We start from the raw sequence: 144,179 nt of genomic DNA on the forward strand, positions 1-144,179 counted from the left end.
GCACGTTAAACATAACTTTCAGCCTATGTTGAACATATACAGTATTTGAATACCATGGCCATGCCATACCATAGCAAATAATTCCCCAAAGCAGAATGCTTTGCCATCGACGTCAGTCTTGGCTATACCGGATACAGGCTACCCCAAGCACTGTTTGACATGGCATTTTTACTTATTTAACACTTTACGCTAGACTAGGTTTCATTAGGCTAAACGAAGACACAACAGTGAGCCTAATTTATCAGTTTATCCATTTATTAATTTCAACAGCAAATTATAGCCTACATTGGCCTGTAGGCGGCTCAAGTCCAATGAGTACTTACGTCCTTTCGATTTCTTACAGGTTGGGTCGTTGTTGCCCACAACTCACTAGCTTTCTGCTAATGAATGACGTCATTGACGCATTTGAAAGGCTTTTTAGAACAAATAAGTGACTCAAAAAATATAATACTCAGCGGTGTATATTTTCTCTGCCCCCTCTTTCGCATGCAACATTCCAATTTCTGGCCAAAAAATTATAGAAAAAAGTGAGAAAAAGTGGATTTGAGGGGTACAGCTCCATAGACCTCAATTCATTCTGCACTTATTCGTGAGCGCCCTCATGTGGAACCAGAACAGGAACTGCAACCAGTTCAGAAACCGGAAGTTTCCCGAGAGTGGCGGTTCTCCCTTTTACTGTCTATGGGTTCTCCCCTTATTAGACATTCTCTGGTTTTATACATAGATATAGGACTAGGTCATCTTTGCTTCAAACAGATGCATTCTTGTGTTATTTCCTTTTTCGTCTCACCATTTCCGGCGTCGAAGGCCGTACAAGCGTAAACACGCTTTGGTACGTCGGTGTCACGTGGTCTTCAACGCTGCATAGAGACAGCTTGGAACAGCCGCCGAGGGAGCAGATTGCGGGAGGGTGTCGTTTTTGGACGGAGATACTGTCGAACAAAATGGGAGTCGAGATTGAGACAATAACCCCGGGCGATGGTAACATAAAACATCTAATATCCATTATGAAAATTTAGTATTGAACTGTTTATATATTTTGATATTATTTGTCTCCTTTTGATCTCATTTTTATAACCGCGGGCTCCTGCCTGTTTTCCTGTTTTTCTCTGCGCGCTCTAACAGGAAGGACTTTCCCCAAAAAAGGACAGACGTGTGTGGTGCATTATGTCGGTGAGTCTTAAATAGGTTTGAAGTGACTTAGTAGCTTTATTGTTTTCCGATTGAGTACCTTCTATGAAACTGGGCGTTAACTTGGTGTTATATATTCAAGATATCGGTATATCGACCATTTTAGCTATACAAGCAACCTCTATTACGAATCGTATCAAACAAGCCTAGCTGATGGCCCCAGCAATGCCAGTGTGTAGTTAGCTATCTGCTAACTGGGTATGCACCCAACACGGTTTCCCTGTAAAATTACAATAAATGGAAAGGTTTTCTCTGTAAAGATCAGCATGCTTTCGTGTATGTAAGATTGGTCAGTGTAAAGCTGAAACCATGCATATCTTAACGTTATTCGTTAACGTTACACAATCGTGTCAATCTATTATACGAACAGATAGACGTTAACGTTTGTTGCGCTAGGTACTGTTAGCTATAACAAACGACACCCCGGCACAACCTCAATGAAACTGGGTGCACTGTATATAGCCATCTTGTACTCTACGCTGGTGTTAAATTAAAACGCAGATTTTTTTATTTTATTTTAATCGTGCATCGTTATTGCATGTAGCTCCACTTGAAGTTAATTGAAAAATATTATTTTTTGCTCAAGATGTCCAGCCGTCGACAGCCTATTGCATCTGTCTCATTCAGACAAGACGGCTCTGTTTTTAAACCCCGTCTGATTTCTTGCCATTGTTGGAACTCGAAGGATTGGCGGCGTTGGATAGAGCGGATTATCAGCGTCTGGGGTGATTGACTCCATGGGATATTGTGACTCGGTGTATTGGCTGTAAGTTAGTGCATTAAGGAGTTCTGAGTGGATAAGTCTTTAATTAAGTTACCGATCAGGTGCACAGGGAATTGTTTTAATTTTCTTAAGATAATGCTTCTACGACGAGCTTCTCACTTCCAAAGCGCTAGACAGTTGCGATCAAGGCAGTGAGGCTGGTGTTTGATTATGTAACTTTGAAATACTACCCACATTCTTTATTAACTATTTTTTTGTGTGGAAAATAAAAGGATTTTATTACAGATATTATGAATGGGGGGAAACGGGTATTTTACCCGTTGTTGTTATTTTACCAATGAATGGACTATATAACACCATAACTAAGCCATGCTGACCCATTTGGAAAACTGAGCAAGCGATTCATTTAGTCAGGTCATGTGTAAAGTCAGTTTTGATTTGTGATTAAGTGATATATACTGACACATCCATAGAACGTGTGTCAATGAGTCTTTGCAGCTGTTGAGGTACTTTCAGTACATGTTAAGTGTGCGTGTATAGTCACATCCTAGCCCTATACAGATACTGTTATGGTCACATCCTAGCCCTATACAGATACTGCTGAGTGTGAGGATAAGGGGATAGCAGTACGATGCAGGCTTTACCTTGTAGAGGTGATCTGTGTGGACAGCAGGTTTTGGCCCCGTTTCCTCTCACTTGGGTACACGCTAGAGACGAGTGCTGTGGCTATCTCTGCTGAACGGAGAATTCTCTCCTTGACACATAACCCTCAGTGCTCCCTCAGGAAGGAATCACAGCAGGAAAACTAAGATGTGGTTGATTTCTTGTGCGTTTGTCACGTATGATTCTCCATCATTTGCCCTACGTGTTACATAAGCACATAGTGTTGCGCTCCCTCACTACTTCCGTCACTACACCGTGAAATAAAGTTTTCACCTCACAACTTTGCTGATAACATTTCAAATAAATGTCAGTTAGCGCATTAGCAAGGATATTGTGTAACGTATAGGCTAGCCTACTGTTGATGTTGTTTCATAGCCTTTTGCTTGTGTGTAGTTAGGCCCACTGCTAGATTTTGACAGGAGCTCGCGATATCGATTTAAAGTAAGCTACTTGGGCTCACGCAAGCTGTCAAACACTGTCCACTTGCCTATGTGGTGCACCCCTCTGGTTTATACATCCAGTGTTTATAATGTTAGCTAAATGTATCTGGATGTGTTGCTATCAGAGCAAGACGTTAGAGATGGCGCATGACATGCAGTGATGCCTCAAAAAAAAAACAACGCTATTTAAGCACCGAAATGAGGCACCGAAATCCACGTTGTTATTCGATGCTATTCGATGTTACTACCGTTTGCGTCGGCACCGGTGCCATATTAGAACCGTGTTTCGGTGCCCAACCCTACATGCGTCCCTGTCTGTCTGTAGTTGTGGGCTTCTCATGCGTCCCTGTCTGTCTGTAGTTGTGGGCTTCTCATGCGTCCCTGTCTGTCTGTAGTTGTGGGCTTCTCATGCGTCCCTGTCTGTCTGTAGTTGTGGGCTTCTCATGCGTCCCTGTCTGTCTGTAGTTGTGGGCTTCTCATGTGTGTCTGTCTGTAGTTGTGGGCTTCTCATGTGTGTCTGTCTGTAGTTGTGGGCTTCTCATGCGTGTCTGTCTGTCTGTAGTTGTGGGCTTCTCATGCGTCCCTGTCTGTCTGTAGTTGTGGGCTTCTCATGCGTCCCTGTCTGTCTGTAGTTGTGGGCTTCTCATGCGTCCCTGTTTGTCTGTAGTTGTGGGCTTCTCATATGTGTCTGTCTGTAGTTGTGGGCTTCTCATGCGTGTCTGTCTGTAGTTGTGGGCTTCTCATGCGTGTCTGTCTGTAGTTGTGGGCTTCTCATGCGTGTCTGTCTGTAGTTGTGGGCTTCTCATGCGTGTCTGTCTGTAGTTGTGGGCTTCTCATGTGTGTCTGTCTGTAGTTGTGGGCTTCTCATGCGTGTCTGTCTGTAGTTGTGTGCCTCAGAGTGTGAATGCTAAGAGGTGGGGATGGCGACAGAGACCCATCTGGTGGTCTGCAAGGGCTTCCGGGGAAATGACCGCTCTCTCTCTCTTTCTCTCTCTCCTCTCTCTCTCTCTCCCTTCTAGGCTCCCTCACCGATGGACGCAAGTTTGACTCTTCCCGCGACCGTGACAAGCCCTTCAAGTTCAAGATTGGCAAACAGGAAGTGATCCGTGGCTGGGAGGAAGGGGTAGTGCAGGTATGCAATGCCGTACGCCTTGTGTGCGTGTGGTAATGAAGGGCGTGTGGTAATGCGTGTGGTGATTAAGGCGGAACACAGCGGTTCAGATGCCGGAACCAACAACCGGGCAAAGCAGAGTTACCTGTCTATGGCGTTACCTGTCTATGGCGTTACTCTTTGCTTTATGGCGCGTGGAGCTTGCCCCAACAAATGCTGATACGGCGCACAGCAGTTTTAACTTGCCTGCCATGTCAGACCTATTTGATGTATCCTGGTCACTGGTCTCCTCCAGCAGTGTCCCTGGGATGTGTTATGTCATTTACTAAAGATGGGTAGAGACTATCTGATAAAAGGAAAAATGTGCAACACTTGTGGTGGATGGGGAATAAAATTCAATTATCTTTTCTTTTGCTGTCAAGCAGCTAGATGTCAGCTTTTCAGTCAAAGAGCGACAGTGGCAGGAAACTGAGTGTTCAACTCAATTATTGCAAAATGTTATTCACTCACAGGTGTTTCAGATCTGGTCACTGACTACACACCACTGTATAGTGGATCATTTTGTCTAAATTAGGATTGTTAGTGACATGTAGCTGGGGGGGGGTAGTGGTCTGTTCCTGGTGTTGGTGTGTTAGGGGTTAATATGCAAGTGTGACGGTGATGCCAAACCACTGTGCTCCAGCACCTTACATTTGAACAGTCCTTCACCAATCTGCGGAAAGCCTCAAGCCTGCTGTCTGCTTGTCGTTGGCGGCTAAAACATTTTATTTGTGTTATTTCTCAGTTTAGATGTATAAATATAATGTGTGTGTATAAATAATGGCTTCTATCAAACACAATCCAGCTGCTGCAGTCTGCTGCTACCTTACCCATCAAACACAATCCATCTGCTGCAGTCTGCTGCTACCTTACCTATCAAACACAATCTAGTTTAGGTTTTCTGCACCTAAAACGGCAACTGAATTCGACTCCTTTTGTGCTCTAATGTGTGTTTAGATGAGCGTGGGGCAGCGGGCGAAGCTGACCTGCACTCCTGACTACGCGTATGGCAACAAGGGGCATCCAGGGATCATCCCGCCCAACGCAACCCTAATCTTCGATGTGGAGCTGCTCAGCCTGGAGTGAAACCGCTTCTCTTCAGCCTCTCTCTTTCTGTTTGTATTTTTTGGTAAGTGACCATGTGGATGCAATATGCATGTTACATGTTACTGTGGTGTATTGTGTGCTATGGCTCAAAATGTAATTTTGCTCATGTAAAGATTTAATTATTTACCCCTTTCTCTCCTCTGCAGTTGGTCTCCTACCTTGGACACTTGTAAAGAAGCTAGGGGAGTCTGCACTTGATTCTTTAAGAGTCCCGAGTCTAATCTTCCACCACTTGGGTCACTATTTTATCCGTATAGATCTGTGTTTTTGTCAGTGACTGTTATTATCCTCCCTCCACACTCTTCCTATAAAACTATGGGCCATAACCTAACAAACCTCGTGATGTTCTTAATCTTGAAAATACTTAAATTGTGGATTTTTTTTTTTCTGTTCTAGTTTGTGCATGATCAAGTGTAACTACAACATACCAATGAACCATTGAGCAGAGATCTCGTTTACACAGCAATGCACATTCACTCACTGATTTTCCACTGAAAGGGTTGTCCATGTGCAAGCAACCATGTTTGACTTTGAGTTCAAGATGTAAGGGTAACGAAAAGCACACGTTGGCATTCATACCTCCTCCCATCTGGAGAATAGAACAAAATATGAATTTAGCGTAGGAGCGTGAAGGTCTAGCCTGTACTGTTAGCTTGCATAGAGGTGTAGCTTTGAATCATCACGGCCTATCCTTTATGATGTCAATCAGGAACTCCTTTACAATGTTAATTAGAAATGAAGTTGTATTTTCTTTTTTAATTCTGCCCCTCCTATCTGAATTAGGTAGTTGTGATTAGTGTCTGTCCATACACTCGTGGTTTAGTTTGGTAGTGAGTCCCAGCATCCCTGACCCTAGTGCCTCTTCATAAAACAGCCCAATGACAATGATGTCACAGAGGAACAGTCTTGCTGCAAAATGTGTCTAATGTCGTGTTGCCTCAAATTGAGAAAATAATCCAAATAGGTCCGATAGGAGAAACAAAACAAATTGCTGTCTTTTTGGTGGATCTAACTTCGCTTTGTATTAATCAAATAAATCAAGGTTTTGAAAATGGAAACGATATCAATATACTTGCTAATAAAAACAACTGTTTAGTGATACTTGGACTTGGACATTTTAGCACTGAAATCAGACTAATTTTGCAGCCACTCATTGAACGGACAGGGGCTGTGCATGTTCCATAGTTAAGTCCTCTACTGAGTTGACTTTCACTGTGCTCAACTTTTTCCAAGACATTTTAGCGACTTTAGTATTCATCTGGGTATGTGTGCACGTTGGTACACACTAAATTGTGTTTTGCTTTTTTCCTGCAGAAATGTTTTTGCTAAAGTGGGGAAGTATCTTGCAATTGTGACCTCCCACACCTTATTTACTTTAACTACTTGCCATCATTTGTATTTCTCAGATGCCAACTTTCTAACACAAAGAAATACTATTCTAAAGTTGGACTTTTAAATTATACATTTGTTTTTATGAAAGCTGCCACTATCAATACTGATGTGGGACACATTGCCTAAACAAGTTGTTTGTAAACAAATTGTTTGTTTAGTCCAAATGACAGCTAGGGCAACAATGTTTTGTATGAACAATAAATGTTTTAATGAAGAGTTAACATAAAAATATAGTTTAAGGAGATGCTGGCCTTTGCTACTGTTGAAATTCAAGCTATCTGGATATGTGGCTTCAAGGGTCCTTTGCTGCACTGTTCATTCGTGTGCTCAGTAACTAGCGCAGGCAAAAACCAATGATGAAATCAAAATGTGCTGTTGCAATAAAGTGCTTTCTACCTGCTTTGAGAAATTAGCCTTTTTTCAGATGTCTTCACCAGACTGCGTTTTTAGCTGTGTTTTGTTTTTGCCATCCCCATAACCAAATAGCTTATTTACAAGCAAGACTTTGCCACCATGAATGACTGAAAATAATTTCTCTATCACCCTTCTATCATGCTGACATTTTTTCACCATAACCATTAACTTACAATGGCACATTCGGAAACACACACGAGGGGTCAGTTAATTTGACAATAGGCCTACTGTCTTGTTTAGGAAGGTGGACGGAACCCTCAAGACTGCGCTTCTCGAATGCAGACAAGAGGAAACAAGCAAAACAACACCACTAACCCAAACTCAACCAACTGTGTAGGACTTCGGAAATAGAAAGAAATATATTACTTACCTCAACAGTCTGAGTTGAAATGTGGGCTGCGATCGTTCAGGATGGGCTACTGTTTAATTTCGGATATAGTTTACCTGTCAGGCCTTGAGAATGACTAATGGCCTAGTCCAGGGGTTCCCAAACTTTTCCATGACAAGGCCCCCCAAATACCACTAGGTTCTGGCCAAGGACCCCCTTGATGTGTTATTAAACCCATCGACAATACTACGGCAAATGTAAAAATACATTAAGCTAATCCTAATAATTATTTTAGCCACAAGCACTTCGCGATGGAGCATACAGTGTGTAAAAATGGCATTTGGGGCTTTCTGCTATATGACAGTTATCACTCTACTATTATTCCCAGTCATAATCATGGAAAATATAATGTTCAGATAATGTGACCAATTATTATAATGGCATTGTATAACAACCCTCATAGTAATAGGTATATTTTACATTTTTCAAATGTATTTATTTGTTGCTTTTATTTTTCCTTCCAACTTGCTGAGGCCCCCCTGGCACCCCCTCGCGTCCCCCACTTTGAAAACCACTGGCCTAGTCTACTTGTGGTCCAACGTAATTCATTGAAACTATGACTCATATAAGTCATATGATTGGCAGCCATAAAGTCGTAACATTACCATTGTCGTCATGTCAACATCCTTTTTCCAGAGCAGTATACTATAGTATATAATGTTCCCGACCTACAGTCAAAATTAAACTTTGTATGACAAGTAAACGAGGGTTAAACAGCACAGCACAGAAAAGTCTTCAACAGCTGGTTAAAAGGCGGTCTGAAATACGTCATGCAAGCCCTTGCCTACCAGGAAGTTTAGCAAAGAAGTTCCAGTAACAGCGCAAAGCGAGAAGTACCTCGGCTCGGACGTGTCTGGTTTTGTTAGCTCGCTAGGACTAGCTACATAATCTCCTGACCGTATTTGCGCTTGGGTTTCAGTACAGTAAATTACAAGGTAAGAACACTTCTCATGAACAAGTTTTGAGTACGGACACAGGTATGGTAATTCGATGAATGGTCAATTGCGCTAGAGCTGTTATGGTTTTAATTTTGTTCTCGCTGTTGATCAGCTAGTTTCTACCTCCGTGGCTTGAGTTGCATCGGTTGCATCTTTATCCTAGTAGCTAACGTTACCTTAGCTAGCTCACAAAGTGGTAACTATCGCTAGCTGCCCAGAAGCTAGCGGTTTCTCGAAAGAACAAAGACAAACCAGTTAGGTAAACATTTGACTTTATCTAACTGTTGTGTTTTATGAGGTCATTACATAACGCACCTTACACATGGAGGTAACATCTATGAGGAAAGCTTATAAGTTGGACATCGACATAATTGCAAAAGTTCACTGGCAAGTAGTTAAATCAGTGGTAATAACAGCTTAAAGTAACACCTGGGATCCCACCCCGTTAGCTAACTTAACGTTAGCGCGATGGCTGTGATGGCGCAGTTCATCTTGCTAATAAGTTAACCGTTTTCTTAATAATTCGTCAAAGCAACGTGTCTTACGTTCATTTCAGCAGTCTAATATCACTTCTCTCTGGAATCCATGAACGTTGGCTTGCCATTAACGTTGTGATACGTAATGATTTGACCTAATCATATGAGTCAGTTTGGGGACACAACGTTAACCAAAACATCTAGCAGCTACCGTTAACGTTATTTATCATCGGCGTGATGACGACACTTAAGTGCTAGGCCTTTATATATGGTGCTAGGTAAATTGATGTGTTTGAGGCACTTATGTCGGAGGCCTCTTCTCTGCTGTGGCCAACATTTACTTTTAACTTATTTAGCCAGTATGAACTGTCTCCAAGTCATGTTACTTTGATAGTTAACTCATAAGTAAGTTTAGTGACGCTAACTTGCTTCCCCACTCATGTGAATGAAACTGTTTCTCACAATTTTTTGTCAGACCAAACATCTTAACCTTAGCAAGGCCATTTGGTTGAAGGAGGTAGAACGGGGGATTCCAGAATGACATCAGCTTCAGGATTATGTTAGCCACTCATTTCAGACTGGCTGGCCATTGGTAACAGTGTTGTAAGTTTCACGTGATGGTGGATATGCGCAGCGCAATATTGGTGTCTCTTTTCTTAAACTAACAAAGTAAGATCTCACAACAAATACAACTCCGGTAAAGCGAAATAATATAATGAAAAACAGTCATGTGTGATTTGTCATTTTAAAGTTAGAACACCCGTCACTCGTCACCTGTCACCCACCTCTTATAAAATCACAGATTCAGGCCAGTCTCAATGGTTTCGTTTTCCAGGCTGAGAATGAACGTTTTCTTTACCTCCCCAGACCTCACACTCTGGAGTTTTGGAGATTTCAGCTGGTGCTGCTATCTATGACCATAACTGTTTTCAGACATGTCCTCCGCACTATGCGGATCTTCAAACGGATGTCCGACCCTTCGGGCGATTCAGATAATTTTATGATGCTTACATGAAGACATTATGCAACTTCGTTTCTCTGACCTCTGTGTCAATAGGGCAATAATCCTTTCCCCAGAGTGACTCATTTGTGTTTCCAGTTCCCTTCAAAAAACCTCTCGTGACGGTTTTGCACAATATGCTTTTGCTTTGTTTGATTAGAGATCATTTTTTGAAAATGTTGTCTAGAGATTCCAAAATCTAAAGATTTATTCCAGAACAGAAAGTTGTTGATGTTTGTTTTGGCAAAGTAATGTAAAATTTGATAAATTATCTTTGTTTGAGGTTAGCTGTTTTAAGAACTGTCCAGAAGTGTGAGAGCTCTTTAGCTAGTCTGGTTGTCCAGACTTTCCTGTTCTCTACCTCCGTACATCTTCTGAAGTATAGTCTTTTTACCTCATGTTGAGGCCTCTTGTTTTGTGTTTGCCGCCATAAGTTTTATAAATAGCATCACTGTCTTCTGTTTCGGACCGAGCTGGCCTTGATAATAGCTCGCTTATGAACGGCTGAAGGAGGTTCTGGGGAAGACAATGAAGGCACAGCGACCTCGGAGTGATGGACTGGAGTCCTCTGACTCAATTATGTTGTTGCTAAAAGCACTCAGCCAGTGCAAAGAGCCCATCACTGCCCAACAGTGATTTGCACTTTTTTTTCCAATTCCCCAGCGAACCACTTCCAGTAGACAGCAGTCATGAAGGCCTCCAAGTTTGTGGAGGCAGGTTATGTTGCCAGAAAGCCCAAAGTATTCTAAGGTCCCTTGTTTTAGCCGACATACTGCGAGAATGCCCCACCCTTCTCATAGCCCAGAGCAAATATTGAAGGGGGCTTTACAGCCTCTAATGACATAATGGAGGGATTGTATGACATCCTCAAGGAGAAGTGCTCTGCTGTGCTGTGTCCCATTGGAAGTAGAGTGGTTCAATCTTGAGTCTCGTGTTCTGCTGTGAAATATGAAAAGGCTTGTAGATCTGCCATTGGGGGAAACCCCCTTCTCCTGTCTGAAAGGCATCCCGTTTCCTGTGAGTGGGCATCCCGTTTCCTGTGAGTGGGCATTGGACCGTAGTTTGATCCTGACTGGCCATCTCTGTGGCCTACAGGAGTGTTTTCCTGAATGCTCGAAATGTTCGGGTAGGGAAGGTCAACTAGGAGCTGATTATGATCGTTAGCGGTGAAAGTTGGCCCTACTTCTGACTAGTATCTGAACCTCAGGGGCCGTATTCACAAAGAATCTGGCGAATTTAGGAGAAACTCCTAAAAAAAATAATGGGCATGTCACTCTTAACTTTAGGACTCCTAATTTGTTTGGCTAAGATAAGAGTAATTCACAAAGCATTTGAGCCCTTAAAAGTAGCACCTAAGTCTGGGACAGCTTAGAAGAAGTCGAAAGGACTACTAACTCACTAAGACCTATGCACAAACAATCCTAAGCTGCTTTTTGTGACATTTCATGTCGCAATGTTTTGAAATGTACGTATGCGGCTAGGAGCTCTCAATGAATGGTTTTGGTTGTTGTTGGTGGCGTTATTGCATCCCTTAGTTACAATGAGCAGTTATTCCCTTGCGATTGTCAACTTGTAAACTAAATGTAACATTTCATTGTAAATCAAATTAAGTTGTTTCTCCTCTTTGCAAATGTACGTGTCTTCATACCATCGTTTAAAACATGTTGCATGTATGCTGCATCAAGTCGTAGTGTATTTTATTATGCTACTAGGCTATTTGCTTTGTCTTACTCTTTATTTATTTAGGCTATTTGTCATCATCTTCCATCTTTCATGGCATTCCAGGCCGTAGCCATGATGCCATTCGCTATATCTCGAAATGGATTTTGTGTATGAAAGGTGTGAAAATGGCATGACAATATGCCTGTCGTTTTCGTGTAGACGTGTCCAAAGAAGCACACCTGGGAATAAACAAAATGTCTCTAGATAGGCTCCCATTGCATTCTAACCATTCAAGGATAAACAAAGGATACTAAACACAAGTACATGCACAGGTGTAATGTTGATTTCACAATGCTTTCATCACACACCAGAGGACTTGGTACATGTCTACACACACTTTACGTATTCACTTAGTAATTGCGTATAGCTCAGCGCGGGCTCATAGCGGCTTATAGCGTTGGCACACTGTGTCTTTGTGAAAGGAGGTCGTTGTGAGGCTGACCACCAAAAACTAGTGCTTCCTGTTTTGATGGGATTAGACTGACACACGTGATGCTCTCTTGCGTGTGCACACACAGACATCTATGCTGAAGAAGGATCTCTATAGGGAAGTAAACCATCCATGATCACTGTCATCTATGCTGAAGAAGGATCTCTATAGGGAAGTAAACCATCCATGATCACTGTCATCTATGCTGAAGAAGGATCTCTATAGGGAAGTAAACCATCCATGATCACTGTCAGGGGAGACTGGCGTTTGCAAGGGAGTACCTACAGGCTCTGGCTAAACAACATCTGCAAATGATGGGCTGCCTACCACACTAGGATGCAGAATATAGGATACATACGTAGATGTTCTACCACACTAGGGCTGGGCGATATGGACCAAAACTGATATCCCGATATTTTGGGGCTGATTGGCGATATACGATATCGATACGATATTGATATTTCAAACAGAAAGAGCGAAGTGCTTCATATATTCACTTCAATCCGTGAATTAGTGAAACACACTCGGCACACAGTGAACACACAGTGAGGTGAAGCACACACCCGGTGCAGTGAGCTGCCTGCATCAACAGCGGCGCTCGGGGAGCAGTGAGGGGTTAGGTGCCTTGCTCAAGGGCACTTCAGCCTTGCCTACTGGTCGGGGTTTGAACCGGCAACCCTCCAGTTACAAGTCCGAAGTGCTAACCAGTAGGCCACGGCTGCACCTCAAAAAATTGAAATTATTCTAACTGTGTGGCGCGACGTCTTGCGTCCCCAATGGTTATTTCACCCATAATCACTGAGTTTCTTGAACATTCCATGGTCTGTCATTGCTAGTGGCTTCCTGTCTGAATGCAGCTGTACTGTGAGTTGGTTGCTCTGAGCAGTAGATCCTGGATGTGGAGATGGCTCTGTTCCCATTCACCAAGTGCACTCCCACTCAGCTCTGCCACACACTCACTTGCTTTCTCAAGCCTGCTGAGTGCCACATGTCAAGTCAATTCTGTAGGCTAATCGTTCCTGTATCTAAATTAATACTTGTAGTAGAAAGACTAGCTCATTTTGGTACATATTTGCCAGCAAAGTGCAACTGACTAGATTAGTCCCCTCTGGAACAGGGTAGACTAAGTCTTGTGACTTCCTGGCAGAAGATGCCCTTCTCCCCAACCCAGCTCTCCCCAACCCAGCTCTAATGATTTTCTGTGAGCTCTCACTAGTTTTCCATTTCCTGGGAAATAAATCATCAGAGTGCACCATCATAAACCAAACAAATCCACCTAGGTCAGGGTTTTCCTAGAATCTCTTGTGTAAAAGAGCACATTAAAGCATATTGTTTTTGTATAGGCTATCAACCCAAACATGCTCTGTAATTTAGTAGGGATGCATGATATTGAATTTCAGCCGATATCCGATATGCCGATATTTACAAGCTCATTTTGGCCGATTGCCGATACCGATATTCACGTCTAATTTTTATTAATTGAAAAGTTTCTCCTGTACTACAATTAACCTGTTATGATGGTGTAGGCTAGGCCTACTTGCTGTCGATACGGGACATTAAAAACTTTACTTTCATTCAACCCTGTATCATTTTAGAAATAGACATTCACTCATGAAAAAATATTTAAATTATTTCAAATAACACATTATAATATAATATTATTATTATTATTATTATTATAAGACAGTTCCCCAAGAGTTGTTGACAATACGACACATTGTTCTCAAATGAACAGAAATGCAGCTGTAACCCTGTAAACTTAAAATGTCAATCTGTAGAGTAAAGTGAATGAGACCTGCAACACGTAGGCTAGTAAATTTACAGCTAGCCTTCATTCTGGACTGATTGCATTGTAAACAAAAGCTTAGCAATGCCTCGTCACGGTTTTAGCTGGTGCCGTTTCTGGCTTAGTGCTTTGTAGAGTTCAGGATGATGGCTCTTAAGCTGTGTTATTAAATTGGTAACGTTAAAAGAGTATCGTTTAACCCCTCCTTGCATCACTGGTACTTTACAAGCCCTGCAAATAGCAATTTTTTTAATCAATTTCCAGAATTTGTAAATACGGCCACACAGCCAACATGTTGAAGTATGTTGTTATCGGCCAGGCACATTGGCAGAAATGTCCATGTTGGCCGATGCCGATAATTAAGTTATGAAGGCTGCAGATACCGATGTCAGGCCGATATCATTGTGCATCCCTAATTTAGCTTTCATTGCACAGGTGGTTGTATCATTGAGCATCATACCACTTTGCCTGTGTGTGTCTGTATAGAACTTTGCCTGTGTGTGTCTGTATAGAACTTTGCCTGTGCGTGTGTGTGTGTGTGTCTGTGTATTTTAGGTTTACCAGAAGTGATGTACAAACAAAGGCACTATGCAAAACCGAAACCACCTGAGGCAACACAACAAACATGTAGCAGCTTGAGAGCAGGCAGCAGTGCGATGACTAAAACATCACAGAAGCAGCAGTGCGATGACTAAAACATCACAGGCAGCAGTGCGATGACTAAAACATCACAGAAGCAGCAGTGCGATGACTAAAACATCACAGAAGCAGCAGTGCGATGACTAAAACATCACAGGCAGCAGTGCGATGACTAAAACATCACAGGCAGCAGTGCGATGACTAAACCATCACAGGCAGCAGTGCGATGACTAAAACATCACAGGCAGCTCCTGCTCCTCCTCACTCCTCCGCTCTCTGCCTCTCTGTAACCTCCATCCCATTCTCTGCCACACTGACAGAAGTGTGCACGGTGGCTCGTCCTGCTTATTTTTATTTATTTTTTAACAGGTTTTATGTAACGCATTCGACACCCTCTGCAGGCAGAATGTCTGGAGGCGTCCGTGTGAATGATGACTCATCCCACACTGCTGCTCCTTTATGTGTTTATTCATTATTTATTTAATTGTGCTGCTGTGATATTTGTGCTGCTGTGATATTTGTGCTGCTGTGATATTTGTGCTGGTTTGTCATGCTAAATCCACTCTGTGCCACGGCAAGAGCGGACTGGGGCCTTGGCCAGCCCTGAGAGAGGAGGGCATGCAAGGGCATGAGCCGTCACCGTGGTTTCCGTCTAGTTAGGGTGGGGACGCTCCGCTTCCCAGGCTGCCGAAAGGACTTGTGTAGGCGGGAGAAGTATGGAGGAAGTGCTTGTGTTGCTGAAAATCCTGTCAACAAAAAAAAATCCTGTTGGGGCAGCCGTGGCCCACTGGTTAGCACACCGGACCTGTAACCGGAGGGTTGCCGGGTTGCCAGTAGGCACGGCTGAAGTGCCTTTGAGCAAGGCACCTAACCCTTCACTGCTCCCCGAGTGCCACTCTTGTAGCAGGCAGCTTACTGCGTCGGGATTAGTGTGGGCTTTACCTCACTGTGTGTTCACTGTGTGCTGAGTGTGTTTCACTAATTCACGGATTGGGATAAATGCAGAGACCAAATTTCCCTCACGGGATCAAAAGAGTATATATACTTATACTTACTTATACTTAACAGTATGCTGAATGAAAGGACACTAATGATGTGTCCTGTCCAGGGGTGTCACGATTTTATATTGAAATCGATCGAAATTATATCTCAATCTCGAACTTCGAACTCAAAAGTAGAATCGATGATGCAGCCACACCCCCAATGTCACGTCCAGCATGTATGCCAAGATGCACAAACGCACATGCACGTGCTGAACCTCGCGGTTGGAACAGTTTCAAAATAAAAAGCGGTTTCAAAATAAAAGCCCCCCCCCCCCCCCCCAAAAAAAAAAACAGAAAAGGAAAAGGCCAAAAAAAAATAAGTAGCATATAAGGAATGCATTAATAGTAATATTTAAAAAAGATTGAAAATCTAATCGAATCGTGGCACCCCTAGTCCTGTCAAAAGTGTGCAGAATGAAAGGACACTTGTTGGGGTGAGGGTCCTGTGTTGGTTTGTCTGTTTTTTTAATGTATTTTGACCACACATGTCAAAGACTAAGCTATTTGTAGCATGTGGTTAGTATTCTGAGTTTCTTCCAGAGATTTCTGTTCCCTGTAAAAAGATTATTGAGTGAGTGCACACACCTGCCCTCTTCACGTCCTACTTCCCTCTTCACGTCCTACTTCCCTCTTCACGTCCTACTTCCCTCTTCACGTCCTACTTCCCTCTTCACGTCCTACTTCCCTCTTCACGTCCTACTTCCCTCTTCACGTCCTACTTCCCTCTTCACGTCCTACTTCCCTCTTCACGTCCTACTTCCCTCTTCACGTCCTACTTCCCTCTTCACGTCCTACCTTCACTCTTCAAAATACACTGTGTATGAAAGGACTCCAATGAATACAGAGAGCAAAAATATTGTGATTCTCCTTATTTTAAGGTAAGATAAGTAAATTGTGTTGCGTTAAAACACGCACCTATTTCCAAGACTACAGTGGAGTATCATAGAGGATTAGAACAGAACTCCGTTCAAAAGCTGCAATCTCATTAGAGCAGCTGGGCTACATGCCAGTCAATCACACAGCTTTACTCCCGCTTTGACTGTCTGCTGTGTTCTGTGTTGTGTTCTGTGTTGTGTGTTCTGTGCTCTGTGTTGTGTTCTGTGTTGTGTTCTGTGTTCTGTGTTGTGTTCTGTGTTGTGTTCTGTGTTCTGTGTTGTGTTCTGTGTTCTGTGTTGTGTTCTGTGCTCTGTGTTGTGTTCTGTGTTGTGCTCTGTGTTGTGTTCTGTGTTGTGTTCTGTGTTGTGTTCTGTGCTCTGTGTTGTGTTCTGTGTGTTGTGTTCTGTGTGTTGTGTTCTGTGTTGTGCTCTGTGTTGTGCTCTGTGTTGTGCTCTGTGTTGTGTTCTGTGTTCTGTGCTCTGTGTTGTGTTCTGTGCTCTGTGTTGTGTTCTGTGCTCTGTGTTGTGTTCTGTGTTCTGTGCTCTGCTCTGTGTTCTCTACTCTGTGTTCTGTGCTCTGTGTTCTGTACAGCTTTTATATTGTTATTTATCAGTTTTGTTTGTGTTGTGTTTTGCAGAATGTCGCTCTATCCATCCCTTGAGGACCTTAAGGTGGACAAGGTCATTAAGGTGAGTCATAAAGTCATTAGTGATTTGAAGATGTCGCAAGTCATTCAAGAGGTACGGATCGCATGACTAACTCGTAGATGTGGTCAAGTGGCCTCTTTGGGAGAGGATGGTGATAAACACTATTTTTAACTACTAGGAAGCTGAAGCAGTAACAACCTGATAAACACTATTCAGGCCCCATGCCTCAACGCAGACGATTGTCCTAACGCATCAAGTTATAAATCTGACAGATCAAAATTCTCTTTTTTTTATTGAAGCGTAACTCCGGAGTAAAAAGAACTTAGGGTCTATTTATGGTAGTTAACAAATTCAAACTTTTGATTGATTACATTAATTGGTTGAGTTTTGAGCAACGCGTTTTTTTGCATTAACGTTGACTGGGCTTATAGTCTAAGCTAAGGGGGACAGCTGGCATGTTAAAAAAACAAACACTATTTTATACCACTGACAATGCTCAAAATATAATTATGACCGCCGCTAGCGAAGCTAGCGAAGCGGTCATATAGGGATTGTCAAAGTTTTTTTTTTTTTTTTTTTTTTTTTTTTTTTTTTTTTTTTTTTTTCCCGTCATCTACTTCCTGAAATTTTGGTCAACGATACCCGGGGCACCGAAACACCAGGGCACATGAAATTTGGTGGGTATGTAGCCCCACTAGACTTTTACGGAAAAATTTCGTTTGGTCCCCGGGGGCCACTCCCCCTCCGCGCTGGGCCCCCCGAAACCCAAAAAATGCAGTTTTTCCTCAATAACTACCTGAACCGTGGCACCGAGGATGAAGAAATTTTTATGGTATGTTGGTCTCAAGGGCCCACATCAACTTAGCCCATAATCACTCATTTGTGATTTGCACCCCCCCGGTAAAAAATGAAAATGCAATATCATTCTGCTTTAATCGCCCCTCTCTTCAGTAAAGACGTTCAGAACTGCACCAAATTTTATGTGTATGATTAACCTGACATTCTCTGGGGGTATGCCAAGTTTCGTAGAATTTCATCCATGGGGGGGTCTAAAAAATTAAGTTATGTGTACATTTAGTGACTCTACACTCATTGGCCTGTAGATGGTGGTGCACACATATACACATGCACACACACACACAGGCACCCACATACTATGTTACCGTTAGCATGGTTGAGTGATGGAGGCCAATTTGATTATTGATGTATTTGTAGAAAACCATAAATGCGTTTATAAGCTACCAAGCAAATCGATAACAGCACTAATTGTATCTTTCGACTGTCATCTCATTTGCTTATGACCATAACCTAGGCTACTAACAGGAGCTAAGTGAGTTAGCCACAACACGTTCGCTACGTGATGGTTTTTTAATGGAAAATATATAGGCTACCTGAAAGATAACCTGTCTATGATCCCGTGATGATCTACAATCTCCATTTAAACCAGATGTTTTAGAGTGCACGTTGAGATGTATTCAGGGCAGGGCTGTACCTACACATATTTGTTGCACGTGCTACAAAAATCATTCTTTGCGATGAATGATTTAGTACCAACGTTACAAGGGTCAGATACAGTTTTGCCTATGGCTATTCCGTGAGACTGAGGCGCTTTTTGTTTGTTCGAAGTGCGTGTTTAGGGTGTGAGAGGGGAGTCGATGTGCTTTGATTCCAGCTTGGTAGTTGTAGTCTATGCGATTAAAAAACACGTGTGTGTGAAGTATCCAAACAATGATAACGCTTTCATTATGGCTGCTTTAGCCACAGACCTTGAGCTACTGTACAGTGGGTTGGGTTCCGTTTAGAAGTGTCCACTTCATTCGCCCTTTCCGTGATTCACAGCTACGTGAAATGTATTACTACTGATATGCAAAACTATTAACTTTTTCGCCAAGAGGTGGCAGCTTGATACTGTAAGGTGTAAGCCATTGGTTCCAACGGAGATTTTATTTGGGTCGCCAGCATAGCCTAGCGACAATTTGTGTTGTGTAATAGGCCTAGCATAGGGCCTACCTTATATAGCTTATAGTTTGTTAACAGTCACGGTTTTGTCATAACTCCCTCTATGCATTTTTGCATTTAGAATAGCTCTAAAACCGGGGGGCGAACACGTCGCAGGGGGGGCGCCAGTGCGTGGATATCTCAATCGCAAAATTAAACAATATTTCTATCGGGCGCCTACCATGGACTAGGCTGGGTGAAAATCAAAAGATTGCGTCAAAAGATTGAGCTTAACCATTGACCTCATGGTTGCAAAATGCAAGGGAACATGAATCAGCATATTATTTGCACAAACAATAACGGAGAGTAGCTCTTCAACTTTGCCCGTTAAAATGTGTATGAACAGTCTCGCAACGCATTTCATGAAGGCCCTTTGGACATGTCAGTTATTTGCACCACTGGGAAAAACGGCATTTTGTTTTAGACTACTGGTATTTCATTTGTGCATTGACAATAAAGCTGAATATCATTTGAACTAGATGACTAAACTTATGCATATGTAGAAGAAGAAACATTCACAAAAATCCATGACATGACCTCTCTTCTTGATAGCTGTTGAAAACTGCATGGAACTGACAGGGATTGTTTTGTTTAATAATAAATAAATAAATACATTATGCTGCTACCTTCTGCTTTTCCCAAATACAATGTAGCCTACAGGTGTACCTTTCATCAGTCCAGTTGCAATGGATGGACTGTGATGAACTGCCCTACTTGTGATTGTTTAGAGATTTTAAAGGTTTTATAACAATGTTACAGATTTTTTGGCCCAGAAACAAATCTATTCACCTTTGCAGCGCCAGTAGGCTACTTTGTGTGCGGAATGTGTGCAAACACACATTTCAAACAAGCATACACAAAAGTTTCAAGAGTGAGGAATGGAGTAGAAGATGGAGACAAATTCATTAATATGATTTATTTTCGCGGAATGGATGTGCAGGACTGAGCGGCGGTCATATTTTGTACCGCTACGCGGTACATCTAGTTACACTTCTGTGGTAGTGTGGTGAGGGTCCCTACAGACAAACCTAAGTATTGTAAACTTTGAAAGTGTACAGAGAGGTTATAACAAGACCTGTATCTGAAGGAAGCCTAGCAAATTGCCTAGCTTCGTGTTCTGGTAGCATCAAGTCAGTGGGTTCGACTTCTTCCAGCAATGTGTGACACACACTATCTTTATTTAAACTGAGTTACTATGACATTAGCACAACACTCACAACATTGCTACTAGTATAATTAGTGGGTTTGATCCAGCAAGACCACTATTGTTCTTCTTAAGTTTTCTTATTAGTGGGTTTGATCCAGCAAGCCCACTATTGTTCTTCTTAAGTTTACTTTATTTATTAGTGGGTTTGATCCAGCAAGCCCACTATTGTTCTTCTTAAGTTTACTTTATTTATTATTCCTTTTCACCCACTTTTTGGCCGAACTACTGCTCCTAGACCGTTTGAGCTATCGACGCGGTTCGAACTCCAAAAATTCAGGCCCGAACCGGTGTAACTTGCTTGTTAATTTCGTGTCGCTGGCCCTTGTCGTTTTCGCGGTATTCCCGTTTTTCTGCGTTTTTCGGCCCCATTGAAATGAATGGCGGAATGTTCAAGGATTCTAATTCGATTGTGACATCACAGCTCTAATTGTTTAAGCTTGCACCTGGCAGAGTTCTGAGCCATCTGGCAGAGCTCTAATGGGCTGGGCTGGGCTGTCTGTGTATATGAAGGTGTGTGCATGTAACTTTTGACCCGTATGTCCGATTTTCATGAATGAGGTACCGTTGGAATCCTTGAAAGAAGCCCAGTTCAATGCCTTGCCAGCACTAAGTGTAAAGGTAAAGTAAAAAAAGATGAGACAGCGCGAAACGCTGTCTCATCTTTTTTTTTAAAGCCAAACCATGTTCATAATGTCTCATCTTTTTTTTTAAAGCCAAACCATGTTCATATAGGTCATTAAAAAAATAAATAAATATGTTCCCAATCCATTCAGCCCAGTTCTATGCCCAGCTAGCTCCATTCAAACACAGTCATGTGTACAGTTGTATAGATTATTACTTTGAGAAACACGCATTCATACAGATATTATGCACATCCACGCATCACTATTCAAGTTAAGTTACTCATTATTGCCCGGCAAGAAGTCCACACTCAATTCAATTGTCTTGCCACGATCTGTGGAGCTTACAGACAACGTTATATTACTATAGGTTCTGTATGCTATTTAAAGCCGACCTAACGATGAGTCCCTTTAAGACGGTGTGTTGCAATGCATTCTGGGTGCTGTGCTGTGATCCGACGGCTCGTCACCTGACCCACCAAACACAACGATGCTTGAACCAGAGCACTTGAACTAAACGTAGTAAAAATATATAGCTACCAAGGCTCCAAATAGCAACACACTCACACCGTAGCATAATGAGGGTATCTACATGTAAACCGAAGCATTCAGAACTGTGTAAGTCTACAGGCAGTTTATTAAAAAGAACGTCAACGTCAACGGGTCAACGTCAACGATAAGTAAGTTAGGCTAACGTAAACGTTAGCTATTTGCTGTTGTCATATGCTAGTGCTATATGCTTTAGGCTACGTGATGGCCATTTATCACACTCATTTTAGGTACTACTTTTACGAGGTCTGTAGTTCTGTCAAAATGTATCTTATCTATGAACAGACTACATGATTATCTTCCTTAGACTTCGTAGATGTAGTTACTACAATTTGGAAGCGAATTTCGAAGTGTAAATATGGTTTTAGTGTGTAAACAGACCAACCGCGATTTTGCAATGAAGTTAATGGAGCCTTTTATGTAGGGCTTCTAGGCTACTTTCACGAAGTCTGTAGTTCTGTCAAAATGTATCTTATCTATGAACTGACTACATGATTATCTTCCTTAGACTTCGTAGATGTAGTTACTACAATTTGGAAGCGAATTTCGAAGTGTAAATATGGTTTTAGTGTGTAAACAGACCAACCGCGATTTTGCAATGAAGTGAATATGGAGCCTTTTATGTAGGACTACTAGGCTACTTTCACGAAGTCTGTAGTTCTGTCAAAATGTATCTTATCTATGAACAGACTACATGATTATCTTCCTTAGACTTCGTAGATGTAGTTACTACAATTTGGAAGCGAATTTCGAAGTGTAAATATGGTTTTAGTGTGTAAACAGACCAACCGCGATTTTGCAATGAAGTGAATATGGAGCCTTTTATGTAGGACTACTAGGCTACTTTCACGAAGTCTGTAGTTCTGTCAAAATTGATCTTATCTATGAACAGACTACATGGTTATCTTCTTTAGACTTTGTAGATGTAGTTATTACAGTTTGGAAGCGAAATTCGAAGTGCAAATATGGTTTAAATGTGTAAACAAGACGCCTGATGTTTAATATATGTTAATGAATGGGCACAGTATTATTGTGTACAGTAATGGGCTATCAGTAGTATGTAAACAGTTCATGTGTTATGTGATTTACATAAACTAACAACAGAAATGTTAAAAGCTGGTATTGTGTTTCCTGAATTCTTACATTCAGGCATTCAAATGAAATGTAATTAAATAGCATATCAATCATGCAACAATGCAAAAACAATGAAATTAGTGTAGGCCTAATTATATTTTACATTAGTAAAGCAGTACTCTGATGTGCATGCTTTCACAAACTTTTGTAAACAATCTTAGCACTTTAAACATTGACTGTTTTGAAGTGCATGTATAGCAATATAGTATAAAAATAATAATAATAATTGTGATATCGTTACAATTTGATGGGGTGGGTGGGAGGAGGGGTTGGTTCATGTAGGTGGGCCCTATGACCCCAAAGTATGCCTTGACTGGGCCTCAGGTCAAAGAAGTTTGAGAAAGGCTGATGTAGATGACAAAGCAGCAAGGAGGCGTCGTGTGATCATTTAAACAAGTTTTATGACCAGGTCGATGAGGGTGGGAAAAATCGTACATTTCTGTGCAAACTTTGCCGGCACTTCAGTCACATTGTCTTTTAAGAAAATGCAGTCCTTTTTTCGGTTCCAGCAGCCAACAACCTCAGAACTGACCCTTCAGGCCTCTCAGGAGGCCTGGCCTTCTAACCTAGTGACCACCATAGCAACCAGCATGATTGCCCTAGCAACCAGCATAGCAACCACTATATTTATGCGTTTTAGCTTATTGGATGTTGCGTTAATGCAGATAACTTTTGATCCGTGTGCCCGATTTTCATAAATGAGGTACCGTTGGAATCCTTGGATGAGGCCGAGTTCCATGCCCCTGATCAAACCCACTCTTGCAGTTTCTCGGAACCGCAATTCTAGTTAGTGGGTTTGATCCAGCAAGCCCACTATTGTTCTTCTTAAGTTTTCTTATTAGTGGGTTTGATCCAGCAAGCCCACTATTGTTCTTCTTAAGTTTTCTTATTATTATTATTATTATTAGTGGGTTTGATCCTGCAAGCCCACTATTGTTCTTGCGGAGCAAGCCCACTATTGTTCTTCTTAAGTTTTCTTCTTATTAGTGGGTTTGATCCAGCAAGCCCACTATTGTTCTTCTTAAGTTTTCTTATTATTATTATTATATCTTCCTATAAGCCCACTTTTTGGCCGAACTACTGCTCCTAGACCGTTTGAGCTATCGACGCGGTTCGAACTCCAAAAATTCAGGCCCGAACCGGTGTAACTTGCTTGTTGCTTTCGTGTCGCTGGCCCTTGTCGTTTTCGCGGTATTCCCGTTTTTCGGCATTTTTGGGCCCCATTGAAATCAATGGCGGAATGCTGGGGCTTTATGACATCACAGCACCTCATTACTTGCACCTGGTAGAGCTCTGCTGCTAGAGTTGAGTACTTGCACCTGGCAGAGTTCTAAGCCATCTGGCAATGTCTAATGGGCTGGGCTGGGCTGTCTGTGTATATGAAGGTGTGTGCATGTAACTTTTGACCAGTATGTCCGATTTTCATGAATGAGGTACCGTTGGAATCCTTGAATGAAGCCCAGTTCAATGCCTTGCCAGCACTAAGTGTAAAGGTAATGTAAAAAAAGATGAGACAGCGCGAAGCGCTGTCTCATCTTTTTTTTTAAAGCCAAACCATGTTGATACAGGTCATTAAAAAAAAAAAATATATATATTTTCCAAATCCATTCAGCCCAGTTCAATGCCTTGCCAGCACTAAGTGTAAAGGTCATGTAAAAAAAGAGGAGACAGCGCAAAGCGCTGTCTCCTCTTTTTTTTAAAGCCAAACCATGTTCATATAGGTCATTAAAAAAATAAATAAATAAAGTATTTCACCAATCCATTCAGCCCAGTCCTATACCCAGCTAGCTCCATTTGAACTTAGTCATGTATACAGTTGTATAGATTATTACATTGAGAAACACACTTTCATACAGATATCATGCATATCCACGCAGCATTACTAATTAAGTTACTCATCGTTGCCCAGCAAGAAGTCCACAACCATTTCAATTGTCTTGCCACGATCTGTGGAGCTTACAGACAACATTATATTACTACAGGTTCTGTATGCTATTTAAAGCCGACCTAACGCTGAGTCCCTTCTAGACGGTGTGTTGCAATGCATTCTGGGTGCTGTGCTGTGATTCGACGGCTCGTCACCTGACCCACCAAACAACAACTCTCTGGGATGTGGCAAATATCGCGTAAAAACCTTGTTGCCGGAACAACAGGGAAAAGGCAACAGGATAGCAGCACGAAAGATACACAGGATACACACGGAATTTTGATGGACGTCCTTATCAGTCTATGGTCTAACTTATAAACGTGTCGGGTCAACGTCAACGATAAGTAAGTTAGGCTAACGTAAACGTTAGCTATTTGCTGTTGTCATATGCTAGTGCTATATGCTTTAGGCTACGTGATGGCCATTTATCACACTAATTTTAGGTACTACTTTTACGAGGTCTGTAGTTCTGTCAAAATGTATCTTATCGTTGAACAGACTACAAGGTTATCTTCCTTAGACTTCGTAGATGTAGTTACTACAATTTGGAAGCGAATTTCGAAGTGTAAATATGGTTTTAGTGTGTAAACAGACCAACCGCGATTTTGCAATGAAGTTAATGGAGCCTTTTATGTAGGGCTTCTAGGCTACTTTCACGAAGTCTGTAGTTCTGTCAAAATGTATCGTATCGTTGAACAGACTACAAGGTTATCTTCCTTAGACTTCGTAGATGTAGTTACTACAATTTGGAAGCGAATTTCGAAGTGTAAATATGGTTTTAGTGTGTAAACAGACCAACCGCGATTTTGCAATGAAGTGAATATGGAGCCTTTTATGTAGGACTACTAGGCTACTTTCACGAAGTCTGTAGTTCTGTCAAAATTGATCTTATCTATGAACAGACTACATGTTTATCTTCTTTAGACTTTGTAGATGTAGTTATTACAGTTTGGAAGCGAAATTCAAAGTGCAAATATGGTTTAAATGTGTAAACAAGACGCCTGATGTTTAATATATGTTAATGAATGGGCACAGTATTATTGTGTACAGTAATGGGCTATCAGTAGTATGTAAACAGTTCATGTGTTATGTGATTTACATAAACTAACAACAGAAATGTTAAAAGCTGGTATTGTGTTTCCTGAATTCTTACATTCAGGCATTCAAATGAAATGTAATTAAATAGCATATCAATCATGCAACAATGCAAAAACAATGAAACTAGTGTAGGCCTAATTATATTTTACATTAGTAAAGCAGTACTCTGATGTGCATGCTTTCACAAACTTTTGTAAACAATCTTAGCACTTTAAACATTGACTGTTTTGAAGTGCATGTAGGCAATATAGTATAAAAATAATAATTGTGATATCATTACAATTTGATAGGGGTTGGGAGGAGGGGGTGGGTTCATGTAGGTGGGCCCTATGACCCCAAAGTATGCCTTGACTGGGCCTCAGGTCAAAGAAGTTTGAGAAATGCTGATGTAGACAACAAAGCAGCAAGGAGGCGTCGTGTGATCATTTAAACAAGTTTTATGACGAGGTCGATGAGGGTGGGAAAAATCGTACATTTCTGTGCAAACTTTGCCCGCACTTCAGTCACATTGTCTTTTAAGAAAATGCAGTCCTTTTTTCGGTTCCAGCAGCCAACAACCTCAGAACTGACCCTTCAGGCCTCTCAGGAGGCGCTGGCCTTTAACCGCAGCCAGAAGAGAGTCAGCAGAAATTTGATTGCCTTTAAAAAATCTGACTTCTTAAAAAATCTTAAACTGGCTGCATTACGTGATTATTTCTGAGATTCTGATACGTTTTTAACCATGACCTATACACAGTTCTGGTTTGAAAATGTATCTCTTAAAATAATCACTTTATGCAGTCAGCTTAAGATGGCTTACTAGCAACTAACTAATTACCCTAGCAACAACCTAGAAACCACCCCTGTAATGTCAACCTAGCGACCACCATAGCAACCAGCATAGCAACCATGTTATTTATGCGTTTTAGCTTATTGGATGTTGCGTTAATGCAGACAACTTTTGATCCGTGTGCCCGATTTTCATAAATGAGGTACCGTTGGAATCCTTGGATGAGGCCGAGTTCCGTGCCACTGATCAAACCCACTCTTGCAGTTCCTCGGAACCGCAATTCTAGTTATTTATTATTCCTGTTCACCCACTTTTTGGCCGAACTACTGCTCCTAGACCGTTTGAGCTATCGACGCGGTTCGAACTCCAAAAATTCAGGCCCGAACCGGTGTAACTTGCTTGTTGATTTCGTGTCGCTGGCCCTTGACGTTTTCGCGGTATTCCCGTTTTTCTGCGTTTTTTGGGCCCATTGAAATGCATGGCGGAATGTTCAGAATTCAAATTTCGATTGTGACATCACAGCTCTAATTGCTTAAGCTTGCACCTGGAAGAGTTCTAAGCCACCTGGCAGAGCTATAATGGGCTGGGCTGGGCTGTCTGTGTATATGAAGGTGTGTGCATGTAACTTTTGACCAGTATGTCCGATTTTCATGAATGAGGTACCGTTGGAATCCTTGAATGAAGCCCAGTTTAATGCCTTGCCAGCACTAAGTGTAAAGGTAATGTAAAAAAAGATGAGACAGCGCGAAGCGCTGTCTCATCTTTTTTTTAAAGCCAAACCATGTTGATACAGGTCATTAAAAAAAAAATATATATATATTTTCCAAATCCATTCAGCCCAGTTCAATGCCTTGCCAGCACCAGTTGTAAAGGTCATGTAAAAAAAGATGAGACAGCGCGAAGCGCTGTCTCATCTTTTTTTTAAAGCCAAACCATGTTCATATAGGTCATTAAAAAAATAAATAAATAAATAAAGTATTTTACCAATCCATTCAGCCCAGTCCTATGCACAGCATGCTCTATTCAAACTTAGTCATGTATGTATACAGTTGTATAGATTATTACATTGAGAAACACACTTTCATACAGATATTATGCACATCCACACATTACACACCTGACACATTCATGTTAAGTTACTCATCATTGCCCGGCAAGAAGTCCACAATCAATTCAATTGTCTTGCCACGATCTGTGGAGCTTACAGACAACGTTATATTGCTATAGGTTCTGTATGCCATTTAAAGCCGACCTAACGATGAGTCCCTTTAAGACGGTGTGTTGCAATGCATTCTGGGTGCTGTGCTGTGATCCGACGGCTCGTCACCTGACCCACCAAACACAACGATACTTGAACCAGAGCACTTGAACTAAACGTAGTAAATATAAATAGCTACCAAGGCTCCAAATAGCAACACACTTACACCGTAGCATAATGAGGGTATCTACATGTAAAGCGAAGCATTCAGAACTCTACAGGCAGTTTATTAAAAAGAACGTCAACGGGTCAACGTCAACGATAAGTAAGTCAGGCTAACGTAAACGTTAGCTATTTGCTGTTGTCATGCTAGTGCTATATGCTTTAGGCTACGTGATGGCCATTTATCACACTAATTTTAGGTACTACTTTTACGAGGTCTGTAGTTCTGTCAAAATGTATCTTATCGTTGAACAGACTACAGTTTTATCTTCCTTAGACTTCGTAGATGTAGTTACTACAATTTGGAAGCGAATTTCGAAGTGTAAATATGGTTTTAGTGTGTAAACAGACCAACCGCGATTTTGCAATGAAGTTAATGGAGCCTTTTATGTAGGGCTACTAGGCTACTTTCACGAAGTCTGTAGTTCTGTCAAAATGTATCTTATCTATGAACAGGCTACATGATTATCTTCCTTAGACTTCGTAGATGTAGTTACTACAATTTGGAAGCGAATTTCGAAGTGTAAATATGGTTTTAGTGTGTAAACAGACCAACCGCGATTTTGCAATGAAGTTAATTGAGCCTTTTATGTAGGGCTACTAGGCTACTTTCACGAAGTCTGTAGTTCTGTCAAAATGTATCTTAACCATGTAGTATGTTCATAGATATCTTCCTTAGACTTCGTAGATGTAGTTACTACAATTTGGAAGCGAATTTCGAAGTGCAAATATGGTTTAAATGTGTAAACAAGACGCCTGATGTTTAATGTTAATGAATGGGCACAGTATTATTGTGTACAGTAATGGGCTATCAGTAGTATGTAAACAGTTCATGTGTTATGTGATTTACATAAACTAGTAAACAACTGAAATGTTAAAAGCTGGTATTGTGTTTCCTGAATTCTTACATTCAGGCATTCAAATGAAATGTAATTAAATAGCATATCAATCATGCAACAATGCAAAAACAATGAAACTAGTGTAGGCCTAATTATATTTTACATTAGTAAAGCAGTACTCTGATGTGCATGCTTTCACAAACTTTTGTGAACAATCTTAGCACTTTAAACATTGACTGTTTTGAAGTGCATGTATAGCAATATAGTATAAAAAAAATAATAATTGTGATGATATTACAATTTGATGGGGGGTGGGAGGAGGGGGTGGGTTCATGTAGGTGGGCCCTTTGACCCCAAAGTATGCCTTGACTGGGCCTCAGGTCAAAGAAGTTTGAGAAAGGCTGATGTAGACGACAAAGCAGCAAGGAGGCGTCGTGTGATCATTTAAACAAGTTTTATGACAAGGTCGATGAGGGTGGGAAAAATCGCACATTTCTGTGCAAACTTTGCCCGCACTTCAGTCACATTGTCTTTTAAGAAAATGCAGTCCATTTTTCGGTTTCAGCAGTCAACAACCTCAGAACTGACCCTTCAGGCCTCTCAGGAGGCACTGCCCTCTAACCTAGCGACCACCTGAGCAACCAGCATGATTGCCCTAGCAACCAGCATAGCAACCACGTTATTTATGCGTTTTAGCTTATTGGATGTTGCGTTGATGCAGATAACTTTTGATCCGTGTGCCCGATTTTCATAAATGAGGTACCGTTGGAATCCTTGGATGAGGCCGAGTTCCGTGCCCCAGATCAAACCCACTCTTGCAGTTCCTCGGAACCGCAATTCTAGTTATTATATCTTCCTATTCACCCACTTTTTGGCCGAACTACTGCTCCTAGACCGTTTGAGCTATCGACGCGGTTCGAACTCCAAAAATTCAGGCCCGAACCGGTGTAACTTGCTTGTTGCTTTCGTGTCGCTGGCCCTTGTCGTTTTCGCGGTATTCCCGTTTTTCGGCGTTTTTGGGCCCCATTGAAATGAATGGCGGAATGCTGGGGCTTTATGACATCACAGAACCTCATTACTTGCACCTGGTAGAGCTCTGCTGCTAGAGTTGATTACTTGCACCTGGCAGAGTTCTAAGCCATCTGGCAATGTCTAATGGGCTGGGCTGGGCTGTCTGTGTATATGAAGGTGTGTGCATGTAACTTTTGACCAGTATGTCCGATTTTCATGAATGAGGTACCGTTGGAATCCTTGAATGAAGCCCAGTTCAATGCCTTGCCAGCACTAAGTGTAAAGGTAATGTAAAAATATAGCCGCAAGCGGCAATGGCGGGCCCGAGCACCTCCGGTCAGCAACCTGTGACATTTCGGAATCCAACAAAGCACCGACGCGGTGCGTGTGTGAAATGTACATATTTGATGCGTGTGCTATTTGCTTTTGTATTTAATTTTCTGGAACATATACTTGCTTGGCCAGGTGGGGGCGCAACGCAAGGCAGGCCCATTGGGTGTCATCATAATCATAATATATATTAACCTGAGAAATGTCAGACTATTCATTTTAAGCAAAGAACATTTCTGATGCACTTTTTGGTTGGCCAGATGGTGGCGCTATGTTAGGCATGAAAATTACATTTGCTTAACTGTGATTATCATCACAATAAAAATATTCAAAATGTTTGTAAATTTTAAGATCGATCACTTAAGGCATTGTCCATTTCTGGCACATTTCCTGCTTGACCTGGTGGTGGCGCTATGCCAGGCAGGCCCATAGGGTCTCTGGATATCATCATAATCATAATATCTATTAACCTGAGAAGTTTCAGACCATTCATTCAAAGCATAAAGCATTTATGGCATATTTCCTGTTTGGCCAGATGGTGGCGCTATGCTAGGCATGTGAATTATATATGTGAATATCATCACAATAATGATATCCAATATTTTATAAAGTTTCAGATCAATCACTTAAGGCATTGTCCATTTTCTGGCACATTTCCTGCTTGACCAGGTGGTGGCGCTATGCCAAGCAGGCCCATTGGGTGTCAGAATATCATCATAATCATAATATCTATTAACCTGAGAAGTTTCAGACCATTCATTCAATGCACTGTGACTTTATGACACATTTCCTGTTTATAGGGTGAGATATTAAAATCATGACATATTGCAACATATCAAAAATCCGTTCGCAATTTAACATCAGCAACATCTTGGCATCATATTTGCCAAATTTCATATGAATCTGACAAATTGTCTAGGAGGAGTATGTTAAAATTGACCATGTGACATCAGTGTAATTGCCATTCTTTCTGTTGCCAGGTGGTGGCGCTATGCAAAATATGCATTATGGGCATGTGAATATCATCACTCCCATGGTATTCAAAGACCTGTGAAATGTAAAACATTTCAAGCCATACATGGTGAAATATGACACATTTATTGTTTATGTGGAAGGGTATTAAAATTAATAATTTCGCCATTGCGTCAAATTACAACATATAAAAAAAAAGCTTCACAATTTATAATCAGGAACATCTCAGCATCATGTATACCAACTTTGACATGAATCGGATCAACCGTCTAGGAGGAGTACGTTAAAATTGATCATGTCCACAACGCACAAAATCTCAATTACCTCACTTCCTGTGGGCGTGGCTAATGGCATGTTAATACAAAAGTTGATTGTTTTTGGGAGTTACATACACCCACCAAATTTGGTGTGTGTATCTAAAACTATATGCCAACCACAAGTCACAGTGACATAAGGGGGCGCTATGGAGTTCCTGGGCAACGCCCGGTGCCAAGGCTTTTCCCCTGTGTATTCACGGTACCTCTTGACGTGTGTGCCAAATTTCATGCGTTTTCAGCGTTGGGAAGCACCTCTTTTGGCATCACAATTCATCACATTTTAGTCTGCACAAAATCCCAAATACCTCACTTCCTGTTGGGCGTGGCTAATGCATTGTACATACAAAAGTTGTTCATCTTGGGGAGATACACACACCTACAAAATTTGGTGTGTCTAGCTGAAAGTATGTGCCAACCACTGGATCAATCACCTAAGGGGGCGCTACTGAGTCCCTGGGCCACGCCCGGGGCCAAGCTTTTATGCCTGTGTAGCCATTGTGATACCAGATGTGTGTGCCAAATTCCAAGACTTTTCATCCATACTAACCACCTCAAAAATAGCAAAAAGGTGAACAAATAATAATAATAATAATAAATATAGCCGCAAGCGGCAATGGCGGGCCCGAGCACCTGCGGGCCACAACCCGTGACATGTCGGAATCCAACAAAGCACCGACGTGGTGCGTTTGTAAAATGTACATATTTGATGCGTGTGCTATTTGTGTTTGTATTTTATTTTCTGCCACATGTACTTGCTTGGCCAGGTGGGGGCGAAATGCAAGGCAGGCCCATTGGGTGTCATCATAATCATAATATATATTAACCTGAGAAATTTCAGACCATTCATTTTAAGCAAAGAACATTTCTGATACAGTTTTTGGTTGGCCAGATGGTGGCGCTATGTTAGGCATGGAAATTACACATGTGAATATCATCACAATAATGATATCCAAATTTTTTGTAAACAGATCAATCACTTAAGGCATTGTCCATTTTCTGGCACATTTCCTGCTTGACCAGGTGGTGGCGCTATGCCAGGCAGGCTCATTGGGTGTCTGGATATCATAATTATAATATCTATTACCATGAGAAGTGTCAGACCATTTATTCAAAGCATAGAGCATTTCTGGCACATTTCCTGCTTGGCCAGATGGTGGCGCTATGCTAGGCCTGTGAATTACGAATGTGAATATCATCACAATAATGATGTCTGATATTTTATAAAGTTTCAGATCAATCACTTAAGGCATTGTCCATTTCTGGCACATTTCCTGCTTGGCCAGGTGGTGGCGCTATGTCAGGCAGGCCCATTGGGTGTCTGGATATCATCATAATCATGATATCTATTAACCTGAGAAGTTTCAGACCATTCATTCAATGCACTGTGATTTATGAAACATTTCCTGTTTATGTGGTGAGATATTAAAATCATATCAAATATATAAGTTATCAAAAATCCCTTCACAATTTAACATCAGCGACATCTTGGCATAATATTCGCCAAATTTCAAATGAATCTGACAAACCGTCTAGGAGGAGTATGTTCAAATTGATCATGTGAAATCAGTATAATTGTCATTCTTTCTGTTGCCAGGTGGTGGCGCTATGCCAAACATGCATTATGGGCATGTGAATATTATCATTAACATGGTCTTTAATGACCTGTGAAATTTAAAACATTTCAAGCCATGCATGGTGAATTATGACACATTTATTGTTCATGTGGAAGGGTATTAAAATTAATAATTTCGCCATTTCGTCAAATTACAACATATCAAAAAAAGGCTTCACAATTTATAATCAGGAACATCTCAACGTCATGTATACCAACTTTGACATGAATCGGATCAACCGTCTAGGAGGAGTATGTTAAAATTGATCATGTCCACAACGCACAAAATCTCAATTACCTCACTTCCTGTGGGCGTGGCTAATGACATGTTAATACAAAAGTTGTTTGGTTTTGGGAGTTACATACACCCACCAAATTTGGTGTGTTTATTTAAAACTATATGCCAACCACAAGTCACAGTGACATAAGGGGGCGCTATGGAGTTCCTGGCCAACGCCCGGTGCCAAGCTTTTATCCCTGTCTATTCACTGTATCACTTGATGTGTGTGCCAAATTTCATGCGTTTTCACCCATGAGAAGCACCTCTTTTGGGATCACAATTCAGCACATATTTCATCACATTAGTCTGCACAAAATCCCAAATATCTCACTTCCTGTTGGGCGTGGCTAATGCATTGTACATAGGAAAGTTGTTCATCTTGGAGAGATACAGACACCTACCAAATTTGGTGTGTGTAGCTGAAATTATATGCAAACCACGGGATCAGTCACCTAAGGAGGCGTAAGGGGGCGCTAGCGAGTCCCTGGGCCATGCCCGGGGCCAAGCTTTTGTACCTAGCTGCTTTGTGTGACACCTGATGTGTGTGTCAAATTTCAAGACTTTTCGTTTATGTTAACCACCTCAAAATATATGCCAACCACGAGATCAGTCACCTAAGGGGGCGCTAGGGAGACCCTGGGCCACGCCCCGGAGTCAAACTCTTGTACATAACTGCGATACGTGACACTTGACGTGTGTGCCACATTTCAAGAGTTTTCGACAATGTTAACCACTTCAAAAACAGGAAAGCAAAAAAGTAGAATAATGAATAATAATAATAATAATAATCCTTACAAAAACAATAGGGCCTTGCGCCCTTCGGTGCTCGGGCCCTAAAAAGATGAGACAGCGTAATGTAGGTAATGTAAAAAAAGATGAGACAGCGCGAAGCGCTGTCTCCTCTTTTTTTTAAAGCCAAACCATGTTCATATAGGTCATTAAAAAAATAAATAAATAAAGTATTTCACCAATCCATTCAGCCCAGTCCTATACCCAGCTAGCTCCATTTGAACTTAGTCATGTGTACAGTTGTATAGATTATTACATTGAGAAACACACTTTCATACAGATATCATGCATATCCACGCAGCATTACTAATCAAGTTACTCATCGTTGCCCAGCAAGAAGTCCACAATCAATTCAATTGTCTTGCCACGATCTGTGGAGCTTACAGACAACGTTATATTACTATAGGTTCTGTATGCTATTTAAAGCCGACCTAACGCTGAGTCCCTTCTAGACGGTGTGCTGCAATGCATTCTGGGTGCTGTGCTGTGATTCGACGGCTCGTCACCTGACCCACCAAACAACAACTCTCTGGGATGTGGCAAATATCGCGTAAAAACCTTGTTGCCGGAACAACAGGGAAAAGGCAACAGGATAGCAGCACGAAAGATACACAGGATACACACGGAATTTTGATGGACGTCCTTATCAGTCTATGGTCTAACTTATAAACGTGTCGGGTCAACGTCAACGATAAGTAAGTTAGGCTAACGTAAACGTTAGCTATTTGCTGTTGTCATATGCTAGTGCTATATGCTTTAGGCTACGTGATGGCCATTTATCACACTAATTTTAGGTACTACTTTTACGAGGTCTGTAGTTCTGTCAAAATGTATCTTATCGTTGAACAGACTACATGATTATCTTCCTTAGACTTCGTAGATGTAGTTACTACAATTTGGAAGCGAATTTCGAAGTGTAAATATGGTTTTAGTGTGTAAACAGACCAACCGCGATTTTGCAATGAAGTGAATATGGAGCCTTTTATGTAGGACTACTAGGCTACTTTCACGAAGTCTGTAGTTCTGTCAAAATTGATCTTATCTATGAACAGACTACATGGTTATCTTCTTTAGACTTTGTAGATGTAGTTATTACAGTTTGGAAGCGAAATTCGAAGTGCAAATATGGTTTAACCCTTAGAACCCTAAGCTGTTTTTAGGACATTTTCACTACCTTTATTCATAAGGATTTATTCTGGTCATTGTAAGTGCCACACACACATATTATATATTGTTTTTTTCAGGAGAGTCGAGGCTATTCAGATCTGCCATCATTTCATGTATTAATACTAGCATTAATTTTATTTTGATTTTTAAAGAATTAAAATATAAAAATTGTATTATAAAAATTCTTATATTTCGACATGTATCTCACCACAGCAAGCTCACAGCTCTACATGCATTTCATGTGTGTGTAGGGCAGACTGTCCTGAATCGGGCAATATAATTGCCATGTTGGAGGCATACTCTGGGGCTGAGCAATTTGCAGAAATATTTGCTGTGTGATTTACGGAAATAAATGCCATTTTTTATTTAGTGATGAAAAATGACCTTTCTGCGCTCCATATCTGTGACACGAACTGATCTGACCTGACTTGACCCGAGGTTGCGTGTTAGCCTGCATGCCTGTGTGTATGCAGTCATAATAATTCTCAACTCTTTACTGCATTGCCATGAACAAAGTAAAGGCAAAAAAGGTGTTTATTTGTTGAACAAATTGGGATGCAATGTGAGCCTTGAATTGGATGCCATGCAGGAATTTGCTAGGATCTCAAAACCGGAATATGAACATGCTTTGCCATAGAGAAACACATGATAGCATTGGATTATAAATATGCTTTGCCACAAGACAAAAACGTGGGGTAAGTCCAGCTATATGAAGTTATTTTTTTGCTGTCACTTCGTCTGTTTTATAACCCAGAAGGATGTACTTGGTATCAAATGATAGCTCTGAGTCTCCTCTTTCATCTGACATGCGTGGCATATCTATGCGATCACGGGTCCGCGAGTAATTCAAACGAGAGTAATGAGTGTGCAGCATTGGTTTGTGTACATGACGTTATTATTTTGCAGTCACTTCGTCTGGTTTTATAAGCCAGAAAGATCGATAAACATGGTACCAATGGATAGCCCTGTGCCCCCTCTTTCATCTGATATGCTTGCCATATCGATGCGATCACGGGTTCGCGAGTAATTCAAACTAGAGTAATGTGTGTGCAGGTGAACGCAGAGAAGTATAGACTGTAAATATGATGCAATTTGATTTAATTTCATGATTTTTTTTAATTTTCATACTTGATCGTAGAGACAAGTGTGTAGTCTCGTTGGAAAGCCCCACTTCTGCTCTGTCGTGCAATAAAGGTTTCATCTCGCTGCGATGAACCGTTCTGGAGCAATGTAACAGAGAAGAAAGGGTGTGTTTTTTGACGCACTTTGCGTCAATCGGGTTCTAAGGGTTAAATGTGTAAACAAGACGCCTGATGTTTAATATATGTTAATGAATGGGCACAGTATTATTGTGTACAGTAATGGGCTATCAGTAGTATGTAAACAGTTCATGTGTTATGTGATTTACATAAACTAACAACAGAAATGTTAAAAGCTGGTATTGTGTTTCCTGAATTCTTACATTCAGGCATTCAAATGAAATGTAATTAAATAGCATATCAATCATGCAACAATGCAAAAACAATGAAACTAGTGTAGGCCTAATTATATTTTACATTAGTAAAGCAGTACTCTGATGTGCATGCTTTCACAAACTTTTGTAAACAATCTTAGCACTTTAAACATTGACTGTTTTGAAGTGCATGTAGGCAATATAGTATAAAAATAATAATTGTGATATCATTACAATTTGATAGGGGTTGGGAGGAGGGGGTGGGTTCATGTAGGTGGGCCCTATGACCCCAAAGTATGCCTTGACTGGGCCTCAGGTCAAAGAAGTTTGAGAAATGCTGATGTAGACAACAAAGCAGCAAGGAGGCGTCGTGTGATCATTTAAACAAGTTTTATGACGAGGTCGATGAGGGTGGGAAAAATCGTACATTTCTGTGCAAACTTTGCCCGCACTTCAGTCACATTGTCTTTTAAGAAAATGCAGTCCTTTTTTCGGTTCCAGCAGCCAACAACCTCAGAACTGACCCTTCAGGCCTCTCAGGAGGCACTGCCCTCTAACCTAGCGACCACCTGAGCAACCAGCATGATTGCCCTAGCAACCAGCATAGCAACCACGTTATTTATGCGTTTTAGCTTATTGGATGTTGCGTTGATGCAGATAACTTTTGATCCGTGTGCCCGATTTTCATAAATGAGGTACCGTTGGAATCCTTGGATGAGGCCGAGTTCCGTGCCCCAGATCAAACCCACTCTTGCAGTTCCTCGGAACCGCAATTCTAGTTATTTATTATTCCTGTTCACCCACTTTTTGGCCGAACTACTGCTCCTAGACCGTTTGAGCTATCGACGCGGTTCGAACTCAGGCCCGAACCGGTGTAACTTGCTTGTTGATTTCGTGTCGCTGGCCCTTGTCGTTTTCGCGGTATTCCCGTTTTTCTGCGTTTTTTGGGCCCATTGAAATGAATGGCGGAATGTTCAGAATTCAAATTTCGATTGTGACATCACAGCTCTAATTGCTTAAGCTTGCACCTGGAAGAGTTCTAAGCCACCTGGCAGAGCTATAATGGGCTGGGCTGGGCTGTCTGTGTATATGAAGGTGTGTGCATGTAACTTTTGACCCGTATGTCCGATTTTCATAAATGAGGTACCGTTGGAGTCCTTGGATAAGGCCGAGTTCCATGCCCCTGATCAAACCCACTCTTGCAGTTCCTCGGAACCGCAATTCTAGTTATATCTTCTTTTTCACCCACTTTTTGGCCGAACTACTGCTCCTAGACCGTTTGAGCTATCGACGCGGTTCGAACTCCAAAAATTCAGGCCCGAACCGGTATAACTTGCTTGTTACTTTCGTGTCGCTGGCCCTTGTCGTTTTCGCGGTATTCCCGTTTTTCGGCCCCATTGAAATGAATGGCGGAATGTTCAAGGATTCTAATTCCGATTGTGACATCACAGCTCTGATTGTTTAAGCTTGCACCTGGAAGAGTTCTAAGCCACCTGGCAATGTCTAATGGGCTGGGCTGGGCTGTCTGTGTATAATGAAGGTGTGTGCATGTAACTTTTGACCCGTATGCCCGATTTTCATAAATGAGGTACCGTTGGAATCCTTGGATGAAGCCCAGTTCAATGCCTTGCCAGCACTAAGTGTAAAGGTAATGTAAAAAAAGATGAGACAGCGCGAAGCCAAACCATGTTGATACAGGTCATTAAAAAAAAATATATATATATATATATTTTCAAAATCCATTCAGCCCAGTTCAATGCCTTGACAGCACCAGTTGTAAAGGTCATGTAAAAAAAAGATGAGACCGCGCAAAGCGCTGTCTCATCTTTTTTTTAAAGCCAAACCATGTTCATATAGGTCATTAAAAAAAAATAAAATAAAGTATTTTCCCAATCCATTCAGCCCAGTCCTTTGCATAGCAAGCTCCACTCAAACCTAGTCATGTATACAGTTGTATAGATTATTACATTGAGAAACACACTTTCATACATATATTATGCACATCCACGCATCACTACTATTCAAGTTAAGTTACTCATCACCGGCAAGAAGTCCACAATCAATTCAATTGTCTTGCCACGATCTGTGGAGATTACAGACAAAGTTAAATTACTACAGGTTCTGTATGCTATTTAAAGCCGACCTAACGATGAGTCCCTTCATGACTAGGGTTGGGTATCGTTTCAATTTGAACGATTCCGATTCCAATTCCGATTTCTTATTTCGATTCCGGTTCCTAACGATTCTCGATTCCGATTTTCGCAGGGTCAGGCAGGGTCAAAAAAAGTTTAGGATATTTTAAATGAGCTAGCTAACCAACGGTCTTTCTCAGGGTATCTGCACATTTTCCAAGTGCAAATTTAAAGACTTTTAAAGACCTTTTCAAGACATCTAAATGAAAATTAAGACTATACCACGGCAAAAAGATATATAAGACTGTTTAATGCAATAGTTTTTTTTTCCTACTAATTTTAACCCCCACCCCATTTTGGATGTCTACAGAAGTTACCAAAAATATTTTGGCGAAAGAAAATAATTGTGTGTGAATTACCTTCACAGCTATAAATGCCCAATTTTAGGGTCTGGACTGCTTGCTTTTGAAGCTGGCTGTACTGTACATATTTGGTTTTGCTTACTGCTGAGGCTGTTCTTCACCTGTGTCTGTAGTAGCCTAGGGCTACTTGCCAAAGACATGTGCACTGGACTGGATTCCCTTAAATATTTTTTTCAAAGTTAACTAAGCTATTTACATATTTTAATAAGCCTACTTTATATAATTTACTATGTGCATCTATTGTCCATATGCAGCACAGCAAATTAAAGTTAATCCACTACTTTACATTTTGCATACCAGTTGTATCTAAACCAACCAAAGCTTGACTGAAACATTGTAAAACCATTGACTTGTTTTAAATTAATTAAGAGACAGGTCCTCTTCTCATGATCCTGCTGAAAACTGCTGGTTTCATCTCAAGCACGCACGTTATGAACGCACGTATTTTTATGTAGCAGTCGCCGACATTCAAAGCATATGCGGTTATATTTCACAACTTTTGCTAAGTAGGCCTAGCCTACTGGGAAACGCTGGCAAGCAAGCTGCTGGCAGATATTACAGGTAGGCTATTATAACTTAAGACAGATATTTTCTTCCCTAGGCTAGGCCAGCAACACACGCTGGAAAGATGCAAACAGATCAACTTAACATACCGGTATACAGTATTTCCTCCTGATTGCGAAGAACTGCACATAATTTCACCAGCAGTCTTCGCGTCCATAGTTTGTGAAACGATGCTGCGTCCGAGCAAAGACTTTAGATGCCAAGCGCAACTCCAAAAAGGAGAACAAATAAACGTCCGGCTTGAGGCTGCGCCGGACGCCGGACAGGGCTTTTAAAATCCATATGTCCGGCCTAAATTCAAACATATGGCCAACCTATCGCTAACTGGCTTACCAACTCTTTCTCCCGCTCATTCTACCGTAGGCTCCCTCATTCCACGTAGGCTACCCTGTCTATCTCTCAGGCCTCAGCTACACCACGAAAACGCCAGGCATATTATTTTGTACATAGGCCTACTGTATTATTACCGTTTTCACACCTTTAACCAAACCCGTGAAAAACATCTTCACTCTGCAACCACTACACTTCCTCCCGTAGCCTAATAGCCTATCACGTATACAATTGCGTTTTAAATACACGAAACTGGATGGAGACATCACTCGCTCTCTTGCACTCGCTGGCGGTCCCATACGCACATTTAATACCTCTCTTTCGAAAATTCAGTTGTAGCCTATTTAAGACTTTTTAAGGATCCTCGGGAACCCTGCTTTCTGAATGAAATAGTCTGACCTTCTCCATGAATTTTAATTCTATTAACTATGCGCTTCTTCGTTGGTGTTCAGACGTTTCTTCTTCCTGTCGGCAGACTGGGAATCGAAAGTAGGAATCGAAATTTAAACTTTTGAACGATTCCGGGAAAATCGCAAAGATAGTCCCGGTTCCAACCAATGCTCGATATTCGATACCCAAGCCTATTCATGACGGTGTGTTGCAATGCATTCTGGGTGCTGTGCTGTGATTCGACGGCTCGTCACCTGACCCACCAAACAACGATGTAAAAATAAATAGCTACCAAGGCTCCAAATAGCAACACACTACACCGTAGCATAATGAGGGTATCTACATGTAAACCGAAGCATTCAGAACTGTGTAAGTCTACAGGCAGTTTATTAAAAAGAAAAACAGTACCGTTCACGTCGGTTCACGTCTCGTTCACACAGACGGGCGCCATCTTGAGACAACACAACTCTCTGGGATGTGGCGTAATCTCGCGTGAAACCTTGATGCCAGAACAGCAGGAAGAGGTAACAGGATAGCAGCACGAAAGATACACAGGATGCACACGGAATCGAAGAACGAACCCTTTTAGTTTGATGGACGTCCTTATCAGTCTATGGTCTAACTTATGAACGTGTCGGGTCAACGTCAACGATAAGTAAGTTAGGCTAACGTAAACGTTAGCTATTTGCTGTTGTCATATGCCGTGTATATATCTATGGTCATATGCTATATGCTTTACGTGATGGCCATTTATCACACTCATTTTAGGTACTACTTTTACGAGGTCTGTAGTTCTGTCAAAATGTATCTTATCTATGAACAGACTACATGGTTATCTTCCTTAGACTTCGTAGATGTAGTTACTAGAATTTGGAAGCGAATTTCGAAGTGAATATATATGGTTTTAATGTGTAAACAGACCAACCGCGATTTTGCAATGAAGTGAATGGAGTCTTTTTAGGTAGGGCTACTAGGCTACTTTCACGAAGTCTGTAGTTCTGTCAAAATTTATCTTATCTATGAACAGACTACATGGTTATCTTCCTTAGACTTCGTAGATGTAGTTACTACAATTTGGAAGCGAAATTCGAAGTGCAAATATGGTTTAAATGTGTAAACAAGACGCCTGATGTTTAATATATGTTAATGAATGGGCACAGTATTATTGTGTACAGTAATGGGCTATCAGTAGTATTTAAACAGTTCATGTGTTATGTAATTTACATAAACTAGTAAACAACAGAAATGTTAAAAGCTGGTATTGTGTTTCCTGAATTCTTACATTTAGGCATTCAAATGAAATGTAATTAAATAGCATATCAATCATGCAACAATGCAAAAACAATGAAACTAGTGTAGGCCTAATTATATTTTACATTAGTAAAGCAGTACTCTGATGTGCATGCTTTCACAAACTTTTGTGAACAATCTTAGCACTTTAAACATTGACTGTTTTGAAGTGCATGTAGGCAATATAGTATAAAAATAATAACAATTGTGATATCGTTACAATTTGATGGGGGGGTGGGAGGAGGGGTGGGTTCATGTAGGTGGGCCCTATGACCCCAAAGTATGCCTTGACTGGGCCTCAGGTCAAAGAAGTTTGAGAAAGGCTGATGTAGACAACAAAGCAGCAAGGAGGCGTCGTGTGATCATTTAAACAAGTTTTATGACAAGGTCGATGAGGGTGGGAAAAATCGTACATTTCTGTGCAAACTTTGCCCGCACTTCAGTCACATTCAGTCACATTGTCTTTTAAGAAAATGCAGTCCATTTTTCGGTTCCAGCAGCCAACAACCTCAGAACTGACCCTTCAGGCCTCTCAGGAGGCCTGGCCTTCTAACCTAACGACCACCATAGCAACCAGCATGATTGCCCTAGCAACCAGCATAGCAACCACTATATTTATTCGTTTTAGCTTATTGGATGTTGCGTTAATGCAGATAACTTTTGATCCGTGTGCCCGATTTTCATAAATGAGGTACCGTTGGAATCCTTGGATGAGGCCGAGTTCCGTGCCCCTGATCAAACCCACTCTTGCAGTTCCTCGGAACCGCAATTCTAGTTGCACTTGTTTACTTGCTGCTAGAGGAGCAATGCTCATGACTGTTGAGTCTGGTGTCTCACCGCTGGTCTCCCGTCTGGTGTGAGTGCTCACCGCTGCTCTTGTGTCTCTGCAGGCTCAGTCTGAGTTTGTCCACACCACCACTCCGGCCCTCACAGAAGGGACCTACCAGCCAGCAGCCTCCGGCGCTGGCCTGGGGACACCTGGATCAAGTGAGTCCCACAAACCACACATTTCTCTCTTCCATAAAATGCAATAGGCAGGATAGTGGTGCTGAATATTTTGGACCAGATTTTAATTGGGATATCATTTTCTGAAAATGTATTTTTATACATAAAATGTTCTTTGTGTGTCGTGTCTCTTTCTTTCCCTCTGTCTCTCTCTCTCCCTTCTTCCCTTTCTCCTTTCTCTCTCTCTCTCTCTCTCCACCTCTCTCTTTCTCTCTCTCTCTCTCTCTCTCTCTCTCTCTCTCTCTCTCTCTTCTCTTGATGGGATGCCCTCTGAGTCTTAAGGCTTTTGTTTCTCTGTGTGCCAGTGGCTGGGGTCACCATGGAGATTCTGTCCTGGCAGCAGGGATGGAGAGTGGGGGGGGGGGGGGGGTTGGCCTGCTACCCAGCAGTGATGTCAGGTTGTTTCCTCTGCGTCTTTCAGCCTAACAGCTTCTTTCTGCCACAGTCATTCTGTCATTGAGTCTTTTCCATTGCTGGGCTCTGAACTCTCTCTCTCTCTCTCTCTCTCCCTCCCTCCCTCTCTCTCTCTCTCTCTCTCTCTCCTCCCCCTCCCTCCCTCCCTCTCTTCATCTCTCATTCTCGCTCTGTTCCTCTTTCCTTCCCCTCCCCCTGCTCTGCATTTTTTGCATTTCCTTCCATCATTATGCCTCATTGCTACTCACTCCACCCCCCATCCCTCGTTCTCTCTCTCTCTCTCCCTTCCCCCCTCTCTGTCCCTTGTTCTCTCTCTCTTTCTCTCCCTTCCCCGTCTTCTCTCTCGCTAGTTCTCCCTGTAACATTCCACAGCACATCTCTGTGCTGCATCTACCTTCTCTCTGCCATCTTGCTTTCTCTTTCATCCTCACTGCTGTGTGTGTTTTTTCTCTCCTCTGTCTCTCTCCACTCTTCCTCTGGCCCCTTTCACCCCCTCCTCCTCCCCCTCTTCCTCCTCCTCCTCCTCCTCCTCCCCCTCTTCCTCCTCCTCCTCCCCCTCCCCTCTTTCTCCTCCTCCCCCTCCTCTGCATCCCTCCCCCTCTTCCTCCTCCTCCTCCTCCTCCCCCTCTTCCTCCTCCTCCCCCTCCTCCTCCCCCTCTTCCTCCCCCTCCTCCTCTTCCTCCTCCCCTCCTCCTCTTCCTCCTCCCCCTCCTCCACCTCCTCCTCCTCTTCCTCCACCTCCTCTGCATCCCTCCCCCTCAGTCTCTCTGACTCACTCTCTCTTTCTGAACGCCCCTTTGGTTTCCTGTTGGACGCCTTGTCCTCGCTGCTAAGTGAGCAGTGCTGCAGTGGACCCTCTCGGTGTACATGGGCACGGCCACTCACTAGTACATGGGCACGGCCACTCACTAGTACATGGGCACGGCGGCCACTCACTAGTACATGGGCACGGCCACTCACTATGGGCACCACCACTCACTATGGGCACCACCACTCACTAGTACATGGTTGTGCATAGAATGGATGATATTTTATGTTCTTAAAATGGCTTCAGGCTTGGTGCTAAAGGTTGCTAAATCAGAAAAAATAAAGCTTAAAGGAACACTGCAACTTTTTGAAAAATGTGCATATTTACTGTCTACCCCTGAGTTAGATAAGAATACACTACTACAACCCACTTCCAGTGAATTGTGCTAAGCTAGGATAACAGTGTCAGGCTAACCCTAGCACACACAAAGAAGGGAAGGGGGTGTGCCTTTTGATTATAAAAACAATTTCCCAATCAATTGCTGTGTACCTTTCAGGTTTCTTTTTCAAATGAAATGTTAATTGTACATTAACCTGTCCTCCACCTTTTGATATTGTTGTGTTGATTGTTTTTTCTGGCCACAATCGCCTGGCCTAGCCTAACCCACATCATGGGTATTTGCATTATGTAACTAGAAAGTGCTTTTCAGTGTGACGATGGCTTCAAGAATGCATTATGGATATTGCAAAGTAGCACTTTCATAAACTGTGTAATTATGTTGGATATGTCCGCTGCTCTGCCGTGGTTGGTGTTTTTAGGGAATTCAACACTGTGCAGTTATGGAAGTATGTAAAGGCAATACAGTGCTGTCACCCTTCCCTGTAGTAAGCCAAGTGCTGTGCAGTGCTGTCACCCTTCCCTGTAGTAAGCCAAGTGCTGTGCGGTTAGGTGTGCTGTGCGGTGCGGCTAGGTGTGCTGTGCTGTGCGGTTAGGTGTGCTGTGCTGTGCGGTTAGCTGTGCTGTGCGGTTAGCTGTGCTGTGCGGTTAGGTGTGCTGTGCTGTGCGGTTAGCTGTGCTGTGCTGTGCGGTTAGGTGTGCTGTGCGGTTAGGTGTGCTGTGCTGTGCGGTTAGGTGTGCTGTGCGGTTAGGTGTGCTGTGCTGTGCGGTTAGGTGTGCGGTTAGGTGTGCTGTGCTGTGCTGTGCTGTGCTGTGCGGTTAGGTATGCTGTGCTGTGCGGTTAGGTGTGCGGTTAGGTGTGCTGTGCTGTGAGGTGTGCTGTGCTGTGCGGTTAGGTGTGCTGTGCTGTGAGGTGTGCTGTGCGGTTAGGTGTGCGGTTAGCTGTGCTGTGCGGTTAGGTGTGCTGTGCGGTTAGGTGTGCTGTGCTGTGCGGTTAGGTGTGCTGTGTTGTGCGGTTAGGTGTGCTGTGCGGTTAGGTGTGCGGTTAGCTGTGCTGTGCGGTTAGGTGTGCTGTGCGGTTAGGTGTGCTGTGCTGTGCGGTTAGGTGTGCTGTGCGGTTAGGTGTGCTGTTCGGTTAGCTGTGCTGTGCGGTTAGGTGTGCTGTGCGGTTAGGTGTGCTGTGCGGTTAGGTGTGCTGTGCTGTGCGGTTAGGTGTGCTGTGCTGTGCTGTTAGGTGTGCTGTGCGGTTAGGTGTGCGGTTAGGTGTGCTGTGCTGTGCTGTAAGGTGTGCTGTGCTGTGCGGTTAGGTGTGCTGTGCTGTGCGGTTAGCTGTGCTGTGCTGTGCGGTTAGCTGTGCTGTGCGGTTAGGTGTGCTGTGCTGTGCGGTTAGGTGTGCTGTGCGGTTAGGTGTGCTGTGCTGTGCGGTTAGGTGTGCTGTGCTGTGCAGTTAGGTGTGCTGTGCTGTGCGGTTAGGTGTGCTGTGCTGTGCTGTGCGGTTAGGTGTGCTGTGCTGTGCGGTTAGCTGTGCTGTGCAGGTAAATGAGTCTCTATGGGGGCTGTGGAGGGATGCCTGATTGGGATCGGCCGAGTTACGATGCCAGCCGCCCACTCCTGGGGAAGCACAAACCGTCCCATGTGCTTTATGTTCTACTCATGCAAATACACCTCTATATGGCCGCCGGTCTGAGGGGCCACGCAAGGGGTGTGTGTGTGTGTGTGTGTGTGTGTGTGTGTGTGTGTGTGTGTGTGTCTTGGGCCGTTTTGTTCTGAGAAACCACCCTGGTCACTGAGTGAGAGCTGGGCATTTAAACCACCCTGGTCACTGAGTGAGAGCTGGGCACTTAAACCACCCTGGTCACTGAGTGAGAGCTAGGCATTTAAACCACCCTGGGCATTTAAACCACAGGCTGATTGATCTTTAGGAGGATGTCGATGCAATGCTGCCATTACTCTGCTGCCATTACTCATTACTCTGCTGCCATTACTCATTACTCTGCTGCCATTACTCTGCTGCCATTACTCATTACTCTGCTGCCATTACTCTACTGCCATTACTCTGCTGCCATTACTCATTACCCTGCTGCCATTACTCATTACTCTGCTGCCATTACTCTGCTCTGCTGCCATTACTCATTACTCTGCCGCCATTACCCATTACTCTGCTGCCATTACTCTGCTGCCATTACTCATTACTCTGCTGCCATTACTCTACTGCCATTACTCATTACTCATTACTCTGCTGCCATTACTCTACTGTCATTACTCTGCTGCCATTACTCTACTGCCATTACTCATTACTCTGCTGCCATTACTCATTACTCTGCTGCCATTACTCTACTGCCATTACTCATTACTCTGCTGCCATTACTCATTACTCTGCTGCCATTACTCATTACTCTGCTGCCATTACTCTACTGCCATTACTCATTACTCTGCTGCCATTACTCTGCTGCCATTACCCATTACTCTGCTGCCATTACTCTGCTGCCATTACTCATTACTCTACTGCCATTACTCTGCTCATTACTCTGCTGCCATTACTCATTACTCTGCTGCCACTACTCATTACTCTGCTGCCATTACTCATTACTCTGCTGCCATTACTCTGCTCATTACTCTGCTGCCATTACTCATTACTCTGCTGCCACTACTCATTACTCTGCTGCCACTACTCATTACTCTACTGCCATTACTCATTACTCTGCTGCCATTACTCTGCTGCCATTACCCATTACTCTGCTGCCATTACTCTACTGCCATTACTCATTACTCTGCTGCCATTACTCATTACTCTGCTGCCATTACTCTGATGCCATTACTCATTACTCTACTGCCATTACTCTGCTGCCATTGCTCATTACTCTGCTGCCATTACTCATTACTCTGCTGCCATTACTCATTACTCTGCTGCCATTACTCATTACTCTGCTGCCATTACTCTGCTGCCATTACTCATTACTCTGCTGCCATTACTCTGCTGCCATTACTCTGCTTGATGACCTCTGGTAACCTCTCCCCTCCTGTGGAAAGCAAATGGCAGAGGCGTCTAATCTGCTGTATGATGTAAACCACCCATTCATGGGGATGTAAATTGATATAAGGCAAATGGGTGAACAACTTCAAACTATATGCCTGTCTGTTTTGCTCCAACAACATTTTGTTCTTATCCTGTAACAATGACAAATAAAAACTGAACTCCTGTTGTGTCAGGCCTCTAACCTGGCCTGCAGAAACGGGGGGACACATGTTTGATTTTGTGATATTTAGTAGCCCACTTTTCTCCTTGTCTTGTCTCAGGCCTCTACTCTGATGTTTGATTTTGTGATATTTAGTAGCCCACTTTTCTCCTTGTCTTGTCTCAGGCCTCTACACTGATATTTAGTAGCCCACTTTTCTCCTTGTCTTGTCTCAGGCCTCTACTCTTATGTTTAGTAGCCCACTTTTCTCCTTGTCTTTTCTCCTTGTCTTGTCTCAGGCCTCTACTCTGATATTTAGTAGCCCACTTTTCTCCTTGTCTTGTCTCAGGCCTCTACTCTGATGTTTAGTAGCCCACTTTTCTCCTTGTCTTTTCTACTTGTCTTGTCTCAGGCCTCTACTCTGATATTTAGTAGCCCACTTTTCTCCTTGTCTTGTCTCAGGCCTCTACTCTGATGTTTGATTTTGTGATATTTAGTAGCCCACTTTTCTCCTTGTCTTGTCTCAGGCCTCTACTCTGATATTTAGTAGCCCACTTTTCTCCTTGTCTTGTCTCAGGCCTCTACTCTGATGTTTAGTAGCCCACTTTTCTCCTTGTCTTTTCTCCTTGTCTTGTCTCAGGCCTCTACTCTGATATGTCTCCTTGTCTTTTCTCCTTGTCTTGTCTCAGGCCTCTACCCCAACCTGCAGGAGCTGGGGGACTACATGGGCCTGAACCTCAACAGCGATGAGGTGCAGAAGAACCTGGCACTCGTGCCGCTGGCAGACAGCGTAAGTGTGTGGCCATCTGAGTCGCCTTTTTAATAGTGTGCGTGTGTGTGCATGAGGTGCCTTTTAATAGTGTGCGTGGGTGTGTGTGTGTGTGTGTGCATGAGTCGCCTTTTCATAGTGTGTGTGCGTGCGTGTGTGTGTGTGTGTGTGTGTGCGTGTGTGCGCGCGCGTTGGTGCGTGTGTGCATGAGTCGCCTTTTCATAGTGTGCGTTGGTGCCTGTGGGTGTGTGCGTGTGTGCCTGTGTGTGTGCGTGTGCCTGGGGGTGTGTGTGCGTGCCTGTGTGCGTGTGCGTTGGTGTGTGCGTGTGCCTGTGTGTGCGTGTGTGTGCGTGCCTGTGTGCGTGTGCGTTGGTGTGTGCGTGTGTGTGCGTGTGCGTGTGTGTGTGTGTGCGTGTGCCTGGGTCTGTGCTGGTGTGCGTGCGTGCCTGGGTGTGTGTGTGCGTGCCTGGGGGTGTGTGTGTGTGCGTTGGTGTGTGCGTGTGCCTGTGTGTGCGTGTGTGTGCGTGTGCCTGTGTGTGCGTGTGCCTGTGTGTGCGTTGGTGCCTGTGGGTGTGTGTGTGTGCGTTGGTGTGTGCGTGTGCCTGTGTCTGTGCGTTGGTGCCTGTGCTGGTGTGCGTGCGTGCCTGCGTGTGTGTGTGTGTGTGTGTGTGTGTGTGTGTGTGTGTGTGTTAGGGCTGCACGATATATCTAAAATCTATCGTTATCGCGATATCAACACTTGCGATGGACATACCGCAAAGATTACTTAATTTTCGATAAATTCGATACATTTTCTGTGCCGTGCGCATTCCATACAGTCTATGGTGTATTCACATTCTGAATGTCAACATATTTTACCAAACTGATGCGGTCATGCAGCCCAAGAAGCCCGTCCCCTACCAGTTTAGGTGTGTGGTGTTTTAGGTGTTGGAAGCGGGAGCTAAGTCGTGATGTCTGAAGATAGTGAGTCGAGCAAGGTAGGCTACACTTGGGTGAAGAGGAATTAGTGACTAAAAGGAAAAGCACGTCTGTTATATGGGAATATTTTGGTTTTATGAAGGATGCCGTGTTACAAACACAGCGCAAATGCGTCCTTCTCCACCGTGTTAAAATAAACAATTTCTTTCGTTATCGTTATATCAGAAGTTGTCTTTCACTGTCTGTAAGGCTTGTATTTCATGATTTGCATTTAGCAAAAGCCCCAGACAGCAGCACAGAGGTAATCAGGATTCGTTATTTGTAAAAGTTGTTTAACCTACTTCTGGACTGTGCGATTGCAGCCCAATTACTTTCACTTTCCGCTGCCCTCGTAGTCGGCATGCCGGTAGCCTAATAACGTGGGATGCGCAGCGTACTGTATGAGGTTACAGACTGAGATGATTGCCGCGATATAGCTTAAGTAGGCCTAGCTTCTTTGCTAGGCCCATCAAAGGCTGGCAATGTGGAATATTCCGCTGGTTGGTGCACAAGTGTTCAGATTGGCTGTCCACCCGTCTTTTATGAGGATTAGGAGCAGATCTTCCACACAACTTCGATAGCCTAGTCAGTAGGTCTCTTAGCTGTCCACTTTCATCAGGCCATATAGGCTACATGATATTTTATATTATTTAAAAATTATACATTTATTTCTGTAATTATACATTTACCCCCCCCCCCCCCAACCCTACAGTGTATGTTTGCAGCAAGCAGAATGAAAAAAAAAACATTAAATATACTGCTCAAAAAAATTAAGGGAACACTTCAATCATACACTGAATCACTCTGTCACTGTTTGGTTCTGAGCACAAGTAAAACTTTTGAGGCGAGTGTTTTATTTTGCAAGAACTGTCAGACATTCTGTGAATGTAGTTTGAGAATGGAGAAAAGGGTGGAAGGTTTCAAAATATGTGTGGAAAACCTTTATTGAGCAGTATATTTAAATATCGCAAATTATATCGTTATCGCAGTACTCAATAATGGTATCGCATATCGCATGTTTTCCTAATATCGTGCAGCCCTAGTGTGTGTGTGTGTGTGTGTGTGTGTGTGTGTGTGTGTGTGTGTGTGCGCGCGCGCGTGCGTGCGTGCTTGCTTGCCTGCCTATGTGCCTGTCTGTGTGTTTGCATACGTGTTTGTGTATTCATATTTGTGCATCTGAGGGGTATTTCACAAAACCTAGATATGGGATTAAGCTGGGATTTTTTTTTGGTTATCCTGGGTAAATTTAACCTTGACTTGCTTTCACAAAAGAGAACGACGTCGCGTGCCGAGATAAGGAAGCATTCACACGTGGGTCCATGCATACGTAGATTTGCATTCCGTCGGTCCACCACACCTACTCTCGCTGTTTTACAGGCACAGCCGTGTTGCCCCATTCAAAAAAGGAAAACTTCACTTCATTGTTAGTCTATTAAAACCTAACCCTAAGCCTATTAAAAGCAGTTGGTCACTTTGTGTGAATGATTCTCTATGAACTCTATTTTCTGTATTTTTTTTAAAATTCTAACCGTGGGCATGCGCACACATCCTGAATTACTTACACCTGGCTTGACATAGTCGCTCCTACTCATCCTGGTTTGGCATTAGTGAAACGAGTTGAGCTAGGATGACCAGACAACGCTATATATAAGGACCTTGACAACATGGCCGTTTAAATGACCCACGTGTTGGATGGTGATGTAGATGTTTACTGTAGGGGGGAGTTAGGGGTTTGTACACCAATGCACTCAGAAAGTGCATATAGAAAGAGGAGTTTATGAATTTGGTGAATGTAAGCTTGCTGTATTATGCAATTCCACAAATGAGGCGAAGCAGATCACTGAACTGCATATTAGATAAGGAAGAGTAGAACAGCACAGGCACGGTGGAGTGATCACATGGCTCATGCAGCCAGCGCTGCTGCTCTCTTCTCATCCATTTGAATGCAAAGTGCAGACAGTTAAGCAGGCAGGGCCCACAGTGTTGTGGAATACAGTGGAGGAAGTGGCCGGAGTGAGTCGACCGGATACGCAAGACTGCAGCCTTGTGGTCTTGGAATCATCACAGGGCAAGACAACACTGACTCACCAGCCAGCAGCAGTCTGGAGGTGTGTGTCTGTGTGTGTGTGTAGGAGGTGTTGTTGACAAAGGCGCTGCCTGATAGGCTATGTTAAGGTTAGTTAGCTCACCACGCAGAGGCTATACTAAGTTTAGTTAGCTCACCACACGGTCTGATAGGCTATGCTAAGGTCAGTTAGCTCACTGCGCGGCCTGAGAGGCTATGCTAAGGTCAGTTAGCTCACTGCGCGGCCTGAGAGGCTATGCTAAGGTCAGTTAGCTCACTGCGCGGCCTGAGAGGCTATGCTAAGGTCAGTCAGGGTCCAGAGCAGGGGTGTGTGGGGTGTGTCTGCTGCATCTCTCTGTTCTTGCGCTTTCTGTCTTGCTCTCTGCTGTTGACTGCTCAGCGATCTTTCCTGTTATTTTTTGTTCATGTGGGTCTTCGTAGCTCTAAACTCGCCCTCGTCATCTTCCTGTTTTTCCCTCTCTGTGCGTGCAGCAGGTGGCAGTGCCCGCGGGCGTGGCTGGCATGGTGAGGCCAGTGACGGGCAACGATATTGGCATCAGGCGTGCAGAGATCCGCCAGGGTCTGCGTGAAATCATCCTCTGCAAGGACCAGGACAAGAAGGTCGGCCTGAGGCTCCGGGAGATCGACAACGTGAGTCATTATCACCATGGCGACCAGTCACTGCAGCAGGGCTGGTTGGTCTGCCCACCACACCCACCACATCATTGTAGCTCACAAACCACTTCAGTCTGAACAACTCAACCCCAGCACTTAAGTCCATTACGGCATGACCGCCTGAATTTCAGCTCACTTAAGTCCTTCCTGTTTCTGGAAGGCTGAGTGCTAAGGCCAGTGGACCGACCACTGACCGCTCTCTCCCTCTCCATAAAGCCAGTCCACTGACCACTCTCTCCATAAAGCCAGTCCACTGACCGCTCTCTCCCTCCTCAGTCCACTGACCGCTCTCTCCCTCCTCAGTCCACTGACCGCTCTCTCCCTCTCCATAAAGCCAGTCCACTGACCGCACTCTCCCTCCTCAGTCCACTGACCGCTCTCTCCCTCCTCAGTCCACTGACCGCTCTCTCCCTCCTCAGTCCACTGACCGCTCTCTCCCTCCTCAGTCCACTAACTCTGTTTTTCCATCCTCAGGGCGTCTTCATCCAGCTGGTGCAGGCCAACTCTCCGGCCGCTCTGGCTGGCCTGCGCTTCGGAGACCAGGTGCTGCAGATCAACGGGCAGAACTGTGCTGGCTGGAGCACCGATAAGGCACACAAGGCCCTGAAGTCCGCCGCCGAGACGCGCATCGAGCTCATCGTACGCGACAGGTCAGTTCACGTGAATGTGATGGGGCACGACTGACGGGGAAAAGTCTCTAGTTTGAGTGAACGTGAGGGAGCACAAGAACACGTCAAGACGCGCCAAGAACATGTGGTCACATGTCTCCCTGACCACCTCAGGATGAGGGATCAAATCCCAATGTGCCTGGTGATTGTTTACACTCTTATTTAGCTCTGTCCACTTGTGATCAGATCACCAAAGACACTCTTATTTAGCTCTGTCCACTTGTGATCAGATCACCAAAGACACTCTTATTTAGCTCTGTCCACTTGTGATCAGATCACCAAAGACACTCTTATTTAGCTCTGTCCACTTGTGATCAGATCACCAAAGACACTCTTATTTAGCGCTGTCCACTTGTGATCAGATCACCAAAGACCCTCTTAATTAGCGCTGATAGATAGATAGTCTTTATTGTCATTGACACTTTTTGCAAAGGTACAACAAGATTAAAAGTGCTGTCAACTCATGAGGTATGCATAAGAACAATAAATAGTTTAAAAAATACACATACGAATATAAAAATAATATAAACATATATTGCACTGGTTATGAACAGGAATGGTTCTGTACAGATTTCACTGGTAAAAAACATTACTCCACAATAAAATTTGCACAATGGGTTAGGGGCCAAGAACAGACTATTTCAAGTCAGACTATTTCAAGTCTGAGGTAAGGGCCATGATTGCCTTCGGATAGAAACAAGTTTTTAAACGTTTGTCCTGGTTTTCATTGTTCTGTATCTCAAGAGCTGAAAGTGACAATGACCTGGGTGTGAAGGGTCCTTTGAAATGTCTATTGCCTTGTTACGGCATCTGGAGAAGTAGATCTCTTCCAGCGTGGGGAGGGGGCAGCCTATGGTCTTCTCTGCTGCCCTGACGACCCTGTGAAGCGCCTTCCTCTCTGAGGATGTGCAGCTACCGTACCAAACACACAGTCCATACGTGAGCACACTCTCTATGGAGCAGTGGTAGAAGGCGAGAAGCAGATTCTGGGGTAGACCGCTCTTCCTGGGAGTTCTCAGGAAGTACAGTCTCTGCTGCGCCTTCTTCAGTAGCTCCTTGGTGTTGGCGCACCATGTCAGGTCGTTCTCCAGCTCAATGCCCAGAAACTTGAACACCGGAACCCTCTCCACACAGGCCCCGCCGATGAAGAGTGGTTGAATGTCAGACTTGTTCTTTCTAAAGTCAATGACCAGCTCCTTTGTTTTTGTGGTGTTGAGGAGCAGGTTGTTGACTGAGCACCACTCTGCTAGCCGCTCCACCTCGTCCCTGTATGCTAGCTCGCCCACCTCGGCTGAGATGAGTCCAACTACCGTCGTGTCATCTGCGAACTTTATAATCTTGTTGCTGATGTGGGTGGGGGCACAGTCATACGTCTAGAGAGTGTAGAGGAGCGGGTTAAGCACGCAGCCCTGTGGCGAGCCGGTGCTGAGGCTGAGAGCAGTGGAGATGCTGGAACCCAGCCTGACCCTCTGGGAGCGGCCTGTTAAAAAGCTGTCCACTTGTGATCAGATCACCAAAGACACTCTTAATTAGCGCTGTTCAGATCACCAAAGACACTCTTATTTAGCGCTGTCCACTTGTGATCAGATCACCAAAGACACTCTTAATTAGCGCTGTTCAGATCACCAAAGACACTCTTATTTAGCGCTGTCCACTTGTGATCAGATCACCAAATCCACATTTTCAAAACACATGCAAACAGGTGTGAATGATTCTTCTTATGATTTATCATCTTATGATCTTCATCAGGCATCACCAAATGGCGGACCGCGGTCCGGATCCGGACCGAGTGACGGTTCTGCCAGGACCCGTTAAAATCCGTCTAAACTCTTTGATATTAATAAAAAGATAAATCAGTTGTTCATGCGCAACTAATCTAGTTAGGCCTATTACGACAGGAGCATCATCAATAGCCAAGCCAATCAAATCGATTGTTTACCTTTCAGCAACAGAGCGCGGGTGTGTGAGAGAGAGAGAGGAGATGAGAGAAAATGGCTTGCTCAAAAGTGAGAAAAGTAGATGGTGAAAACCGAACTTTTAAAGATGAATGGACGGACCAATACATGTTCGTTTTGCCTGCAGCCAGTTCTAAACCTTTGTGTCTCATATGCTGTGAAACTGTGGCGTTAATAAAAAGTGGAAATGTTAAGCGTCACTATGAGACCAAACACGGGCCGTTTGAGGAAAGGTACCCGCAGAAGTCCGCAGTGAGGGCAAGTAAGATTATGGAATTGAAAGCGCAATATGACAGGTCTACTCGTGTCATCACGCATGCATTTACAAGCCAGCAACGTGCAAATGAGTGTTCGTTAAAGATTGCGTGGATTTTGGCGCAACACAAGAAAACATTCAGCAATGGGACAGTTGTGAAGGAGTGCTTAAATGCGGCTGCAGAAACTTTACTTGGTAAACAAAAAGACGACGTGTGAAAAAATCAAGCAAATCCCATTGTCAGCTTCAACAACAACTAGAAAATCTGAACTATTAGCAGAGGATGTACTGGCACAGCTTGATGCTGTTGTTCAGAACGCAGTATGCATATCCTTAGCCATTGATGAGTCCACAGATGTAAGATAATGCCCAGCTTTTGGTGTATGTGAGATTTCCTCACAAACAGAAGAAAGAGATGTGTGAGGACATTAGGTTCAATGCCACTTGAGACACACACAAGAGGAGAGGATATATATGAGGGGATAAAGGAGATGCTCACAAAATGAAAGATTAATCTGAAGCAAGTAGTCTCAGTCACCACAGATGGTGCACCTGCTATGGTTGGGAGAGAGAAGGGGGCTGTTGCACGGATGAAACAAGACAACCCTGATCTCATAGCCTACCACTGTATCATCCATCAGACTGTTCTCTGTGCCATTCTGTCTGAAGAGTTTGCTGAAGTAATGAATACCATGATGAAACTTATAAACTTCCTCAGGGCATCCTCATCCCATCAGCATCGACTGCTGAGAGAATTTCTGAAAGAAATGGAGGCAGATGCGAATGACCTACTACTCCACAACAACGTGAGATGGCTGAGCAATGGCAATGCACTGGAGCGCTTCTGGTCCATCCGTAAGGAAATAGCTGCTTTCTTACAGCAGCTTAAGACTCAAAAAGCAACACAGTTTGCAAACTTTTTGCAAGATAAGCACAAGATGGATGTCGTGGCTTTTTTGGTGGACATCACAAGACACCTTAATGAGCTCAATTTAAAGCTGCAGGGTCAGAAAAATTCTGTCTGCAATTTGATGAAAAATGTCCGCTCCTTCCAGATGAAGCTGGACATTTTCAAAGAAGATCTCCAAGGAGAGTGTGAGCACTTCCCACAAATGCGGGAACAAATTCAGGGTGAGAGAGACATTTCCCCTTATGTCGGCTTCATAGACAAGTTGATCAGAAACTTCTGTCAACGATTTGACTCCTTCAACCTTGGACACCAGCTCCTCCTGCTAATCGAGAATCCATTCCTTATCAGAGAAATCAGAGGATTTTCAAAGGAGGTGGCACAGACCTTCAAATGGGCACATCCTGGATCTTTACAGCTAGAGCTCACTGATCTGCAGTCAGATGTTGCTCTGAGAGGGCATTTTGAAACAACTGACTCTGTTACTTTCTGGTTACAGATTGTGCCAGAAACAATGTTCCCTGGTCTAACCAAAGAAGCACTGCACACCTTAACCATGTTTGGATCAACTTACAGCTGTGAGACAGCTTTCTCTACAATGAACATTATTAAAACAAAGTACCGTTCTAGGCTCACCAATGACCATCTTCACATGTGCATGAGACTGGCACTGACCCCATTTAAGCCAAGATTCAAACTGCTGGCAGGACCGTTACATGCCCATTTCTCTCACTAGGAAAGGAAGGTGGAATGGGAGGAAGGAGAGGTGGAATGGGAGGAAGGAGAGGTGGAATGGGAGGAAAGAGAGGTGGAAAGGGAGGAAGGAGAGGTGGAATGGGAGGAAGGAGAGGTGGAATGGGAGGAGAGGTGGAATGGGAGGAAAGAGAGGTGGAAAGGGAGGAAGGAGAGGTGGAATGGGAGGAAGGAGAGGTGGAATGGAAGGAGAGGTGGAAAGGGAGGAAGGAGAGGTGGAATGGGAGGAAGGAGAGGTGGAATGGAAGGAGAGGTGGAATGGGAGGAAGGAGAGGTGGAATGGGAGGAAGGAGAGGTGGAAAGGGAGGAAGGAGAGGTGGAATGGGAGGAAGGAGAGGTGGAATGGGAGGAAGGAGAGGTGGAATGGAAGGAGAGGTGGAATGGGAGGAAAGAGAGGTGGAAAGGGAGGAAGGAGAGGTGGAATGGGAGGAAGGAGAGGTGGAATGGGAGGAAGGAGAGGTGGAATGGGAGGAAGGAGAGGTGGAATGGGAGGAAAGAGAAAGAGAGGTGGAAAGGGAGGAAGGAGAGGTGGAATGGGAGGAAGGAGAGGTGGAATGGGAGGAAGGAGAGGTGGAATGGAAGGAGAGGTGGAAAGGGAGGAAGGAGAGGTGGAATGGGAGGAAGGAGAGGTGGAATGGGAGGAAGGAGAGGTGGAATGGAAGGAGAGGTGGAATGGGAGGAAGGAGAGGTGGAATGGGAGGAAGGAGAGGTGGAATGGGAGGAAGGAGAGGTGGAATGGGAGGAAGGAGAGGTGGAATGGAAGGAGAGGTGGAATGGAAGGAGAGGTGGAATGGGAGGAAGGAGAGGTGGAATGGGAGGAAGGAGAGGTGGAATGGGAGGAAAGAGAGGTGGAATGGGAGGAAAGAGAGGTGGAATGGACAGAGGAAAAGGGAGCTGCTCAAAGCCCTGCACTTTTCTTTTATTCAGTAAATTCTTCCCTGTTCTATTTTACTTGAAATGTAGGCATTAGCCCAGGTTCCTTTGTTATTTTATTTGAAATGTAGTTCATGTTTAAAAAAGAGGGTGGGCAGCTCAAAGGTCTTTTTAAAAAAAAAAAAAATCTTCAAGATGCACTTTTATTTTACTCAAAAGATTTTGTTTTACATTAGGCTACTTGAAATATAGGTCCTAAATTCAGGCTGCTCAAAGCTGGGTTTGCACTTTTTATTTATTTTATTCAGAAGAAATTAAGTGTCTGTTGCCTGTTACTTGAAATGTAGTAAAGACAAGTACAATATTGTTTTCCATTTAAGTGACAGACAAGTTCAGTTTCAGTATGTTAAAACCATATTACTTTGAAAACACTTGAAATTTAACAATAAATGATATAGAAATGTACGTGAGTTATTGATTTTATTAACATCAGGGTACACTATTTTGAGTGACAATATCAGATTCGGACCTTTGCCGGGAGGAAATTTTAGTAACTGGACCTCTTTGAATTTTAATTGAATACCCCTGATTTATATGATGAGGTGATCTAAGGTCTCCAGGTTATTAGCATAGAAATGTGTTTATATGTTCATGTCTAGCTGAGGTGGGGTGTTTATATGTTCATGTCTAGCTGAGGTGGGGTGTTTGTGTGACCATGTCTAGCTGAGGTGGGGTGTTTGTGTGACCATGTCTAGCTGAGGTGGGGTGTTTGTGTGGCCATGTCTAGCTGAGGTGGGGTGTTTGTGTGACCATGTCTAGCTGAGGTGGGGTGTTTGTGTGACCATGTCTAGCTGAGGTGGGGTGTTTGTGTGACCATGTCTAGCTGAGGTGGGGTGTTTGTGTGACCATGTCTAGCTGAGGTGGGGTGTTTGTGTGGCTGGATTCCAGTCTGGGTCAGCTTCCACACGGGTTGGATGGGAAGTGGGAAGAACCAGCAGCTGCCACCGGCAGATTGTATCAATATTTCAAACCTGCTCTGCTCCGTCACCGGGCATCACCTGCGTCACCGGGCACTTGCTCTCTATATGGCTGCTGCTGTGCTCCATCTCTATATGGCTGCTGCTGTGCTCCATCTCTATATGGCTGCTGCTGCTGTGCTCTCTCTATATGGCTGCTGCTGCTGTGCTCTCTCTATATGGCTGCTGTGCTCCATCTCTATATGGCTGCTGTGCTCCATCTCTATATGGCTGCTGCTGTGCTCCATCTCTATATGGCTGCTGTGCTCCATCTCTATATGGCTGCTGCTGTGCTCCATCTCTATATGGCTGCTGTGAAGGTGCCGTGCACATGGAGCATATTATGTTGGAGGCTTTGAGCCGTTTGGACTACACTCACAAACACAGATGGGCGACACGCAAGGCAGTTAGGTGATGTCATTGTTTCCATTGTGGAATTATAGGGCAAAGTCCACACAGATAAAACAAGATTTTCCTTCCCCTGCCAAACCAGAGTGCATGTGGTCGATTTGGTTCCCCCTGGTGGTCATAATTATGGTCACACCTAATCAGTGACACATTTTTGTCCAGGACCTCAACAAACAGAGCAAACCAATCACCTCACAGTTGCTTATTTATCTGCTATCGACCTCCTTTGCTCTGTTTGTCCTCCCTCCCTTCCCCTCCTTTGTGAAGTAAACCAGGAAGTAGGACTGTAAGGAGGATGGAGGAATGAAGGAGAGGCAGATATGAGAAACGAGACGTCCTCCTCACTCACGCATCACTTTTCTTTTAAGAGACGTTAACAGATCATTTTACACGCAAATTGCAGAGAATATTAACTTATGCCATAAATCCTAAAACTATCATATGGGCATGGACTATTCCCACTTATTGAGCCTAATAATGAGGTAGTGTTTGATAGTTCTCGAGACATAAATTAATACTTATACAACATGTGAACAAAAGGCATTAACTTGTATTTACAAAAGTGTGCATGGTAGCTCAGGATGATTCCAGCATATAACGGTATTTTCTTGGTCTATCTACTTAGTTATTGTCGCTAATAAATCACTACAAACTTGTTTGAAAAGTTGACAAACGTGGGAGGGAACTTTTCACCTTTACAGCTTGGACTAATGATCGCACAATTCCGACTGAAAACATTTCCGCATAGGATGCTCGTGTTTCCTCACGTATCGGCCCTTCCACCTCCCTGTTCTCATCTCCTCGATGACGCCGAGCTATGAACGATTTCCGGGACACAAACTCGAGGACCGATGAAAGAAGCAGCACGCAAATAAATGTTTGGGATCCACCCCTAGTCATAAGGGTCTCCTATTGGCCAGGCCAGAAGCATACCTAATCATAAGGGTCTCCTATTGGCCAGGCCAGAAGCATACCTAGTCATAAGGGTCTCCTATTGGCCAGGCCAGAAGCATACCTAGTCATAAGGGTCTCCTATTGGCCAGGCCAGAAGTATACCTAATCATAAGGGTCTCCTATTGGCCAGGCCAGAAGTATACCTAATCATAAGGGTCTCCTATTGGCCAGGCCAGAAGTATACCTAGTCATAAGGGTCTCCTATTGGCCAGGCCAGAAGCATACCTAATCATAAGGGTCTCCTATTCATGGGTTTCAGCAGGTCCCTTTTCACATTTGTATTAATCAAGCACCATGCAGTCTGCATTGATAATCAAGATGCTTGATTTTATACACCTGTGGAAAGGGACCTGATGAAACCCATGAATTGGCCAGACCAGAAGCATACCTAATCATAAGGGTCTCCTATTGGCCAGGCCAGAAGCATACCTAGTCATAAGGGTCTCCTATTGGCCAGGCCAGAAGCATACCTAGTCATAAGGGTCTCCTATTGGCCAGGCCAGAAGTATACCTAATCATAAGGGTCTCCTATTGGCCAGGCCAGAAGCATACCTAGTCATAAGGGTCTCCTATTGGCCACTTGTGATATGAATGATGATCCATAGGAGTAGGTTTGGAGATGTTTCCTGTGTGTGCTCCCCTGATTGGCTGATTGCTGACCTGCTCTTCCTCCGTGTGTGTGTCCAGGCCTTTCCAGCGCGCCATCACCATGCACAAGGACAGCTCCGGCCACGTGGGCTTCATCTACAAGTCCGGCCGCATCACCTCGCTGGTCAAGGATGGCTCGGCCGCACGCAACGGCATGCTGACTGACCACTACATATGTGAGATCAACGGACAGAACGTCATCGGCCTGAAGGTTTGATCTCGGGGCTTGGGGTCTTGGGGCTTGGGGTCTTGGGGTCTCGGGCCTGTCTGTGGCTTTTCACAATGTAGCTGCTATCTGGCATCTCACTTTGTGTCTCTAATCATCATGCCAAATCCAACTGAATTGCTAGTTTGTGTCTTTGATCATCATGCCAAATCCAACTGAATTGATCATCATGCCAAATCAGTTTGTGTGTCTGAATTGCTTTGTGTGTTTGCAGGACACTCAGATTAAAGACATCCTGACCACCTCCCCCACCGCCATGACCATTACAATCATGCCCAAGTTCATCTACGAACACATGATTAAAAAGTGAGTATTTGCAGGCAGCGAACACCAGCTAGTATAAAGTCGAAGAGTGGACGTAGTGTGTTTTGCAAGACCATTATAATTCTCACATATCTGTTTTATGATCTAACAAAAATCGAATGCCTATATCCGGCTGCAAAAAGGTTTTGTCATGTTTGTCATGTTCGGTTGTAAATGTGCATGACTTGGTGCTAATATAGCATGTAAACAGTGTAGCTGTTGTCATGTGTTTGGTTGTAATTGTGCATGGCTTGGTGCTAATATAGCATGTAAACAGTGTAGCTGTTGTCATGTGTTTGGTTGTAATTGTGCATGGCTTGGTGCTAATATAGCATGTAAACAGTGTAGCTGTTGTCATGTGTTTGGTTGTGATTGTGCATGGCTTGGTGCTAATATAGCATGTAAACAGTGTAGCTGTTGTCATGTGTTTGGTTGTAATTGTGCATGACTTGGTGCTAATATAGCATGTAAACAGTGTAGCTGTTGTCATGTGTTTGGTTGTAATTGTGCATGGCTTGGTGATCGTAGGATGTCTGGGGGTCTGCTGCGGTCTGCCATGGACCACTCTGTGCCTGAGGTCTGAAGCTCCGCACCGGCCCACCGCCCTGCCCCCTGGCCTGCCCTCTCCAGATGCCTACAATCTCTCCAGCCTGCCCACTGGCCACCGGGTCGGCTGCTCTATTGCTGAACTGAAAACGACTTCAAATCACATGCGTTTATTACATACACGTATATATGTTACGAGATGCCTTCTTTTCTACTGTATTATATATAGTTCAGTACTTTTGACCTTAAGATCTGTCTAGTTCATTTTTCTACGTTCTCCCCTTTCATATTGTTTTAATATTGTTGTCTTTTAAATGTACTTCCTAATAATGCATCACATCACATTTATCAAGTGTTAACGTTTTTAATTTGGCTCATGACGTGCACCTTTTTTACTGTATTTTTTTTATAAAGGAGCAGAATAACGAAGCCATAGGTTTAAGTTGAGAGCTTCCGTAGTGGTAAAGCAAAAGCAAAAGGATTGTGGGCATTGACTAGCACCTGCACCTGACCCCCCCATTTGCATGCACAAGCAAGTGAACCCCCATCCCCCCTCCCCCGTTTATTTCTTAACTGATGTTATGTTAGTTTATGCCAAGAATGAATGATTGATTGATTGATTGATTTACAGCTTTAGACTGAGTATGTGTTAAAAATAATAATTGACAAAAAACAAAACATCACTTGATTTGTCATTCTGTTTTTTTAAGGAGTTTGTAACTTTTTGATAATCCTCACCACCACCATCCGAACATGTTAGATCCTGTAAAAATATAAATATGAATGTAACCAGAAGATGATTATTGTGCAAGGGAAAAAAAAACAATAAATAACTCTGCTACAAAGCGGTCAGTCGTCAGTCTGCTATGTGCAACACGCCTATTTCCCAGTGCTCTTTTGAGTTTGGTTCTCCCAGTCTGCAATGTAACACCCACCAACGTAATAACTTCCCACCAACGTAATAAAAATCTGCAACCTGGAGGGGTTCCGGGGAATAGAATAGACCTCTGAAGTTCGCCTACAAAAAAGTTGCCGTCTTTGACATCCGGTATCTGGCGATTTACGGGGCCGTCCTACTAGTTAGGGACTGTTTGTTGGGTCGGCAACCTTTTTTGCCTGGAGAGCCACTTTTACCAAATTTATTCCTTTTTTTTAGAAGAGCCACATAAAGACGGTTACAAGAAAAAGTTTGGATATTTAACGTACAGTTATAGGTTCATTCAACAGAAGATTTTTAAATAGCCTACATTTTCTACTAGTTTTAATGTGCAAGTAACTTGAAATGTTGATTGACAGAAGTGGAATGACAGAAGTAGCTGTGACAGAATGACAGAAGCTTCCCATGCTAAACACCACCCCCTATTTTTCCAGTGTCCTTTGGTATGCAAAGTAACATCATAGTTAACAACACAACACTCAATTTTCATTGACATGTCATTGGCAAAATTGAACATTAGGCCTACCAGAGATTAGATTTGGTGATGGCCTTGGAGTCTGGCTGGCTCATATTCAGTGAGGTGAAGTGTCATGCAAGAATTGAGGCTGTTACCATTTAAGGGCAACTCCACGCAAAACTGTCACATCCATAACGCCAACTAAATAGCCTACCATGCATTGTGTTGGCGTTATGGATCTGACAGCCCTGCGTGGAATGGCCCCCAAACGTGAGCCCATTCAGGTTTGTCTTTATATTTTTCATATGTGAGATTGCAGTGTGCGATATATAACGGGCAGTTCATTTGCGTGCAAAATCAGTCTTTCCCATTTCAGCCTTGTGTTCGCGCATTTTCCTTATCTAGCCTAGGCTACAGCAAGCGCACACATCAACAATCACAAGTAAAGTGTTCTCGTGACTGAAATGGAGGGAAATCGGTGATTTTGTTTGATATTGACATGGCAACAAACCATGAATGTAACAATATGTGCAGCTACGGTTACGGAGTCAAGTGAGGTGGAAAGTTATATAGGCTAAATTACTCAGATAGACTTACAATATTCCAGGCCCGGAGTGGGTAATCGGGAGAATTCCCGGTGGGCCGCTTCACTTTTGGGCCGGTCGAGGGATTGGAGAAAAATATTGGCATTTGTCACGTTAATCTATCTTCTCTTAAAGTTGGCTACACACGTTCGCATTCTATGCCTAACACCATAGCCTCTGCATGGGTTGTTCTCCCCTCTCAAGAAGAGTTAATTGGTTGGGTCCATATAGCCCGTCTTTCCTAAAAAGTTTTCTCAGATACCAGCCGGGCCGGTGTTACATGGCAACTGGCTCCCGTGTTAACTGGCTGCGTTGATGACGTTTCATGATTGATGACGAGTCTTTGACAGATGTGGCTGCTTGTAGATTTGTCACTTTCTGATATACTAGAGACGCACACAAATATGCATGACATGTTTAAAAGTCAAAATTGTATGTAGTAGCCTAGTACATGCACTGGACCATGAATATGCCACCCAAAAAACAAACATCTAAATACACTCCACGTGGGTATCGATCCACGAATAAATTTACCTGTTTGCTTGGTAATCAGACGTCTATCCACTTGCGCCACGAACCAGCTGACGGCACTCACAGAAATTGACTTCAGTTGTATGATTAAAAGAATAAAAATGTGTTGCCTTTTGTCCAGCCTATTCTTTTAAGAATTCCGTTCATGAAACACAGGCATTGAAACGCACACAGCAATGGGCAGGAGAAGTCTATAACGTGTCCATATTTTACACACACAAAATTTGCGCACAGGGAGAGTCATTAACATTAATGTTGCTGACACGTAAACATGGGTTTGATGGTGTTTTTGATACTTTACTTCCCAATTATTAAGTTGATGCTTCTCCTGTGGCGCAACAGGTTCATGCCTATAAATTGCTTGATCACTCAGTCGACATGGGTTCAATCCTCCCCATCACACTTTTTTTAATTATTATTTATTTATTTTTAGACCAGCAACGCTTCCTCAATTTAGGCTACAGGTAGACTAGGTGGCCACAGAGAGCCTGACCACCAGTCAGTGAAATGTTTGAAAACTTAACCATGATACTTTGAAGACCTACTGGCTTGGGCAACTGCTGTAGCAAGACATCACCATCAGCCGTGTTAACTTGCTACAATCATCAGCTGACTTTTTCTAATTGTATAGACTAACTGAAGTAAATTTCACTATGACTTTAGGGCTGGTTCGTGGCGCAAGTACATAGATAGATGGTTATCATGTAAGAGGTTTCATTTAGGAAGCAGGTTCTATACGTGGAGTTATTATAAGGCTATTTATTGTTTTGGTGGCATATTCATGGTCCAGTGCATGTAGCGTAGGCCTACTACAGACAATTTTGACATTTAAATATGTAATGCATATTCGTATTTGTTCTCCAGTTTCCATCAGAAAGTGACAAATCTGCAAGCGGCCACATCTGTCAAAGAAACGTCATCACTCGTGAAACGTCACCAACGCAGCCAGTTAACATGGGAGCCAGTTGCCATGTAACACCGGTCCTACCGTAGTGATAAGCGTCAGGGAGGATGGATGGTAGAAAGATGCCATGAGGGACTGAAAAGGCCAGGTAAAAAAGACGAAAAGTATTGGAGGGAAATGCTGCCAAATGTGCCATGCTTCCAATTTTCTTTGAAGAAGACATAAGTGGCAACTGGTAAAGAGAGATAGCCATGATTATAACGGCATAATTGGGCTAATAACCTACTGGACGTTGTAGCGTTGTCAACCTATTCGCAAGTAACATATTACATAAATTAAAATATTAGCATTTTAGTATCATCCAATATGGCTATTCATAGACTTCTGCAAATATTATGCAAATATTGATAACAAAACTCAAGCTTGATCTGTGTATGCAGTAGTAGCCTATAGGCCTAAAAACAAAAGTAGCCTGAGCAGCAGATCAGCCAGTCCCCCGCTGAAAATGATGAGCCCGAAATTAACTATGACTATAGGGACAAGTAGAAAGGATAATAGATATGATAATAAACCATATGAATTAAAGTTATTTTATGGAAGAAAGAACAGTAGGCTATGACAGCAGTAGGCTACATGATCACCCTATATGCCTTGTTTGCTCAGAAGTGGGTGTAGTAAAGGAGCAAATCACCAAACAACAACATGATAGCTGACCCATGCAGAAAAAAACATGTAAACAATACAGTAGTTCAATATGCCTCTTAGTGGAATTGTGCTCTACTGTGGCGGGAAATGGAGACCCCGACCCTCCCAGCAGGCTCGGGACACACAGGAACTCACACACAAAACATGAAAAACATTGCGCAGACTTGCGTTAACCGGAACGTGCGCACTTCAAATCTCAACAGTCCACAAAACGATAGCTCCCAAGGCTCTACAGGTCGACGTTACCCTCTTGGTCACTAGCTGGAGCACCGCAAGCTCCCGAACTAGCAGCTCTGGAAGTTCTTCAGTAGCTGGCGGTGTAAACCCGGCCGCTGTGGTCGTGTTCCAAGGTCGTCAGAGAGTTCGCGCTCTCTATGGATGAGATCCTCTTCTTGCCAGCCGCGGACACTTCTGCGACAGCCGGGGCCGCTTCCTCCAGCGCTGGCAGCTCTCGTCGGCTGTGCAGGGCTGGTCCCGCTGGTCGCCTGCACAGGTCCCGCACCGGGCCTGAAGGTCCTCCATCCTCCGCAGTGGCGTGCTCAGCGAGCTGGCTAGTCCTTAAAAGGACCATTGGAACATCTGCTGAGGTTCGCCGCCATCTTGCTGGTCTGGTCTTCGGCCTTCTTCTCCATCTTGATCTGGCGTAGATCTTCGCGCCCCGGGAGGGGCCCATCCCACTTCTGACACCAATGTAGCGATCTCACCCTCAGACAAGAATCACCTTTGGCCAGGACGGCCATTTATTGGAACAGGAAGACTCAAACACAATCAGACATACTAGGATAACTACATAGGGCAACACAGGGGTAGTCTCAGCCGCACATGTAACACACAATAAGGGTTTACCACACACATCAACACGAGGATAAACACATGAGGTACAACCAAAGAGACTAACACGCTAACAACTACACAACATGCTAAACGTAACTACAACTATTATAACCGACATTACACATTGTAGCATTCACTCACACTGCATTCTGGGAGACACTCATTCAATGTTAAACATGTACATCCACCGACGCTACAGTATTTATCAAACTTTGTGAAATAACCGTGTCTAAAAACTGTGTACGGGAGCTCACAACGCTAAGTTAGCAGTTAGCTATGTGAATGTCAACAGCAAAGATTATTTGGTCAACAGGATCTTTCTTTTACTGTCTATGGATCCAGCTAGCTAACAGACAGCAGCTAACCGTCTGAAGCACCTCAGTTTGCCGCCACAGACAGCTCGCGAGACGGCTGCTGAACGTTAACCTCAGCTAGCCGCTTCATATGACAAGGCAAACATTCTAATATAACATTTCACAAGGCAAACTTTCTAATATAACATTTAAATTGAAAAGTTCAGAATAACACAAAAACAAGTTATCAAACAAACATCGGTCATGAGTTGCAGACACCAGGGGCGCCTGCAGGAATTAATGCTATGGTACGCACACCCCCCCGCAAAAAAAAAAAAAATCACTCGTGAACAATATTTGTCCGTTTTAGGTCCGTACATTGGTCAGTCACCTACATAGCATAACAACATCCACATGCAATAATACAACGACAACGTCTACAATGACCTATTCATTTGCACAACTTGATACAGGCTAAAGTTACCTTTAGTTTTGTTCTAACGTACCGTGACGTCTGGCTTTAGTGCAGTCTAACGTTCTGACAAGCACACCAATTGCCTACCTTGTTCTTGTCCATCTGGAATAACTCCTAGCTTTGCTGCCTCCATCCTTTCTGTTTTCGTTGTTTAAAACTTGTGATATCCATGATGAGTATTGAATTAGTGAATTAACTCAACATTGTGTGTTGATAACCATATATAGATAGCCGAGTAAAAGAAAACAAGTAGCCTATTGCGTGCCTGCGTGCGTATTCTCTCTCCTGCTCAAACAAAATGTGTGCACGTTAATTATGATAACGTGTTCACTAACTTTACGTAATAGAAAATGGTAAATAGCCTGATGGCATGCAGCTAATGGGATACTGTGCATAGTTGGGAAGGTATGGTAGGCCAATTTGGTGTGAATACACACACACACACAAGGGAAACTTTCTCTCGCTGTTGAGTAGCCTGATGGTACGCACAGTGCGTACGGACGTACACCTGCAGGCGCGCCTGGCAGACACCATGAAACGGACGGCGTTTATACTAAGCTGTGAAACAGGTGGAAAAACAAGGAGATGACACAGGCAGGGCTTAATTTGAACCGGAACACGCCGGAACATGTTCCGGCACCTCCGACGTGGGATCCGGAACCTTTTTTATTGGATTCGTCAACTCTAACGTCAATATAAAAAAATAAATCGCCTAAACAAAAAAATAAATGAATTACTCTGTGTGTAGTGTTCAATGTTGATATCTTTCTTATTAGTCTTTAGAAATAGGGGAAAGACCAAACAGGATACAACAAGCTAATCGAGGATTTGAAAGTGCTTTATCCACAGTATTGGCCACAGGAGGGTGACGCTCTGCCAGCAGTTTTGCATCGATAGCCCGCGGAATATCATCAAGGCTTTCAGGGAATACCACCTCTACCATCTCCTCCCCATTTGCCTTGTCGTTCCGCCGCTTGCCCGGTTCAACCCCTTTCCTTACGTGAGGTCATGGATTTATAATAGACATAGGTGTAGAGAAAGAAGCAGGGTAATGGAGGCCGGGGGTCTGGATGCTGTATGGGCCATTTTGGACAAGTAGGCCTAGGCTACGGTAGGAAGAAATCGCACTTCCACGCTGTATCTAGTTGATCATTGATTACTGGGTGTGGGTAGCCATCATTGCAATGCAGTGCAGTGTGTTGCAAGTTCTGAATTTAATAAACATTGCCCTGGTGTACACACGGAGTTGTTTAGTTTTTTTTAGTCAGAGCTATGTACGCAGGTTTTTTTGTTGTTGGTCCGTAACCTCAAATCCCCGTTTTGAGTTGCCGGATCCACCCCGCCTTTGCGCTCCGGCACCTCCCACTTTACAAATTAAGCACTGGACACAGGCTACTTCTTGTCAGTTTTTCATCCAAAGTGCATCTGAGGCATAGACAGTAAAAGATATGGACAGAGTCATCACGTAGACGTCAGTCGAGGCGGGCGAAGCAAATAGAGCTGGTAAGTCTTAAAAATGTTAAGAATTAAAAATTCACAGACAACATATGTTCACATTCATGGCACAATTCAAACGGGACCAGAAAATAATTATTTTCTCACATTCACTTGCATTGACAATTTTTCAATCTAGAGGTCCACTGGGGGTTTATCGGATGGGCGGGACTTACCAGCTCTATAGGGAGGGAAAGTGAAAACCAGCACCCCAAGTGGTTGCGTTCCTATCGAAGAGCAGCTCCAATGTTAAGTCCCATAGACCTATTTTTTTTACAAATATTGTGAAGCCAAATCAGCGATGTTATCCACCAAAAATATTTTTCAGTGTCTATACAGTAATAATATTCTAACTGTGAAAATGTCAGACCCTATTTTGCCTTATTTTTAAAAATCGAAATTGATTTCATAAACGAACTACAAAAGAAGTCACGTGACTTTACCCTTCGACGTTACTCACGGTAGCATGGTTTATTTATTAGCCTGGTTAGCATTGACACTTAACACTTACTGCCAGCTCTTCCTGTGAGTAGAAGCACAACACCAGTTATCCAGACATAAAGGTTATCACCACGCGGTTTACATCACGTTCCGTTATTACAAAAATATGTTAAGCCAGTTAAGCAAATTGGCGTATTGATCAGTTAGAGATTAAGCGCCCAAACCTGTGACGTCACATGTAACTGTAGTTCGTTATCACCATGTTACGACAAAAACTCAAAACAATTCAACTGATCCTAAAAATAAGGTATGGCCACTTGAAGCAATAGAGGTGACCCCAGTGCCTAACATATGGAAGGCATTAAATTAAGATCCCAATGTGGACCGAGATATATTTTTTCTAAAAAAAAATCCCATCCACTCCGCTAAACTCTAGGAACGCAACCACTAGATGGCGATGAGATTACTTTCCCTCCCTATTGAGAGCCGAAGTCACGCCCTTCTACTTCCGGTCCATGGGACCTATCAGAGTCCGTTTACAGAGAGCCGGATCACTCCCTATTAACTCCATTGTACCTGCAATCTGCTGCAGTTCCGCTAGGGGCGATCACGAATAAGTGCAAAAACAGTGGGGGTCTATGGAGCTAGACGGCTAAATGTGTCTCTTTCACCTGTTTGTTGTTGAAAAATCGAAGATTGGATTGTGGTTTTGCAAGATCAATATGGATTATAGGTCAAAAGTTGAAGGAACGAGTACTTATGTCCTTTCAATTTCTTACAGGATGGGTCGTTGTTGCCCACAACACACTAGCTTTCTGCTAATGAATGACGTCATTGACGCATTTGAAAGGCTTTTTAGAAGTGACTCAAAAAATATAATACTCAGCGGTGTGTATTTTCTCTGCCCCCTCTTTTGCATGCAACATTCAAATTTCTGGGCAAAAAATTATGACCTGAGAGAAAAGTGGATTTCAGGGGTACAGCTCCATAGACGGGAGCGTACCTATGTTCCCCGGGTCCTATGTTCCCCGCTATTTGTATGGGACCGGGGAACATAGGACCCTTTTTGTAGAAAAGGGTCCTATGTTCCCCGCCTTGTATCTGACCACGGAAATTGCATGGGATATGCTTGCGAGTGCACATTTCGTGCACAAACGGTAGCAAAGTGTATTTTTCTATCAATGTTGCTTGCCGTCGCACACCAGGTAGACCACACATACGCGCACGGTGCAATATTGACACAAGCCAGAAGGGCGATTTTCCTAACTTCCACGTTGAGTATAGCGGAGTAAAAGAATAGATGAAGAACATTTTTTATAACATAGGCCTACAATGGTTTTATTTGTGATTCTTTACTGAATATAACGAGTTCAAAGTTAACATTCTAGGTAACTTTGCATTGTCCGCTTCAGCACTAAATTGAGGACAGCAACGTACACGAGCTGCACCTCTCACAGAAGAAACGCGCTACAACTATGCCTTTTTAAGTTGATATTTAATTGGTTTGTTTTGTTCATTTTCCCGTTCGCTGGCACGCTGCAGGGGGGACTGCGTGTTGCTCCGAAGCCCGTTTGGTCTGACTCGTCAATAATCCAAAAATGTCCCTTTGGGTCTACAGCCCAGTATACTGTAGTTTGATATCTCTTTGTTCCATTAAAATTAATCCCATTCTTCCGACAGCTCAACCAAAGGCTATAGATCACCTCCCTTACCTCTTGTACAGTAAGAATCAACAATGACATGCCAAGTGCAAAGACAATGACAAGCTTGGGACTGAAGCCATGCAGACTCGATTTAACAGTGTTTCTCAAACTTTTTTTCTGAGGACCCACTTTTTAAAAATGACAGGCTATTGCGACCTAACTCGTGACTGTGGTAGTTAACAAACTAGATCAGTGGTTCTCAAACTTTTTCTTTCATTCCCCACTTTGAGGGGGCATTCTCGAGCCCCACCTGTCCCTCATCGCTCTAAGAAAGTGGTAGGTCAAGCTTAAAATTGTCAAATTTATTGAAATAATGACAAGTTCTAAATATATCCTCTTCAACAGAGTTAAAATCAGCTGGTGCTGCAGATATAATAATAAATAAATAGCCTACATAACACACATATTTCTGTTTTCCAGCAACATATTAGGAAGCATTGGCCATTATACAGCATTGTACAATATATTCAATGAAATGCCAACATGCTGCATTAAATGGATCCATAATCCAGTCATACTGAGCACTGCTGGTTGGGAAATATTTTTGAAATAAACTTTGCAGGGATGTGATGTAGGCCTACTGTTTAATACATGGGATCACAAGAGTGCCTCCCAATCAGACGTTTCAGCGATTTTGCTCAGAAATCTCAAAGGCATAATACTGTCGCGATCGAGGCGCCTGTCCTACTTAAGTTTTTTTGGTGAATGCAGTCATCTTATTTGCTAGGTGAGGTGCTTGTCTTTGCCTTGTAACTGGACATTTAACTCATGTATCGCTAAGATATATCAAATATATCGCTAAGATAGGCCAGCTTCGTCAAGAAATGTTCATTAGTGAAAGTGCTTGCAGATTCAAACATGCGCTCTTCCTCCAAGAAGAGGCGACTCGGAGCTCAAACACGCGCGGCAGCACTTTACCAACCCGTGCCTTGCCGTGCGGCTGCAGTCTACTTGGAAGCAGCGGGGAACATAGGACCCTTTTTTCAAAAAAGGGTCCTATGTTCCCCGGTAGCGGGGAACATAGGACCCGGGGAACATAGGGATGACCATAGACCTCCATTCATTCTGCACTTATTCGTGAGCGCCCTCATGTGGAACCAGAACAGGAACTGCAACCAGTTCAGAAACCGGAAGTTTCCCTGAGAGTGGCGGTTCTCCCCTTATTAGACATTCTCTGGACCTATCTTTCAAAAAATATGAACGGGAGTTAATGGAGAGATAACAATTATTTTTTGGTCCCGTTTGAATTGTGCCACGGATTTAACATATGATGTGTGTGAATTTAAAAGATAATTTTTCACGTCAAGAAAGTACTGTTGTTCGATAGACTTAAAAAGTTATGTTGGTTTTGTGCGAATCCGCTCAATGGACTACATCTCTCGTCTCGAACGATGTACGTCACCAACGTAATGAAACGATAAGATTAGCTGTTATGCTAGTTAACGGTTACATCTTGCTGCCTGCTATGTCACTTAACAGTATCTTTTGTACAGTCTATGGACGAATACAACTTACCTGATGTGTTTAATCCTCTGACTCATGGTATTTTCATCGGCAAGGAAAGTCCAATTAAGACATGTTGCTGGTTTGCTTGTACAATCCAGTGTGGCTGTGAATGAGCTAACGTCACTAGCGCGACTGATGGGTTTGTAGTCACTGGAATTACGATCTTTCACAATGTTGTAATTCAGTAGTTACGAAACAAACTGCAAATGTCTTTACATGAAAAATTGCCTTTAAAATTGACAAACATCATATGGGTAATTCGAGTGCAGAATGCATGGAGGTCTATGGAGCTGTACCCCTCAAAATCCACTTTTCTCTGGATATAATTTTTTTCCAAGTAATTTGAATATTGTTTTCGAAAGGGGAGGCAAAGAAAATACACTTGGTGGAGTATTATATTTTTTAAAGTCACTTAATTGTTCTAAAAAGCCTTTCAAACGTGTCAATGACGTCATTCATTAGCACAATGCTAGCATGTTATGGGCAACAATGACCCAACCTGTAAGAAATCAAAAGGACATAAGTACTCGTTCATTCAACTTTTGACCTATAACCCATGTTGAAGTTATACAAACTACAATCAAATCTGAGATTTGTCAACGACAATCAGGTGAAAGAGGCAAATTTAGCCGTCTAGCTCCATTGACTCCCATTCATTCTGCACTCATGGCGTTCGCCCCCAGTGGAAATCTAGTGGAACTGCAACCAAAATTCGGTACAATGGGACTTAATACGGAGTGGCAAGGCTCTCCGTAGACGGGCTCTGGTACCATGGTGGCTAACGGAAGGGGCGTGACTTCGGCTCTCTATAGAGCATCACAGTCCTCCGAGAGAGCTTAGTTTCCGGAAGTAAATTTCCCATTCATTTCTCCCATTGACGTTTTGGAAAAATCCGTATCTAAAGAGTTTTAGAGCATGCCTTAGGCTAATCAGCTACGGCGTAACTCATAAGCATACAACATATCATTTCAAGTGAAAAAACGAAGAGAAAGTCCAAAAAAAGTCAAAGGTACAAGACTGTATACATATTTTCATTTCCGAGCGAAGAAACTACTCATCCCATAAACCACCATGCCTCACAATAATATAAGCAATGCACGAACCAGCGTGAAATAATTTCCAATCGGCGACAGCACGAGAACCCTTTCCTCCAAACTGTGATTTTTATATAGTGAATGTGCAGTTAATAGCAGTTATTTCAGGAGTAATCGTGTAAATAGTAGTGTTTTGGTATTGAATGTTATTACTATCGTGTATTTTATATCGTGTGTGTGTGTGAAAGCGGTTAACGTTAACGTTAGCAACATTGTGTGCAGTGCTTCATATCTGACTGCCATCCTGATACATGGACCGGTGCATGGTCTGCTCTTGGACCACCATATTCAGTTTATTAACTTGCTGTGAATTATTACACAAAATGTTCATTAAATGTACGAAGAAGTATTTCTAGGTTAATGATTGATATGACTCGTACAGTATGAAGGCTACAGTAGCCTAGCTAATGTTAACTAGCATTACCAACCTCCCTGCAAAACTCACCACACAACTTTGTAGGTCTTGTCCCTCATGCTGGCCCTTACAAAACCCACAAGCTAACTAACAAGCTGACACACAACAGTCAATAATGTGACCCGATTTAAAGTGGTTTTCACCCCTTTGGACACTCTTGATTTCGTCCTTGAAACAGTGAAATATTCACGGGGGCATGGACGGTTTGCTAACCATTTTACTACAGTGTCTAGCTGCTAGCCGGTGGTAGCATCCAGCTTGTGCTATCAGCTAGCTAGTTCAAAAGTACTTAAAGGAACACGCCACCCAAAATCAGTAGTGATATATGTTCTTACCGTAACTTTCACGAGTTGAGTCGTACCTCTCCCGCGTCGGTAGGTGCACTCAAACGCTCTGTCGCGTGGCGCGAATGTGTTAGCATGTTGCTATGCTAGCGGGCTCTGCCGTGGCCGTAGAGAGAGGCACATAGCAGTATTCAAACACCTCCACGTTTTACCTACTTAAATACAGTTGCACGAGTAGTTGATGAAAAATGTTAGGGCACACAACATGAAACGTGACGATTTTCCAAGCGAATAAACATGAGAACTACAATGTGTGGCGCAATAGCAGTTGGGAGTACTTCGACCTAGCGTGGTAATATTATTAACACCTAATTGTAGACAGGCGTGCCTGCAGGTGTACGTCGGTACGCACTGTGCGTACCATCAGGCTACTCAACAAGAGAACATTTCCTGTGTGTGTGTGTGTTTTGGCCCACCATACCTTCCCAACTATGGACAGTATCCCATTAGCTGCATGCCATCAGGCTACAATTTACAATTTTCTATTGAAGTTAGTGAACACGTTATCAAAATTAACGCGCACACATCTTGTTTGAGCAGGAGAGAGAGAATACGCACGCAGGCACGCAACTAGGCTACTTGTTTTCTTTTACTCGGCTATCTATATTATCAGCACACAATGTTGAGCTAATTCACTAACTCAATACTCATCATGGATATCACAAGTTTAAACAACGAAAACAGAATGAATGGATGCAGCAAACCTAGGAGTTATTCCAGATGGGCAAGAACAAGGTGGGCAATTGCTTGTCAGAACGTTAGACTGCATTAGACAGCTGTTTAAAGCCAGACGTCACGGTAAGCTAGAACAAAACTAAAGGTAACTAGCCTGTATAGGGCTGTATCAAGTTGTCCAAATGAATAGGTCATTGAAGACGTTGTTGTTGTATTATTGCATGTGAATGATGCTATGCTATGTAAACCGGGAAACGGACAAATATTGTCCACGCGTGAATTTTTTTTTGCGGGGGGGGGAATGGGTGTGCGTACCATAGCATTAATTCCTGCAGGCGCCCCTGATTGTAGATCCTATCCACCACAGAGTTTAGAATCCATGCTGGATCGACCCTCAGCCTCTCCCTCCCCTCTGAGCGAGAGAGGCACACACACTATAGATGCGCTGATGGGCTATTATTTCAACCATAACTGCATAGCAAAACTTATCATCCATCAGCCATCCATCAGCACTAAAGTTTGTTGACCAATTTTCAAAACTGCACCCGCCATCCGCTGGTTGTTTTAGGCTATATGGGTGATGCAGCGCTGCTGACGTGAGGCTAGAAAGCCCTTGCCTGTTCTAGAAAGACTGATCTAATGCAGCAAATATATTAAAAGGCAAAAGTCGTACATTGGCTAGGCCTATCCCCAGAATATCAGCAGCGAACTCAGTCTCTGTCGCGCAAAACAGTCTCCAAATAAAACGCACATCGGCCTGTTGCCTGCCAGCTTGTGACAATATATCGTCCAAAATGCTTGATTGCATTGCATTCTCCACATTTTTAGCTACATTTTCATGTACCACATCAGCATTTTTGTTCAGTGAATCTTTTGTAAGTTGCTTTACAATTACCGTCGGGCCTATAGGCCTATTGCCTGGCTTGCCTCAGCTTCGGTCACGTCCTTTTACAATTTTATCATTGTAATAAAAAACGCAATTTGCCACATAATTTCAGCATGCTCCTGGCCTACTAATTAATGCCTATTGTAGGCTACTTTATTTTTTGCAAAAAGAAAGAAATCCTTGATAAAATAACAAGTCATTCACATTATAGGCTACTTTACACACTGTTATGTCAGGTTGACTGACAAGCCTGTTCTGAAGACTCCCATTCATTTTGACTGCACGAGCGCGTCTTTTTCAGACAGACATCGCAATTCATTTTATAGCCTAGCAGGCCATCGGACAAATATGACGCCTCGATATTAAAGAAACTCCGACTCCATTCATTCTGAAAGTCCACCGGACAACAATGCAACGTGCATGTTCACATTTTTAGTAACAATCGCCAAACTTGCTTGCTTGCCTTACACATCTAAGTTTTCCGACTATTTTTCTTACCTTCTTTTTCCGCTGTGGATGTTAGTGAGTTTGTAGAAGTTTTAGCTCTTACGTTCTGAACATCTCGCACTGCCATCGCCCGATGTCATTTCTTAGTCATATCACTCTCTGTCTCTCTTTTAAATGCCTATTCCCTGAATGGTAGGCTACAATTATGTGTTTTATATATAGGCTAATATCTAAGCAAAATAACCCAGGCAGTCTCATCTAGGATATAACACAAGGTTGAAGTTGGTTCTATTTAGGGAGGTGAACATCTGTAGATGACTCAGAAATGACATCGGAAGACAAGGAGTGAATATAGGCAAGCCGAAGTCTGCTGACAAGGGCCCGACGGTAATTGTAAAGCAATTTACAAAAGATTCACTGAACAAAAATGCTGATGTGGTACATGAAAATGTAGCTAAAAATGTGGAGAATGCAATGCAATCAAGCATTTTGGACGATATATTGTCACAAGCTGGCAGAATAGGCAACAGGCCGATGTGCGTTTTATTTGGAGACTGTTTTGCGCGACAGAGACTGAGTTTGCTGCTGATATTCTGGGGATAGGCCTAGCCAATGTACGACTTTTGCCTTGCTGCATTAGATCAGTCTTTCTAGAACAGGCAAGGGCTTTCTAGCCTCACGTCAGCAGCGCTGCATCACCCATATAGCCTACATTAAAACAACCAGCGAATGGCGGGTGCAGTTTTGAAAATTGGTCAACAAACTTTAGTGCTGATGGATGGCTGATGGATGATAAGTTTTGCTATGCAGTTATGGTTGAAATAATAGCCCATCAGCGCATCTCTAGTGTGTGTGCCTCTCTCGCTCAGAGGGGAGGGAGAGGCTGAGGGTCGATCCAGCATGGATTCTAAACTCTGTGGTGGATAGGATCTACAATTAGGTGTTAATAATATTACCACGCTAGGTCGAAGTACTCCCAAGTGCTATTGCGCCACACATTGTAGTTCTCATGTTTATTCGCTTGGAAAATCGTCACGTTTCATGTTGTGTGCCCTAACATTTTTCATCAACTACTCGTGCAACTGTATTTAAGTAGGTAAAACGTGGAGGTGTTTGAATACTGCTATGTGCCTCTCTCTACGGCCACGGCAGAGCCCGCTAGCATAGCAACATGCTAACACATTCGCGCCGCGCGACAGAGCGTTTGAGTGCACCTACCGACGCGGGAGAGGTACGACTCAACTCGTGAAAGTTACGGTAAGAACATATATCACTACTGATTTTGGGTGGCGTGTTCCTTTAAAGGAATTATCCGGAGTAAAATGCACTTTAGATCGATTTACGGATGATTGGGGGTACATACGTTGAGTTGACATCAAAATCATGTCATTCGGATGTGTTTTGAGAAAGTTCGATTGTACCGTTTTCAGTCACAACTCGTAGCCTGGAAGTGAGTAGGGCATTTCAATTGCGCCGCTACAAAACGCTATTTTTATACCTCTTCTACAGTTCCAAACAACATAACACTTGCCTGGTAGTGAGTAGATGGTCCCTTAAGCCAAACCGAAGTATCCCGAGGTCTTTATGTGGTCGAATAGAGAGTCCAGAATGAATTTCATCAAGCCAGTACCTTTCCGGAAATGTTTCCATCTTTGCCGCCAGCTTCAGGGGAAAGTCCGTAGGAGTCTTATTGCTGAGTGTGTTGTAACACGCTCTGGAAATTCACAATTTCGTCGCTGTTTAAAAAAAAAAAAAAAAAAACATAGTCCAGTATTTCTTTCGAAATTGAATTGAAGTTGTATGGACTGGACTATGTTTTTTTTTTTTTTTTTTTAAACGGCGACGAAATTGTGAATTTACAGAGCGTGTTACAACACACTCAGCAATAAGACTCCTACGGACTTTCCCCTGAAGAGGCAGCAAAGATGGCAACATTTCCGGAAAGGTACTGGCTTGATGAAATTCATTCTGGACTCTCTATTCGACCACATAAAGCACACTAAAATATGCTAGGCCTACTCGCAAGAATAATTATTCAGAGGCTGCACCATATAATTCATTTTAAAACGTAAATGTAGATCTAATTAGAAAAAAATAATAATCCATAAAGCTATTTTAAGTTAGAATAAAAAACTTAGAATGCAGTGCCTATTTTAGAGATTGGTTTTATTGTAGCCCTGCTGAAAAAAACAGCTAGAAACCAGCTTATGCTGGTAGCTGGTTTTAGCTGGTCTTTGCTGGTTTTCTTCCAGCTCTTGCTGGTCTTTGATGGTGTAGCTGGTTGGGCCACCAGCTGGATATGCTGGCGTCACCATCTGAGGAAGCTGGTCATGCTGGTGTGACCAGCCTGTCTTGTGGGATACAGCTGGTGCCAACCTGAATGACCAACATAAGCTGGCATGGCCAGTTAAACCAGCACTATAGACCAGCAACATCAGCTAAAATGACCAGCTTGAGGTGGTACGACAAGCAAAACCAGCTGAATTACCATCATAAGCTGGGAAAACCAGCTGAAGGTATGTTTTCGCAAGAGTTTTGCTGGTCTAGCAGGTCAACCATCATAGGGTGGTCAAACAAGCTGGTTAACAAGCTGGTCAACCAGCAAACCACCTTTAGCTGGTCAGGCTGTTTTTTTCAGCAGGGAAGTCTAAATCAACACGTAAACTAGGCTTTGCTTGCTTAGCAAACTGTGTAACCGATTGGCCGAAGTAGCCTGAGCTATTAATACTTGGGAAAATATCCTTTGAACAGACATCAGGAACCACGATCAGTGAGGAACAGGAGTTACCTCCACTTACTTTACTCTTAATTTGCTGTGCAAACAGTCATTTCAGGGTCTCCGATGACGCGTCCATAATGCGCACTGGCTGCGTTTTGAGGCTAGTGCAAGACGGGAGCGTACCTATGTTCCCCGGGTCCTATGTTCCCCGCTATTTGTATGGGACCGGGGAACATAGGACCCTTTTTGAAGAAAAGGGTCCTATGTTCCCCGCCTTGTATCTGACCACGGAAATTGCATGGGATATGCTTGCGAGTGTACATTTCGTGCACAAACGGTAGCAAAGTGTATTTTTCTATCAATGTTGCTTGCCGTAGCACACCAGGTAGACCTACACATACGCGCACGGTGCAATATTGACACAAGCCAGAAGGGCGATTTTCCTAACTTCCAATTCCTTTAAGTACTTATATCCTCTTCAACAGAGTTAAAATCAGCTGGTGCTGCAGATATAATAATAAATAAATACATAACACACATATTTATGTTTTCCAGCAACATATTAGGAAGCATAGGCCATTATACAGCATTGTACAATATATTCAATGAAATGCCAACATGCTGCATTAAATGGATCCATAATCCAGTCATACTGAGCACTGCTGGTTGGGAAATATTTTTGAAATAAACTTTGCAGGGATGTGATGTAGGCCTACTGTTTAATACATGGGATCACAAGAGTGCCTCCCAATCAGAAGTTTCAGCGATTTCGCTCAGAAATCTCAAAGGCATAATACTGTCGCGATCGAGGCGCCTGTCCCATACTCAAGTTTTTTTGGTGAATGCAGTAATCTTATTTGCTAGGTGAGGTAGGTGCTTGTCTTTGCCTTGTAACTGGACATTTAACTCAAATGTATCGCTAAGATATATCAAATATATCGCTAAGATAGGCCAGCTTCGTCAAGAAATGTTCATTAGTGAACGTGCTTTCAGATTAAAAAATGCGCTCTTCCTCCAAGAAGAGGCGACTCGGAGTTCAAACACGCGCGACAGCACTTTACCAACCCGCGCCTTGCCGTGCGGCTGCAGTCTACTTGGAAGCAGCGGGGAACATAGGACCCTTTTTTCAAAAAAGGGTCCTATGTTCCCCAGTAGCGGGGAACATAGGACCCGGGGAACATAGGGATGACCCCGTGCAAGACGGCGGGGCTTGGATTTAAACATGTAAACAATTTCATCATAGATTGCTTTCAGGAGCTTCTGGGAAATGGAGTTGCCTTCATTTATTTAGAGAGTGAACAAACTTATGAAACAGAGAAGTATCGTCATGTAATCCATTGATTTCAACAATGTAACTGTATTCTAAATACCAACTATTTAACTTGTAACTGTATCGGAATACAGTTACTCATAGTTTGTATTCTGAATACGTAACGCCGGTACATGTATTCCGTTGCTCCCCAACACTGCTTATCCAAGACATCGCGAATAAAATACATTCATCTCAAAACAAGGTTAGTGCCCCTTGAATTTTCGCCCTCTATATGAGCATATACAATCGCTTAGTACAGCCGTAGCTGGTTTTAAGTCTACCATGTATGGTTACGTTTTTATGGCTTATACCCCAATTGTCAATGGAGAAATTGTATTGAATTCTTACTTCCAGAATCGGTTGTGGGCGGGACTGTGATGCTCTATTTCAACCGTTTCCTGTTGGTCGACGAGGCTTTCTGCGCAGGCTCAGGGGACGTAGATGTAACATAGGCAGTAGTCTGACTCGTGTAACTCTTGTGATAGCTGCACCTAGAGATTGGGTGCAGCCCCTTGTAGCCCCTTACTTTGTTACCACCACATCTACATTACTGTTCTAAATGTCCTAGTTGTTCGTAGATAAATGTGATTTCATATAAGCAGCACTCGCCACATTCATAGCCTACTGTCAATCCATCAAAACTTTGCTGAAATGTTGTGCTCCGATGCTTTCGTTCTTATCCAGAGAATACGGTTATTTTGCTCCTGTGCGACGCTTTCACCCGCTCTGGTCGCATGCTCATTACTTAAATGACGTCACGTTAGCATTGATTTCGGAAAAAAGTTTATTACTCAGCCGGTAAGTCAGTTACGAGGTTATGACGCAATGTATCACACAATGTTGTATTACTCCAAAAATAGAAAAAGTTCATATAAAGGCTTAAAACGCTTCAGCTGTAACGTTATTTGATGTCAAAATGGCGACAAATTGAATGGGGTTCAATGGGATGGCTAGGTGGAACTGGTCAACTATTTAGCCTCAGATCCGCCATAGTGTCTACGCTCTCCGTACGTTAGAGATGCGCGGTTCGCGGTTACAGCCGCGGACTCCGCGGTTAAACCGCGGATCGGGCGGATGACGTGAAGAAATATAATATTTTAATTAAATTCGGGCGGGTGGCGGTTGAACCAATCAAATGAAAAAAATATAGCCTATACATTGTTAAATTGTGTTACCTACATCCGAAAAAAACGAGCACACTTTGAAATAGTCAAATTTTCATCAGGCAGTTTGGCCTAGTTGCTTCTATGCATGCTGCTTTGTTTATCTATCAGAGACGGTGTTGCGGAATTGGTGTATTCCGATGTTTCACTGAGCAACCCCTCACGCACGCACGCACACACACACACACACACACACACACACACACACACACACACACACACACACTAAAGGTAACAAAGTTTAAATTAAGTAGTCTATCGTAGCCTACCAGCATGTTTTTCTCTCCAGTGTGCAATAATAAAGGCTACAGTGCAAGTTGACCGATGATTCATCTCCCATGTCGCGTCTCGTTGCAGAGCCTTGGTAAGCCACTAAGCAAATCTGCAACCTATGAGCCCAGCTGCCAGTATTGGAGGAGGCCTAAACATCTCGTAGATGAGACTGACTGGGTTATTTTGTTTCGATATTATATATAAAACACATAGTCATTTTAGCCTACCATTCAGGGAATAGGCATTTAAAAGGGAGACAGATTATGGTGTGATATGACTCAGAACTGACATCGGGCAATGGCAGTGCTAGATGTTCAGAACGTAAGAGCTAAAACTTCTACAAGCTCAGTAACATCCACAGCGGAAAAAAGAAGGTAAGAAAAATAGTCGGAAAACTTAGATGTGTAAGGCAAGCAAGCAAGTTGTTACTAAAAATGTAAACATGCACGTTGCACTGCTGTGCGGTGGGTTACAGTGCGTAAAGTAGCCTATAATGTGAATGACTTGTTATTTTATTAAGGATTTCTTTCTTTTTGCAAAAAATAAAGTACAATAGGCATTAATTAGTAGGCTAAATAGCAGCATGTTGAAATGATGTGCTAAATTGCGTTTTTTATTACAATGATACAATTGTAGGCTGCAGGCTGCGTTTTATTTGGAGACTTTTGCAGACTGAGTTTGCTGCTGATATTCTGGGGATAGGCTACAACATAGCCAATGTAGGACTTTAGCCTTTTAATATATTTGCTGCATTGGATCAGTCTTTCTAGAACAGGCAAGAGCTTTCTAGCCTCACGTCAGCAGCACCGCATCACCCATATACATTAAAACAACCAGCGGATGGCGGGCGGGTGCGGATTTGAAAATTGGTCAAAAAACGTTGGTGCGGATGGATGGCGGATGGATGATAAGTTTTGCTATGCGGTTACGGTTGAAATAATAGCCCATCCGCGCATCTCTACCGTACGTTCGCCTGCCCCCTTGATCTGAGGGCAGAACGGTGGTCCGCTCCCATAGCAACCCAGAGGCAACTGCACCTCCTGTGTCACGCACTTATGTTCCTAGGCACTAGGCCGTTCTAGAGTAATAATATAAAAATACAGTAATAATATAATATTGACAAATAAAAGTCCTACTAGGCATAGTGCCGTTCTAGATGAATAATATAAAAATACAAATGCAGTAAATAAACCACAACACCTGTGGTCACCTATTTGGGTGCGCCACACGCTCCCCAACTACAAAAGTGGCTCCCGACACTTGCTATTGTGATGACTTTGACCACGAACGCAGTTAGCAAGTCACCACCTGTTCATGAGATGAGGGTTTGATTGAGTAATTGAATGAGGGACACCTGGACCGTGAGTCATTTTAAGAGTCGAGTGCTGCTTTGTCAGGGAAGGCTGAGCAGCGGGCTGTTTTTCGCGGAGCAGTGGACATTGTTTAGCGCTTGTACGGTGAATGAAAGTTGGGGCTTTTGAATTGAGCAACTATAAGACTTTGGAGTGACCAACGCAGGACGTAACTTGCTGTGGATTTAGCCGGCGCATTTGTGTGTTTTTTGGACTCTTTGTGGGCATACGGGACGCCGGTGCCCACGGACTGCGTTTGCAACCCACGGGAGGGTCTTGGCGACTGCTGGATGGAGGGAAGTTCCGACGATTGTTTTAATGGTGTTCTATGAATTGTTTGTTTGTGTGTGTGTGTGTGTGTGTGTGTGTGCGGGTGTGTGTGTGTATGTGCTGGGGAAACTTGGGAGGGATAATCGCTGAGTTTGATGTCGTGGGTGGGTTTATAGGGAATGTTTTAAAAATGTATGGAATATGTAAGCCAACCGTAGTTATTTCTATAGCCTATTTATCCCTTGTGGGCCTTGTGGGGGTGTGTGCAATATTGTGTGATGCTTATTGTAGCTATTGGGTTGGTCCTCGATAGATTGGTTAACATTCCCTTATTCCCCCGATTCGCCTCAATCTAGTATTTTATGAGATATTGTTAATAATAAAAAATATTTACTACTTCTCTATAATTTTGCTGTGTGTGTGTGTAAGTCTGGAGACGACAACCGGACCTTACCGGTATAAGAAAAGGTGGTGGCAGCATACCTAAAGTGTTGTCTCATTACACTATTAATAGTTAAAATCACCTCTCACCAAAGACCCACTGGAATTCACAACCATATAAAGAAAAAAACATCTTAAACATGAAACCTCAAGATCAGTGTGAAGAGATGTCATGTGTTCAATAGCAGTGGATGTGTGGGGGTGGCAGGTAAGTAAAGGGAATTGTGTGTGTGGGATGGGCTGAATAAGGTGTGGGCTGAACAGCATAAGAAGTGGGCTGGACAGCATAAGGTGTGGGCTGGAGAGAGTGAGGTGTAGGCGGTATAAGGTGAGGTGTAGGCTGGAGAGAGTGAGGTGTAGGTGGGATAGGGTGGAATGTAGCCTGAAGAGAGTGAGGTGTAGGCTGGAGAGAGTGAGGTGTAGGCGGTATAAGGTGAGGTGTAGGCTGGAGAGAGTGAGGTGTAGGTGAGATAGGGTGGAATGTAGCCTGAAGAGAGTGAGGTGTAGGTGGGATAGGGTGGAATGTAGCCTGAAGAGAGTGAGGTGTAGGTGGGATAGGGTGGAATGTAGCCTGAAGAGAGTGAGGTGTAGGTGGGATAGGGTGGAATGTAGCCTGAAGAGAGTGAGGTGTAGGCTGAGCAGAGTAGACAGAGCAGTACACAGTAGACAGACTGTGGGTGTGTGTAAAATGTTGTTTGAGCATCTATAGCACTGACACTAGTGTGTGGCTGAGATGAGGGTTGCCCGAGAGACTCAACATCTCAACATCTGGGGTGGGTGCCTTTCTCTAGTCGACCTTCTCAGTGCAGGGTGAACATCAAATCTGAGGCTCCTGCATGTCTTCAGCTGGGTCACTGGCATTAGACATCACCTGCTCCTCATGAGCCTGGGGTTCCAGACTTGCAGTACACTCTCATCAGATCCTCCTGACACTTCCTCAGCTTCATATCCTCTTTCAGGTTCAGAGAGCATTCCACTCTGTTCACCGATGACCTGTGTTTCACTGGTGGCACCAGGGTTGTGCACAATTCAAATTGCAATTCTGCTTCCTGTTTGCTACTTCAATTGAAATGCAAGAGAAATTCAAGAATTGAATTGGAATTTAAAGTGGAAATGAAGCAGTGAGAACTGTGACCATTTTTTGGTTGCTTTTTCATTTTTGAAGATACATGGATTTTCATTAAACCCGAAATTCAAGTAGTTTCACTGGAAAATCACATGTCAATAACGACTTTCGCCACTAGGGTGCGGCCATGTTTTAAAAATGCAGGCGCTACGTCATCAGAATGGTTAGCGTTTGTTCGTGGATGTTTTATCCATTAGCGGACGTTCACTTTATTTCAATATGCCTACGCAAATTCTGTTGATGTTTGTTTTTGTACAAGAACAAGGGCCGCTGTAATGTAGCCTGTAGGCCTATCAGAGACAGTACTTAATTAGATTTAACTTCAGTTGCAATAATGTGTTTGGATGTTCTTGCACAACTTGTGGATTACCGCGACCTGAAAATGCAGTTGCATCGTTGATGAATTGGTGAATAAACTCGGGGGAGCGAACTTCTCATGTGTGAGTAAGAGGTTTCTTTTTGTGATTGAGTAGTATCGATGATTGCATTTGTTTCGCTCAAGTAGTAGTGGAAACTATTTGATTTGCAGAGACTTGCGGACCTGGTGAGAACCTGTTGTGGGTACGCTAGCCTACGTCTGACTTGTGTAGGCTACTCTGTAGTAGCCTAGGTCTGTGATTGTGACAGGCATGGTTTTGTGGGTAGACGTTGTTTATGGACTGTAGGCTAGGTGTCTGAGTTTTTATTTGTTTATGTAAGCTGACATAAAATAACAAGCTGTTCACTTTAAGTAAATAAATGCACGGATGTGCCGCTTGTAGCAACCATAGATTTTAGGGTTCATGCTATGCTAGTTACAGTATGTGCTTGTTATGTTATGCTATGCTAGTACTGTATCGCAGCTTCTACCATGATAATACATTGCAGAACAACTGAGTATGGGTGTAAAAATTAGTGTTGTCTCAGGTGATCAGTGTAGTCCCCTAGCCTACCCCCTCCGCACAACCTATCAAGAGTGTGTTAGTTGGTTAACTGCTGTTTATTGGGCGTTCCAGTGTTTCGGCTCGGATGTCCCTCAGCGACCGCATTGCGACCTCCGTCTCGCTTTAATGATAGCATTTGACACGTAGGATTGGACGTGATATATCTGTTATTTTGGATGAGATGTCCCAGGTTCATTTCCTAGCAGCAGACACCCTCCATGTGTGCCATGTCAGTGGACATAGGGACACAACCCCCACATAAGCACCACCGATTGTTTTCTGTGCGCTCAGATACACCTCTCTCTCCATCATCTATTTCTCCTCCATAGTCAGGCTCTGTGGGGGGCACTAAAACTCCCACTGCTCTTACTGGCTCAAAAGCATACGCAATTGGATGCCTGTCCTCATTGGTGGGTCTATCCCATTCGTCCATATCCATTTTGTTGAGGCAGTAGCTAACTGTGAGGCTATGACAGCCGCTGTGTAAACAGCATAGAATGTTGTACCAACCATTCTTGTGATGTCATCAATTTCTGAAAACAAAGATGGCGGCGCACAGCTGAAATTAATGCAACTTGTTTGTGCTTTATTCTGAATAACGGCTCATATTTCTGACTTTATTTGTATTTATGGTATATTTAAATATATGAACTAGTGCTATAGACATCTGTTTTATTTGACTGCTTCATTTCCACTTTAAGAGCCAGTTTCAATTTAAGTCTGGAATTTTGCACAAGCCTGGGTGGCACCTTGGTGGCGTGCAAAGGTCTCAAACTGTGGCACTTCCCTGGGTATCCGCAGCCAATAACCAGGTGTCTCTTTGTCTGCCTCTGAATCACTTGTCTCACTCTGCATTCTTTCAACAGTTCTTGATGGTTGTGTTGACTTTCTTTGTCTCTTCTGTGACTCAGCAGGCGTGGACGTGGCTGGAAGCTCTACAGGTAAGTCGTTCACTTGGAAGAGCAGGTTTCTGTGAAGAGAGCGGACTGGCCGACCTCCAGTTTCAGGACTGACTTGGTAGACAATGTAGACCCTCTGTTCCCAATAGGACTGACTTGGTAGACAATGTAGACCCTCTGTTCCCAATAGGACTGACTTGGTAGACAATGTAGACCCTCTGTTCCCAATAGGACTGACTTGGTAGACAATGTAGACCCTCTGTTCCCAATAGGACTTGTTCCCAATAGGACTGACTTGGTAGACAATGTAGACCCTCTGTTCCCAATAGGACTTCAGCTTGCCGGGACCTCCTCTCTCTGCACTCGGTCTCCAGGTTGGAAGGTGACACCTTTGTTTCACCTGTCGTAATACTGCTTGCCTTTAGCTGTTGACTGTTGTTGGCAGCAATTCTGTTTCTATTCATTCTCTCTTTCCACTTCTGCAAATCCCCTCGGTGTGCTCGTCTCTGCCTCCGCAGTCAACCCAAAGAGAAGGTCAACAGCAAGGGGTGGATGGTGGCCGTACAACAGAAAATAGGGAGAGTAGCCGGTTGCCTCATGCTTGTTGCAGTTGTATGCATGGATGACGTGGGACAGGTGATCTTTCCATCGGTCTTTCTCTTTCTCCTCCAAGGTCCGGAGAATTTGCAGCAGGGTCCGATTAAATCTCTCGGCAGGGTTACCCTGTGGGTGGTAGGGGGAGGTTCTAGAGTAGCTGATGCCAGACAGTTGTCTGAAGCTTGCCTGGGTAACCAAACCGAGGGATGAAGTCGTTGAAAATCTTGTCGTCAGCTGTCTTGCCAGCTTTGTTCTTCGTGGCGTATGCTTGTGCAAACTTGGTGAAGTGGTCAACTACAACCAGGATGTACTCGTACCCACCACGACTGGACTCAAGGTGGAGGAAGTCAATACAGATATGTTCAAGGGGTGATCTTGATGTTACAGAGCCCATTGGTGCTCGGTCATGTGTGGCAGGCTTCTTCTGCTTGATGCAGCGACACTTCCTGGTGACATACTCCTCAACATCTCTCTTCATGAAAGGCCAATAGAAGCGTTCTCTGGCCAGGCTCAGGACTCTTTCGACGCCCACATGCCCCATGTTATTGTGCAGCTGTGTGAGCACCGTCTGTCTATAGATGGCAGGCAGGACCAGCTGCTTACGACCCAGTGCTTTTCGATAGAGAAGGCCATTCTCCACACAGTCTGCTCCATTCCCGCGACAGTTTCCTAGTGGGCCTGTCCAGTGTCTTACGCGCTACCTCAATCAGCTCTGTTGTTCTCTCTCTCAAAGTCTAGATCTTGCCAATGACTGGGTCTTTACGCTGCTCTCTTGCCTCTCTGTGAGGTTAAACTGAGGGCTACCACCCATGCAACATCGCTTTGCTCAGCCGTTCTGCTCCCATCCCAGGTGGCACACACCGCCTCTTTTGTAAGTCTTTCTGAGCATTCACTCATGAAGGAATCAATGTCAAGAGGACAGCGAGAGAGAGTGTCTTCATCAATGTTCAGCTTGCCTGGCCGGTACCTGATCTCAAAGTGGAAGTCTGCGAGTTCACCTACCCAACGATGGCCCAATGCATTCAGCTTGGCGCTACTCATGACGTAGTTCAGGTGGTTGTTATCAGTGTAAACCGTGAAATGAGGAGCGTAGTACAAATAGTCTCTGAACTTGTCGCAGACTGCCCACTTCAAGGCCAAGAACTCAAGCTTTCCACTTTGGAGGTGGTAATTCCGTTCCGCTGCTGTCAACGTTCGTGATCCGTAGCCGATCACTCTCATCTTGCCATCTTGGTTTTGGTAAAGGACTGCTCCCAGGCCCAGTTGAGAAGCGTCTGTGTGGAGGACAAAGGGCTGGTCAAAGTTTGGATAGGCCAGCACCGGTGGATGTATCAGGACGTCAATGACGTCGTACAGCATTGTCCCAAGTACCTCTTGCTGCTCAGCGCTGAGGTGGTTGAGTTCAACAGGTGGATGCCAGAGGTTGGAAGGGGAGGCACTAGGAGCAATGACAGTGCTCACTTCAGCCCTCACCGGTGATGCTTTCAGTAAAACTGAAGTAATTATATTTGGTAAAAATGAGGAAAGACTTAGGGTTGCCACTCTCCTTGGCACAAAAGGGTTGAAGGCAAAGGATACTGTTAAAAATCTTGGTGTATTAATTGACAGTGATCTAAATTTCAACAGCCACATGAAAGCGATAACTAAATCAGCTTTTTACCACCTCAAAAATATTGCCAAACTCAGAGGGCTGATGTCAAAATATGACTTAGAAAAACTCATTCATGCATTTATCTCCAGCAGGGTTGATTACTGCAATGGACTGTTCACAGGCCTTCCTAAAAAGACTATTAAACAGCTTCAGGTGATACAAAATGCAGCAGCTAGGATTCTAACAAAAACTAAAAGAACTGACCACATTACTCCAATTCTTAAGTCCTTGCACTGGCTTCCAGTAAGTCACAGAATTGACTTTAAAGCACTATTGCTTGTTTATAAATCAGTAAATGGAGCAGGACCTAAATACTTGTCAGACATGCTTCAGCAGTACACACCTTCTCGTCCTCTCAGGTCCCAGGTGAAAAACCTGCTAGTAAAACCTATAGTTAGAACTAAACATGGTGAAGCAGCTTTTAGCTGCTATGCGGCTCAGCTGTGGAACCAACTTTCGGATGACATCAAAAAGGCCCCAACTGTAGCCAGTTTTAAATCTAGACTTAAGACCAAACTGTTCTCAGATGCTTTCTGCTAACTGTGCCGAGTTACAAATTCTGAATCTGCCTTGATAATTATTCTACTTTGTCTTTTATTACTTTTTTTTACTACTTTTGCCTTTGTTTTGCTTACTAATTATTCTTTATTTTTAAATGATTTTACCTTGTTTTATGTTTTCTTTTTATTATGATCTTTACCTTTTAACTATTCTTTGACTATATTGCCTTTCTATGCTTTTATTTGTTATTATTGTTTGGTTTTGTTTATGTAAAGCACATTGAATGACCTCTGTGTATGAAATGCGCTATATAAATAAACTTGACTTGACTTAGCTGGCTCGACTTCTTTGCCTACCTCAAGGACCTTCACAATGTGCTGGATAGAGCCTAGCCGAGTTCTTTTTGGCAGGATGACCGCATGCTTTGTGTGGTTGGAGACTGGGATGGAGACAATCTCCATCAACTGGGTTGGAGACAATCTGCCCGGACTGATCTCTAGCAGGCCCTCTCCAACACTGAGCTGTTCAAGGTTGGTGTTCTCTGCTGGTTCGTACAAGACAAGGCGGTTGGTGATCGAAGGTAGGTGGTACTCTGCATCGCACATGTGTTGTTTTCCCAGTTGAAATGATAACATTGTCTCTGCTGACTCTTAAGGTGGCCATACTGCAGCCTAGTGGTTCTTTGACTTGTATAAAGTTGACCATGGCGTCGGCCTGCTCTTCTCTCACGCCAAGAGCTTTGCGCAGGAGACCGATGACAATGGCTTGTGCTTCTGTGGTTGACGCCTGGCAGTTTATCATCTGCAGGACATTGGCACCAAGCAGTGGCTGGGGGAGGGGGAGTTGACTGACCAGAAAAGGGACCTGCATGGTGAGGATGGGATTGTCATTGCCTGGGAGGTTGACTGTTAGCTCCACCCACCATATGGAATGGACTGCCCGTTCACAGCACGAAGGTTCAAACTTTCCCCTGAGTCAAGGAGCTCTTCTAAGAGTCGTACTGGATGATTGGAGATGAATGCTTCTTTCCAGGATCTATCGATGATGCTGACTTGTGATCCGGAGTCAAACAGAACTGTAGTGCATAACCATTGATGAAGCAGTTTAACAGGCTCTTTCTACCAACCAGTGGCATGATGTGAATTGGACGTTCAGGGACTGATGGTGTTCTTGGTGAGCAAACACAGTTGGCTCTTTTCTCACACTCACTCACCTTGAACTGTCTTTGCGGACGCCTTGATGTTAGTGTCTAGGACTGGGACTGATTGTCCCCCAACAGAGGCCGACTCCCGTTTCCCTGCTGCTGGATTCTCTTCAGACAGCCGATTGCCCGATGCCCTGGATCTCCACAGACGAAGCAGTGGCTACAGCTCTGTAGGCCTTGTTGTGTGCAGCTGGTGCAGATGGTGTCCTACCTCTACTCATAGCAGATGGCTGGCATGTAGAAGGGGGTGGTTGAAGAGGCTGATGGTTTGCTGCGTCTTCTGCCGAGGGGCCTGACCAAGTCTACACTCTGGACACTGTGTGCATGGGCTGTCTTCTGCCGAGGGGCCTGACCAAGTCTACACTCTGGACACTGTGTGCATGGGCTGTCTTCTGCCGAGGGGCCTGACCAAGTCTGCGCTGGTGTTCATTCTCATCACTGATGATTCTCATAACGTGGCAGAGAATTTCCTCATCGGTGACATGGCGGTCAGAAAGGAATGGTCTGAGGCGCTGCCGAATGTCTGTGTGTTTTCATCCCAGGCCCTGATAGATGGTGTGGAGGAAGATTTCCTGGATGGTCTTGGGGTCATAGCGGATATCTGTGCCTGCCTGCCTTGACTGAAAGAGGATCTTCTGCTTAAGCCCAATCATCACTGGATCAACTTCCCCATTGGTGATGATGGAAGGAGATCCCGGACTGAGCCGCCAAAATTTATTACGGGTCCTTTATTACTGCTGGTACCAGCAGTAATAAAGATAATATACCTGGGAAACAGGTGGAAAAACAAGGAGATTACACAGGCTGCTTCTTGTCAGTTTTTCTCCATCTTCCTGTTTTCTCTATCCAGGTCTCCATCCTTTCTGTTTTTGTTGTTTGCAAAAAATATATAGTAGGGTCATTCCACGTCAGTTCAACCAGGGCCCACGCACTTAGGTCTCAAAAAATTCTGAAAGAAATACCAGGTGTACCTATGTTACCAGGAGACACACTGTAAAATTACTTTTATGTAAGATCAATACTTTCCAAGATATAGCCAGTTTTACAGGGGGAGGGGGGTGTCGATTTTGTTTGGCCAGTTCATAAGTCCACAGCGCAAGAACTAAACCATTTAGGAGGCTCAAATTTTGCATGCTGGTACATAAATAGGAATAGTATGTAGCAAAATCATCACGTTTGGTCTGGATAATCCTGCATGGCCATAGCTGTCCCTCAAAGTTGATACAAATTTTATTGGAGTTTTTGGCTGGGCTCTGTTTAAGCCTTCAGAAGACATATTTGTACTCAACATAGGCTCTTGATTTATTTTTCTTACTGAGATAAGTAGAAACACTCTCACAAAAAGCAATGAACAGAAAACAAATCCCTTCAGGGTCTGAACAGCAGACCTCACAAGTCTGAAAAATCATTTTGGTTATCATTTTCAGAGCACCCAAACACCTTGTGGGAATATACAAAGATTTTTTAAATATGTTTTTCTTTATTCTCCATGATCCCTTCTTTTTGAAAACACCAATTTGACTTGTCTTATGAAAATCTTTCATTTTTATTTTCCACCCTGAACATGGGCAAAATGCCCCATTGACATCAATATGTTTTATATAGAGTCACCACACTGCCACCTGTGGTTGTATAGAGTAACCTGTGGTAGCTCTATACAAAACATATTGATGTCAATGGTGCATTTTGCCCATGTTCAGGGTGGAAAGTGAAAAAGAAAGATTTGCTGGACTGAGGTGTAATGGCAAGTGTACCCCTCAGACTCGTAATGGCCGCCGGGTGAATAAGGCGAATAGAGGGTACAGGTCCTCATCAGAAGATTACACAAAGTGGAGACTCCTTTGTTTGATCTAGTCTTTCTCCAAACTGGGCCTTGATCATTAGATTGCTCAGAAGATTACACAAAGTGGAGACTCCTTTGTTTGATCTAGTCTTTCTCCAAACTGGGCCTTGATCATTCAGTTGTCAGGAGAAATCATGGCAGAGTGAAGAACAATCCCTGTTGAAAGACTTGGAACTTCAACACAGCACTTCAGAACTTCAACACAGCTTGGCAGTTGCCTTTCTCCCTGATCAGAACAATGGCCCTAGTCTTTTTAGTAAAGATATATAGATAGATACTTTATTGATCCCCAGGGGATGCATGTAATCTATCAACAGAATAACCTAATTACACAAACATTGGAACTTAGTGAGACGTGGTTGTTTAAAGGTCAAATGCAGGGGGTCCGGAGTTCCACAAGTAGGTGCTGAGCATCAGAAGAGCATTAAAGACAGGACAGGACAGGACAGTGGTCACTTTTCACCATGCTGTTTAATAGACTTTTTGGTTTCTATAGAGTGGGATTTTATGGTCAGACACATCTGTACACACAATATTGCCAGTAAAATATTTAATTTACAATGTTTATATATATGTTTATATATGCTCCTTATTGATATCAATAAAAGCAATGGCTGCGAGATCCACCAGTGAGGCATCCAACATTAACTACTTGAAAGACACTGACATCATTGAACTTAAGCAACCCTTTCTGCTCATAGTTTTACATCTAACAGAATGAATCCAGATATCAAATGCACACAGAACTCTTGATACATAGAGTATAAACAAAACAAATGACTCACAAATCAACATCATGTGACTTTCTGGACCCTTCCTCCGTTAGAAGTATTCTTAAACACACATCTTGCACATACTCTGCTCTTGTCCCAGTGCTGGGATAGAATCTGTTTTAACCCTGTGGTTTTAACTGGCATTAGGTGGCAGCTTGGATTTCTGTTTCATGTTGCTGGTTGGATCATAAACGGCCACAGCAATGAAGAGGAGTGACTGATAATGACTGACTGACTATTATTGAGTTACATGCTCCAAATGTAAAGCACTTTGAGCTGCATTCTGTGTATGAAAGGTGCTATACAAATAAAGCTTATAATATTATTATTATGGTCTACATGTCATTTAAAGTGATAAAGCAAAATTATGCAAAATGTTTCAGATACTGTGGATTCATCATTCAGTTACTATCAAATGAGATGCAGCATACTGCGTCAGCACAACACCCCAACATGACTGAACATCATTTTAGTCACCTAGTAAGAGCCTTACAAAGCAAATCTGTAGTGCAGTAGTGCTGGTAATATTGCTACACAGGGTGCCATGCCCTTTGTGTTGAGAACACAAAGATGTAATATGTATATCCAGGGGTCCGTTGCACAAAAGCAGAATTAAGACATCCGGGATAAGTTACTGAGCTGCGCTCAATGAATCCAAAACAAGAGCGTACAGGCTTAATTGGTTGCACAAAGACCAAGCCAGGATGAGCAGACACGGATTCATCAAGCCAGGTGAAACCTATCCTGGATAAGTGCGCGCTCACGGCTCCCTCAAATAGACCCCGCCACCGATCACAGATTCACCATGGCAACTAGCGGCTTCATTGCTTCTTCTACGGTGTGAAGTAGGTAGCGATAGCCTTTTCACAACAGCAACAAATAGCAACACCTCTGTTTAGGAGAATATTGCAACTAGTTCCGCGACCACCACGTGCGAAATGGTTAGGCACTCCCGTGATGTCACATTGTCGCATGACAGGTCGGGAATGGCGAGTATGTAAAAGTTAATTAATGATCACAAACGTTTAAATAATGACAATGGGTCTAGGTATATGTGATAACAATGTGTAGTGGGCAGTGGAATAATTATTGGTTTCCGTTTGTGGTGACTGCTGACTGAGATAAGGGATGAGATTAAATAGATCCTGGAACTTAGCCTGGTCTGGAGCAGGCTAGCTCCACAGAATAAATCGCCATGGTAACTTATACCATAACATATCCTGCTGCCCCCTATCCCGCTTTTGTGCAACTGGATCACGGATAAATTGAGCCAGGATAACCAAGATATCCCGGCTTAATCCCTTATCCTAGTTTTGTGCAATAGGCCCCAGGGATGGGCAGTATTTATGATAAATGTATTGGTGTATTTTATATTTATTTCAAAAAACGTTTTGATGTGTTTTTGCCCATCCCTGGATATATCTTGCTGTTTTGATGAGCAGTTCTGTTGTTTGTTGCTGCCTTTTTATAGCACTACCGCTTCAGATGTCAGAAGTAAACAAACAAAATTAATTGTTTAGCTCTGCGGACAGCATTCAGACTAAAATCTAAACAAAGTAATAGATGTTCTACCCCCATACCAGTCCACACACTAAGGGAATGTTGGGAGGTTTACACACATCAACCAAGAAACCAGTGTTATTATTTCAGGCATGCCAGAGCTGAGAGGAGACTAGAGCCTCCTGGTGCAGGTGTGTGTGATGAGCCTCCTGGTGCAGGTGTGTGTGATGAATGCAGGTGTATGTGATGAGCCTCCTGGTGCAGGTGTGTGTGATGAGCCTCCTGGTGCAGGTGTGTGTGATGAGCCTCTTGGTGCAGGTGTGTGTGATGAGCCTCCTGGTGCAGGTGTGTGTGATGTGTGTGATGAGCCTCCTGGTGCAGGTGTGTGTGATGAGCCTCCTGGTGCAGGTGTGTGTGATGAGCCTCTTGGTGCAGGTGTGTGTGATGAGCCTCCTGGTGCAGGTGTGTGTGATGTGTGTGATGAGCCTCCTGGTGCAGGTGTGTGTGATGAGCCTCCTGGTGCAGGTGTGGAAATGTGTTAGATGTGGCAGGAGGACAGCAGACCCAGAGGTTACGTGCACCACTGGCCCTCAGGGCAGCTCAACGCTGCTCCCACTTCATCACACACACACACACACTCATCACACTGAGTTATTGGTGCGACAGCGTCACCCATTAAGGCAGATTACACAGGGGGCAGCTAGCGCTGAAGGCTATATATGTATATATGTGTGTGTGTGTGTCTGTGTCTGTGTGTGTGGGTGTGCGTGTGCGTATGTGTGTGGGTGTGTGTGTTGGTGCAAGGCTGTGTGTAGAATGTGCTTTGGATTGAGATCAAGGGTGCAGATTGACTAGGTCAATGTCAGCTTTGTGAGATTAGGACATGAAAGAGGGGTACACCAATCACCTGGTACACCAATCACCTGGTATGCCAATCACCTGGTATGCCAATCACCTGGCACTTCACACTCCGCCCCCTTGCCCTCCCCCTCCACCAATCAGGTCCAGCGGGTGACTGAAGCACATCAAGTAAACTGACCCACACACAATCAGTTCTGAGTTGAAAATCAAGACAAAAAATGTGTGTGTGTTCTGTTTAATTTAGCCTTTAACCTTGGAACATCCAGCACATTTGAAACGCTGCTATGTTGGTTTCTAGGTGAGCTAGGTTAGCCTATCAGTGTTAAGATTAAACTCATGTGTCTGACCAGTAGACTCACGATAGCATAGCATTCACAATTAATACATATTGGAGTGAGACAGATTGCAGACAGATGCCTCTAAGCCACAAATTCAAAATGGATGCCCTCAACTTTAGGGAACACAATCTTAAATTCAAGTAATTGTCAACCTCTTAAAGTGAACAATAGTGCAATTAAAATGTACATATCCATATTCACTAACAACATGAAACATCTTAAAAAAACAATGGACAGAAAACAGCATAAGTACATTTCAGTGGCAAACAATCATCATTTGGGTTGAGTACATGAGATATCCAGACACAACACTGAGCACTCATAACAGCTATAGAGGGACATGTGTTTGTAAGCTCTGTGTCAGATTTCAGTAGATTACAACATTCTCCAGACCTCACAGCCATCATGCTACTGTATGTTCAATCAAATGACCCAACTTACCTGAAACCCTGTCAACAATTACAGCCTTATAGGCGACATTCGATCATTTCATATCATCTTGACTTTCACTGAAAGAAAACAAAATGTCATTAAATAAAAATCAACTTGTAGTCTGAGCAACCTCACCCACTAGAGCACACCAATGAGGATTTCATTTTTCCCACACAATATGGAACATCTACATTTGGTCTACTATGAAAGGTGTGTTAATGTGGGAACTAGGGAACTAACAGCACAGCTAGGGGAACTAACAGGACACCATTTGGATGCGAAGCACATAAATAGCACAGCAGCAGCTTGTGTACCTTAAAGTCTGGAGATGGTGGACATGCCAAGGGCAGTCACTTACTCAACTGTGAGAGCACAAACCACAGCAATGAGGACTATAGGACAGCCAGGAACACACACACACAGAGAGAGCATATCTCAGCAACAAATTGCAGGAACTTCGAAGAAAGTAAATTCAGCAGCTTCTCTGTCAGACTGGCTGTTCACACACACACACACACACACACACACACACACACACAATTGTGCTCCAATCAGCTTCGGTTGCATTCATCCCTTCGGTTTGCATTCATCGTCTTACACATGCTATTACACACACACACACACACACACACACACACACACACACACACACACACACACACACACACACACACACACACACACACACACACACACAGGCCTGCTGAGCCAGAGATGGTAATCGGCTACAAAAGAAGACTTGCAGGAGTTCTATGAGGTTGTTTGTATTGATGGTGTTTATGATGTCTTCTTATGAACTCACATTCCTTTGTCCCCCGCCAGCCACCATGGCCTCTCTCTCTTTCTCTCTCTTTCTTTCTCTCTCTCTCTCTCTCTCTTGTTTGCAGTAAGATGGTTGAGTCCAGATTTGTCAGAACGCTGAGGCATCAGCTCCTTCACCTTGCAGCGCTGCCATGCAGTGGAAACAGGGCTCAGTGCTCTACGGAGATGAACTCTCCGATCAGGAGCAGGGACTAGAGGCTAAATCAGTCTCAGCCGCGGCTCCTGCTGATCTCAGATCTGCGCCCCGGGGGGCCCTCCTCCCCCCCCCCCGGCCGGATAGTGCCGCACGCCGCCTCCGCGGCGCAGGGAGGTCAGGGCCACCGTGCAGCAGCCCCGCAGCAGCGAGCCGAAGTGGTAGAGCGGCTGACCATCGCGACGCGGCGCCCGGCACAGCCACGCCACCGTAGGCACCACAGGGACCGCCACGGCCAGCAGGTCCACCAGGAAGTGGCGGCTCCAGTAGCTCTTCACCGGCGGACCCATGGGGGAGGAGCCTGCCGCTTCACTCCCCCCCCCCTGCTCCTCCCCCTCCTCCTGCTCCTCCCCCTCCTCCGCCTCCACTAGGGCCACGCTCCGGGGCTGGGAGGTCTGGGGAGGGGCCTCGGAGGAGGAGATGGGGCTGGGTAAGGGCCGGTCTGGAGGGTCCAGGGGCAGGGGCAGCTCTGATGGCGGGTCTGGAGGGTCCAGGGGCAGGGGTAGGGGCAGCTCTGATGGCGGGTCTGGAGGGTCCAGGGGCAGGGGTAGGGGCAGCTCTGATGGCGGGTCTGGAGGGTCCAGGGGCAGGGGTAGGGGCAGCTCTGATGGCGGGTCTGGAGGGTCCAGGGGCAGGGGCAGCTCTGATGGCGGGTCGATGGGGAGCAGCACTGACGCAGCCTCGGGGGCGGTGGTGGTGGCCGTCATGGTTGTGGTGGTGACGGACACCGTGGTGAGGTCCAGGTCGTCGCCCTCATCGGAGAACCAGGTGGAGGTGGGGCTGCAGGCCTGCGAGCGGAAGGTGCGCTGCTCGGCGATGGTGTCCAGGTCCGAGGCCGCGGGCCCGTAGCCGTGAGCAGGAGCCGACGCAGGCGCGCAGTCCGTCTGGATGGCCTGCTCCCGCAGGTGGTGCAGGTAGAGGTGGTGGTGGGACAGGCAGGGGTGGCTGGCGCTGGCCGAGGGGCCCGTTCCACAGTGCAGTGGCACCAGCCGCTCGTAGGTGGAGGCGTGGGGCAGCCGGTAGGAGCTGAGCAGAGAGGCCGTCTCCTTGGACAGGAAGGCGGCTTCCAGCAGCAGGTCGGCGTGGCTGGCGGCCGCACTCTCTCCACAGCACACGAAGCCGCTGTCCTGCGTGCCCTTGGCCGACAGGCAGGGGAAGCCGCTGTCCTGCGTGCCCTCGGCCGACAGGCAGGGGAAGCCGCTGTCCTGCGTGCCCTCGGCCGACAGGCAGGGGAAGTCGTCGCCGCCGCGTACGCTACCACTCGTGCTCCCGCAGCCACTGCCAACAACAACAAAAATAACAACAACAGCAAAACAGCAAACACATTGCCATTTTATATAGTGCTTTAATCAAGCCACAAAGACCTCTCTGCAGTGAAGTAGTAGCAACAACACACTGCCTTTTTATATAGTGCTTTAAAGGGTTTCTAAGTTAGAAAATGTTTTGTCACATACAGCAAACATCTCACGATCCGCTAGCTGCCTGTCCCCTGAATATGCTGTAAAAAAATACTTGAATAAGACCCCGTTCAGAATGCAGGCAAAAGTGGCCCAAATCTGTGATCTGTGTAGATCAAGTGACCAGGGGCCTCATGTATAAAGACTTGGGTGGATTTCATACTAAAACATTGCGTACGTGCAAACCTGAAAAGTAGCGTACGCACAAAAAAATCCTGATGTATGAAACTGTGCGTACGCAGCATTCCACGCAGCTTTTCTTTGTACATCCCAATTAACGTGAAATTAAGCGCACATGCACGAGCACTACACTCCACCCTCTCCTCCCACAATCACACTCATTTTAATATGCTAACTAGAAGGCCACTCGAGAGCGCAGACCTCCGCGAAGACAAAATGGCCTATCCCGCAATATTAATAACAATGAAAACTCATTTGTGGATCCATTCATACTCGAACCTGCTCCAAAGTTTAATAATTGAAATCATCAAATTAATAAAAAAAAAGTTTATCTCCAGCGAATGCGAGGTAGAAGTGTTTATCCGACGAAATGGCAAGAATCTTACGTCTTTATCATCTGTAATTAATAACAAAACAAAAAAAAACAGTAGTGGCAGAGCCTAGCAGTGGCTAGCTATAGGGTCAGAGATCGTGGCAGAATTATTGGTCAGTCTGCAAGTAGGTGACAGGGTTCGCATAACTGGGTTTGATGCATTTGAACCATTACAACACAACTGCATTAATTAAAAAAACATTAAATCAATCGTGTCCAAGTAGGCTACCACGCATCGTGCACTCGAGGTGGAATAAACAAAGTTGATCCAGGCCACATCGCCACAACATTACGATTTCTGGATCATATCTATTTGCACACAAGTGTGACAACAATAATGCGAATGCTTACTCGACGAGTCAAAGTATCCTATGCAGTCAATCACACTAAGGGAAATAGCTTATATCCGCGCTTATTAGTCAGCCTATCTATTCTATCTATACGTGTAGGCTATAGGTTTCACATTCCCTTTTAATTCGTATCCTCTAATAAGTCTACAGTTGTCAATTATAGATAGGTTGTTGCATAACTTAGTAGAATTTGAGCATGTCCATTTATATAGAAACATAGGCCTACTTTCGAAGTGTTATCATTTTTAATAACCCACCTTTCACAATATACTGTGGAAATAAAGGCCTACTGTAGACTCGCGATCAATGTTGTTGCGCTGCATTGCCTCTAAGTGTCGCCAACTGATGATACACATTGGAAATGTGCGTACGCCAGACATGAAGTTTGCGTGGAGGACCGCACATTCTCACGTTCAAGTCAGTCTTCGTACATCCGGACGTGAGCGTGAAAATTGGCGTGCGCAGCATTTTTGTGCGTACGCAAGCTTTGTCCATGAGGCCCCAGGTCAGCCTTCTTCAGGAGTAGTGTGATTGTGAACACTCCATATGTGGTCCTGATCAGACCCAGGTCTGATTTTTTTTCAATGCGCAGTGTGAACAACCAAGGCGGATTTGATGCGACTTTTACGTCAATCTACATCGACATTTGTCGTCATGAGTACCACAGTGTGACGTTCCGTTGTCACGAGTACCACAGTGTGACGTTCCGTTTCCATGACGGCAGAGTCACTGGATCTAAACAAACTTTCAAAGTGGCTTCATAGCATTGAATGTAGACATGTGGGGTCGTTTCTAGCTAATACATTGTTTTAAATGTAGGCTATAGCCATTTAAACATGTTTTACCTGCTAGACAGCAACTTAGCCACCCTGGCAGGTGTAATAGAAAGAAACACAATTCCAGTAAATATTTCACGTCTTATCAAAGACTGGCGACTGTTAAAAGTGACGTTTTTTGCCTGAAACATAAAGCCAAGACATGTCTGTGAATTTAAGGATTTTAACCGCAGGGCTATGAAGTTACATGCTGGTCTCTTTTACGGAGGAAATACATGCTAAAACTAGATGTACCGCATAGCGGTACAAAATATGACCGCCGCTCAGTCCTGTACATCCGTTACACAAAAATAAATCACACTAATCAATTTGTCTCCGTCTTTTACTCCATCCCCCACTCTTGAAACTTTTGTGTATGCTTGTTTGGCATGCCTTTGTGTGTGTGTGCGGCTGCACAGAAAGTAGCCTACTGGCGCTGCAAAGGTGAATAGATTGTAGAAAAGCCAACAAAAAGTTGTAGCATTGTTATAAAACCTTTAAAATCTCTAAACAATCACAAGTAGGGCAGTTCATCACAGTTCATCCATTGCAACTGGATTGATGAAAGGTCACCTACACCTTTAGGCTACATTGTATAAGGGAAAAGCAGAAGGTATCAGCATAATGTTATATTTTTATTTTTATTTTTTATTAATAAACAAAAACATCTCTGTCAGTTCCATGCCGTTTTCAACAGCTATCAAAAACAAAGGTCATTTTTGGATGGATGGATTTTTTGTGAATGTTTCTTCTTCTACATAAGATTTTAGTCATCTTTAGTTCATGTGATACTTTATTGTCAATGCACAAATTAAGTAACAGTAGTCTGAAACGTTATTGTTAATGCACAAATTAAGTACCAGTAGTCTGAAACGAAATACAGTTTTACATCTAACCAGTGGTGCAAATAACTGACATGTCCAAATGGGCCTTCATGAAATGCGTCGCTAGACTGTTCATACATATTTTAACGGGCCAAGTTGAAGAGTTGTTCCGTTATTGTTCGTGCAAATATAGGCTGATTCATGTTCCCTTGCATTGTGTAACTGAGGTCCATGGCTAGTCTGGCTTTCACCAGACCAAGCTCAATCTTTTAAGAAATCAAAAAATAAATCGCCAGATCAGGCTAGGTTCACCCACCCTAGTCCATGTTAGGCGCTCGATATTGTTTAATTTTCCGATTGAGATATCCACGCTCTGGCTATTCTAAATGCAAAAATGCATCAGGGAGTTATGACAAAACCGTGACTGTTAACAAACTAGATCCTAATAGAAAGCTGTTAGCTTCCCTAAGCTACAGGTATAAGGTAGGCCTATTTACAACATATATTGTCAATAGGCTATGCTGGCGACACAAATGAAATCTCCTTTGGAAACCAATGGCTTACGCCTACAGTATCAAGCGGACACATCGTGGCGAAAAGTTGTAATAAAATCCACGCAGCTCCGTGAGTCAAGGAAAGCGCGAATAAAGTAGCCACTTCTAAATGGGACCCACTGCACAGTAGCTTAAGGTTTGTTGCTAAAGCAGCCATAATGAAATGAAGGTGTCATTGTTTGAATACTTCACACACACATGCTTTTTCATCTCACAGACTACAACTACCAAGCTGGAATCAAAGCACATCGATTCCCCTCTCACACCCTGCACGCACTTAAAACAAATAAACAGGCGTCTCAATCTCACGCATGTATAGGCAAAACTGTATCAGACCGGTGTAACGTTGGTAAATCATCCATTGCACAGAATGATTTTTGTAGCACGTGCAACAAATAATATTATGATTATGTGTACAGCCCTGCCTTGGATACATCTGTCTAAGTGCACTCTAAAATATTTGGTTTAGATGTAGATCATCACGGGTGCGTTAATTTTGAAAATAGAGTATTGAAGTAGCCTAGTGGGTGTTTGGGAATGAACGTTAGCTCAGATGCATTTTGAGACTTTTTGTGGTCTTAATGCAACACTTTACAAAGCACTGACAGGGCCACCAAGGACTGTGACCAAATCAACAGCAGAAAAAAACCTATTTAGCAAGCAGAACCATCACGTTAGGGAACGTTGTGGCTAACTTACTTAGCTTGTTAGTAGGCCAGAATGAGATGACAGTCGAAAGATACAATTACAGTGCTGCTATCAATTTGCTTGGTATAACCGCATTTATAGTTTTCTACAAATGCAATCAAATTGGCCTCCATCACTCAACCAATGCTAACGGTAACATTATTGTACCTAGGTCCTATAGCTATTGATATTATAAGATTAACGTACCTGCAGTAAAAACCAAGCATGTCCAATAAACATTCTCAGATTTATTTTGGCTTCAAGAAGAAATGGGAATTACATTTCATGTGAAAACCGTCCTATCCTTATTAGACGTCCTCTGCGGTAAACTACAGTCCTTGTAGGAAGCGTCCATTGTTTTTCCAACCCACTTTAGATTAACTTCCAACAAAATTACGTCTCACTGCAATGATGCGCCATCTAGTGGACAAACGACTACGTATCGCCAATACTGGAAATGCAGCCATGATGATGAATATTTGGTTTTCCTTTAATCCTACTGAATTTGTAATTATGTATTGGCCGTTCTAATTGCCGATACCGATAGTATGTGCGTGCCTGTGTGTGTGTGCGTGTGTATATGTGTGCACCGCCATCTACAAATCTAAAAGTCTAGTTGGGGCTACATACCCACCAAATTTCATGTGCCCCGGTGTTTCGGTGTCCCGGGTATCGTTGACAAAAAATTCAGGAAGTAGACTGGGAACAAAAAAAAACATTGACAATCCCTATGACCGCTTCACTAGCGGCGGTCATAATAAAACATTGTAGTCACAAATTTGATCGTGTTGGTATGAATATATGTTGTAGTATGTGATTCCTACTGTGTAAATAAAATATACAAACATCTTGGAATCGTTGTAAAATTATTTAAATAGATTAGAAGAAAGCCACCGCTGAATACTATGATTAGATTGATCCAGTGAAATTGCTGCCTTGACAACGCTACGTCATGGTTTCGGTACTTGGTGGGAGGTAGCTGATGTCATTGTTGTTCTTTTGTGCATGCGGGTCAGTTCGGAACAACAAACAGTTCACACTGAAAATCTGATGTAGGCCACATTTTAAAAGGTAATGTGAACAGTTAAACAAAAAATTCGGATCTGAGCAAAAAATCTGAATTGAGCATTAAAGGTTGTATCAGCGATTTCAGGCCCAAAAAAACCCAAACATAAATTATCACATTCATTTAATTCATCTTTCCTAACGATCCGCTAGCTGCCTGCCCCATAAGCAGGCCGTCAAAAAACGTGTCTCTGTAGGCAGCCTAGGCTCCGAGATCTGTACACAAAAACAATTGCTATCAACAAGGGTTGGCAACCCCTCAAAAGCAAAAAAAAGTGTTTCAACCAATAACCAATGAGATGCGCGTTTAGGAGTTTTAATTGCACAGGAGGGAGTAGCGAGCTAGCTCTCTGTTTTGTTTGAACATCAACAGAAGTGACGTATCCCCGCTATCGCTGATACAACCTTTAAGACTTGCGGTGTGAACAGGGTCTAATACTTCAAACATCAACCGAAATTTAATCACCCAACCGTGCTTAGAGAACTCTTAATCAAGCCACAAGGTCACTGTAAGGTCACTAAAGCCACAAGGTCACTGTAAGGTCACTGTAAGGTCACAAAAGCCACAAGGTCACTGTAAGGTCACTAAAGCACCCACCTGCCGCAGCTGCTGCGGTCCCGGGGGGCGTGGTCGCTGAGCTTGGTGTAGGTGGAACTGCGGGTGAGCGAGCGGGCGGGAGAGCCGTCACATGACCCCCTCGGTTGGCCCTCGCCCACCTCCAGCTCCGCCGGCACTGCAGCCGGACCCTCCCCTCCCCCCACGGCCACGCCCACCGCTGCCCTGAGCGCCACCTCCTCCCCGGGTGGCAGCGGCAGCTTGTGCGCGGTGCCAGTCTGTGCTAGCTCCATGCTGTGCAGCAGTGTCTCCAGCTTGTGGTTCTGCAGGTTGATGTCCTGGAAGCACTTCTGCATGCCAGTGTCCGGGTGGGTCCCCAGGCTGCAGCGCACCACGTCCACCACCTGCTTCAGCTGCTGGATCTCCTGCTGCGCCTCCTTCAGCGCCAGCTGCGCCTCCACGCGGTGGCACTCCTCCTCGATCCAGTCCTCTTGCATGCGCGACAGCTGCGTCCGCAACTCATCGATCTCTGAGTCCCTAGACCGCAGAGTGAGTGAGAGAGAGAGAGAGAGAGAGAGAGAGAGAGAGAGAGAGATGACCGTGATGGCAGTGGAGATAGAGAGAGGTGGGAAAAAACAGTTGGACAACAACAGGAGGACAACATTGAGTAGAACTAGAAATGCAATTCCTAAGAATTACCAGTGCATGAAAATGCAAAAAATATGATGTAAAATATAATACAGAGTAAAAACAGATAATGCACAGATAGTTAGAATAGTGTTGCTAAAGTACATATGATGGTTGCTATGCCAAATGAAGTGGTTGCTATGCTGGTTGCTAGGGTAATCATGTTGGTTGCTATGGCTGTTGGTAGGTTGACATTGTAGAGGAGGTTGAAGATGGTTGAATTAAGATGGTTTCTAAGGTGTTGCTAGGTTACATATGGTGGTTGCTATGGAAAATAAAGTGGTTGCTCTGCTGGTTGCTAGGATAATCATGTTGGTTGCTAGGTTGATATTATATTGGTGGTTGCTAGGTTGTTGCTAGGTTAATTAAGATGGTTGCTAGGGTAGTTGTGGTGGTTGCTATAGTAACTCAAGTGGTTGCTAGGCTGGTTGCTATGGTATTCATGTTGGTTGCTAGGTTGTCATCGTGGAAGTGGTTGATAGGTTGTTGCTAGGGTACTTAAGGTGGTTGCTAGGCTGTTGCTAGGTTAGTTGTGGTGGTCGCTATGCTGGTTGCTAGGTTAATTTCATTGGTTCAGTTGCTATATATGTTGCTAGGTTGTAACTGTGGAAGTGGTTGCTAGGCTGTTGCTAGGGTATTTGACATGGTTGCTAGGCTATTGCTAGGGTACTTGAGGTAGTTGCTAGGCTGTTGCTAGTGTAGTTATGGTGGTTGCTATGCTGGTTGCTAGGGTAATCATGTTGTTTGCTAGGTTGTCATCGTGGAAGTGGTTGATAGGTTGTTGCTAGGGTACTTAAGGTGGTTGCTAGGCTGTTGCTAGGTTAGTTGTGATGGTTACTATGCTGGTTACTGTTAATCTCATTGGTTGCAATATTGATTGCTAGGTTGTAACTGTGGAAGTGGTTGCTAGGCTGTTGCTAGGGTAGTTATGGTGGTTGCTATGCTGGTTGCTAAGGTAATCATGTTGGTTGCTAGGTTTTAACTGTGAAAGTGGTTGCTAGGCTGTTGCTAGGGTACTTGAGGTCATTGCTAGGTTGTTGCTAGGGTATCCATGGTGGCTATAGTGGTTTGCTAGTTGAATCATGTTGGTTGCTATGGAAACTGACAGATTTAAAGCTATATTTCAATGGTTGCTATGTTGGTTGCTAGGTAGGTGGTGGTTTAATATAGTTGGCTGGAGGCATAGTTGATGATAACTGACAGTTGGAACAGTTAAATAGTTGAGTAGAGGAGAACCGGGACAAATAAAACACTTTTTAATTAAACGTAATTTACAAAGACATCGTAAAACACTGAAAGTTAATATTTTGTCACTAGCAACCTACATCTGTCCTCTCAAATACAGTTGCATTTACAACAAAACCATTCAACAGTTATTTAAGGAGAAGTCGAACGTGTGTTTTGTTTCATTCGTCCCTCCTGGCTGGGACAAATGAAACAGCATGGGGGACGAATGAAACATACAGCTTAAGTTACGTAAAACTTCCCACAACTTCAATATTTGACAACATACCATGAATGGTATGGATTGCTGCTGGGCTATATGTCTTCGTTCATGTCTGTTAACAACTCATTGCCGTCATGGTGATGCGCGTATTTCGCAGTTATGGAAATAGCATGCAATAATGCATGTTTCGAATTATATAATGTTTCTATAGTACAAAATGTTATTTCACTCTGTTTTTATGTTAAGTTTTTTAACATCAAAAACCAGCAAAGACCAGCTAAAACCAGCTACCAGCATAAGCTGGTTTCTAGCTGTTTTTTTGCGCTGAAAAAAACAGCCTGGCCAGCTTAAGGTGGTTTGCTGGTTGACCAGCTTGTTAACCAGCTTGTTTGACCACCCTATGATGGTTGACCTGCTAGACCAGCAAAACTCTTGCGAAAACATACCTTCAGCTGGTTTACCCAGCTTATGATGGTAATTCAGCTGGTAGGGTTGGGCGATGTCGCCTAAATTGGCATTTGACGATGTGTACAGTAAAACATCGTGATGGACGATGATATCGTCGGGGGGGGGGGGGGGGGGGGGTTTCGTGTAGTAAACAGCCTATAGGTATGTCTGTACAGAAATACATTTATAATGTTCTACATAAAAATAAAAAAAATGCTATTATATAGGCTATACGGCCTGATGAAAGTGGACAGCTAAGAGAGACATACTGACCAGGCTACCGAAGTTGTGTGGAAGATCTAATCCAAGAAAATTGTTGTGAAAGACGGATAGACAATCAATCTGAACACTTGCGTGTGCACCAACCAGCGGAATATTACACATTGACAGACTTTGCTGGACCCAGCAAAAAAGCTACTTAAGACTACTATCGTGGTCACTCATTTAAAATATTAGTACTATGCAGCATCCCACGTTATCAGGCTACCGTCTATGCTGACTATAAGGGCGGCGGGAAGTGAAAGTAAAGGGCTGCAATCGCGCAGTCCAGGCTATAGGAGGGCGAAGTAAAAACACTTTTACAAATAACGAATCCCGATTACCACTCCGCTGCTGTCTTGGACTTTTGCTAAATGCATGAAATACAAGCCTTACAGTGAAAGACGGATAGGCTACCTTCTGATCCTATAATTAACGAAAGATATGGTTTATTTTAACACAGAGAAGAAGGACGCATTTGGCGCTCGCTGTAGCCTCGCAAAAATATTTGAGCGCTAGAATGTCCTAGTCGTAGCCTAACAATAATAAATCTATATTTTCTGCTAAAACATTAGGCTACATATTACGTCCAATGTAGGCTATAGGCCTGCGAGACATGTAGGCTACTAAAGGACAATTAGGCTACACATTCCCGTCACAGTCAGGAATTATTTGAATAAGAGGGTAAGTCTTTTATTTTACAAGACGGTAGACTAATACGTGATAACTGTTTGGCTGACAGCCTTTAAAGTAGGCTCAATTTCATTTTCAGGGAAAGGTTTTTTTATGTTTTAGCCTGTTACAGCAAGAATTAGTGACTGGCATGTGGGGGCGTGGCATCACGATGGTTGCTTTCCATCGTGATGCCTGTCAACCATCACGATGGACGATGATATCGTCCATCGGCACAACCCTATCAGCTGGTTTTGCTTGTCGTACCACCTCAAGCTGGTAATTTTAGCTGGTGCTGCTGGTCTACACTGGCCATGTCAGCTTATGTTGGTCATTCTAGCAAACCAGCATGATCATCTTACACCAACAATGTCAAGCTCGAATGTCAGCCTTTGTGAATGCTCTAGCTATGTGTAGGTGACCCACCTGTCCTGCAGCCTATCGACAGTCTCCTTGAGGCGAGCGCGCAGGTGTCGGATGCACACCTCCTTCTGCTGCAGGGGGGTCAGGTACTGCTCCGGGGGAGGGGGGCGGATGCCGTGGTTGTCTGTGCAGGACGTGTACTTCACGTTACGCCTGCCAGAGAGGAAAGACCACCCAGACCAGGCCTTTAACATACTCAGACCACACTCAGACCAGGCCAAATTTAACATACTCAGACCACACTCAGACCAGGCCTTTAACATACTCAGACCAGGCCTTTAACATACATACACCACATACACCACACTCAGACCACACTCAGACCAGGCCTTTAACATACTCAGACCAGGCCTTTAACATACTCAGACCACACTCAGACCAGGCCTTTAACATACTCAGACCAGGCCTTCAACATACTCAGACCAGGCCTTCAACATACTCAGACCAGGCCTTTAACATACTCAGACCACACTCAGACCAGGCCTTTAACATACTCAGACCAGGCCTTTAACATACTCAGACCAGGCCTTTAACATACATACACCACACTCAGACCACACTCAGACCAGGCCTTTAACATACTCAGACCAGGCCTTTAACATACTTAGACCACACTCAGACCAGGCCTTTAACATACTCAGACCAGGCCTTTAACATACTCAGACCAGGCCTTTAACATACTCAGACCAGGCCTTTAACATACATACACCACACTCAGACCACACTCAGACCAGGCCTTTAACATACTCAGACCAGGCCTTTAACATACTCAGACCAGGCCTTCAACATACTCAGACCAGGCCTTTAACATACTCAGACCACACTCAGACCAGGCCTTTAACATACTCAGACCAGGCCTTTAACATACTCAGACCAGGCCTTTAACATACTCAGACCAGGCCTTTAACATACATACACCACACTCAGACCACATTCAGACCAGGCCTTTAACATACTCAGACCAGGCCTTAAACATACTCAGACCAGGCCTTTAACATACTTAGACCACACTCAGACCAGGCCTTTAACATACTCAGACCAGGCCTTTAACATACTCAGACCAGGCCTTTAACATACTCAGACCAGGCCTTTAACATACATACACCACACTCAGACCACACTCAGACCAGGCCTTTAACATACTCAGACCAGGCCTTAAACATACTCAGACCAGGCCTTTAACATACTTAGACCACACTCAGACCAGGCCTTTAACATACTCAGACCAGGCCTTTAACATACTCAGACCAGGCCTTTAACATACATACACCACACTCAGACCACACTCAGACCAGGCCTTTAACATACTCAGACCAGGCCTTTAACATACTCAGACCACACTCAGACCAGGCCTTTAACATACTCAGACCACACTCAGACCAGGCCTTTAACATACTCAGACCACACTCAGACCAGGCCTTTAACATACTCAGACCAGGCCTTTAACATACTCAGACCACACTCAGACCAGGCCTTTAACGTACTCAGACCACACTCAGACCAGGCCTTTAACATACTCAGACCACACCCAGACCAGGCCTTTAACATACTCAGACCACACTCAGACCAGGCCTTTAACATACTCAGACCAGGCCTTTAACATACTCAGACCACACTCAGACCAGGCCTTTAACATACTCAGACCAGGCCTTTAACATACATACACCACACCCAGACCAGGCCTTTAACATACATACACCACACTAGGGCTGGGCGATAAAACGATAGCGATATGTATCGCAATAGACATGTAATCGATATCAATAAAAATGCATTCGATAGAACACTTACGTTAACAACCTTACGTTAACAACCTTACGTTGTCCATAAATAAATAGGCTAAATATATCTTGCATTGTAGCTAGTATGTGCAACTCTACCAGAGTAGAAGATAGAAGTAGGCCTACCTCAACACAGACTCTCAATGAGTCCTTGCCCCGTGCGCGCTCTCTCTCTCTATCTCTCTCTCTCTCTAGGTGCATCCCTCCTCAGCATGCGCATGTAATCCAAACATTCACAATCGTGCAAGACGACTGAATTGCTATTAAATCCGGTTAGCATCATTAGCACGCTGCACAAATTTGTTCAAAACTGTTGCATTCAAATTGACTGCCAAATTCTAATCAACTCAATCCCGATGCAAATGGAAAAGTATTTTCCAAGACTCAAACGGGCCTGTCCCAAGGAGAAAAATTAGCCTATTCATTTGAAACTTAAACACGTGGGGAAACTGAACAGTCTAACCAGTAGACTTACTATGATAAGCTAGCAAATTACTTTGTTTACAATATTTCCAGGCTTCAACCAGTGCTGCTCATTCAGACTTATGTGCACAATTATTTATTTAAGTGTTTTTCATGATTGTGTTGCTATTTCTTTTCCCTGTTTGCTTTGATTGATAACTGAGGTGATTCAAATCAGAGGAAGGTTAAGTTTAAAATAAAAGTGTTTAAATGTAACTTTTTTCCCTTCTGGGGCCATATTCACAAAGAATTTTAAGGCTAAAAGTAGCTCCTAAGTGGTGAATTTAGGAGCAACTCCTAAAAATAATGGGCGTGTCACTCATAACTTTAGGACTCCTAATTTTTTTCACTAAAAGTAATTCACAAAGCATTTTAGACCTAAAAGTAGCACCTAAGTCTGGGACAGCTTAAAAAAAGTCAAGAGGACTCCTAACTCACTAAGACCTATTCACAAACAGCTTTTTGTGGCATTTCACGTTGCGATGTTTTGAAATATGCGGCAACAGGAGCTTCCAATCGCGAGGGAACAATTTTGCATTCATAAGGGACGCAATAACGCCACCAACAACAACCAAAACTACTCATTGTTAACATGTAAATTAAATGTAACGTTTCATTGTGAATCAAATTAAAATGTTCTCCTCTTTGCAAACGTAGCCTAGGCATATGGTGACAGATTCATTTAATAATGTTGCAAAGGTAGGCTACTGCATCAATCCATAGGCCTATGTTTCATTAGGCTACTAGGCTATTTGTTTTGCCTTACTCTTTATTCATTTAGGTTAGGCCTTTTTATTCAGTTATTCATCATCTTCCGTCCTTCGCACTACTTGTGTAGCGCACACATTCTCAGACCTGTCACCTGTCACTCATCATCGTAAGGGAGGTGTTTGGAATCATTCCCGCGTTACAATCATCAGCCAATCAAGGTGGTCACTTCAGTCAAGCTCGTGCATGAGTAATGACGTCATCCATAGCAACGAAGACTCACTCTTAGTTTAGGAGTTGTCATTTTTCCTTATTAAGAGTAGGTCTGAAAGGCTTTGTGAATAACTTTTAAGAGAAAACTCCTAGCTAAAATCTTTTAGTGCGATTTAGGAGTACTCCTAGTGGTAAGATAAAAGGCTTTGTGAATACGGCCCCTGGTCCTCATCTGAAATAGATCAAATAAAAAAAATTAAAATCAATAATTATCGATATCGACTGATATGAAATACTTATATCGTGATACAGTTTTCAGCCATATCGCCCAGCCCTACACCACACCCAGACCAGGCCTTTAACATACTCAGACCAGGCCTTTAACATACTCAGACCAGGCCTTTAACATACACCCCAGACCAGGCCTTTAACACACTCAGACCAGGCCTTTAACATACACCCCAGACCAGGCCTTTAACATACTCAGACCAGGCCTTTAACACACTCAGACCAGGCCTTTAACATACACCCCAGACCAGGCCTTTAACATACACCCCAGACCAGGCCTTTAACATACATACACCACACTCAGACCAGGCCTTTAATATACTCAGACCAGGCCTTTAACATACACCCCAGACCAGGCCTTTAACATACATACACCACACTCAGACCCCCCAGTCACATATCCCCCACATATCCTCTATACCCCCCCGGTCACATATACCCCCCAGTCACATATAGCCCATATACCCCCCAGTCACATATACCCCACATATATACCCCACATATGCCCCACATATATACCCCCCAGTCACATATACCTCCCAGTCACATATACCCCACATATATAGGGCTGCACGATATTAGGAAAACATGCGATATGCGATAACATTATTGAGTCCTGCGATAACGATATAACTTGCGATATTTAATGTAAAAAAAAGAAGAAAAATCTCCATTCTAGATGCTGCTAGCATAGACTGGTTGGGGGGGGGGGGGGGGGTAAATGTATACATGGATTTCTATGCAACGTCATGAAAACATGTGTGCGCAACTAAGAGGCAGAAAGCACCATAGAACAGCATAGATCAGTGCTCTCCTTGAATAGAATAAAATGAGTTGTTATGCTGAAAACTGCACCAATTCGAAATCACGATGGTTAAATAATGTTCAATATCCCTAACGGAATGCATGTCTTCACCAAAAATGACAAAATACAATGTTATATTAATAAAGCAAATGAACGGCAAACTCTGAGATATAGCCTGAAATGAAATGGTATATCATTGAGACAACAGGGGTATACAAAAAAATTCGATTGTAGCTTACAGCAGCCGAATTTTTTAGGTTAAGTTTATAACGTTGTGGACGGCCACCAAGCGTCTTCTGCCCCATGGCTGCGCGCGCATCTAGTTTTGTTGGTAAACGAGAAACCCGTGTATAATTACAGAAATAAATGTATAATTTTCTACATAAAAAATATAAAATATTATGTAGCCTAGGCTATATATGGTCTGATGAAAGTGGACAGCTAAGAGACCTACTGACTAGGCTATCGAAGTTGTGTGGAAAATCCTCCTAAAAGACGGATAGACAGCCAATCTGAACACTTGTGCACCAACCAGCGGAATATTCCACATTGCCAGCCTTCGCTGGGCCTAGCAAAAAAGCTACTTAAGATATATCGCGGCGGTCACTCATCTAAAATCTTAAGTAGCCCAGTCTGTAACCTCATACGCTGCGCATCCCACGCTTGACTACGAGGGCAGTGGAAAGTGAAAGTAAGGGGCTGCGATCGCACAGTCCAACGAACGTAGGCTAAACAACTTTTACAAATAACGAATCCTGATTACCTCTTTGCTGCTGTCTGGGGCTTTTGCTAAATGAAAATGATGAAATACAAGCCTTACAGTGAAAGACATATCTTCTGATCCTATAACGATAACGAAAGAAATTGTTTATTTTAACACGGTGGAGAAGGACGCATTTGGCGCTGTGTTTGTAACACGTTATCCTTCATACCAAAATATTTCCATATAACAGACGTGCTTTTCCTTTTAGTCACCAATCCCTCTTCACCCAAGTGTAACCTACCTTGCTCACTATCTTCAGCCATCACGACTTAGCTCCATATGCTTAGCTCCCACCAACACCTAAAACACCGCGCACCTAAACTGGTATCAACGGGCTTCTCGGGCAGCATGACAGCATCAGTTTGGTAAAATATGTTGACATTCAAAAATGTAGAAAATGTATCGAAAATTAAGTAATCTGGGCGGTATGTCTATCGCAAGCATTGATATCGCGATAACGATAGATTTTAGATATATCGTGCAGCCCTAATACCCCCCAGTCCCAGTCTTCAAGGGCTGAAGTGCCCTTGAGCAAGGCACCTAACCCCTCACTGCTCCCCGAGCGCCGCCATTGTAGCAGGCAGCTCACTGCTCCGGGATTAGTGTGTGCTTCACCTCACTGTGTGTTCACTGTGTGCTGTTTGTGTTTCACTAATTCACCGATTGGGTTAAATGCAGAGACCAAATTTCCCTCACGGGATCAAAAAAGTATATATACTATACATACTATTATACCCCAGTCACATATACCCCACATATACCCCAGTCACATATACCCCACATATGCTCTATACCCCCCAGTCACATATACCCCACATACCCCCAGTCACAAATACCCCATATACCCCCCAGCCACATATACACCACATATCTTATAACTCATGTTATGGACTCACTACAAGGCATCATCAGCAGCCCATTGTGACAATATTGAGATAATACTCGTCGTAACTGAATTGTTTCAACACCAATACCATGTAGGACATTACACTGTACATTCCTGTTGGATAGAATAGCCCTCACCTGGATGTTGGGCTGAATAACCCTAACCCTCTGCCCCACCTGGATGTAATGTTGGGCTGAATAACCCTAACCCTCTGCCTCACCTGGATGTAATGTTGGGCTGAATAACCCTAACCCTCTGCCCCACCTGGATGTAATGTTGGGCTGAATAACCCTAACCCTCTGCCTCACCTGGATTTAATGTTGGGCTGAATAACCCTAACCCTCTGCCCCACCTGGATGTAATGTTGGGCTGAATAACCCTAACCCTCTGCCTCACCTGGATGTTGGGCTGCAGTCACTGCCCTTGCAGGACCCCGAGTTGCTGCTGCTGCTGAGAGAAGCGTTGCCATAGGGATCTCTGCTGCTCACTGGGGCTGGGGACCGTCTGCAATATCACCATGGAGATGTCAGTGCACAATCCCAGACCATCACACACCAAACTGATCCGGGTCCAGCACACACCAAACTGACCCGAGTCCAAGAGGTGAGCCTTTACTGACAAACAGCCTTTTATCCAAACACAGATGTTGAAGGAGACCACAAAATAAGACAACACAACATGCCCAGAAATACACACAAACATGCTCACGGACACAACACATACACCTGGAACTAGACGGGTCAGTCCACCAGCATCACTGCAAACACTAAAAGAAGCCCAGCATTTCAAAACACACCTGAAAGCAAACAAGCAGGATGCATGAACATGATAAAGGTAACTCATCCACCATGTAGCGTATCCATGGTGATTAACAGCCCAAAATCAGAACACTTACAGCAGGGATGTCAAACTCAGGCCCGCGGGCTGCTTATTTGTGGCCTGCGAGGTCATTATTCAATCTGTATTAGAAGTGGCCCGCCGCGTAGTTTATACAGCGCATCCATATCTGAGCTGGCCCGACAGTATTCTCTTCAGCGCATCCGCGTTAGAGCTGGCCCAGCACGCTATTCTATTCAGCGCATGAGCGCAGCCCAGGGCAACGCAGCCCATCAAGTTGCTACATACTGTACAGTGTATCATACACCATTAACACTTCAAATCCCAAAATGCGTTGCATCGTTAATGCCGCCTTTTCTGTTCATAAACAAAACATGTATCCATGCAACCAGACAAACTATCAACGAAAAAATGGCGAAGCGAAAGACTGCTAATCGGAGCTTTCAAGATAGGTGGGAAAACGATTATTCATATTATTCAAGGACAAACCCGTTTGCTTGGTATGTGGATTCACCGTAGCCGTCACTAAAGAGTACAACATAAAACGGCACTATGTTGAACGTGAACTGTCATGACGTGAACGTGAACTGTCATGAGTTCATGACGTGAACTGTCATGAACTGTTAATATTTACAATTACAATTTTGATAGTTGTTAAATGTTATTTACGATTTTTATAGTTCACCTGCAAAATTAGGCCAATATTTTTCTATTCAGATATTCAATATATTTTTTCTATTAGGCTATATTCAGAAATGCCTGCATTCTATTTTTTCTTGTGTGTGTATACAGTTTTAATTCAATAAAAACATCGGTTATTCAAATGTTGAGCTTGGCCCGCGACATACTCCCAGTTCTTAATTTTGGCCCCCTGTGAATTTGAGTTTGACACCCCTGACTTACAGACATCAAAAGAAAAACATCAACAAAGCCATGGTTCCTTTTCATCAGCTGAAAAAGCAGAGAGCATGCAGACCAGCATAATTAAAGAATGAATGTGCTGAAATATGATCCTTGTCCGCAGTAACTGAGGTAGTAAATGGTAGCCTGTCACTCAGGGTTCAATCTGTCCACCAGAACATTTGCCCTTCAGATCTGACCGCAGTGTCAGGGGATGGCCCGGGCGATGTAAACACCACATCCTCACTCCTGACGATACCCACACACTTGTCACACTTCTGATGATATGCACACACTCCTGACGATACTCACACACTTCTGACAACAGACACACACTCCTGACGATACTCACACACTTCTGACAACACACACACACTCCTGATGATACGGACACACTCCTGACGATACACACACACTTCTGACAATACATGCTCACTCCTGACGATACTCACACACTTCTGACAACACACACACACTTCTGACGATACACACACACTCCTGATGATACGCACACACTCCTGACGATACTCACACACTTCTGACAACACACACACACTTCTGACAACACACACACACTTCTGACAACACACAGACTCCTGATGATACACACACACTCCTGACGATACTCACACACTCCTGATGATACACACACACTTCTGACGATACACACACACTCCTGACAACACACACACACTCGTCACACTCCTGACGATACACACACACTTCTGATGATACACACACACTTCTGACGATACACACACACTCCTGACGACACACACACACTTCTGACGATACATGCTCACTCCTGACGACACACACAGCCGGGCTCCAGACTAACTTGGTGCATTGGTTGCACTGGTGCGTCTAACTGTTATTTAGCTGGTGCGCCTAACTTGCACCAGAACAAAATGTAGGTGCACCCAAATTTTTCATTGCCTGCCTTTAACGTCACAATTCCAAGGTCCCATTTTTTTATCGCTCTCCGTATACCTTCTGTGTCTGAGCTGTTCAGTGTTTCCCACAGAATTGGATTCAATTTGTGGCGGTAGCTGACTTGGACAATGGGGTGGAGGTCTAATTGAGTGCCTGTCACAAGACGTTCGTGAGGGAACCCTTGCAAATTGCAATTGTAACACAGTTTAAAGGCTGCTGATGTGTGGATGCAATTCATAACGTTTTCTAAATAGTTAAAATAAAGGTTCGTACTTCTCCTTGGGACAAGCACTTTTGAATTTTGGAAAACACTTTTCCACTTCCATTTACATCGGGAAATATTCAGAGTCAATAAAATGAGCCCTTCAACGAATTGACAAGCAGCTGTAAGTAGGCTAAGCATGCTAAATTCAACATCCAAACAGTAGCCTATTCTAACGTTAGCTTTGAGATACTGCTTGATTGCATAACTTAACTTAGTTTAGTCTCTTCAATGTAGCCTATGTTGTGATAAGATCTTAGCAGAGTTAACTTCAATGCAGCAGTTTTGAACAAATTTGCGCAGCATGGTCACGATGCTAAGCGGATTTAATAGCAATTTAGCCAGACGTCTTCTAAGCAATGCTTCTATGTGGCAACAACAATCCTTCAACAATCGTGAATATTTTGTTAAATGCACATGCAGAGGAGTGGCAGCGGGCTACGAGAGAGAGCGGGGCGGGGCAAGGAAAGGCTGCGTGCGTAAAAAGCGCAGCTCAATGGCAATGCAAGGATTTGATCTTATATTTCATTTAAATTAAATTACATTAAATTAAACATAAAATATTTATATGTGGCGGCCGATTTTTATTGTGTGGCGCCCCGCCACAGATTAGTCAATGTATGGGAAACACTGCTGTTGTCAGAACATGGACCGGGAATGACAAGATTGATTTGATTTGGGGGCCCCCACCACCTTGACGCCATCAGTTATATGGAATATTGTGTGATCATTCACATCAGGGACGATCCTAGTCTCTGCTGGACCCTCCACTCCCACGGAAAACGATGGCTTATGCCATATGTTTCTATTTCATATTTTGGAGTTCATAAACGTTATATATTTTGTTAATCATTTATAGTATTTTCTGATCTGCATACCTAGAAGGAACTTTCGCCAGATGTAAAAGTTTGCCAATAGGCTACATAGTTTATTTGGGAAATGTCATTAAACCCAGCGGTAGGCCTAAATGAACTAGGTAGGTTAGCAGCAACACAAACTTGAGAGGTGCAATACTTAACAGTATCACTTAAGTGCAGTGAGACATGGCTGATAGTTAATCACATGACAGCTGCAGGTTGAAAGTTGCGTGTGTGTGAGGAGAAAACACACATAGGCTACAGGAAGCAGGAGAAATAAGAAATACGTATCTTATTGCAAAACAAGACTATGATTCTTAAAATGATCGCCTACCGTAGCCTAAATTGAGGTATTGTGACGTTTCTAATTTCAGGGTATTGCGATACTTTTCTAGTCAAACACTAGTCAAAGGAGAACCAACGCATAGTTTGTGGAGAGACAGCAGATGCAACGAAAGTCTACAGTAGGCGCTCACCCTTATGACGTTAGGTGCACCAGTGCGACCCAGGAAAGAAATGTAGTCGCACCCTTGCGAGCCTGCACAGGCAAAATCCCACTCCGGTCCCAGAGGGGCAGTGTTCCTCAGTGGAGAGACAGAACCCAGAGATGACGCTGAGGTAGGACGTGTGGAGGATGAAAGGATGAGACAAAGGAAGAACGGAAGAAAGAAAGCAATGAGGTGCTGACCGGCAGTGGCGCTCAGGAGAGTTGTGTGCCAGATATCCTTGCGTGGGCCGCATGGACACCATATAGCCCGTCTCCATGGGAATGTAGTCTAGCTCTATAAACCTGCAATAGTCAAAACTGACCACAAAAAAACACACTGTTACAGGCAGTGATGGCAGAGTGAACACCTGCATTAGGACAAGGCTAGCTTTGTGTCTGTGTGTCTGTGTAGGAGCAGGCTAGCTTTGTGTCTGTGTAAGAGCAGGCTAGCTTTGTGTCTGTGTAAGAGCAGGCTAGCTTTGTGTCTGTGTAAGAGCAGGCTAGCTTTGTGTTTGTGTAAGAGCAGGCTAGCTTTGTGTCTGTGTGTGTGTAAGAGCAGGCTAGCTTTGTGTCTGTGTGTCTGTGTAAGAGCAGGCTAGCTTTGTGTCTGTGTAAGAGCAGGCTAGCTTTGTGTCAGTGTAAGAGCAGGCTAGCTTTGTGTCTCTGTGTGTGTAAGAGCAGGCTAGCTTTGTGTCTGTGTGTCTGTGTGAGAGTAGGCTAGCTTTGTGTCTGTGTAAGAGTAGGCTAGCTTTGTGTCTGTATGTCTGTGTAAGAGCAGACTAGCTTTGTGTCTGTGTGTCTGTGTAAGAGTAGGCTAGCTTTGTATCTGTGTAAGAGCAGGCTAGCTTTGTGTCTGTGTGTCTGTGTAAGAGCAGGCTAGCTTTGTGTCTGTGTAAGAGTAGGCTAGCTTTGTGTCTGTGTGTCTGTGTAAGAGCAGGCTAGCTTTGTGTCTGTGTAAGAGTAGGCTAGCTTTGTGTCTGTGTGTCTGTGTAAGAGCAGGCTAGCTTTGTGTCTGTGTAAGAGTAGGCTAGCTTTGTGTCTGTGTGTCTGTGTAAGACCAGGCTAGCTTTGTGTCTGTGTAAGAGCAGGCTAGCTTTGTGTCTGTGTAAGAGCAGGCTAGCTTTGTGTCTGTGTAAGAGCAGGCTAGCTTTGTGTCTGTGTGTGTGTAAGAGCAGGCTAGCTTTGTGTCTGTGTGTGTGTAAGAGCAGGCTAGCTTTGTGTCTGTGTGTGTGTAAGAGCAGGCTAGCTTTGTGTCTGTGTAAGAGCAGGCTAGCTTTGTGTCAGTGTAAGAGCAGGCTAGCTTTGTGTCAGTGTAAGAGCAGGCTAGCTTTGTGTCTCTGTGTGTGTAAGAGCAGGCTAGCTTTGTGTCTGTGTAAGAGCAGGCTAGCTTTGTGTCTGTGTAAGAGTAGGCTGGATTTGTGTCTGTGTGTCTGTGTAAGAGCAGGCTAGCTTTGTGTCTGTGTAAGAGTAGGCTAGCTTTGTGTCTGTATGTCTGTGTAAGAGCAGACTAGCTTTGTGTCTGTGTGTCTGTGTAAGAGTAGGCTAGCTTTATATCTGTGTAAGAGCAGGCTAGCTTTGTGTCTGTGTAAGAGTAGGCTAGCTTTATGTCTGTGTGTCTGTGTAAGAGCAGGCTAGCTTTGTGTCTGTGTAAGAGCAGGCTAGCTTTGTGTTTGTGTAAGAGCAGGCTAGCTTTGTGTCTGTGTAAGAGTAGGCTAGCTTTGTGTCTGTGTGTCTGTGTAAGAACAGGCTAACTTTGTGTCTGTGTAAGAGCAGGCTAGCTTTGTGTCTGTGTAAGAGCAGGCTAGCTTTGTGTCTGTGTAAGAGTAGGCTAGCTTTGTGTCTGTGTAAGAGCAGGCTAGCTTTGTGTCTGTGTAAGACCAGGCTGGCTTTGTGTCTGTGTACGAGCAGGCTAGCTGTGTGTCTGTGTAAGAGTAGGCTAGCTTTGTGTCTGTGTAAGAGTAGGCTAGCTGTGTGTCTGTGTGTCTGTGTAAGAGCAGGCTAGCTTTGTGTCTGTGTGTCTGTGTAAGAGCAGGCTAGCTTTGTGTCTGTGTGTCTGTGTAAGAGCAGGCTAGCTTTGTGTCTGTGTAAGACTAGGCTAGCTTTGTGTCTGGAATGACTCATTGGACTGATAAAATAAGCATCTAGCTTCACTAAACACTTTGGGCTGGTTTCCTGTACATGGATTTGGAGTAAGTCTAGTCCTACTAGTCCTTAGTCTAGTCCTAGACTAAAAGCTTTTCCTTACTGGAGATCTCCATTACAGTTCTGGTTTAGTCCAGAGGGGTGTCTCACAAAACCTAGATAAGGGATTAAGCTGGGATTCTGCCTCTGTGAAATACCCCTTAGGCCTAGGCTCAGTACATTAAAGGATCACTGGCCCTGGGCTCAGTACATTAAAGGAACACTCGCCCTGATTTGGAACACTGGGCTAAACTGGGGGCAGTCGTGGCCATAAGTATATGGGGCAGTAAGTATACGGGGCAGTAAGTATATGGGGCAGTAAGTATACGGGGCAGCCGTGGCCTACTGGTTAGGGCTTCGGGCTTGTAACCGGAGGGTTGGCGGTTCGATTCCCGACCAGTAGGAACGGCTGAAGTGCCCTTGAGCAAGGCACCTAACCCCTCACAGCTCCCCGAGCAGGCAGCTCACTATTCTGGGTTAGTGTGTGCTTCACCTCACTGTGTGTTCACCGTGTGCTCTGTGTGTTCACTAATTCATGGATGGGATAAATGCAGAGAGCAAATTCCTTGTATACGCAATTTTACTTGGCCGAGAAACCTTATTTACATTTACATTTACATTTACAATGGGCTCTAAGTTATGCGGTTTCTAAGCTAAAACTTTTTTTGTCACATACAGCAAACGCAAAATCAGCAAATCTTCTCATGATCTGCTAGCTGGCTGTGCCCTGAACACACTGTAAAAAAGAGGTTTCTGTGGACAAACACACAACAACAAAACAGCCTGGTCCAGCTAGTGGAGTATTTCACAGAGGCAGAATTAAGAAATCCAAGATAAGTAATAAAGCAATAAAGCGTTGTCTGGTCATCCTAGCACCCCTGAAAAACAAAATCCCTGAAAAACAATAGCACCCCTGAAAAACAAAATCCCTGAAACTGCTCGTGGCTACAGTACCTCTTAGTTAGAATGAAGCAGCACAGAGTACAACTATCAAGGGAAAGGTGAAGCTCATAATCCTTCAGAAAAAGAAATGCTAAGGCAGAATTTCGGAGGACAAATCTAAAATCAGTTCTTATCTCCTCTTTCATTACACAGTGTCCCCTGGAAGATGAGTAGGGAGGCTCTATGAGGTTGTCCTGATACACAAATACAGTCCTGCTTAGTGCTAACTTCAGTGCAACTTTAACTGTGGTCTTCCTCCAGCATAAAGCTTTCAAGCACATTGTGACTAGTCATGACAGTCAGAGAAAAGCATTTGCATCTAAATCTGATCACGCTAAATCTGTGCCAAAGAAAACGCAGTGAGGAGTGTCTAGCCAGAGAGACCTCATCAGACAGTCAAGTCCCTCATGCAATGCCTCTGCTGGCTTTAGCTGCCTTAAGCCAGGCTTATGTAAACTGATAATATTTAATCATGGCATGCCATTCAGCTCTTTATTTTCATTCACTGCCTCATTTGGAAATGTCACAATCACAGTCCATCAAATATAATCTGTCTCTGAAATCAGCCTTGATAAGACCAGGGACTCCTTTATAGTTTAGTTCATAACCTGCAGTCAACTAAACAGTCAAGACTATCAAATGTGGAAAAAACATCATGGGAAAACATCTAAGGTGGGAAAAAGCCAAGACAGAAAACGTCATAACATGAAACAAAGCAATTACATACAAAATATAGAGAAAAGAAAGATGAAGAGAGAAAGCAGCAAAAGCATGCCGTTAAGGGGAGGAACGGTCACTCTAGTAGCCTCAAAATCATATGGGAGTACAGGACCTGAACAAGCCAGCAGGAGAGAGAGCAGCCAATAGCAGCCAGGCTTCCAGTGCGCTGAGTATAGCAGCAGGCTTCCAGTGCGTCTTGCAGTGGGGTGAGTGTGCAGTGGGGTGAGTGGGGTGAGTGTGGCCTTGCAGTGGGGTGAGTGGGGTGAGTGTGGCCTTGCAGTGGGGTGAGTGTGCAGTGGGTGTGCAGTGGGGTGAGTGTGTGTGTGTAGTTGGGTGTGTGTGTAGTGGGGTGAGTGTGTAGTGTGCAGAGGCGGTGGGATGAGGCTACAGCCCATAATAACACTACTGCTAGAGAATGGGGGGGGGGGGGGGGCATATGGTGGAGACACAGCATCAGGGAGTCACATGACAACATGAATACTCTAAACAAGAATCAAATGAGGCAAGGATGCTTTTCGCTCTTTTTGGCAGTCAGATCTCGGTGGCTGCTGCTGGAATGCTGAGAGTTTCGTTGGAGTTACAGTATCCACTAAATGCAGAAGAATGCTCTGTATGGAAACCACATCTGCCCCAGTGATTCTTAGTCCAGAGCCATGACTGACTGGTGCATGGTGCTGTTGACCAGAGCCATGACTGACTGGTGCTGTTGACCGGAGCCATGACTGACTGGTGCTGTTGACCGGAGCCATGACTGACTGGTGCTGTTGACCGGAGCCATTGTGGGCCGTCAGCACACCCCGTGCAGCGCAGAGCTGATGTGTGTGTGTGTGTGTGTGGGGGGGGGAGTAAACAGAGCTGTGTCTCACGCTGGGAGGGGGGGCGCTGACGGGGGGGCAGACGCGGGTGCTGACTGAGCTGCTGACTGAGCCAACAGCATTTGCTGCAGACGCCGTTTGGGCTGCAGAGACTTCAGCGGGTTGAACCTGAGAAGAGAACCAGAGAGAGAACCAGAGCTGTGCCCCAAGGCAGAACCAGAGAGAACCAGAGCTGTGCCCCAAGGCAGAACCAGAGAGGGAACCAGAGGGAACCAGAGCTGTGCCCCAAGGCAGAACCAGAGAGGGAACCAGAGCTGTGCCCCAAGGCAGAACCAGAGAGGGAACCAGAGGGAACCAGAGCTGTGCCCCAAGGCAGAACCAGAGAGGGAACCAGAGCTGTGCCCCAAGGCCCATGTGCAGTCTGCACTGCTCCGTGACATGGACTAGAGTTAGAGGAACACAGCTACTCCATTTACTGAAGCACTTGTGGTGCTGCTTCTACCATACCAGAATATGTTTATCTCTAGTCATTTGTTTATCTCTAGTGTTACCAAACCAAGGCTCGTAGTTGGCGTGGTAACATAAATGGGAGACCAAACGAGGATAAAGTATTTACAAAAGTAATTTATTAACGTAAATAAGTAAATAATAGAAGTAAGCTAGTCAATATAAATGTAGTGGTGAGAAGGATAGAATGTGGTGCGAATCAGTCAAGTGTAATTAATAATCCAACACAACAAAAGCGACGCCTGCAGAGAGGGGCCTCTGCCCCTGCGAGGTAGCCCTATATAGGTGCAGGTCCATCAAGTTGATTGGGGCACTTGACCGGGACACCTGCACTACTCCCAACCTGCGACACAAACAAGAACAGCCCAGCAGGAGGCAGTAACGGGCGAGCCCGTAACACTAGTCATTTGTAGAGATGTCCGATAATATCGGCCCACCGATATTATCGGCCCGATATTAGCATAAAAATGTAATATCTGTTAATATCGTTATCGGATTTTTTTTGCCTTAAAACCGATAAAATAATGCTTGCGTTACACCCAAATAGTGCCTATGCGCTCCTGAAGCGTTTACCGGCGCACAGATGATGACCTTATCAAGCTGCGTCTTGAAGCATACAAACAAGCGTGGATGGCTGCAGTAACAAACTTGCTTGCTCTGTTTCAACATTATGTCTGTGGTTTGGAATTGGCCATGGCCGTCGTAGCCCCTTGAGTTGGCCGTGACGCCCCTTTGAAAATCAGAGGTTTACAGGCCACAATGGCCTTGGTGCCCCCTTCTTTAAATATTCTGCTTTGCGTCCTACTAATAGCGATATATATTTAGCCTATGGCCAAATTACGCAGTGGAGAAAGTGACAGCGCAAGAAAGTGCGTCCAAATTAACCCATTCTTCTCAGTTGAACTACTCGCGAAGTAGCCTACTCCTCACACAGACATCACAAGTATCACATGAAAGAGCTTTTTCTCAGCTTTTAAACGATGTTAGCCGCTAATTGCTGTGGTGAACGGTTCGCGAGAAAAGTAAATAATATCATTCAATCATAAATTCTACTGAAGGTTTTGCGTCCATCTCCCTACCCATTCATCTCGGTGGAATACTTCAGAACCCTTCGTTTAACATATGACAAACCATATATCAGAATAAACAGCAGACCTTACCGAACAGAAAGGTGTAAATCAGTCCCCTGTACAGTTAGCCGTTCCAGACTAATCCCGTTTTGAATTTGCAGTAAATTTCAACATACATGGATGTCTCCAAATTTGGGATTTAAGTTTTACACTGTGTTTAAATTGTTCCACATTATTTCATAACGGGCCAAATACAAAACAAATATTACAAATGTCGCCTAGATATCGGTAAATCAGAGGACAGCTGACTGTAAGAGTTTGTGAAAGTAGCCTTAATGATCACAAAATGCTAAGCATGCATCTAGGCTATTTGAGTTTCTTAAAGCTGAGCTGTGTTTAAATTGTTCAATACATGATTTCATAACAGGCCAAATATAAAATAAATGTTAAATATAGCCTAGATATCTGAAAATATTAGATGATCAGATGATTTACAGTTATATGTAATATGTCATGTTTTATGTTTTTGTATACAGTGATGCAGGTCTACTGCAGTGAATACAACTTTGATCATTTTTATATGCTACTACTGTATAGTTAACTTTGGCCTTGGTGCCCTGACATGTGGCCTTTGTGCCCCCCACCAAATATGCCCAACTGAAGGCCAAGTGGCCTTGCCCCTAAAATGGTGAAATTCCAAGCCTGATTGTGGGTATGGCCCGTTATGTACTTCACCTCAAGCCTGAAGTATTTTTTGTAGCTCAAACAAATGATTTCAAAATTGTGCAGTATAGTTGCCACATTGTAATTGACTCATATTTGTGCATTCATTCAATTAAGGTGATTGAGTTTTAGTTAAAGAAACAGTTCATGAAGCATCCTACAAATGCAGGCTCATTTAACACAGAAAAAGGGTAGCCTGTCATACACTATGCCTGTTATTTTAGTTGGCTTTACATTCTGCTATGTTGCACATAGTTGTTCAGGTACAATGTTTTATCATTTGTGAAGAAGTCAAATTTGCCCTATTTGTTGTGGGCATTGTCAAGATTATCTCAGGGAGAGTGTAATCCAAACTGTTGTTTGAGACAATTAAAAAATAAAAAATAAACATGGCACTTTTTCCCTAAATTAAGTCTTATTTTGCACAGACAATGTTAACATTTGGAAAGCCTTGTTGCATTCACGAATGCATCCAGTGGGGCATCACAATAACATTAAGCATGTTGTGTTAATTCCACAACAGGAGATATGTGATGTTACCTAAATTAGTTTTGAGGAAAAATAACCCACATATCGACATCGGTATCGGCTGATATCGGAATCGAAAGTTGAGAGTTGGACAATATCGGCATATCGGATATCGGCAAAAAAGCCAATATCGGACATCCCTAGTCATTTGTTTATCTCTAGTCATTTGTTTTCGGAACAGTAAGTCACACTGGAGAATTAGCTTCTTCCACCTAAAATCTTATTCTTAACAACATAACCTACTGCTTTTCGTTTGTGGTATGTACAACATTTCGGTTGTGGTATGTGCATATGTTGAATTCACTGCACTAAGTTCAAATGCACAAGGCAGTAATCAATTTATTATGCTACAATCTATTGGATGGATATATTGGTATGTTCTATACCGTTTAATTTATTATGCTATAATCTATTGGATGTGTATATTGGTATGTTCTATACCGATTATTTTTAGTGTGTCACAAAATAAATTGTGGAAAGAACCCAAAGGCAACCATTTTGTCATAGCTCAGATGAAGGCATCAAGCTGAAGCGGGTAAGCATTTGTAAAGAAACGTAAAGCCTGGTGTTCTCATTTCTGAAGGCACCAGAGAAACAGCCAGTTCTACTCCCTCTCAGCCCTTGCAATGTGTTTTGGCTGAGTATCAGACTGTGTTCATAGACAGCGGTTAGGCTATCAGAAGTTTTCCTGAACCCATACATCTTTACAGAAACAGGGCTGGTTTTAATGCAGTGCCACCTGAGGTCCAAAAGATCACGGCCATCCAATATTGTTTTTCAGCTCCCTTTTTTGGAAAGATTTCTCTGGATTCTCTGGAACAGTGAACATTCTGGAGAGCAGGGGGCAACTGTAGTCAAAACAAATACATTAAACACCTGGGTTTCAGCTTCATTACAAACACATTAAACATCTGGCTTTCAGCTTCATTACAAACACATTAAACACCTGGGTTTCAGCTTCATTATAAACACATTAAACACCTGGGTTTCAGCTTCATTACAAACACATTAAACATCTGGCCTTCAGCTTCATTAGAAACACAACATCTGATGTTAAATGCAACATCATCATCATCTACTGCATCTACATCATCTTCATCTACAATCACATGAATAGTGATGTGCCATGAATGGCAGAATACATCACAACTAAAAGGATCAGATCTCTTGGGATCACAACTAAAAGGATCAGATCTCTTGGAGATTTATCATCACCACTAAAAGGATCAGATCTCTTGGGATCACCACTAAAAGGATCAGATCTCTTGGAGATTTATCATCACCACTAAAAGGATCAGATCACAAATAAAAGGATCAGATCTCTTGGAGATGTATCATCACAACTAAAAGGATCAGATCTCTTGGAGATTTCCCAAATGGCTACTGAGAGGGGCGGCAATAAACAAGAAAAACTTAATTGCATGAATGTCCCTCTAACTGCTGATACAACCATGACCCGTGAGAAATGGGTTTCTACTTCTAGAGGCGATGTCCATGGCCTCCCCCAGCAGAGTTAGCCAGGCTAACAACGGGGCAAAATCAAGCTTGGTCACACAGGGAGGGACATGGATGTAGATAGAGAAGCTGACACAGAGGCCACTGCAGAGAGGTGATAGTTAGTGTTCGTGTACACAGCACAAGAGAGGTGATAGTTAGTGTTCGTGTACATAGCTGCACAAGAGAGGTGATAGTTAGTGTTCGTGTACACAGCACAAGAGAGGTGATAGTTAGTGTTCGTGTACACAGCACAAGAGAGGTGATAGTTAGTGTTCGTGTACACAGCACAAGAGAGGTGATAGTTAGTGTTCGTGTACATAGCTGCACAAGAGAGGTGATAGTTAGTGTTCGTGTACACAGCACAAGAGAGGTGATAGTTAGTGTTCGTGTACATAGCTGCACAAGAGAGGTGATAGTTAGTGTTCGTGTACACAGCACAAGAGAGGTGATAGTTAGTGTTCGTGTACACAGCACAAGAGAGGTGATAGTTAGTGTTCGTGTACATAGCTGCACAAGAGAGGTGATAGTTAGTGTTCGTGTACACAGCACAAGAGAGGTGATAGTTAGTGTTCGTGTACATAGCTGCACAAGAGAGGTGATAGTTAGTGTTCGTGTACACAGCACAAGAGAGGTGATAGTTAGTGTTCGTGTACACAGCACAAGAGAGGTGATAGTTAGTGTTCGTGTACACAGCACAAGAGAGGTGATAGTTAGTGTTCGTGTACATAGCTGCACAAGAGAGGTGATAGTTAGTGTTCGTGTACACCAGAGATGTTCACAAGTCATTTTTTGGAAGTCCAAGTCAAGTCTCAAGTCTTTGAGCTCGAGTCCAAGTCAAGTCTCAAGTCTTTGAGGGCAAGGTCAAGTCAAGTCTCAAGTCTTTGAGGGCAAGGTCAAGTCAAGTTTCAAGTCTTTTGTCACGAGTCCAAGTCAAGTCTCAAGTCTTTGGCCATCTGATTTCTCCCTAACACTCTATTGTTAAATCTTGTGTAGCTACCATCCATACAGTACAGTATCAAAATCAGTTGATAATTTCATGGGGTTTCTGCCTGCTCTGCAATGTGATGAAACACAAATTAAGAACTCTGTTTATTTTGCTTGCCACTCATAAAATCTGCATGATACAACTGACATATGTGTATTGTTTTGGGGGGAAATGATTCTAACACTGCAATGTGCAAGCTTGGAATTTCATAATGTTGGGGGCAAGGCCACTTGGCCTTCAGTTGGGCATATTTGGCGGTGAGCAGAAGGGCCACACACCAGGGCACCAAGGCCAAACTTAACTATACAGTATTCTACATAGAAATGATCAAAGTTGTATTTAGCCTTTTCACAGCAGTATACCTGCATCACTATAGCCTGACTAGCGCCAACACTTCTCAATGAGACGTGGTCTGGGAACCAAGCGTTAATTTTCTCGTATTTGAAAAAAATGCCCAGATCCGTTTATTGGGTGCCACGGATGTCTATCAAATGCGTCTGTGCATAGCTCATCATCGTCTTGCTTTCCCCCTTGTTCTGTGATTGGTCCCCTATCTCAGGCGAAAATTTGCTCCATGGTCTCCAGGCTGCCTTAGCAGCGTGAATCAAATCGCGCGCAAGGCAGCATGGGAACACCCAGGCTAGCATCACTATGAAACATGACAAAAACATGAAACATGAAACATGACATATTACATAGATCATGATCAAAATCATCTGATTTGAATATTTGCAGATATCTAGGCTATATTTAACATTTATTTTCTATTTGGCCGGTTATGAAATCATGTATTGAACAATTTAAGCATAGCCTAGCTTTAAGAAACTCAAGTAGCCTACATGCATGCTTAACATTTGTGATCATTGGCTACTTTGACAAACTCTTAGTCAGCTGTATATCCTCTGATTTTATTTACAGATATCTAGGCGATATTTGTAACATTTGTTTTGAATTTGGCCTGTTATGAAATAATGTACTGAACAATTTAAACACATTGTGACTGAAATTTAAAGCCCAGAGTTGGAGACATACATGTAGAAATTTACTGCAAATTCAAAACTGGATTACACTGGAATGGTAGCCTGACGAGTGTCTAGATTTCTAGGCTACTGGAATATGATAAAAGGCTGCTTCGCGAGTAGTTCAACAGAGAAGAATGGGTGAATTTGGACGCACTTTCTTTCTTGCCTGCGCTGTCACTTTCTCCCCTGCGTAAAAGACAAAATTAATTTGCACTGTGGATGCTAAGATTATTTTGACAGGCTATAGGCTAAATAAAAATTGCTATTAGTCGGATTCAAAGCAGAATATTGAAAAAAGGGGGCACCAAGGCCACATTGACCTGCGAACCTCCGATTTTCAAAGGGGCATCACGGACAATGCAAGGGGCAATGACGGACATGGCTGTCGTGGCTGCCGTGAAATTCCAACCATGGCAACTTCGATCATATTTTTTTCTGAAATAAAATGTGGGCAGCCAAGAGTGGATGTGAAACTGCTTTAATGGAGTAAGCTTAATTTTCTTTACATCCAGAACTTACATTGGGTCTCCTCATTGGGAACATTGTATAGTCTAATGCTAATACATCCCTCTAGCCCTCGGACCTTGTAAAATATTAACCTAAGTCTGTCACATCATATGGCCAACTATAAATATGCAATCTTCCTGTTCCCAGCATTAGCATAACACTTGATTTTTGATGTGAGTCACCTGTGACGATAAATTGTATGCTAAGTTTAACGTCTCTTTCACATCAGTTTTGAGATTTTTGAGATGGCTGATGAAATTTGACATTGTTGAACCGACATCATTATCCTATTGTCATACACCTTGCATGTAGCCGTTCCCTTATTTTCACTGTGCAAGTTATTGTAACCTAAAAAAGTAGCCTAATGACAAAAAACGCAAAACTCCGGGAGGACTTGGTGTCGCCATGGTCAGTGCATGTTTGATCTGTGAGTGCGCGCACATAGCGCAATGTACATGAATACATTTACATTTAAAAAAGCAATAATTGCATGAAATACAGGTTGTTCACGACTCACGACTCGAGTCCCCATCTCTGGTGTACACAGCTGCACAAGAGAGGTGATAGTTAGTGTTCGTGTACACAGCTGCACAAGAGAGGTGATAGTTAGTGTTCGTCTACACAGCTGCACAAGAGAGGTGATAGTTAGTGTTCGTGTACACAGCTGCACAAGAGAGGTGATAGTTAGTGTTCGTGTACACAGCACAAGAGAGGTGATAGTTAGTGTTCGTCTACACAGCTGCACAAGAGAGGTGATAGTTAGTGTTCGTGTACACAAGTACACAAGAGCTGGTGGCATGACCCACATTCTCGGTTCCCTGAAATGCTTATTACTGTATGAGACAGTCAGACATCTGAATTCAAAACGATTGTTTACTTAAAATAGACTTCAATTTGACATATTTCTGACATTTTGTCAGTTATTTTATTTTATTTTGTTTTGTTTACCTGCGTGAGCCTGCAGCAGATCTCTTATTGACAGGAGCAGACATGAAGGCAGCCTGCCTGTTGTCCAACTTGGCCTTTCAAAATGGTGACCCGCTCACTCTCTCTCCTCTCCCCCTTTTCCTCGTCACTCTGCGTCTCCTCTCTCTCTCGTCTACTCTCACCTCGGCTTCAGCCACCCTGAAAAGACAAACACACAAACACACACTGCAGTCAATGTGCAGATGGACAAACACACAAACACACACTGCAGTCAATGTGCAGATGGACAGTCCTTGTCTTCTACTCGGATGAAACACAATGCAATCCAGGCACACAACCACCTCACAAGATCACACAGCCACCTCACAAGATCACAACCACCTCACAAGATCACAACCACCTCACAAGATCACACAATACCACACAACCACCTCACAATATCATACAACCACCTAACAAGATCACACAGTCACCTCACAAAAAATTGCCATGAATTTAGGCTAGATTATGCCCGGTGCTTCTGTCTATTAATTTGCGGCACAACTGAATGGTGTTATGGAACCGCGGACCGAAAGAAAAATAAACTAAATGTTTTCCTGATCAATAAATACTTCTTAATTCATAAAATGTAGAGGCATAACATTAGGTGGAATAGGCTATGAGTGCTCATTTAATGTGTATGCGTGTTTGCCTACATTTATTTTACTCGTCTCGCTGGAGTGAGTGCATAATGTGGGCTGCAAAGAAATTAATTAGGGAGATAATCTGCATCTCGATTTACCAAACGCTATAGTTTTGCTAACATCTCCACTGTTAATGTGAAATATGTCTCCATGCAAGGTAGTGTCACGCAGCAGTGAAGTGAAAACCTTATCATGCAGGTAGCCAATGTTCATGTTCAATGTTCATAAGTCAGACAGAAAACGGGCCCTGCTTGCTCTGTTAAAGTTTGTATGCCCCTTCCAAACTGCGTTAAAAGGGTGTATTTAACAGCCAGAATTTCAAAATGTTCACGGGGGAGACACCCCCGAACCCCCAGTAATATGATCAGCACCACCTCTCACAAAATACTGTCAACGTCCCTGCTACCGGTCCGTCAGAAATGTGACAAAAACCCACTTTTATCTCGTAAATTACCCCACTAATAATGCTCTGAATGGTACGAAACTTCTACAGTAGTACAACTATGACCTTTAGTCCAATATCGAGGCATTAGAAAGTTTGTAAGTTCACCAGGAGTTTTAAGGAGTTTATTTAAATAACACTTGCCTCTGCATTTGCTACTATACCGCTGCGTCGACGTTTCTTCCGTGATTTGGGAAAAGCCCGTAAAAGTCCTGGCAGGGATAAAAGTTGGTTCCATTACGACTGCAGAACGTCATTCGTTTCTGACAGCGCTACTCGACCAGGGTTCGACCAAGGGAAAAAAGGTTCTGGGAGGGTGTTTGGCTCGGGGTCATGGTGCAAAGGACCCTAGGGTGAAATTACTCCGAACCATCGCTTTAAATCCATTCCACTCACGTTATCAGGAGAATACAGTAGCCTAAAGTTTTATTTCGAACGCTTACTTTGGTCTCACTCATTGGATCCAAATAACAGAAATAGCAAACTTCAAGCTATGGTAGGGTAAGTTAAGCTATAACGGGACACTTTTTGAAACTATTTCAGCTTGTGTAGGCCTATCAGTGCTTTCTGAACATATTGAACACACTTTTAGAAATACCGTGATGATACCGAAAACCGTGATAATTTTGGTCACTATAACCGTGAGGTTCATTTTCATACCGTTACATCCCTAATTGGGAGGGGCACTGGGGAAGGGGTGGGGCGGAGTTTATATGTGTGTATTGGGAGGGGTATTGTGGGAGGGGCGGGGTTTCGATGTGTGTATTGGGAGGGCACTGGGGAAGGGGCGGGGTTGAGATCAGGCACTAATCCCTCCTCCACGGCTTTCCTACTGTCTGTTAAACGGTTGTTATGGAAACTGGTGATAGCAACACGCACCTTCCAGAGCAGAAGAGGATTATTGGCTTAAATAATTAAAGGCCAGAGCTGCAAAGGTTGGGTGTGTTTGCATGTGTGTGTGTCTGTGTGTGGATGTGTGTGTGTCTGTGTGTGTGAGTGTGTGGATGTGTGTGAGGCACACAGGCTGGGTGTGTTTGCATGTGTGTGTTTGTGTGTGTTTGCATGTGTGTGTGTGTGTGTGTGTGTTTGCATGTGTGTGTTTGCATGTGTGTGTGTGTGTGTGTGTTTGCATGTGTGTGTGAGTGTGCATATTTGTGTGTGTTTGTGTGTGTATGTGTGTGCATGTGTGTGTGTGTGAGTGAGGCACACAGGCTGGTGTGTTTGCATGCAGAGTTGAAGCTGTCACAGGGGACAACATAAATATAAACACACACACACACACACACACACACACACACACACACACACATCCACATAACAACATGCCAGTGAATATAAACACACACACACACAAACACACACACACACACAGTTCATCAGGAGTCACCAGGTGGGGCTGTGGGGGAGGCTAGTGGGGGGGGGGGAGCTGGGATTTCTAAAGCCATCTTACATAACAACATGCCAGTGAATATAAACACACACACACACACACACACACATACACCCACATACACATAACAACATACCAGTGAATATAAACACACACACACACACACACATCTACACACACACACATACACATCTACACACACACACACACACACATCCACATAACAACATACCAGTGAATATAAACACACACACACACACACACATCTACACACACACACATACACATCTACACACACACACACACACATACACATAACAACATACCAGTGAATATAAACACACACACACACACGCATCTACACACACACACACACACACACACATCTACACTCACACACACACACATACACATCTACACACACACACACCCACATCCACATAACAACATACCAGTGAATATAAACACACACACACACATCTACACACACACACATACACATCTACACACACACACACACACACATCCACATAACAACATACCAGTGAATATAAACACACACACACACACACACACATCTACACACACACACATACACATCTACACACACACACACACACATACACATAACAACATACCAGTGAATATAAACACACACACACACACACATCTACACACACACACATACACATCTACACACACACACACACACATACACATCTACACACACACACACACACATACACATAACAACATACCAGTGAATATAAACACACACACACACATACACATCTACACACACACACACACACATCCACATAACAACATACCAGTGACACAAACAGCGCTCCACTCTGACATCACACAGACACACAGACACACAAACAGAGAGAGGCACACACACACACACACACACACTGATAGGGCTTTCAGACATACGTGTAAGACCGGAGGTTCGGCGGATGTTAAATGGTGGGGCCGTATATCTGTCAAAAGACCAAATCATCATAAGCAGAAGGCGCTGAAAAGGCAGTAGCCTACAGCGACGTCGTTGACGACAATAACAGGAGTATTTAATAAATTGTTTGCCAACACAGTCGGTTTTCTGTTCATTGATAGCCTTCTCATGACCTCACTGCTGAGCCCGATATTGTTGAGAATAAATATGCCTAGAGACAATGAAAACGAAGAAAACCCAACTTTGTTCCAAGCTCCTTATGTAAATGCAATATAGACACATGGGGAGAGGATGCTTTTGGAAAAATAAACCATGAAAAAACGAACCACTTCACTGTTATGTTAGTATTTTGTTTGTTGTTTAAAAATGTTGTATATGATGGCCTTGAAGTCTTGAGTTAGCCTACTGAATTGGCTGGTAACGTTTGTGCATGCTCTTTGGGGTTCCATAGCCAAGTAATTCTGCTACATAACGTTGAAAACAGATAAATGTGTTTATTTGAAGCACACATACAAATACTGTAGGTCAGCTTCAAGTATGCACACTTACGTGACTACTTCAAGTATTAGCCTACGCACAATATATTTTTCTTCTTTAGCCTACATAATGCATACATTTTGTAAACAAAAACAGCAGCTGTGACAGTGGCCGCATATATTCTGCGTCATATCTCGCCTCTTGTGAACTCTACAAGCCCCCACCCTTCACTCGACAACCACACAGAGATTCTGTAATGTGCGTGTATGTTGTTCACACATAGGTCCGTATAAGGTCCGCAGGTTAGCATCATATCTGAATCATCCGAAGGGTAGAACCTCCATTTGACAAACCTCCGCATATACTCCGGAGGTTATATCTGAAAGCCCTTAGAGAGAGAGATAGACACACACACACACACAGACACACACACACACACACACACACAGACAGACACACACACACACCTACACACAGAAGCACACACACACACAGAGAGAGAGAGAGCTAGCTAGACACACACACACACACACACACACACAGGTTCATGTCATACTCATGATATAAGCATGTCCACTCCCACACCCAGTTGTCCCACCCCTTTGCAGATACAGACACGCCAGGTCACCTTGCTAATGTCAATCACACACACACACAAGCACATACACACATGCACACAGCCTAGGAAGTGGAGGTTTGCTGCCTTATGTAACAAATCATGACAACAGCATATGTGGGATACACACACACACACACACACACATGCTTAGCGTAGCTGACGACCCTTGACCCTTAGGATGCCGGTTTGCTCAACTGTACATATGCATAAATGTTCATGTATGTATGTGTGTGTGTGAGAGGCACTGTGTGTGTGTGTGTGTGTGAGAGGCACTGTGTGTGTGTGAGAGGCACTGTGTGTGTGTGTGTGTGTGTGTGTGTGTGTGTGTGAGAGGCACTGTGTGTGTGTGTGTGTGTGTGTGTGTGTGTGTGTGTGAGAGGCACTGTGTGTGTGTGTGTGTGTGTGTGTGTGTGTGTGTGTGAGAGGCACTGTGTGTGTGTGTGTGTGTGTGTGTGTGTGTGTGTGTGTGTGTGTGTGTGTGTGAGAGGCACTGTGTGTGTGTGTGTGTGTGTGTGTGTGTGTGTGTGTGTGTGTGTGTGTGTGTGTGTGTGTGTGTGTGCTTGCATGCAGCAAGGCTCACTGGGTCTCCCTCACTCACGACTCACAGCTCTAAGGAGAGACACACTGTGAGTCATTGTACGCACACACTCACACACACTTACACTTACACACGCACTCACACCCACACAGTGAGTCAGAACGCCACAGGAGCAAAGTCTGTGTCCTCCAGCACAAAGTCATACACACACTACAGACCCAGACGGATAATAACGCACACACGCACACACACACATACACACGCACACACACACACGCATACACACACACGCATACTGTACACACACACGCACAAACACACGCATACACACACACACACGCATACACACACACGCATACACACACACACACGCGCATACACACACACACTCGCATACACACGCACACACACACGCACGCACACACACACACACGCCCGTCTGGCCTCGTTTTTTCCTCCGGGTGAGGGGGCACTTGTGAGAGGGCACTTGTGAGAGGGCACTTGTTTGAAGTTTAAAATCATTGGAGTTCCTTTCAACCAATCACTAACAACCGGCGTTTCGTCACAGAGAAGAGATCCCAATGAGAAAGACAGCTAGCAGTCACACACCTTTCATCAGCGTGGCCTACTGGTTAGCACTTCGGACTTGTAACCGGAGGGTTGCCGGTTTGAACCCCGACCAGTGTTGTATAAAATACTAGAAAGCAATACTTGAGTAAATGTACAAGTATCGTACTAGAAAAAGACTTTGGTAGAAGTGAAAGTTACCTTTTAGAATATTACTTAAGTAAAAGTCTTAAAGTATCTGATATATATATATATATATATAAAAAGCAAGCGGTTTTATTTTGAACTTTTGTGAACTTTATTTTGGCTTTCTTATACTGTAGTAAAGCATAAAGCATATTCAGGGTTCCCATATCTTCTTAATCTCACTCAATCAAATCAAAATCACATTCTTTTCTAGGACTCTTAAGTTCAAAGAACAAACAGCATATTTTTAGAGCTGACATCAAAGAAAAAAACTGAAACAGAAATGCCACTTTTGTATGAACTTCAGGTAAAAATGAAAAATTAAAAACGTATTTCTTTCAAAAAAGAAATGACCTGCTGGTAGGGAGAACATTTTGGTCATGTGGTATGAGCATTTCTAGGGCTTACTCCCCAGGTCACCATTTCACTCTCACACACCCACACACACACAGGCCACCTATGTCCAGCAGCTACTAATATGCCAGTCATAGTTGAAACTGAAAAGGTGTCTTCATCTTCAAAAGAAGCTGGTTTTCAAAGTTGACAGAATTCAGTGCCCAGGAGTTTCAGGCCCAAGACCGGCCAACGTTTTCCATAGTGGTGGAAATTGGATAAATGAAGCAACATTTCAGCTCTTACTAGTTACTTACTAGTTTTTATTAGTACCATGGTTCAACAAATGTGTAGAGTAAAGGTTATATAATAATTCACTTCAACTGAGAAGTTAACAAAAAATATTCCACTATTCCACAAGTTAACAAAAACAGAAAGAAAGAAAGAAAGCCTTTGAAATGTAGCCTATCCCACGCTTCCACAAAGAGGCATATTGAACTAATATTTAGGCTACATGTTTTTTGCATGGGTAGGCTATATTGTTGTTTGGTGATTTAGCCTACTCCTTTACTACACCCTCTTCTGAGCATAGGCATATTTATCATGTAGGGTAATTGCTCTTTCTTACATTAAATAACAGAAAGCTGCCAATGTACAGAAACAAGGGCGTAGGTTTGGTCTCAGCTTTGGTGGGGACACATCCCCAACTCCTGTTGTCACAATACCAATATTATTGTTTCAATACCAATACTAAGTGAAGAATCTCAATTTCGATACTTTTGCGATTTTTTAAAACTTGATTTGGTTTGTGTGATTTGTGAGATCATTCACATCAGTGGCAATCATAGAATTTGATTGACCCTCCACACACACACACACACACAAACACAAACATACATAGAAAGTGATGGTTGTCAGCACTGTTGGGCAACTTACTTCAAAATCGTAATGTATTATGTATTACTCATTACTGTCATTTCAAAGTAATTTGTTACATTATAATATGTATCTGAATTGTAAGGCATTACACTACTATTGTATTACTTTTGAGTTACTTTCACCAAAATATCTAGAAATATGAATTTGGAATTCTAAATGCAGTTTATTATGCTCAATGCAGCTCATTCCTTCTAATGGAGGGCGATGTGGTATAACATAATGACTGAGCTAGGCTTAAGGCTAACAACAGTAGAATGCAATAGGCACAGTGATGGCTCATGATGCAATACAAGGAACAATCATAGCCAGAATTTTGTTAAAAGCAGACAAAAGGTCGAAGTCTGGTCAATTGTGCTAGAAATGCTGTAACTTTAGGCTTAGGCCTACTCATTAAACTCAACAGAGAGCCACTACCTGTATATTGTAACCCAGAACTGGTCAAGACAGGCTACACAGTGCCGCTGCTGGCCATTGTGGTGCCCTAACTGCTGAAATACAGTATTAACCCAAGTATGTCATCATATGGTCAACTATAAAGATGTAGGCTAATCTGCCTGTTCCCAGGGATGGGTAGTATTTCTGAAACATGTAATATGTATTTCAAATACAAAATAGTATTTTGTCATTTGTATTGTATTGGGTTGAAGGAAATGGCTCTGTATTTTGTATCAAAATACTTTATTGGTGTGTATTTTTGTATTTTAAAAATACTGCAAAATACTATATGTGAAAAACACTAAAAAAAAGTAGGTACTACACACAGGTGTAATGAATAATTGGTAATTAGGCAACAATGGTTAATGTTTATCGCAATTAACTAATGTGAGAACAGCTGTGTTCAACGACATTCACAGCTTTTCAGTGACGGCCTTTGCTGAAGCATCAGCTCTGGTCTGAAGTATAAATACTCTTTTGATCCTGTGAGGGAAATTTGGTCTCTGCATTTATCCCAATCTGTGAATTAGTGAAACACACTCAGCATACAGTTCTAGAAAGACTGCATACAGTTCTAGAAAGACTGATCCAATGCAGCAAATATATTAAAAGGCTAAAGTCGTACATTGGCTATGTTGTAGACTATCCCCAGAATATCAGCAGCAAACTCAGTCTCTGTCTCGCAAAACAGTCTCCAAATAAAACGCACATCGGCCTGTTGCCTATTCTGCCAGCTTGTGACAATATATCGTCCAAAATGCTTGATTGCATTGCACTCTCCACATGTTTAGCTAAATTTTCATGTACCACATCAGCATTTTTGTTCAGTGAATCTTTTGTAAATTGCTTTACAATTACCGTAACATAAGTATAATAGAGAAATTGTGAGTAACACAGGGATAGACGAGTTATTCAGCCCAACTGTAATTTCTGAAATTTGAATTGTAATGCGTTATCTGACTTTGTTACCCAATTGTTACGGCCCCTGAAATTCCTACCTGTGTTTTCCGATTTATGTGACAGTTTTCCCTGGGGAACCGTAACACCAATACAGTAACTAAATTACAGTAACTTTGTAATTCATTACCCCCAACACTGCTAGTAGGTTACCTGGTTTTGTCTATTTCCTGTCGCAGTAGTTCGACAAAGCTGCAGCCTCGAAGGCTTTCGTCGAATTACCGTACTCGCTCCACCAGTAAAACACGTGACTAAAAGGTGCTTTGTCATTGGCTGACGCTCGCTCCACCAGTGAAACACGTGACTAAAAGGAGCTTTGTCATTGGCTGACGCTCGCTCCACCAGTGAAACATGTGACTAAAAGGAGCTTTGTCATTGGCTGAGCTTTGAAAAGTTTCAAGGAGCTTTGAAACTTTAAAACTCACAGAAAAAAGTAGTAAAGTTTACGATGCAGTCGGCTCGTAAAATTAAATGAGAATCGAAGTCATTTACAAATTAAATGGTGCACAGGGGTTAATCGAGATCACGATTTTATAACGATTTATTGTGCAGCCCTACCCTGGAACACTTCAGGCTAAACCAACTACGTTAATGTATGAGCAAATAAGGACATTAAAGGCACACTATGCCAGATTTTCACCTTTATAAAGCCAATTTGATGGTAAACGAACTTGTAATAAGCAAATCGTTCACCTAGCATAGCTATACAGCATAGACGTAGCAAGTCTCTACCGAGAAAACCATCCATGCAACTTCCAAGAGCGGCGCCCTGCCAAAACTCATGAGAATCTGAAACATCACCTGGTCAGTAGTTATAGCTCTTTGGGGATAGTTTTTGCCTGTTTAATCCTTCACCTCCACAACAAAAGCATTTGAATTGTGTACAGGGGGGATAAGTCGCAAGAAGTTTGCTATTTACAATAGCAGAGTAACATATAAATACTTCGCGACTCTATACACTGGCCAAAAATACCTAAACCTGCATAGTATACCTTTAAGACATTCACAGGATCAGGCATGTTTTCATAGGGAATGAAGACATTGTGAAAGAATAGAAAGAGTTCTGATCTGATTGAAGCATTTGGGCACCTGGACATTAATGTGTCCAGTCTGAGCCCTCACACCACGTACTCTGTCCAAACAACATCAGTCCATCAGCCATCCAGCTGAGATGCAACATCAGTCCATCAGCTGAGATGCAACATCAGTCCATCAGCCATCCAGCTGAGATGCAACATCAGTCCATCAGCTGAGATGCAACATCAGTCCATCAGCTGAGATGCAACATCAGTCCATCAGGCATCCAGCCTTAGCGCTTCAGACTTGTTACCGGAGGGTTGCCGGTTCGAACCCCGACCAGTAGGAATGGCTGAAGTGCCCTTGAGCAAGGCACCTAACCCCTCACTGCTCCTTGAGCAAGGCACCTAACCCCCTCACTGCTCCCCTTGAGCAAGGCACCTAACCCCCTCACTGCTCCCCTTGAGCAAGGCACCTGACCCCTCACTGCTCCCCGAGCGCCGCTGTAGCAGGCAGCTCACTGCGTCGGGATTAGTGTGTGCTTCACCTCACTGTGTGCTATGTGTGTTTCACTAATTCACGGATTGGGATAAATGCAGAGACCAAATTTCCCTCAGGGGATCAAAAGAGTATATATACTTATACTTATACATCAGTCCATCAGCCACCCAGCTGAGATGCAAACACAACGAGCTTCAGATGAGGCTGTTAAGAGTTTGGAATGATGGCTGTTAAGAGTTTGGAATGATGGCTGTTTAATGATATATTTGGCTGAGATAATTTCCTGACAATGGCAGCCAAGATGCAGTTATGGATGCAGCCCCCCCCCCCCACCAACAAAACAAAACAACACAAAACAACAGCAGGGCCTGGTTTGCAGTGCAGGACAGATGAGGAAATTACTAAATGTGATCAATTATCTGAGAACATGAATCAGACTCTGCATCAAGTACCTGTAACAACAATGTGACATGTCACTATTTACACCTGGGTGAGTATATGGGCATGGCTGGGTGAGTATATGGGCATGGCTGGGTGAGTATATGGGCATGGCTGGGTGGGCATGTGGGCATGGCTGGGTGAGTATGTGGGCATGGCTGGGTGAGTATATGGGCATGGCTGGGTGGGTATGTGGGCATGGCTGGGTGAGTGGGTATATGGGCATGGCTGGGTGGGTATGTGGGCATGGCTGGGTAAGTATGTGGGCATGGCTGGGTGGGTATGTGGGCATGGCTGGTTGAGTGGGTATGTGGGCATGGCTGGGTGGGCATGTGGGCATGGCTGGGTGAGTATGTGGGCATGGCTGGGTGAGTATATGGGCATGGCTGGGTGGGTATGTGGGCATGGCTGGGTGAGTGGGTATATGGGCATGGCTGGGTGGGTATGTGGGCATGGCTGGGTAAGTATGTGGGCATGGCTGGGTGGGTATGTGGGCATGGCTGGGTGAGTGGGTATGTGGGCATGGCTGGGTGGGTATGTGGGCATGGCTGGGTAAGTATGTGGGCATGGCTGGGTGAGTGGGTATGTGGGCATGGCTGGGTGGGCATGTGGGCATGGCTGGGTGAGTATATGGGCATGGCTGGGTGAGTGGGTATGTGGGCATGGCTGGGTAAGTATGTGGGCATGGCTGGGTGGGTATGTGGGCATGGCTGGGTGAGTGGGTATGTGGGCATGGCTGGGTGGGTATGTGGGCATGGCTGGGTGAGTGGGTATATGGGCATGGCTGGGTGGGTATGTGGGCATGGCTGGGTAAGTATGTGGGCATGGCTGGGTGGGTATGTGGGCATGGCTGGGTGGGTATGTGGGCATGGCTGGGTGAGTATGTGGGCATGGCTGGGTGAGTATATGGGCATGGCTGGGTGGGTATGTGGGCATGGCTGGTTGAGTGGGTATGTGGGCATGGCTGGGTGAGTATATGGGCATGGCTGGGTGAGTGGGTATGTGGGCATGGCTGGGTGAGTATACGGGCATGGCTGGGTGAGTGGGTATGTGGGCATGGCTGGGTGGGCATGTGGGCATTGGGTCCAGGTGCCCACGGGTACTCAGGTTCGGGGCCCTCGGTCATTTCCCGATCTCGCCCCATCTTTCTCTCCCACTAATTGTCCTCTCTGATTAGTATAAAATGCTATATTACACTAAATGGCTTTTTTACTTTAATCACTAGAAGTGGATGGAGAAATATAAACTCTTTATATATCTGTTACCTTATAATGATAATTAGGAAAAAATATTGCACTGTTTTAAAACCTATAAGTTATATGTTTTTAGTTATTGCACTGCCTTAAAACATTTAAGTGTTTTAAATTGATTTAGTTTAGTTCACATGCATCCTTATGATGCTGTTTCAAATCACATGCATCCTTATGATGCTGTTTTGATTGACATGCATCCTTATGATGCTGTTTGGATTCACATGCATCCAGACATGCAGAGTCGCCCGAGTGAAAGTTTAAAACTGACCACAGAGGAACGGAGAGAAGCTCATATCACAATTTCGGAATGCACCGTCTGACCTGAGGGTCAAGCTATGTCATGTTTTAGGCCATGTGTTAACTGTCACACCCTGATTGTATGATATAAAAGAAGCTTGCCTGCAGAACATGTCAGTACGAACCATTGCTTTGTCTCATTCTCTCTCTTGGCAAAGACAATACAATTGTATTGTTCTTTTGGACTTTAGAGTGTAACACACAGCCTGCACACTAAACACTAGGAGTGGATGTCCACACACAGCCTGCACACTAAACACTAGGAGTGGATGTCCACACACAGCCTGCACACTAAACACTAGGAGTGGATGTCCACACACAGCCTTTATCCTTCTATATGCCCCTGTAAAGACACAGAGGGACACATTGATATCACACTCATGCTGATCACAATGCTAGCGGCAGCAGCCTGGGAGAGGTGTGAGCATCGGACAGGAGGGGATTGGCTGGTGCCAAACACCAGCTGAGGGGATGAAGGATGTTACCATGGAGACGGGTCATTTAACCACTACAGTCTACTCTAACATAAGCAGCACATGAGCTGCGATTGGCTTGCTGCGCGTTTGCATGGGAAGTGGTCACCCTGAGTGAAAATGCTACATCGCAATAAATGGACCTACTGCTGATGCTGTAGCATAGCTCAAATAGCCTACTATGTTTTAAAATGATGAGCGACCACAGGCATCGTCAGCCATTCGTCCATACTGAGCGAAAATACATTTGCAAAAGGATACAACATATTTTGGCGGTTGTCACATTACTTAATCATTAATGTGTTGCAGCTTTAACTAAGTTCATGTCAAACGAATTGTCTATCTGAAATACCTTTATCCTGCAAGGTCAAAAATGCAAAACACCTGTCAACCTAATGATCGGCGTCATGAGCCATAGCCTAGGCCACGTTATTATAGATTTAGGTTAAATGAAAAAGGCATGGGAGACAAAATAGAACGACCACACGTCACTGTTCGGCTACAAGTTTGCATAAACGTGGATTCTCAGTCACATGGAAACACACGCACACACGTAGGTACCCAAGGCACAAACCTGCATCATCATATATCTCCACCTCAACTGCAACATCTGATCTCTACAGCGCCGACGTCAACTACAGGTGCACAAACAACTAAACTGACGTTAAAACATAACAATAACAGTTAGCGTTGCATAATGTCACCGTGACCTCGTAGAGTGAAACGAGCTTCCATTCCATGTCACGTCCTTGAAAGCGCATTCCTCTCCGCATAGAGTGAAAGGACTCCACTTCAGTTCAGGTATTTTTAATAGACTGCATCAATAAGCAAGATGTGGTATTTTCCAATTCGCATTTCACCCTGCATTGTTGGCAAAACAGTATGACAGAGTTTTTGCTTCTTACCTGAATGTCCCCACCCCATTCAGCGGAAGCTTCCTTCATAGAGATGCGTCGTGCTTGCCCCGCGATACTCGTCCCCGGCAAAGGACTC

General features: G+C 43.7%; 3 protein-coding genes across 3 annotated transcripts; 2 read left to right on the top strand and 1 right to left on the bottom strand.

Moving 5' to 3' along the window:
- The first annotated feature begins 823 nt into the window (after nt 1-823).
- On the top strand, nt 824-7,076 carry fkbp1ab (FKBP prolyl isomerase 1Ab). Its single transcript, XM_076275657.1, has 5 exons — nt 824-981; nt 1,126-1,173; nt 4,038-4,150; nt 5,126-5,297; nt 5,422-7,076. Exons 1-4 carry the CDS (start codon nt 945-947, stop codon nt 5,252-5,254), a joined length of 327 nt encoding a protein of 108 aa, XP_076131772.1. The 5' UTR covers nt 824-944; the 3' UTR covers nt 5,255-5,297; nt 5,422-7,076.
- A 1,120-nt stretch (nt 7,077-8,196) lies between these two features.
- Nucleotides 8,197-62,212, top strand: sdcbp2 (syndecan binding protein (syntenin) 2). The gene is made up of 9 exons (XM_076275524.1): nt 8,197-8,404; nt 17,017-17,068; nt 42,537-42,633; nt 48,075-48,175; nt 51,669-51,827; nt 52,326-52,501; nt 60,329-60,500; nt 60,730-60,821; nt 61,347-62,212. The coding sequence occupies exons 2-9, from the start codon at nt 17,018-17,020 to the stop codon at nt 61,399-61,401; spliced, it is 903 nt and encodes a 300-aa protein (XP_076131639.1). The 5' UTR covers nt 8,197-8,404; nt 17,017; the 3' UTR covers nt 61,402-62,212.
- A 35,108-nt stretch (nt 62,213-97,320) lies between these two features.
- On the bottom strand, nt 97,321-122,880 carry snphb (syntaphilin b). Its single transcript, XM_076277313.1, has 6 exons — nt 122,765-122,880; nt 118,461-118,577; nt 114,380-114,487; nt 108,081-108,230; nt 104,186-104,680; nt 97,321-98,443 (listed from the first exon to the last, which is right to left on the bottom strand). Exons 1-6 carry the CDS (start codon nt 122,878-122,880, stop codon nt 97,321-97,323), a joined length of 2,109 nt encoding a protein of 702 aa, XP_076133428.1.
- Nucleotides 122,881-144,179: the final 21,299 nt, after the last annotated feature.

This window comes from Alosa pseudoharengus, unplaced genomic scaffold (genome assembly GCF_046254945.1).
Source record: "Alosa pseudoharengus isolate Yale_2024_CS ecotype anadromous, Long Island Sound unplaced genomic scaffold, YU_APseudo_1.1 YU_APseudo_1.1_scf_9, whole genome shotgun sequence".
NCBI lineage: Eukaryota > Metazoa > Chordata > Actinopteri > Clupeiformes > Clupeidae > Alosa > Alosa pseudoharengus.

Bases quoted from the DNA above. Each gene is read 5' to 3' on its own strand.
- sdcbp2 (XM_076275524.1), top strand. From the start codon at position 17,018: ATGTCGCTCTATCCATCCCTTGAGGACCTTAAGGTGGACAAGGTCATT. The intron at 42,634-48,074 runs GTGAGTCCCACA...GTCTTGTCTCAG, and splicing joins CCTGGGGACACCTGGATCAA to GCCTCTACCCCAACCTGCAG. The intron at 60,501-60,729 runs GTTTGATCTCGG...GTGTGTTTGCAG, and splicing joins AGAACGTCATCGGCCTGAAG to GACACTCAGATTAAAGACAT.
- fkbp1ab (XM_076275657.1), top strand. From the start codon at position 945: ATGGGAGTCGAGATTGAGACAATAACCCCGGGCGATG. The intron at 1,174-4,037 runs GTGAGTCTTAAA...TCTCCCTTCTAG, and splicing joins GTGTGTGGTGCATTATGTCG to GCTCCCTCACCGATGGACGC. The intron at 4,151-5,125 runs GTATGCAATGCC...ATGTGTGTTTAG, and splicing joins GGGAGGAAGGGGTAGTGCAG to ATGAGCGTGGGGCAGCGGGC.
- snphb (XM_076277313.1), bottom strand. From the start codon at position 122,880: ATGGCTCCGGTCAACAGCACCAGTCAGTCATGGCTCCGGTCAACAGCA. The intron at 118,578-122,764 runs GTCAGTCATGGC...TTTTGTGGTCAG, and splicing joins GTCAACAGCACCATGCACCA to TTTTGACTATTGCAGGTTTA. The intron at 114,488-118,460 runs GTCAGCACCTCA...GTGATATTGCAG, and splicing joins TCTCCTGAGCGCCACTGCCG to ACGGTCCCCAGCCCCAGTGA.